Here is a 142,043-nt window from a genome sequence, read left to right as displayed (position 1 = left end):
TATTTCTAAATTATAATGATTGACCTCTGTGTATGGCTGTAGCTGGAGCTTTCTGTAAGGAATGGTGTCCCTCTTCCATAGACTTATGAGATAAAGATGACATTCCATGGCTGGTACACTGTGCCAAACAGCAATTGTTGTGGTTAGCGCCAAGGCGGCGTAGGTTAACTTGACAAAACAAGGCCACAGAAGAGACCAGAAAGACAGTCTTATCGGAGAAGAGACGAGGGGGGGGGACACTCAAACCACATAAGAACATTGCAACGAGACCAATGCTTTAAATTTGAGTCCAGACAGCATACAGAGAGGTCAACTGTACATTAGACTATATGCCATCGTCTTTTTTTTAAGTAAAAGCTTCTGGAATAAACCGCTTTTGCTTGAGGCTCAAATCCCGTGTTGGAGAGATTTATTTGGGATACATCAGAACAAGGAGACACTGGACTGTGGTATTTTGTGAGATTGGGGAGCCGTCTTTTATTGTCATCAAAACACAACGCAGAGCTTAATAAGGACAATAATAAAAGACAACGAAAGTCAACACTATGTAAGACGTTTGACTCACCGAGATAATTAAGTAGTTTTGTGCCGTTTTAGACAGAATTTACCCTTGCTAAGGTAAACTTCAACTTGCACTTAGCTGACCTGCTTAGGCCGCAATGAGTAGACTACTGAAAATAGCAGTGAGCAGTTTTGAGTCCTTATAGGGAACTTTCCTGGTAGCATTTATACCGACCAGTCATTTCACTAAGTTGTAAACAGCAGGTGCAATTGCACAACCAGACACTGGACACTCCATAGCCTAGAATGTTCCGGTCGTCTAGGCAACAGAGTTTAATTCCATAACCTAACACCCACACATGTTTTCTGTTTTATGACTTAGTCAAGACCTACTTAAGGGAAAACTCTCAATGGGAGCTTAGCTTAGCTGATGCTGCATCTTCCGGACTGCGCTTCGTCTGGACTGCTTCCGCCTTCCACTCTGTGCTACGACAACAACAATGTAATGTATTGTACTCTGTCTTAGAGTCTAAAGCTCAAGGCTGTATTGTAACCTAAGAATGCTTATTGTTTAAATAAACACCAGCATCTTTGACGGATTCTGGAAAACATCTGTCTGGAACTGAATCGATTTACATCGATAACTTTGGTGTAATTTGGAGGCCTAGAAGAAAACTCGCGGCTCACATTCTCTACGCTACGATCAGCTTCCATCATATTCTAAGTCATTTTCTATATCCTCAAAATCTGATAAATATATTGCACACAATATTCCAGACACCAACAAGCCGACCGTAGTGTAGAGAATGTGAGCCGCGAGTGTAGCCTACAGACGGAGAATAGCCAGTCTGCGCGCTGTGTGCATGCGTGCTGGAGCAAGTGGGGAAGCTTTATTTAGTTTCTAAAGACATTTCTAAAGATCATATTACAGAGGCATGTGAAAATCACAACAAGCCCTCGCTCTATCGAAGCACAACTAGCGATTCATAAAAATAGATTGATGAAAACAACCGTTTCGCGGCAGAAAATACATTTTTTAGAAGCTGCATTCTCGGTGCCCCGTCCGCCGCCATTACATGGATATACTTGGCTCGCGCTGGATTTTACATTTCTTCTACAGGCCTCCGAATTACACCAAAGTTATCTCGGTGAGTCAAACGTCTTATAATATGCCGTAAATAAGGTACAGGTTGTCGAAAAAGAGCATTCTCCTTTAAGCCTAGACTAACATGCCTATTTGAGCTGTCTTAATTCAGAGAGTCTTTTAATAGATTTGTAAGTCATGTATGTAGGACGTGAATTGTGCTCAGCCTTCTTGGCCAGATCACCCTTGAAAAAGAGACCTCAGTCTCAATGGGTTATTACATTTTCTGGTTAAATAAAGGTTGTATTGATTTAGTCTGCTCTGGATTAAACAACGACAATTGCAAGAGGGAGGATTAGAGCTGCTCTAGGACTAAATTGAATCTTGTACCCAGAACACCTTCGAACTGTTATTTTCAGTTTTAAAACCTTTTTAATTTTCATTCGGTAACAGTTTTGAACAAAATCTCATCACTATTCTAATTATTTAGACCATCTGCTCCTTTTTCCAACACAGCAGGGTCCTTTCCATTTTCCTTAGATTCAGATTTTAAACCAAACACCTGGCTACCTGTCCTAACTCTAAGTTAAAGGATATCTTCCTACCCGGGATGGTCAACTTTCCATAGCTCTGTTCCCCTGGGGAAACCACCTGGACTTTATTGAAAGCTCTGAATGGCTGGATTCAGACCAGGCAGCCTATTCTTCTCCTGGACAGGAAACCACCCGGTCAAATTAAACACAAATTGATATCAGAAGATCCAGAAGAGAACGTCATGAAGATTGTAACTGAATTGGAGTGTTTTGGTTGAGCGGTTCTCGTAATAATTGCAAATCAAAATCCCCCTGGACAACTTGCAAAGCATGCTGGGAGGCCTTTCTGGTTTTCCCTCCCCCAAAAAACTTTTTTCAAAACTTCCCCTTTTTTTCCCCACCAAAAATAACCTCTTGTACCCAGAGAACCTTGGAACTGCTATTTTCAGTTTTAAAACCATTTTAAACATTTTGTCTTCATATCCATTTTGTGTCATGTTGGGAGATTTCCTGCGTGAGCTCAGTCAGAACAACAGCAAAGAATATAGGTCTTTACATGCTGTTAGGTTACTCGGCATAAAATGGAGGTTTCCCCCCAAATTGTGTGCGCATCACCCCCCAAAGACCCATTCTGAGCCAGGAAAAACCCTGGGTGGCATGGTGCTGTCAAATAATAGGCCAGAAACATCAGAGGCCTTTGTGTGATGATAGCTGAACAGAGTTAACACTGCACACACTGAAAGTACACATGCAGTCACATAAACATGTACAACATTGTCTTCACAGAAAAGTGACACCGAAGACATCAAAAGTGTTGAGTGACGGTTTCAAAAGTGGCGGTTTTCAGAAAAGTGCTTGGGCTTTAACCTAGACTGTTAACCCTAGAAACAATTTTATTTTCTTAGGCCTATATCTCTTTTGATAATGGTCTGGACTATCACTCCTTCAGTTCATCTGATAACTTCAGCTCCTCACTCCTTCAGTTAATCTGACTCCTTCAGTTCATCACTCCTTCAGTTCATCACTACTTCAGTTCATTTGACTCCTTGAGTTCATCTGAGTCCTTCAGTTCATCACTCCTTCAGTTCATTTGACTCCTTCAGTTCATTTGACTCCTTCAGTTCATTTGACTCGTTTCGGGCATCGATCGCTCCTTCAGTATGGGTCCTACTCTTTCATGATGATTAATGCACTTATAGGCCTAGCAGTAATTGTTACATTACATTACAGTCATTTAGCAGACTCTTTTATCCAAAGCGACTAACAATAATTGCATTTAACGTAGGAAAAGCCAATGTACTACTACTTGCCAGAACTCACAAGTGCATCTTCTTTTTAAAACAAGTGACTAAGAGCATAATCTAGTGCTGAAGGCAAAGTGCAAGAATAGCAATCTAAAATACAGTGCAATACAATACAATAAAATACAATAAATGCTTAGGAGGGAGGATTGTTGTAGTACTTCTTGAAGAGATGAGTTTTGATGAAAGATGGAAAGATGGGCAGCGCCTCTGCTGTCCTGACATCAGTGGGCAGTCCATTCCACCACTGCGGGGCCAGGACAGAGAAGAGCCATGACCATGTCGATCGACTGCAGGGGCCTCGGAGTGATGGGGCAACCAGTCGCCACGAGGTAGCAGAGCGTAATGTTCGGGAGGGGGTGTAGGGTTTGGCCATGGCCTGGAGGTAGGAGGGGGCTGTTCCTTTCATTGCCCTGTAGGCTGGCGCCAGATTTTTAAACTGGATGCGAGCCGTTACAAGGAGCCAGTGTAGGGAACGGAGAAGGGAAGTTGTGTGGAAGAACTTGGGGTGGTTGAACTCCAGGCTCCCAGCAGTTTTCTGGACAAGTTCCAGTGGTTTAATGGCTGACACCGGGGCCCCAGCGAGGAGGGAGTTGCAGTAGTCCAGGCGGGAGATGACCAGGGCCTGGATGAGTACCTGCGCCGTTTCATCAGTGAGGAAAGGGCGAATCCTCCTGATGTTATAGAGCATGAATCTGCAGGAGCGTGTGACGGATGTGACATGTGCCGAAAACGACAGTTGGTCATCCAGGGTCACACCCAGATTCCTCGCAGTCCGAGTCAGGGTCACCACTGTGTCTTCAATGGTGATGGCCAGGTCCCAGTGCGGAAAGCCCTTCCCCGGGAGGAACAGCACCTCAGTCTTGTCCAGATTGATCTTGAGGTGATGTGTCGTCATACGCTCCGAGATGTCAGCCAAGCACCCAGCTATGCGTGTCTCCACTTGTGTATCAGAAGGGGGAAATGACAGGACCAGTTGGGTGTCATCGGCATAACAGTGATAGGAGAAGACATGCGAGCGAATGACAGAGCCCAGAGATGTAGTGTAGAGGGAAAACAGGAGAGGACCCAGGACAGACCCTTGTGGAACCCCTGTAGTCAGACTACGCCGTTCCGACATCGACCCTCTCCATGTCACCTGGTAGGAGCGGCCCGTCAGGTAGGATGCAAACAGGGAGTGTGCAAAGCCAGCGACGCCTTTCTCCTCGAGGGTGGAGAGGAGGATCTGGTGGTCTACTGTATCAAATGCTGCTGACAGGTCTAGGAGTATCAGGACAAAGGAGAGAGAGTTCTCTCTCGCGGCATGGAGTGACTCCGTCACTGCAAGGAGGGCGGTCTCTGTCGAGTGGCCAGCCTTGAACCCGGACTGGTGGGGGTCTAGGAGGTTGTTCTGGTGGAGGTACGAAGACAGTTGGTTAAAGATGGCACATTCAAGTGTTTTGATAGAAAGGATAGAAGGGAAACCAGTCTGTAGTTTTTGACATCAGAGGGGTCGAGAGATGGTTTCTTTAGGAGGGGGGTGACTCTGGCAATCTTGAAAGCGGAGGGAAAGTATCCTGACACAAGAGATGCGTTGATGAGGTGGGTTAGGAAGGGAGGGAGTTCAGGTGCAACAGACTGAAGGAGAGTGGAGGGAACAGGGTCTAGGGAGCACGTGGTGGGGCGGTTAGATGTGACAAGATTGAGGGCCTCGTTGGGGGTGAGGGGAGAAAAGTGGGATAAGGTGGGGTGTGGAGAGGAGGGGGGAGTTGGGAGGGGAGAGAGAGTGGGGGGGTGAGGTTGGTGCACGGAGCGTTGACCGGGGGAGGGGGGTAAGAGGATCTGATATCGTTAACTTTCTTGTCAAAGAAGTTGGCGAAATCATCAGGGAGAAGGGAGGAGCTGGGAGTAGGAGGTGGGGGCTGGAGTAGTGAAGAGAAGGTTTCAAAGAGTTTTTTAGGATTGGAAGCAGAGGTTATGATTTTAGAGCAGAAGAAAGCAGCTTAAGCAGCAGACAGGGAGGAGGAGAATGTGGAAAGAAGAGCTTGGAAATTAAGAAGGTCCTCAGGGAGCTTGCCTTTCCTCTATTTACGCTCAGCTATTCTCAGACTCCGTCTATCAGTACGCACAACAGCCATGGGGCAGGTGGAGTTGGGCGTGCTGGCCTGGAGGTGAGGGGACAGAGATTGTCCAGAGAAGAGGAAAGAGTAGAGAAGAGAAGATCAGTGGCAGTATCAGAGGGTAGGAGAGAGAAGGATTCACGGCAGGGAGGACAGAAGTAACGGCAGAGGAAAGGTCAGTAGGGGAGAGCGAGCGGAGATGGCTACGAGTGGTAACCATGTGGGTAGGAGGAGGAGTTACAGGGGAAGAGGGGATGGAGAGGGAGTAGGACATGAAATAGTGGTCAGAGAGATGGAGGGGAGTGACAGACAGGTTAGGGGTGGAAGAGTGTCTAGTGAAGATCAGATCCAGCTGGTTGCCAGCTTTGTGAGTAGGAGGAGAAGAAGAAAGGTGAAGATCAAAGGAGAGGAAAGAGAGAAGAGGTCCTAATTTCTCACTCTGTATGTTGAAATCGCAGAGAAGGCGACTTGTTTTAGAAGTTAGGGTAATAATGTTTTTTGTGCTTTGGGGAGAGACTCTCGAAACACCTCCAACACCAATGTGGATGATATGCACCAATATTGTCACTTGTTTGTATTCCTCTCACCCTCCTGAATCCATTTCACCCATAGACCTATCCTATTTAGGATGCATAATCTGTAGTCTCGCATTGAAAAGTGAGGAAAGCCTCATTTGGGTCTTGCATGGTGTGTTGTAGTGTACTGGCCACCACACCTATGCGGCCGATAAACCTACCAATATGAATAACATTCGGATTCCTTTGGGATAGCCTGAGCCTACATGTTTTCGCATTCAACACGTTTTGCGGGACCTTTATTTTGAAATTCCTTGAAACAAAGCCGGACGTGAGTTTCGTAAGACTAGCTAGGTTCTGCTGTAGAGCAACTATACTATACTATACTATCGTCTCCTAATTCTATACCGTAAAATGTCCAAATTACAGCTATTCAGAGATTTTGTCAACGAGCGATTGGCAGCAGCAGCTTCGGAGATATTTGGTCAGTATGAAAAAACGCTCGCAGAGTGCCAAGAAGAAATCTGTCGATCCAGGGAGAACAGCACACCACTACAAAGGATGTTGGACATGGACGTTGCTATTAAGCCCGAGATCAAGCTACACCGAATAGGTATATTTATACCCTCATCTGCTGTGGTTATAGTCACTATTTCATGTTCTGGATTGAAATGACCCATTGTTCTAAACATTTAGCTTGTAACGTTAGCAAGCATGTCAGGCGAGCTAACATTAGCTAGGCTAGCATTCCCAGACCCTTCCAGAATTTTATGTCGCTGTTCTATTGTTCACTGCTTAGTTCACGTTTATGTAAAAATGATGTTAACCTTTTCACGAAACTGTGTAGGTTACACTTGTACAGTTTGGGGCCCTGGACATTTTTAGAAATGCAGCTTTCGCAAAAATGCCTATGGCGGCCATTTTACTTTCTGCTATGTGTCTTCTCCTTCTTCCTTGGGTTTATGGCGGATCGCAAACAGCTTAAAGGTGCATACCGCCACCTACTGTACAAGAGTGTGCATCATGATGTCATCATCCTAGTGCTTACAGACTACAGTCTGCCCCACAACCTTGTGTCACCCAAGAAAGTAAATAGAGCCTTCCTGCAGATTCCTACCCCCTCCCCCTCCGTGCCCAATAAACCCCTCAAATTCCATTCTCTGACCTTATTCTGCTATGTGTCGCCCTGTGTCTTCCTCCTCCTCCTTTTTCTTCTTTAAATTAATGGCGGGTCGCTCACCAATCAAAGGTGCATACCGCCACCTACCTTACCGGAGTGTACTACCTCAGGCGACGCACACTTCAGGATACTGAAAAAGTAAAGACAAAGGAGGAAGAAGGATCAAATCCTAGGACCCAGCCCCGTATCCCTAAGAAAGTCAAAGAGCGCCCTACTACAGTCCCTCATACCCTCTCCTGAACCCAACAACCCCAGCAAACACCAACCTCGCCCAAGCTCACACAGCCTACTGCGCAGAACAGATCTTTCAGAGTCATAGTTACCACAGAACAGCAGGACATGCTCAACAGTCTCAGGAACCGCACAGGCCTCACACAACCCTGAATCACACTTCGCCATCAAATAAAGAGTGGACCTCAGCCCAGTATGGCCAAACCTCAACCTAGCCCTAACCACATCCTCCCTCCTGCACCTCCCCCTGAACTCCTTCGCCAAAATAGAAGGTTGAATGCCATAATAATGCCTCCCCGTAGACCCCGCATCCCACTCCCCCTGCCACGACCCCCTAACCGCCGAACTAATCAGAGACTTAACCTCACCCCTCCCAAATGAAACCCCTAGGATAGTTTCACCGCCCAGGCGCAGCCCAGCCATCGCCAGTACATCAGCTCTCTCGTTGCCCCCAACACCAACATGAGCAGGGACCCAGCATAACCTCACATCCACACCAGCCCTCTGCAACCGCAGCAGCATCACCCCAAGCTCAACCAGCAGGTTAGGGCGAAGCGCACCTCCTGACGACAAACTGAAGAGCGCGGCAGCTGAGTCCGAGCAGACCACCACTCTATCCGGCCTCACATCCTCAACCCACTGCAGCCCAAGAATGATGGCCACCAACTCGGCCGTGAACACGGACAAATGATCGGGAAGCCGCTTACTAACACACACATCAAACTCGGGTATGAACACTTCTGCCCCCACTCGACCACACCCCGGGTCCTTAGAACCATCCGTGAAGACCATCATATAAGAGTCAAATGTCCGCCGCACATAGTCGAGCACCAGGGGGCCAATGCCAGCTCCATGCTGCTCCATCCACACGTCCTTCAACTCCAAAAGGCTCAAGTCCACTGCAGGAACTGGGAGAAGCCAAGGCGGGACAGCCCCCCATACAACCGGAGGCCCAGCCTCCAGATTGCCCAAACCATACTCTTCCGCCAGACCAGGAACAGTCCACCCAAACCCAGTGCCACGCCGCAGGCGTGCATACTCCCAGCAGTCACGCAACACCAACGCCGCAGGCTGCTCCCCCCGAGAGCCCCGCAGCTTAACCCAGTACGCCAGGGCCAGCTTCTTACGGCGCAGAGCCAGAGGAAGCTCACCAGACTCAACCAGGAGCGCAGTGGTGGGCGGCGACCTAAACGCACCCAGACAAAGCCTCAGGGCCCTGAACTGAATGCGATCCAGTCGCTCCAGCACGCAACACGCAGCAGCCCCATAGACCACACAACCATAGTCAAGTGAAGAACGGAGCAAAGCCCTATACAGATCCAGCAGAGAACGGCCATCAGCACCCCAATCATACCCAGAAACAGACCATAAGATTCAGACCTCATAAGATTCAGGACCTTCTGACACTTGGACTCAACCTGAGAGACATGCACCCGCCACAGACACTTCTCATCAAACCACAGGCCCAAGTACTTGAACTGTGACACCCGTTCCATAGGCTGCCCATACAACGTGAGCTGCACATGTTCCAGTCGCCTCCTCCTAGTGAAAAACATGTAACAGTACTTAGCCACAGACAACTCAAAGCCCCAGTCATAAGACCAGCTCTCCACCCGGCCAACAGCCGCCTGGAGACAGGACACCACATGTCACATTCCCCCCCCTCTTCCAAATAGCCCCATCATCCGCATAGAGCGACGCCCCTATACCATCGCCAACCGAGGAGAACACATCATTAATCATTACATTGAACAAGACCGGGCTAATGGCGCTGCCCTGAGGGATGCCGTTGGCAATCTCAAAGACGTCCGACGGAGCGCTGCCGACCCGGAAAGTCCGGCCAGAAAGAAAGTCCGACACCCAGTTAAAAAGTCGACCACCGACACCAAGTTGGCGCAACTTAATCAGGAGCCCCTCCCTCCACATGGAGTCATAGGCCTTCTCCACATCAAAAAAGACCGCAGCCATGACTTCCTTATTACACACAGCCTTCTCCGCTTCGTTGCTGACCCGTTCAAGAGCATCCATCGTAGACCTGCCTGCCCGAAAACCATTCTGACACATGCTCAGCAACCCCCCACGCTCCAGGTAATAGTGCAGTCGACGCACGATCACCCTCTCCATCCACTTACAGAGGTGGGACGTCTGCGCAATCGGCCTGTAGTTGCCCGCACCAGCTGCATCCTTACCCGGCTTCACAAACAGCAGGATCACTGCACTCTTCCAGACGGCGGGTAAAACGCTGTCCCGCCAAACCCTATTAAACAGGTCTAAGACAAGCCCCAAACCCGCAGCAGGCAAGTGCTTAAACATAACATAGCACAGGCGATCCTGGCCCGGAGTCGTATAGCCACACCCATCCAAGGCCAACTGCAGCTCGTGCACTGTGAAGTCCGCATCCATGGCAGAGCCATCATCCCCCAGCCGTCCTGAAACATCCACACTCGCCCTCAGGACCTCCACCCGCCGCTGCGCATGCATAACATCCAGGTGACGCCCACTGTGCACATTGGCAAATGCACGACCCAGAAGATCCGCCTTGGCCTTGTCCGTGACCGCCAAACACTCCCCATCCACCAACACCGGAACACCAACATATCTCCTCTGCCCACTCATCTTCTTAATAAGAAGAAGACTACCTCAGAAAAATAAATTCACTCGGACAGAACGCGTCTAAATAAGTTATTTAATGGTAGCGCCGAGGCTTTACAACCCAGCATTTGTTTAAATAGACCCTTTTGCTTAGGTAAGTGAAGTTTCATGTTTATCTGACACTTGTAAATATGAGCGCCTCTCCTAAATAGGCCGACACCGATTTATTTTGACGGCGAAGTGAATGGAGCGGCAAAGGACAGTTGTCTGGCATGAGCGAGCATGCGACAACAGGACTGTAAACGGCTAGTATAGGCCCTACTGTAGCTACATTCAATTTTTCATTAATTCGAAGTTGGATAGCCTACTACTGTATTACAAGCTTCTGCCTGCCTCGGCTTCTAGCTCATGGATGTATTAGACTCATGCCGCTATAGTAGCTGGGCTAGTAGCATATATGGTTAGTTATCTCAGACCTCGCCAACATTTTTTCATGAATAACAACTAGACAGCTCGCAAGATAGACTGACAGCCTATATAGGTGAAGTGGATTAAGATATTAAGCGAGTTGAGTGATTTATGCCAAACGGTTTTTGACTTAAACTTTTAACTAACTAACTGACAACTTTAAACTAAACTGATGCTAAACTAACTCTGCTTGCCGTTGGCTCAGCTGGCTAACGTTTACACTCACAGTCAGCCTCTAAATGCTTCGCTCAACTGAGGAGACTAAGGATTTCATTCAGATTTCATCGCTTAAAGTGGGTGGAAACAATTTCAGAGTAAAAAAAAAAAAAAAGTTGCCGAACCAATGTTAAATGGGGTATGTTTGTTCAGGTTTGAACCAATCCAAAGCAGTAATTTAATTTAATTTGATTCAGTTGATTCAAATGTGGGAATAGCCTATTGAATGGAGTTGGGAGAAGAACGATAGATGGATGCAGTAGTGTTTAGAATACTCTTATCTATCTATCTATCTATCTATCTGTCTATCTGTCTATCTACTCTATCTATCTTCTATCTGTCTCTATCTATCTATCTATCTATCTTCTGTCTGACTAGCTGTCTGTCAGTCCATCTCTTATCTATCTTCCTCCACACCAGAGGAGTTCTGTAGGAGAAAGCTCTGCCCCCGGATGTCCTTCTATTAATCTGCTGAACGGGCCAAAAGAAGAGCAATAGGGGATCAGAAGATCATGAAAGTAGGGCGGTGCCAGGCCAAAGCTGGGAACAGAATCTTAAAATCAACTCTAAATGCTCAACCAGCAAATTCTGATATTGCTGTGGTTAGCTGTTTTAAAAAATGAACCCTTCTCTGAATTAGATTTCAATGATTTTCATTCTCAGACATGTTAGATTGTAGAATAATGAAGCAGGCTTTATCCTAATATGTATCTTCCCTTTTCCCTCAGATGTCCAGCAGCTCTCTCTCCCAGAAAATCCACAGATTAAAGAGGAACAGGAGCTGTGGACCAGTCAGGGGGGAGAGCAGCTTCAAGAGCTGCAGTCTGATACTGCTGACTCCATATTCACTTCTCCCACAGTGAAAATCCACTATGATCCAGAGGACTTGTATCAACTCCCGCCTCTTGACCAAACTCCAACTGTGGAGAACAGATCCACCAACACAACTGAGGAACAAATCAAAGCAGAGTCCGATGAAGAGGACTATGGAGCACCCGAACCAGCCAGTGACTCTCAGCCCCCTTCTGTAATTCTAAACTGGGGACATACAGCTCAGAGTTTAGAAGAGGAGGAGGAGAAAGAAGGACTGCTGCCTGAACTGACGGACTGCTGCCTCAGGCTTCTGCCCACCAGAGTGCTGAAATCGCCTGTCAAATCAAGGAGAACAGAGGCTGAGTGTTCTAAACCTATTCCCAGCCCTAGCCCCAGCCCTGTCACCCGTCTCAGGACCAAGACCAGCCCCTGGGTCAGGCCTATTTCTAGCCCCTGCTCTGGCACAGAGAGTGAAGATGTTTCTTCTGGGGAGGTTGAAAGTAAAACAGCAGAGAAACTATATCAGTGTGAGGAATGTGACAAAGCTTTTAGTTGGAAGAGTCGTTTAGTTGTCCATAGTAGAATCCACACCGGAGAGAAACCATATCAGTGTGAGGAATGTGACAAAACCTTTTGTGAAAAGGGTAGTTTAAATAATCATAGAAGAATCCACACAGGAGGGAAACCATATCAGTGTGATGATTGTGACAAAGCTTTTAGTTGGAAGAGTCGTTTACTTGTACATAGAAGAATTCACACAGGAGATAAACCATTTCAGTGTGAGGAATGTGACAAAGCTTTTAGTTGGAATAGTCATTTGGTTGCCCATAGAAGAATCCACTCAGGAGAGAAACCATACCAGTGCCAGGAATGTCACAATGTTTATAGTCGAAAGAGTGATTTAGTTGTCCATAGAAGAATCCACACAGGAGAGAAACCATATCAGTGTGAGGAATGTGATAATGTTTTTGGTGTTAAACATTTATTAGATAGGCATAGAAGAATCCACACAGGAGAGAGACCATATCAGTGTGAGGAATGTGAAAAAGCTTTTTGTAGTAAGAGTAATTTAATTGTACATAGAAGAGTCCACACAGGAGAGAAACCATATCAGTGTGAGGAATGTGACAAATCTTTCAGTACTAAGGGTAATTTAGTTAGCCATAGAAGATTCCACACAGGAGAGAAACCATTTCAGTGCCAGGAATGTGACAAAGCTTTTCGTCGAAAGATTTCTTTAATGAATCATCAAAGAATCCACAAATGAGAGAAATTATATTAGTACCAGAAATGTCACCATTTTTTGTCAACAAGACAATTTTACAGACAGGGCCTAGATTGACCAGGAGTAGGCCTGCTTCACAGATGAGGCTTAAAGGAGAATACTCTTTTTCGAAAACTTGGACCTTATTTACGGTCCAGGTTATTATTTACGGTATTTTAAATTCTATTTTTAATTCTGTCTAAAACGGCACAAAACTACTTCATTATCTATTGTTGAATATTGGTTGATTTTCAAAGAAATGCCTTTTAATCTGATCCTGTTAGCTATTTCTAAATTATAATGATTGACCTCTGTGTATGGCTGTAGCTGGAGCTTTCTGTAAGGAATGGTGTCCCTCTTCCATAGACTTATGAGATAAAGATGACATTCCATGGCTGGTACACTGTGCCAAACAGCAATTGTTGTGGTTAGCGCCAAGGCGGCGTAGGTTAACTTGACAAAACAAGGCCACAGAAGAGACCAGAAAGACAGTCTTATCGTAGAAGAGACGAGGGGGGGACACTCAAATCACATAAGAACATTGCAACGAGACCAATGCTTTAAATTTGAGTCCAGACAGCATACAGAGAGGTCAACAGTACATTAGACTATATGCCATCGTCTTTTGTATGTCAAAGCTTCTGGAATAAACCGCTTTTGCTTGAGGCTCAAATCCCGTGTTGGAGAGATTTATTTGGGATACATCAGAACAAGGAGACACCGGACTGTGTGGTATTTTGTATTTCTACTGTATCAAATGCTGCTGACAGGTCTAGGAGTATCAGGACAGAGGAGAGAGAGTTCGCTCTCGTTGCATGGAGTGACTCTGTCACTGCAAGGAGGGTGGTCTCTGTCGAGTGGCCAGCCTTGAACCCGGACTGGTGGGGGTCTAGGAGGTTGTTCTGGTGGAGGTACGAAGACAGTTGTTTAAAGGTGGCACGTTCAAGTGTTTTGGATAGAAAGGATAGAAGGGAAACCGGTCTGTAGTTTTTGACATCAGACGGTTCGAGAGATGGTTTCTTTAGGAGGGGGGTGACTGGCAATCTTGAAAGCGGAGGGAAAGCATCCTGATACAAGAGATGCGTTGATGAGGTGGGTTAGGAAGGGAAGGAGTTCAGGTGTAACAGACTGAAGGAGAGTGGAGGGAACAGGGTCTAGGGAGCATGTGGTGGGCGGTTAGATGTTACAAGGTTGAGGGCCTCATTGGGGGAGAGGGGAGAAGTGGGATAAGGTGGGGCGTGGAGAGGAGGGGGGGAGCAGGGAGGGGAGAGAGGGTGGGGGGGTGAGGTTGGTGCACGGAGCGTTGACCGGGGGAGGGGGGAAAGAGGATCTGATATTGTTAACTTTCTTGTCAAAGAAGTTGGCGAAATCATCAGGGAGAAGGGAGGAGCTGGGAGTAGGAGGTGGGGGCTGGAGTAGTGAAGGTTTCAAAGAGTTTTTTAGGATTGGAAGCAGAGGTTAGGATTTTAGAGCAGAAGAAAGCAGCTTTAGCAGCAGACAGGGAGGAGGAGAATGTGGAAAGAAGAGATTGGAAATTAAGAAGGTCCTCAGGGAGCTTGCCTTTCCTCCATTTACGCTCAGCTATTCTCAGGCTCCGTCTATCAGTACGCACTGAGTCCGACAGCCATGGGGCAGGTGGAGTTGGGCGTGCAGGCCTGGAGGTGAGGGGACAGAGATTGTCCAGAGAAGAGGAAAGAGTAGAGAAGAGAAGATCAGTGGCAGTATCAGAGGGTAGGAGAGAGAAGGATTCAGGGGTGGGGAGGGCAGAGGTAACGGCAGAGGAAAGGTCAGTAGGGGAGAGCAAGCGGAGATGGCTACGGGTTGTAACCATGTGGGTAGGAGGAGGAGTTACAGGGGAAGAGAGGATGGAGAGGGAGTAGGACATGTAATAGTGGTCAGAGAGATGGAGGGGAGTGACAGACAGGTTAGGGGTGGAAGAGTGTCTAGTGAAGATCAGATCCAGCTGGTTGCTGGCTTTGTGAGTAGGAGGAGAAGAAGAGAGGTGAAGATCGAAGAAGGAGAGGAAAGAGAGAAGAGGTTCCAATTTCTCACTCTGTATGTTGATGTCGCCGAGAAGGCGACTTGTTTTAGAAGTTAGGGTAATAATGTTTTTTGTGCTTTGGGGAGAGACTCCACCTGGGTAGCCGAAACACCTCCAACACCAATGTGGATGATGTGCACCAATATTATCACTTCTTTGTATTACTCTCACCCTCCTGAATCCATTTCACCCATAGGCCTATTTAGGATGCATGATCTGTAGTCTCACATTGAAAAGTGAGGAAAGCCTCATTTGGGTCTTGCATGGTGTGTTGTAGTGTAGCCTACTGGCCACCACACCTATGCGGCCGATAAACCTACCAATATGAATAACATTCGGATTCCTTTGGGATAGCCTGAGCCTACATGTTTTCGCAGTCAACACGTTTTGCGGGACCTTTATTTTGAAATTCCTTGAAACAAAACTACCGGCGACGGATGTGAGTTTCGTAGGAAGGAGGAGGGAGGGGATTGGTCACCTGTCAGAGCGGCTAGTCGAGCTGCGTTGTGCGGGTTGTTTGAACAGCTTGGAACTGCTTGCCTGTTTCGCGATTGTTGGTGGGGAGGGTTTGTAGGGTTGGGTGTCCTTGAGGCATGTCCTCTCGGGGTGGCGGGGGGGTAGTTCGGGGAAGAGGGGTCGATCGTCGGAGGGTAGGGGACCGGGGAGTGGAGGTCCGCCCGAGGTGAAACTGCTTAGACGAGAGTCGGTGGATGGGGACGGGTGGCGGCTGATTTATCAGGTTCAAGGATGGATCGGGTGGGTCCGTGAACCTGTTGAAAGTGTCCAAGGATCTCACCCAGAAAATCGGTTCGATCCTGCACGCCAGATCTTTGTCCGATGGCAATCTGTTGGTTTTCTGTAAAACGGAGGACCAGAGGAAGAAAGGATTGGCGATGTCAACTCTGCTCGGGAGACAGGTGGAGTGCGTGGTTCCGGGTAATGTATCTGACCATGGGTTGCAGGGGGTGATATATGGGGTGGATGTGGAGGTATCTGACGACGAGATCATGCAGTATCTCAAGGGGGCGGAGATTGTAGGGGTTCGGAGGTTTGGGACGGTGCGTGGGGGGGTGAGGCAGGCTAGCACGGCCGTGTTGGTCTCCTTTGCGGAGGAGGCTTTACCGGAGCGGGTTAGCCTGGGATTTGTGTCCTATTTGGTCAAGCCCTACCAGCGCCCTCCCTTGCGATGTTATAAGTATCAGAGGTATGGTCATGTTGCTGCGGTCTGTAGGCCTAGGGATGGTCATGTTGCTGCGGTCTGTAGGCCTAGGGGGGTGAGGAGGTGCGGCCGGTGTGGATGGGAGCATGAGCTGGGGGAGTGTGTGAGGGAGGTGGTTAAGTGTTGTAAATGTGATGGGCTCATGTGACGGCTTTCCGTGGGTGTGGGCATCATGTGAGGGCTCAGAAGGTGGAACGGGTGAGGAATGAGGGGAAGGTGTCGTATGCTGAGGCGGTCAGGAAGGTGGCTGCGGCGGAGGTAGGGGGGGAGGTAGCGGCGGAGGGGGCGGGTAGGCCAGTCCCAGGTGGTGTGGCGGACCCAGCAGGCTCATTGGTAGTGGACCGGAATGCTTTTCTGGCATTTTTGGTGGAGGTGTTGTGGGCTGCTAAGCAGGTGTCGAGGTCGGCGGATATTAGGGGGGCGGTGGCGAAGGAGGCGGAGCGGTTTCTGGGCATCGTGGTGCCCCCGGAGCGGCTGCAGATAGGTGTTCGCGGTGGGATGCCCTCGGGTGGGGGGAGTGCGGAGGTAGGGGCGGGTCTGTCTTGGAGTCAGCAGAGTGTGGGTGATGAGGGGGTGGGGGTAGGTTGATGGATAGGTTCCAAGTTCTCCAGTGGAACGCCCGGAGTCTGATCGCTAATGGCCAGGAGTTTAAGAAATTTGTAAGTTATTTTAAGGAGAAGCCTGAGCTGGTGTGTGATCAGGAGACGTGGCTGAAGCCTTGTCTTGATTTTGTTCTTCCTGGGTATGAGTGTGAGTGGCTGGATCGGGTGGATAGGTCGGGTGGTGGGTGTGCAATATTTGTTAGGACTGGGGTGCAGTATCAGAGGGTGGTCCTTAGCACGGATTTGGAGTGTGTGGCGGTGCGTGTGTGGGGGAAGCAGGGGCCGTTGTCGGTGGTAAATTTGTACAACCCTCATCTGCAGCTGGAGGTTGGGGAGTTGGTGGGGGTGATGCAGGTGGTGGGGTCCCCTGTGTTGTGGGTGGGGGACTTCAATGCACATAACCCGTTGTGGGGTAGCAGGGGTATGGACCATAATGGGGTGGTTGTAGAGGAGTTCATGGAGGAATGTGGGCTGGTATGCCTGAATGATGGTAGGCCTACGCGGTTTCAGGTTGGGTCGGAGGGGGGGGTGTCTTGTCTTGACCTGGCTCTGGCGACGGCGGTCCTGGCAGGGAAGGGGAGTGGGATGTTATGGACAGGTATACGGTAGGAAGCGACCACTTCCTGATTTATATGCGGTTTGGGCAGTCCCTGTTGGTGCAGGCGGATGGGAGGCCGAGGCAGAGGGATTATAGTAGGGCGAGGTGGGAGGAGTTTGATGAGGGGTGTGCTGGTGAGCTGGGCAGTGTGGATGGGGATGGTACGATGGATGAGTGGAATGAGAGCCTGTGTGCTATGTTGTCCCGCAATGTGAACCGGTTTATTCCCCGGAGGGTGGCCCCTAGGGAGCGCAGGAGTGTGCCGTGGTGGAACTCAGCATGTAGTGTGGCAGTGAGTGATCGGAATCGGACCTACAGGGTGCTCAGGCGGCCCCTGGGAGTGTGGGAAGTGGTGGAGTATAAGAGGCTGCAGGCGGTGGCCCGGAGGGTGATCAAGGGGGCTAAGCAGGATTGTTGGAGGAGGTATTGTGAGACGCTGGGAGCGGAAACCTCGGTGGGGGAGGTGTGGGCTGCGGTCCGGCGCATGTCGGGGGTTGGTAGGCGTAGGGCTATGCCAGTATTGGAGGAGGGGGGTGTGGTGGCTGTGTGTGATGCTCAGAAGGCCAGCATGTGTGTCCGGACGTTTCAGAGAGAATGTGGGGGTAGATGGAGTTAGGAGGAGGTGTTGAGTGGGCAGCGGGTTAAGTTGGAGAGGGTGGGGTGTAGGGTGGGGTTTATGTGGGTCCCAGCTCATGTGGTGGTGGAGGGGAATGAGGCTGTGGATGCAGCTGCTAAGGGGACTTTAGGGCAGGAGGTGGTAGGGGTGTGGGTGGATCTGGGGGTAGCTGAGTGGAGAGGTAGGATACGGGGGGTGCTGATGGAGAGGTGGCAGGCTGAGTGGGAGGTGGACGCGAGAGGGTGGCATTTCCATGGGATCCAGGGGAGTGTTAGGGGGGAGAGGGGAGCCCTTGGAAGGGGTAGGAGGGAACAGGTCATGATGATAAGGCTTTGGCTTGGTCATTGTGGCCTGGCCTGGGGCCTGGCCCGGATGGCGAAACATGTGGATGGTCTGTGTAGCTGTGGGGGGAGGGAGACGGTGAGGCATGTCATGTTAGAGTGCGGGAGGTACAGGAAGTAGAGGGCTGATATGTATGCTCATGTAGTGAGGGTGGGGGAGAAAGTTGTGTCTCTGAGGGTCCTTTTGGGCCATGGGAGTCACCAGTATGAGGTGGGGCGTGGCAAGCTTTATGTTCGCTACTGGCCTACATCTTAGGGTGTGAGGGTCTGGGAGGGGTGTAGTACCGTGTCTGGCCAGGGAAAGGCAGCAATACGCCACGTCGGCGTCTAGCCTGCCAGAAACCAAAAGAAGAAGTGAGTTTCGTAAGGCTAGCTAGGTTCTGCTGTAGAGCAACTATACTATAGTAGCGTCACCTAATTCTATACCGTAAAATGTCCAAATTACAGCAATTCAGAGATTTTGTCAACGAGCGATTGGCAGCGGCAGCTTCGGAGATATTTGGTCAGTATGAAAAAACGCTCGCAGAGTGCCAAGAAGAAATCTGTCGATCCAGGGAGAACAGCACACCACTACAAAGGATGTTGGACATGGACGTTGTTATTAAGCCCGAGATCAAGCTACACCGAATAGGTATATTTAGACCCTCATCTGCTGTGGTTATAGTCACTATTTCATATTCTGAATTGAAATGATCCATTGTTCTAAAAATGTAGCTTGTAGCGTTAGCAAGCATGTCAGGCGAGCTAACATTAGCTAGGCTAGCATTCCCAGACCCTTACTGAATTTTATGTCGCTGTTCTATTGTTCACTCCTTAGTTCACGTTTATGTAAAAATGATGTTCACCTTCCCACGAAACCACGAAACTGTGTACGTTACACTTGTACAGTTTGTGGCCCTGGACATTTTTAGAAATGCAGTTTTCGCAAAAATGCCTATGGCGGCCATTTTACTTTCTGCTATGTGTCGCCCTGTGTTTTCCTGTATAGGGCCTACTGTAGCTACGTACAATGTTTCATTCATTCGACGTTGGATAGCCTACTACTCTATTACAAGCTTCTGCCTGCCTCGTCTTCTAGCTCATGGATGTATTAGACTCATGCCGCTATAGTAGCTGGGCTAGTAGCATATATGATTAGTTATCTCAGACCTCGCCAACATTTTTTTCATGAATAACAACTAGACAGCTCGCAAGATAGATTGACAGCATATATAGGTGAAGTGGATTAAGATATTAAGCGAGTTGAGTGATTTATGCCAAACAGTTTTTGACTTAAACTTTAAACTACATCATCAATGCTGTCCATCGTGTCCGATGATGACGCTTGCTTCAGGGTGGGGGTGGGAGGTGGGGTCAACGTGGGGGGGTGCCACTTCTCGTGGGCGTTGAGGCCGATCCTTGAGCCGCACACTCGTCCGCAGGTGGAACAGGGGAACCCGGATGCCAAAGGAATACCGGCCGCCCGCTGGTGTCTTTGTGTGCGCTTCTCAGCTCTCAACTGAGGAGACTGAGGATTTCATTCAGATTTCATCGCTTAAAGTGGGTGAAAACAATTTCAGAGTAAATAAATAAAAGCATCGCCGAACCAATGTTAAATGGGGTATGTTTGTTCAGGTTTGAACCAATCCAAAGCAGTAGGCGTAGTATTTTTAATTCAGTTGATTCAAATGTGGGAATAGTTTATTGAATGGAGTTGGGAGAAGTACGATAGATGGATGCAGTAGTGTTCTGTAGGAGAAAGCTCTGCCCCCGGATGTCCTTCTATTAATCTGCTCAACGGGCCAAAGGAAGAGCAATAGTGGATCAGAAGATCATGAAAGTAGGGCGGTGCCAGGCCAAAGCTGGGAACAGAATCTTAAAATCAACTCTATGGTCAACTAGAGAATAGAGCAAATTCGAATATGGCTGTGGTTAGCTGTTTTAAAAAATGAACCCTTCTCTGAATTAGATTTCAATGATTTTCATTCTCAGACATGTTAGGTTGTAGAATAATGAAGCAGGCTTTATCCTAATATGTATCTTCCCTTTTCCCTCAGATGCCCAGCAGCACTCTCTCCCAGAAAATCCACAGATTAAAGAGGAACAGGAGCTGTGGACCAGTCAGGGGGGAGAGCAGCTTCAAGAGCTGCAGTCTGATACTGCTGACTCCATATTCACTTCTCCAACAGTGAAAATCCACTATGATCCAGAGGACTTGTATCAACTCCCACCTCTTGACCAAACTCTAACTGTGGAGAACAGATCCACAACACACAACACAACTGAGGAACAAATAAAAGCAGAGTCCGATGAAGAGGACCATGGAGCACCAGAACCAGCCAGTGACTCTCAGCCCCCTTCTGTAATTCTAAACTGGGGACATACAGCTCAGAGTTTAGAAGAGGAGGAGGAGAAAGAAGGACTGCTGCCTGAACTGACGGACTACAGCCTCAGGCTTCTGCCCACCAGAGTGCTGAAATCGCCTGTCAAATCAAGGAGAACAGAGGCTGAGTGTTCTAAACCTATTCCCAGCCCTAGCCCCAGCCCTGTCACCCGTCTCAGGACCAAGACCACCCCCAGCCCCTGGGTCAGGCCTATTTCTAGCCCCCGCTCTGGCACAGAGAGTGAAGATGCTTCTTCTGGGGAGGTTGAAAGCAAGACAGCAGAGAAACTATATCAGTGTGAGGAATGTGACAAAGTGTTTCCTTGGAAGAGTCGTTTAGTTGTCCATAGAAGAATCCACACCGGAGAGAAACCATATCATTGTGAGGAATGTGACAACGTTTTCGGTCGAAAACATTTATTAGATAGGCATAGAAGAATCCACACAGGAGAGAAACCATATCGGTGTGAGGAATGTGACAAAGCCTTCAGTAATACGAGTAATTTAATTAGCCATAGGAGATCCCACACAGGAGAGAAACCATATCAGTGTGAAGAATGTGACCGTGTTTTTAGTCAAAAACAGTTATTAGTTAGGCATAGAACTATCCACACCGGAGAGAAACCATATCAGTGTGAGGAATGTGAAAAAGCTTTTCGTAGTAAGAGTAATTTAATTGTACATAGAAGAGTCCACACAGGAGAGAAACCATATCAGTGTGAGGAATGTGACAAATCTTTTAGTATTAAGGGTAATTTAGTTAAACATAGAAGATTCCACACAGGAGAGAAACCATTTCAGTGCCAGGAATGTGACCAAGCTTTTCGTCGAAAGCCTTCTTTGATGAAACATCAAAGAATCCACAAATGAGAGAAATTATATTAGTACCAGAAATGGCACCATTTTTTTCGTCAACAAGACAGTTTTACCGACGGCCTAGATTACATCAGGAGTAGACCTTGAAGTGGACAATTTAAACTACTTTAAGGGCCAGTTTCACAGATAAGGCTTAAAGGAGAATGCTCTTTTTCGACAACCTGGACCTTACTTTCCGCATATTGTAAGACGTTTGACTCACCAAGATAACTTTGGTGTAGTTCGGAAGCCTGTAGATGAAATCTAAAATCCAGCGCAAGCCAAGTATATCCATGTAATGGCTGCGGACAGGGCACAGAGAATGCAGCTTCTAAAAAATGTATTTTCTGCCGCGAAATAGTTGTTTTCATCAATCTATTGTTATGAATCGCTAGTTGTGCTTCCATAGAGCGAGGGCTTGTTGTGCTTTTCACATGCCTCTGTAATATGATCTTTTGAAACGTCTTTAGAAACTAAATAAAGCTTCCCCATTTGCTCCAGCACGCATGCGCACAGCGCGTAGACTGGCTATTCTCTGTCTGTAGGCTACACTCGCGGCTCACATTCTCTACGCTAAGTCATCTTCTTTATCCTCAAAATCTGATAAATATTCAGCCATATTGCACACAATATTCCAGGCACCAACAAGCCTACCGTAGCGTAGAGGTATTGGGCCCATAGTTAGCCAGTTAACTCCTCAGTTAGCCTACCCTGTGTTAGTCCTGTCTGTTGTTTTGTCTGATTTGTCTTCTCTGTTCTTGTAAAGCGTCCTTGGGTGTCTAGAAAGGCGCTATATAAATCTCATTTATTATTATTATTATTATTAAAGGTGTAATATGTAATATGTGGATTAAAATAAACATTTTTTTTTCAAAAATAATACATCCATAGGGCTTTGCGAAGGCTGCAGAGTAAAATGATTGCTTTTCCATAAAAAAAAGTATTTTTTGTCTGAAATTATTACATTATGAAATTTTGACGGCCCGACAATGACACTGTTGATATCATACCAGCCAATAGTATTACAGCGTTGGTACTGCGCACTGGGTTGCCAGGTACTATTCTAGCTTCACCACTGTGAGATTAGCAGTAGCCAGCTAACGTTATACTTCCATGAATTAGCAGCATTATAGATGTTGGTTAGTGAAGCAATAACTCATGAGAGGGTGTGGTATATGGCCTATATAGGTTATATAGGCCATATACAACAACCCTCGAGTGAGTTATTGCTTTTATACAACGGGTTACACGGTCGGGAAATATTTATAGAATCAAAACCTACTATTTCCGTGTCTTAATACCGATTTTAGTGAACTGCGCCCAGAAAAATAGTCCGAAAACTATCATGTTGCTATGGAGTTTCAAATGCGGATCAACCTTCCTGGAGGAACAGTGATGACATCCCATAGTTAACATGGGTTTGGAACTGTAACTGAAATGGAAATCATCCGTCACCCTTCCTTTCAGCAATGTGTAATTAGACTAATGACGTAGCTACAGTAGCCTACTGTTAATCACCCCTGATCTTGCTAGCTTGCCACGATCTGTGATCCATGCATATTTGCCGTGCAACATATCAATTGCCCAGTTGTCAAAACTAATTGGCAACAAACTGTTTATGATTGCCAGCCTCATTATCCTCAAACAAGTTGATTTTTCCACCACGTCTGATATGTCACGGTAGTCTCAGTTTAGGTTAGACCAGGCTAGCCAGCCAAATACATTGTGAGTTGAGATGCGCCGTGATTAGCTAATGGAAGGATAAATGATTTAAATCCTGGAGTTGCCTCTTCACATTGGTCTATCTTGAAAATCGCCTGCGTGCGTTGTTTGATGCAAATGCACAGATTACTGCACAGGAGATGTACGCATTCGGCTGTAACGTTAGTGAATGACACAGGCTACACTGCAGCCAACAGACCCTACCGGGGAAGTCCGACAAAGTGTCGACACATTTTCAAACGGGCTGTAGGCTATTTTGGTAAACAGACCACATATTGGGAGTCTTTGTGGTTACTTTATCCGGTAAGGGGAAAAATTCAGGACGTGATAAACTGACTGTCAGTGCAAAAATTTACATTAAAAAGCTGTTACATTGGAATGTTGAAACAGTGAAACAAGACGGCTCCAAGCTTGATGGTTCTTGACACGAGTATTTAGGCTAGTGTAATGATAGGCGCAGTAATATTTCAAATAGAATTGTAAAGAGGCTTTGCCGTGTTATATCGTGTCACATACAACGGCGTTTAACCAATCAGATTGCGAGGTTGGAACGACCCGTTGTATAATGTGTTTGCGACTATAAATCGATGGTTACGTATTGTAAACCTAGTTCTATGAGTGGAGCGGAGTCCCACAGAGCTAGCTCCTATTGGCTAGCGAAACCCAGCTAGCCACATTGACTGAAGAAAAAAACATATACGCACCTGTGTCCAACCAAGTCCGGTGCACCACTGTATAAGTGGGCTTAATTTGCCCGCACATCTGCTCCTAACCAAAATTTTCAGTGAGCAGACTGCGGGGTCAGCAAGTCTGTTCCCTGTGGGGCTGCGCTCCACTCATATAACTAGAACCATCGTTCTATTTCGTGGAGCTCTGCCCCACAGGGCTAGCTCCTATTTGGCATAAGTGGAGCTACACGACCGCACCAGACACTCTTGCTGGCCCCAGTAAAGGAAAGGCCAGTCAGGACACGAGCCAGGGCTTCAAGGAGAGACCATACTAACAGTTGATCCAACCCAAGCACTGGCCTCACCCTGCCACACTCGGTCTATCACAGCCGAGGGCAAGGAGAGGTACGTGAGGCGAGAGCTGGACCAAAGCGGTTACTCCGTAACAAGCCCATCCCAGCCTCACTCATTAACAGGAGTGTAACGTCACTAGACGGGCCTGCTCCTACCTTAGCTGAACCGGTTGAGACCTGCGTGAGTCACGTCTGCTTTCCTAGCAGGAAAAGACCCCACGGCTCGAACCGGTTCTCTAGCAGCGGCGAGACCTGCCGTGGTCCATTCTGACTCTTTCACAGAAGACCAGGCGGCTCAAGCGGAACACCTACATGAAGCATCCTGTCTAACGCTGGCTCACTGGTGGCCGTGTTAAGCACAGATGACGCCACAGAGACAGAGGACATGGATAAAAGGTAATAACGGAAATAAAGTAGACGGGGACGACCAAGTCGCCGCTAAACAGATGTCCTCCACCGACACACCATTGAACAGGTCAACTGACGTGGCCACACCCCTTGTGGAGTGTGCCCGAACAGTCCCAGGCAGAGGGCGACCCGCAGTCACGTAAGACTGGCCGATGCCCTCACAGATCCAATGGGAGAGACGCTGTTTCAACAATGGAGAACCCACCTTCCCCGGGCCGTGGCAAACCAACAACTGGGGGGTAGTGCGGACCGCAGCCGTGCACTGGACGTAACACGTCAACGCACGCACAGGACACAATAAATGTAGGCGGGCCTCTTCCTCGCTCGCATGAGGCGGAGGATAGAAGGCTCCCAGCTCCAAATCCTGTGCTCTATACGCGCCCCGGACCACTTTCGGAACGAAAGATGGATCCGTGCGCAACACAGCTTTGCTCCCATCACCCGTGATGAGAAAAACTGTCAAAGCCCTCAGATCACTGACCCGCTTGCCCGACGTCAGAGCAAGGAGCAGCGCGGTCTTAATCGAAAGCCACTTGAGAGATATCTCCATTGGTTCGAACGGCGCTTTACATAGCGCATTCAGAAACCAAGAGCAAATCCCAAGGCGGCGCCACAGCCTTATGCACAGGGCGAAGACGGCGTGCGCGGGCCAGGAAACGTTTAACCAGGGGATGCCCAAAAACCGTAGCAAAACCCCTCATGGCATGCGGAAATAGCACATGGTAGGTAGCCTACTAGCCGATTATTTCTGTCAGGGGGACTGCCAATGTAAACTAGCCTTTTGGCTACAATTGGGTACATTTACATTCTATTTTATAAAATGTTTATTAATGTACATTGTCCCTCTCTAACAAATAAATAAACTGAAACTGAAACTGAATACACTTTGATAGTGGATGCTGCCAAACCGCCACCATGATCCATCAGGTGCTGAAGGAATTCCAAAATCGCCTTGACTGAGCCTGACTCGGGAGCGAAGTCCCTTTCTTCACACCAACATGCAAAAGCAGCCCATTTGCCAGAGTAAACCGAGGCAGTTGAAGCCGATGCCCCCCTCTAAAACGTACAGATCACGGCCGGAGAGAGTCCCCTATCAGACAATCTCTGCCGTTCAAGAGCCAGGCCACCAGCGGCCGTCCCAAGACCGGAGGTGCGCAAATCGAGCCCTCCGCCTGGGACAGCGCGTTCGGCCAATGAGGGATGTGCCACAGTTCTACAGTAGTCATGGCCATCACTTCTGCATACCATCTCGCCCAGTGGATGTCCGGCGCTATCAGTATTACTGATGCACCCTCTGACCGCACCCTGGACAACAATGGTAAAATCAGCCCCATCGGCGGGAAAGCATACAGCAGCGCCCCCGGCCAGGGGGCATGCGCGAATGCATCCACGCCTAGCGGAGGCTGGTCCTGCTGTTTCAGAGAGAACCAGAGGGGACACTTTGCGTTCTGTCTCGAAGCAAAGAGATCCACCCCTGCTCTGCCGAACCGGGTCCAGAGCTGAGCCACTATCTGAGGATGTAGGCTCCACTCGTCCGGGTGAGGCCCGCCCCGAGACATCAGGTCCGCCCCGACGTTCAGATGGCTGGCAATGTGCCACGCTGTCAGTGACCGGAGATTGACATGAGCCCAGCGCCACAGCGTCACCGCCAGACGGGCTCTGCCGAAGCAGAAAAACGTGCAAGTCGCCCCGAGGTAGCAGAGCGTAGCGGTCGGGAGGGGGTGTAGGGTTTGACCATGGCCTGGAGGTAGGAGGGGGCTGTTCCTTTCATTGCCCTGTAGGCTAGCGCCAGATAGACTGGATGTGAGCTGCTACAAGGAGCCAGTGTAGGGAACGGAGAAGGGAAGTTGTGTGGAAGAACTTGGGGTGGTTGAACACCTGGCGAGCAGCAGCTTTCTGGACAAGTTCCAGTGGTTTAATGGCTGACACTGGGGCCCCAGCGAGGAGGGAGTTGCAGTAGTCCAGGCGGGAGATGACCAGGGCCTGGATGAGTACCTGCGCCGTTTCATCAGTGAGGAAAGGGCGAATCCTGACACCAGTTGGGTGTCATCGGCATAACAGTGATGGGAGAAGACATGCAAGCGAATTACAGAGCCCAGAGATGTAGTGTAGAGGGAAAACAGGAGAGGACCCAGGACAGACCCTTGTGGAACCCCTGTAGTCAGACTACGCGGTTCCGACATCGACCCTCTCCATGTCACCTGGTAGGAGCGGCCCGTCAGGTAGGATGCAAACAGGGAGCGTGCAAAGCCAGCGACGCCTTTCTCCTTGAGGGTGGAGAGGAGGATCTGGTGGTCTATTGTATGAAATGCTGCTGACAAGTCTAGGAGTATCAGGACAGAGGAGAGAGAGTTCGCTCTCGCGGCATGGAGTGACTCCGTCACTGCAAGGAGGGCGGTCTCTGTCGAGTGGCCAGCCTTGAACCCGGACTGGTGGGGGTCTAGGAGGTTGTTCTGGTGGAGGTACGAAGACAGTTGGTTAAAGATTCTATCCAAAACACACAAGTGTTTTGGATAGAAAGGATAGAAGGGAAACCGGACTGTAGTTTTTGACATCAGAGGGGTCGAGAGATGGTTTCTTTAGGAGGGGGGTGACTCTGGCAGTCTTGAAAGTGGAGGGAAAGTATCCTGATACAAGAGATGCGTTGATGAGGTGGGTTAGGAAGGGAAGGAGTTCAGGTGCAACAGACTGAAGGAGAGTGGAGGGAACAGGGTCTAGGGAGCACGTGGTGGGGCAGTTAGATGTTACAAGATTGAGGGCCTCGTTGGGGGAGAGGGGAGAAAAGTGGGATAAGGTGGGGCATGGAGAGGAGGGGGGGAGTGGAGCAGGGAGAGAGGGTGGGGGGGTGAGGTTGGTGCACGGAGCGTTGACCGGGGGAGGGGGGAAAGAGGATCTGATATCGTTAACTTTCTTGTCAAAGAAGTTGGCGAAATCATCAGGGAGGAGCTGGGAGTAGGAGGTGGGGGCTGGAGTAGTGAAGAGAAGGTTTCAAAGAGTTTTTTAGGATTGGAAGCAGAGGTTAGGATTTTAGAGCGGAAGAAAGCAGCTTTAGCAGCAGACAGGGAGGAGGAGAATGTGGAAAGAAGAGATTGGAAATTAAGAAGGTCCTCAGGGAGCTTGCCTTTCCTCCATTTACGCTCAGCTATTCTCAGGCTCCGTCTATCAGTACGCACTGAGTCCGACAGCCATGGGGCAGGTGGAGTTGGGCGTGCAGGCCTGGAGGTGAGGGGACAGAGATTGTCCAGAGAAGAGAAGAGGAAAGAGTAGAGAAGAGAAGATCAGTGGCAGTATCAGAGGGTAGGAGAGAGAAGGATTCAGGGGCGGGGAGGGCAGAGGTAACGGCAGAGGAAAGGTCAGTAGGAGAGAGCGAGTGGAGATGGCTACGGGTGGTAACCATGTGGGTAGGAGGAGGAGTTACAGGGAAAGAGGGGATGGAGAGGGAGTAGGACATGAAATAGTGGTCAGAGAGATGGAAGGGAGCAACAGACAGGTTAGGGGTGGAACAGTGTCTAGTGAAGATCAGATCCAGCTGGTTGCCGGCTTTGTGAGTAGGAGGAGAAGAAGAGAGGTGAAGATCAAAGGAGAGGAAAGAGAGAATTTCTCACTCTGGATGTTGAAGGCGCCGAGAAGGTGACTTGTTTTAGAAGTTAGGGTAATAATGTTTTTTGTGCTTTGGGGAGTGACTCTCCACCTGGGTAGCCGAAACACCTTCAACACCAATGTGGATGATGTGCACCAATATTGTCACTTGTTTGTATTCCTCTCACCCTCCTGAATCCATTTCACCCATATACCTATTTAGGATGCATAATCTGTAGCCTCACATTGAAAAGTGAGCAAAGCCTCATTTGGGTCTTGCATGGTGTGTTGTAGTGTACTGGCCACCACACCTATGCGGCCGATAAACCTACCAATATGAATAACATTCGGATTCCTTTGGGATAGCCTGAGCCTACATGTTTTCGCAGTCAACACGTTTTGCGGGACCTTTATTTTGAAATTCCTTGAAACAAAGTCGGACGCGAGTTTCGTAAGGCTAGTTGGGTTCTGCTGTAGAGCAACTATATTATACTAGCGTCTCCTAATTCTATGTAGACTAAAATGTCTAAATTACAGCTATTCAGAGATTTTGTCAACGAGCGATTGGCAGCGGCAGCTTCGGAGATATTTGGTCAGTATGAAAAGACGCTCTGTCGTTCCAGTGAGAACAGCACACCACTACAAAGGATGTTGGACATGGACGTTGCTATTAAGCCCGAGATCAAGCTACACCGAATAGGTATATTTATACCCTCATCTGCTGTGGTTATAGTCACTATTTCATGTTCTGGATTGAAATGACCCATTGTTCTAAACATTTAGCTTGTAACGTTAGCAAGCATGTCAGGCGAGCTAACATTAGCTAGGCTAGCATTCCCAGACCCTTCCAGAATTTTATGTCGCTGTTCTATTGTTCACTCCTTAGTTCACGTTTATGTAAAAATGATGTTAACCTTTTCACGAAACTGTGTACGTTACACTTGTACAGTTTGGGGCCCTGGACATTTTTAGAAATGCAGCTTTCGCAAAAATGCCTATGGCGGCCATTTCACTTTCTGCTATGTGTCGCCCTGTGTCTTCCTGTATAGGCCTAGCCCTTTTCAGTCCTGTTGTCGCATGCCTCTCTTTGCGGTCTCTTTGAAGCCGCCACCACCACAGAAGAAGACTACCTCGGAAAAATAAATTCACTCGGACAGAACGCGTCTAAATAGGTTATTTAATGGTAGCGCCGAGGCTTCAAACCCCACCATTTGTTTAAATAGACCATTTTGCTTAGGTAAGTGAAGTTTCACGTTCATCTGACACTTGTAAATGTGAGCGCCTCTCCTAAATAGGCCGACACCGATTTATTTTGACGGCGAAGTGAATGGAGCGGCAAAGGTAATACTACTGTATTACAAGCTTCTGCCTACCTCGGCTTCTAGCTCACGGATGTATTAATCTCATGCCGCTATAGCTAGGCTAGTAAGCATGGTTAGTTATCTCAGACCTTGCCAACATTTTTTTCATGAATAACAACTAGACGGCTCGCAAGATAGACTGGCAGCATATAGGTGAAGTGGATTAAGATATTAAGCGAGTTGTGATTTATGCCAAACAGTTTTTGACTTAAACTTTAAACTAACTAACTAACTGACAACTTTAAACTAAACTGATGCTGAACTAACTCTGCTTGCCGTTGGCTCAGCTGGCTAACGTTTACACTCACAGTCAGCCTCTAAATGCTTCGCTCAACTGAGGAGACTGAGGATTTCATTCAGATTTCATCGCTTAAAGTGGGTGGAAACAATTTCAGAGTAAAAAAAAAAACGAACTAATGTTAAATGGGGTATGTTTGTTCAGGTTTGAACCAATCCAAAGCAGTAGGCGTAGTCTTTTTAATTCAGTTGATTCAAATGTGGGAATAGCCTATTGAATGGAGTTGGGAGAAGAACGATAGATGGATGCAGTAGTGTTTAGAATAATCTTATCTCTATCTATCTATCTGTCTATCTATCTTCTATTTGTCTGTCTATCTACTCTATCTATCTTCTATCTGTCTCTATCTATCTATATCTATCTTCTGTCTGACTATCTGTCTGTCAGTCCATCTCTTATCTATCTCCCTCCCTCCCTCCACAGCAGAGGGGTTCTGTAGGAGAAAGCTCTGCCCCCGGATGTCCTTCTATTAATCTGCTGAACGGGGCAAAGGAAGAGCAATAGGGGATCAGAAGATCATGAATGTAGGGCGGTGCCAGGCCAAAACTGGGAACAGAATCTTAAAATCAACTCTAAATGCTCAACTAGAGAACAGGGCAAATTCGAATATGGCTGTGGTTAGCTGTTTTAAAAAATGAACCCTTCTCTGAATTAGATTTCAATAATTTTCATTCTCAGACATGTTAGATTGTAGAATAATGAAGCAGGCTTTATCCTAATATGTATCTTCCCTTTTCTCTCAGATGTCCAGCAGCTCTCTCTCCCAGAAAATCCACAGATTAAAGAGGAACAGGAGCTGTGGACCAGTCAGGGGGGAGAGCAGCTTCAAGAGCTGCAGTCTGATACTGCTGACTCCATATTCACTTCTCCAACAGTGAAAATCCACTATGATCCAGAGGACTTGTATCAACTCCCGCCTCTTGACCAAACTCCAACTGTGGAGAACAGATCCACAACACACAACACAACTGAGGAACAAATCAAAGCAGAGTCCGATGAAGAGGACTATGGAGCACCAGAACCAGCCAGTGACTCTCAGCCCCCTTCTGTAATTCTAAACTGGGGACATACAGCTCAGAGTTTAGAAGAGGAGGAGAAGAAAGAAGGACTGCTGCCTGAACTGACGGACTGCTGCCTCAGGCTTCTGCCCACCAGAGTGCTGAAATCGCCTGTCAAATCAAGGAGAACAGAGGCTGAGTGTTCTAAACCTATTCCCAGCCCTAGCCCCAGCCCTGTCACCCGTCTCAGGACCAAGACCAGCCCCAGCCCCTGGGTCAGGCCTATTCCTAGCCCCCGCTCTGGCACAGAGAGTAAAGATGTTTCTTCTGGGGAGGTTGAAAGCAAGACAGCAGAGAAACTATATCAGTGTGAGGAATGTGACAAAGCTTTTAGTTGGAAGAGTCGTTTAGTTGTCCATAGTAGAATCCACACTGGAGAGAAACCATATCAATCTGAGGAATGTGACAAAACCTTTTGTGAAAAGCGTAGTTTAAATAATCATAGAAGAATCCACACAGGAGAGAAACCGTATCAGTGTGAGGAATGTGAAAAAGCTTTTCGCCGTAAGAGTAATTTAATTGTACATAGAAGAGTCCACACAGGAGAGAAACCATATCAGTGTGAAGAATGTGACAGTGTTTTTAGTCGAAAACAGTTATTAGTTAGTCATAGAACTATCCATACAGGAGAGAAACCATATCAGTGTGAGGAATGTGAAAAAGCTTTTCGTAATAAGAGTAATTTAATTGTACATAGAAGAGTACACACAGGAGAGAAACCATATCAGTGTGAGGAATGTGACAAATCATTTACTATTAAGTGTAATTTAGTTCGCCATAGAAGATTCCACACAGGAGAGAAACCATTTCAGAGCCAGGAATGTGACATTTTTCTTTTCAAGACTTCTTTAATGAAACATCAAAGAATCCACAAATGAGAGAAATGATATTAGTACCAGAAATGTCATTTTTTTTGTTAACAAGACAGTTTCTACAGACAGGGCCTAGATTACACCAGGAGTAGGCCTTAAAGTGGACTATTTAAACTACTTTAAGGGCCAGTTTCACAGATATAAGCCTAGACAAAAATGCTATGCCTATTTGAGCTGTCTTAACTCAAAGCGACTTGCACAGTCTTTTAATAGTCATATTCAGTCTGCTCTGGATTAAACAAGGACAATTGTAAGAGGGAGGATTAGAGCTACTCTAGGACTAAATTAAATCTTAAATGAATCCTTCAAAGAGGCAGGTTTAACTTCTGCTTCGTGCTGTTTGTGAGGGAGCATGGACTTTTTGGAATATCTAAATGAAGACCGACGTGCACTAAGTACTTGCGGATAGGAGTAATCTTGGATTAAATAACTTTTCAAGACTGTATATATTTGTTATGTACAGAATTACAATAGTGTGCAGCAAAATTAAATGAGTAACTAAACTAAGGCTGGTTCAAAATGTAGTTTGTGCTGATTAAAATATGCACACACATGCCAAATGACAAAACACATTGTTCACCGTGACTGGTACAGTAAGTACAATTGTCTCATTACTGTATCTTCTTTTGGATCATAGCTCTCTCCTCCAACTCAAAATAAAAGCTTTAAAATTTGCCTTCAAGATAAAGCTCTGTCATGGTTTTGTTTAAAGATTCACACCAGTAATGGTGGGTTTCTATTCCATTCTTACTTGCCTTACTCCAGGACTCCATATTCTCCAACTAGGCCAAATTTAAGCCATGTTCATGCAAGCTACTGAAATTTCCTATTTTAACTAGTCAAAGACAAGAAACTCTCCGAGGTGTTAGTTGGCGATCTGACATAGAATTCGCCATAAAGTAAGATTCTAGTTGATCTGGAAAGGCTTTTTAAAATACATGTATTTAGCATAGAACTATTTAGTCGCAGCACATACGGGTGTAAACTTCCGCAAACTAGGTAGCCTAGCAACATAAACAATAACAATAGCTACCGTAAGTAGTTCCGCTTCCTGAATCCCCTCTGCGGATTGATCTACACATCTACAACGGTCGCTTCAATACAAGTCAATGGATTTCATAAAATGATCAATAAAACCTTACAGGATTCATACTTTGAGGCGAATTTGATGTCAGAACACCAACGGACACCAATTACCCCCTCGGTGAGGTTCTTGTCTTTGAAATCAAGAGTTTAACATGTTTTTGAATGATTTTTCAAGATGCCCACCAACCTCCATTGTATAAACTGTGGTAGAGCAATTATCAAACTTTCTAAAAAAAAAAGTGCTAGTTTTGTCAACGTTTTGATCTGATCCATTGTGTTTGATCATAAGTAACCTTAAAACAGGGCTAAACATGCATTTTCCCTTAACTACTCCTTTAAAAGAGCCGGCACATAGAGCCGTATCGTTCGCGACCAACCCATCACTAGTTCACTTGTGGAGCTCCGTACCGGACCAAGATGGCGGCCGCGTTATTCGTCCGGCAGCAATCAAATCAACATCAATGCGGTGTCTAGTGTATATGTCTATGGTGTGGACTGCTAACCCATGATAGATGATGATAGACAGATGGTTCATCCAATCACCTACCTGTATGTAGGCTGTAAGCCAGCGCACCTAGCATAGCGTTTGTCCGGTTATCACTCCCTCCGTCACTCCGGACAATGTTGGCCTGCATCTCTCTGTTGGCACCACAAGAGGCAGTACTCCCAGCACACCAAAATAAAGAAGGACACCAAAATCAATCCACCGATCTCCACTGCACAAGTAGAGTAGTGATGAAAGCATTGGACTCCCACCCGGGACATCAGACCTGATGGGAATGATTTTATGGGAGTATACCCCAAACCTCCACATGTTCATCCTTTCACTCCGACCTTTACCCCTTGCCTTATAGGTCAGATCCTATCCCAACCCTTATTCTAACTCCAACCCACACTCCTTCCCTTATAGGTCAGATCCTCTCTCAACCCAAACCCTTATTATTCTAACCCAAACCCACACTAGGGACTGGAAGAAGGACACCAAAACCAACCTGTCGATATCCACTGCACAAGTAGAGTAGTGGTGAGAGCATTGGACTGATCTCCACTGCACAAGTAGAGTAGTGGTGAGAGCATTGGACTCCCACCTGGGAGACTGGGGTGTTCAAGACCCGGTGTTGATAACTTTATGTTATCATCAGTGCAACTTTAGCCACTGACCGCTACCATCAATGTTATGGAAGCTGCTGCTAGTTGTTGTGAGCTCGTGAGCTAACTGGCTATCCCGCTCTTATTGTGCTGGATTAGCATTGGAAGCATTGGAACTGATGTGTCCAGGCGACAAGACCTATCTTAATTTATCAGACATTATTCATGTAATTTCAATTCACAGCTATTTCAGTGGCATGACTAGCTTCCGTCCTACCAGTCCTGAATAGAAACAAGCCAGCCACACACATAAGCCAGGCTGGACCTGGTTTCATTAGGTGCTATGAGACAGGCTTTTTGCCCTCAATGCTTGCAATACCGAGCCTGGCCACTACACCCATGTAGGTTCACAACACCGAGACATTCCTGGGGGCTTGGTGAGAACCAGCTACAAACCTTGGCTGGTCATTAGCTGGTGTTGCTGGATTTACCGGGTGGGCCAGCCCACCTGTCTTGTCAGTCTCCCCCTGACTGTCAGTCTTCGGGGGCGTAACTGTAGGACCTTGTCTCATTGCTGCTTGTGGCTTTAATTTGATTTTATTACACATTTTATTGTACTTAGTTCACACAGCTGATCACCTATCTACCTACCCACCTAACTATCCAGTCTACCTACCCAACCTACCTACCTACCTATCTACCTACTCGCCTACCTACCTAGGACAGGCTTTAGACAGGATCTGAATCTGATAGTGAAATTGAAACCAGGCTGTATTCCCCCAAGGAGAGCCTGGTGATGTGAGGCTAGCCCTTTTCCAAACAGTTTCTAACGGAGCCTTCCTAGATGGTTGTGTGACACAAAGGGTTACGAAACAAGGTTATTACCAGACTGATCTGTGGAGAGAAACAGAATGTGAACTAATGTGATCAGGATGGCGATGCCAGGCTAATCCTACCTCTTCCAATCGGCTTTGTTAAATCCAAAACAGGCTAAATCTATGACTAATTTAGGATAAATCTGTGCAAGTCGCTTTGAGTTAAGACAGGAATTTTAGTCTGGGACTAGGCTAAGCCTTGTCTGTGAAACTGGCCCAGATTGATCAGCCATTTTTTATTGATTGATTGATTGATTATACTTTATTGTCCCCGTAGGGAAACTTGTCTTGTCACAGTACCGCATTGCTTTATAAGCATTAGACAAACAACACGTTACACAGGACACAACAGAACAACAAAAACAGGAACAGACCATCTAGAATACCAATCGTCATTGACAGCAGCATCATCTACCCCTGACCCCTGCCTCTATCTGGGCCCAGGCACGCACACACACACAGACACACATCAGGGTTTGCCACACCTCTCCCATGATGCTCTTATCCTTTCTTGCTCTAAAAATGTAGTTTGATGTAATGTACTGCTCTATATATGGCTCTGTGTGCTACTAACCCTGCTCTGCCTCCCCTCTCCCTAGTGCCTCTCTCTCTCCCTCCTATCTTCTAACCAGGTCCAGTGGATGCCCCACTGTCACCAGCAGACCACACTGAGACCGATAGATACCCCTGTGTCTGCTGCAGATGTCGTAACAAATTAGTTAACACACACACACGTACACACAGACATACAACAGTCCACTTCCGGCTTTAGGCCTGGGCCCAGTACCCCTACCCCTCACCCTAACCCGGGTCCGTATCCTCTTCCTACCCCAACCCTAACCCAGACCCCTGCCTCTACCTGGACCCAGGCACACTCACACACACACTGACATACACCAGTCCTGGGCTCAGATCCCCTTCCCCTCACCCTAACCCGGGTCCGTATCCTTTTCCTACCCCCACCCTACCCCAACCCCTGCCTCTATCGGGGCCCAGGCACGCACACACACACACACACACATTAGTGTTTGCCACACCTCTCCCATGATGCTCTTAGCCTTTCTTGCTCTGAAAATGTAGTTTGACGTAATGTATTGCTCTATATATGGCTCCGTGTGCTACTAACCCTGTTCTGCCTCCCCTCTCCCTAGTGCCTCTCTCTCTCCCTCCTATCTTCTAACCAGGTCCAGTGGATGCCCCGCTGTCGCCAATGGACCACCCTGAGTCCGATGGATGCCCCTGTATCTGCTGCAGATGTCGTAGCAAATTAGTTAACACACACACACACACAGACATACAACAGTCCACTTCCGGCCTTAGGCCTGGGTCCAGTACCCCCTTCCCCTCACCCTACCCCGGGTCCGTATCCTCTTCCTACCCCAACCCTACCCCTGACCCCTGCCTCTACCTGGACCCAGGCACACTCACACACACACTGACATACACCAGTCCTGGGCTCAGATCCCCTTCCCCTCACCCTAACCCGGGTCCGTATCCTTTTCCTACTCCCCACCCTACCCAAACCCCTGCCTCTATCTGGGCCCAGGCACATTTATGCACACACAGACATACACCAATGTTTGCCATATCTCTCCTATGATGTTATTAGCCTCTCTTACTCTGAAAATGTAATTTAATGTTATTTATTGCTCTATAAATGTTCTTAGCCGGTAGACAAACATACTCCAGGAGCTTGCTCGATCGCCTCGTTGAGAGGGGTCAGGGAAGAATTTTTACAGCTCACTTATCTGGCCCTCGGGTGATTACTGTTTTTTTGCTTCCCTCTGGAATATGTAGGGGTGGGATGTCTGCCCACCTCCCTTGTTCTCTGTAAAGCGCATTGTGTTGCCTCTGGGTATGAAATGCGCTATATAAATAAAGCTTTGATTGATTGATTGATTGATCTAAAAACAACAGTCAATGCTTAGATTGCACATTGCCCTGTTGCACATTGCCCAGTTGCACTAGAGTTAAACAGTAAAGTGCAAGTGCTAAGGTGTTGATGTGTCCACTCATACTCTATTTACTCGAGTTTATCAGTTTAATAGAGGCTGGGACAAATGACAGCTTCAGGCGATTATATTTACATTCTGTCATGCGCAGCCTTCTTCCCGAGGGAAGGGTATCGTATTCAGAAGAGAGGGGATGTTGAGGGTCCGCTCTGATCTTATTGGCCTTATCTATGACAGCTTTGTCATATAGACTGTATTTGCTAATAGTCTCTTCTGCCTACAATTTTCATGGCCGTTTTGTGCATGCTAACTAGTCTGCCTTTTAATTGCACTGTTAAATTTCCAAACCACACGTTTGGTGAGCCATAATGCAATTTTTCCTAGACAGAACAAGAACAAACATGGCTCTGTTGTACGTCACTGTGGGTTTAATGTGTCAGTCGATGCCCACGGTGTACTGCAGGTTCATGAGTGTGCATGTGAAATGAGTAATGGCCTCATTGACTTCCTTGATTGTTTCCATGTCTATAACTGATCAGGATGGATTCCTGACTCTGATATCTCAAGCTGATAATGACGAAGCTTTGTTGACTGTTCTATTTATTTTTACTAACATATTCTGAGATGTGACAGACAGAATGTCCTGTGGCCTAGAAAACGTGTGTTAGGAATGTAACGATAACCAGTATAATGATAACATTTGATTACATTTATCATGATAAAACTATCATTAAAACCGTGTTTGATTTCTGTTCTTTGACAAACTCACTGTATTTTTTTTATTGTATTTTTTTATTTGAACAATTATGAATATACAAGTCAGACAAAAAAAATAAAAATTAAACTCACTGTAAATACTGTCCAGCATCAACCAAAGTTAGCAACAGTCACCAAGACGCATTATTTTAATGTTTAAATGCAAACAAAGGTATAGTGCTGCTAATTTTATCTGTGATTTTCAATATAAAACTTGGTGAAATGATTTGTGTGTGTATTAGTAGTTTTTGAAAATGTTCAGCATATTTGAATAATAGTTTGATAATACTGATAATCCAGATAATTTTGGTCACTATAATCTTGATATGAAATTTTCGTACCGTTACACATCTTGTGTGTGTGTGTTGTAACAGTTAACAATTGTGGAATGTACCCTTAAGATGTTCGCATATGTACGTTGGAAGGTCGATGTGGTAGTTAATAAATCAGCACTCACCCAAGTGTTGGCTCTGGTCCTGCTTTCTGCATCACCATTATGGTAACGTTACCACACCCCCTATAGAGTGCCTAAACGGAAGCAGGAAGCGCAAACCCCCATGACGGTAGTCAATGGCGACAGACAAATAATTTCTTGATCCCATTTGAATTGTGCCAACATCCAAGATCATACATGTGATGTTTGTCAATTCAAAACATTTTTTTTTTATTAATCTCTGTTAACTTGCAAGTTAGCTAATATTAGATAGCTGACATTACACTTGTTTAACACTCACCAAAACCTTGTAGAGCAGGTGTAGCAGGCCAGATTAACCCCCCACCAAACTATACCCGGGTATATTGTAGTATGGCCTAGCCTGAAGTATATTTTGGGCTAGGCCAGACTATACCCAATTAGTCCAGCCCCCCCTCCCGGGGTATATTTTGGGCTATAGGCCAGTCTATACCCCTTTCATTTTAACTTTAAATGGCACTATTTATGTAATACAACTTTGAGAAGAAAGTAGGCCCTATGTTCAATTATATTATTTTGCACAGAATAGAGATGTGTATTTTGAAAGTCCTGTACTAAAGCTTGAGGTATAGCTACCATGGATGTGCATGACATGGTGAAGATAAATACTGACTAGGCATGGTTGGGGTGTTTTGCATGTGCTTTTAAAAAAAAAAAAAAAAAACTGATGTAGAATGGCGTACACACTAGTAGGCCTATGTATGAAAGGTAGGAAAGCTACTAACTTCTATTGTGACAGGTATGACAGCCACTAACTTCTATTGTGACAGGTAGGACAGCCACTAACTTCTATTATGACAGGTAGGACAGCCACTAACGTATATTGTGACAGGTAGGGCAGCCACTAACTTCTATTCTGACAGGTAGGACAGCCACTAACGTCTATTGTGACCGGTAGGACAACCATTGACTTCTATTGTGACAGGTAGGACAGCCACTATTACGTCTATTGTGACAGGAAGGACAGCCATTAACTTCTATTGTGACAGGTAGGACAGCCACTAATGTCTATTGTGACAGGTAGGACAGCCACGAATGTCTATTGTGACAGGTAGGACAGCCACTAACGTCTATTGTGACGGGTTTGACAGCCATTTAATGTACTTCTATTGTGACAGGTAGGATAGCCACAGACTTCTATTGTGACAGGTTCAGTAGGATAAGCCCTGACTTCTAGGTAGGACAGCCACTGACTGACTAATGTTAAGCAATAACACACTTGTGTTTTGTTGTGCTTGTGTTTGGTTGTGCTTTATCGTGGTTATTGGCATGGCTCTGAATACCTCTTGGAGTGTAAAATAAAATAATCCTGTATACTTGATTATTTTGTGTGTGGGGGGCTTTAACCTAGCGCTAGGCGGGGTTGATTGTATTTGATTTATTTGTCAAGAAGTGCAGAATACATTGAAAACATATGTATTTGTCTTTGACAGGATTATATATTTGTCCTTGACAGGGATGGACACGATAAGTCGCAGGACTTATTTCAAGATTCAAGATTTCTTTATTTGTCACATGTAATGTATGTGTACAGTTACAGTGAAATGTTGCTGTCGGCTCCAAGATTATGCTCAATACAGATAACTTCCAATACTCAATTTACAAATTACAAATGTACAAGTTACAAATGTATAGCATACAAGCACAATTTCTATACAGTATTGTTGAATCTCGTTGTCTTTTATTATTGTCCTTGATTAGCTCTGCGTTGTGTTTTTTGTTTCCAACAAAAGACAGACCCCCAATCTTTAAATATACCACACAGTCCAGTGTCTCCTTTCTCAGGTGTATTCCAAATGAATCTCTCAACACGGGATTTGAGTCTCAAGCAAAAGCGTTTTTTTCCAGAAGGTATGACATACAAAAGAACATTGCAATGCACAGATGACCTGTCTGGATGCTGGCTGAACTCAAATCAAATAACATACAGCAGAACAGTGGTTTTAACCTCCTGACGAGAGGGAGGGGTGGGTGCCCCACACCCCCCTACGTCCTTCGAGACAAAGCTGTCTCTCTCTCTTCTCAATCATGCGGCCTTGCAACTAAGATAGGATGAGGCGTCTGACGCCTTCGTATCTAAAGAGTCGGTGTTTGTGCACCACATGAGAGACTGTCACCCTTACCCTAGGGACATATACAGCTATACGGTGGGGACCTTTCCCTATGCCTAGACCCCCCTTGGGTAGCAGCATGACTCCCCCTGTCGTAACCTCCGTCTCCAGGAACCCTCGGGCAGTCACACAGGAGTCATACACCCAAGAATCCTTCTCTCTCCTACCCTCTGATACTGCCACTGATCTTCTCCTCTCTACTCTTTCCTCTTCTCTGGACAATCTCTGTCCCCTCACCTCCAGGCCTGAACGCCCAACTCCACCTGCCCCATGGCTGTCGGACTCAGTGCGTACTGATAGACGGAGCCTGAGAATAGCTGAGCGCAAATGGAGGAAAGGCAAGCTCCCAGAGGACCTTCTTAATTTCCAATCTCTTCTTTCCACATTCTCCTCCTCTCTGTCTGCTGCTAAAGCTGCTTTCTTCCGCTCTAAAATCCTAACCTCTGCTTCCAATCCTAAAAAACTCTTTGAAACCTTCTCTTCACTACTCCAGCCCCCACCTCCTACTCCCAACTCCTCCCTTCTCCCTGATGATTTCGCCAACTTCTTTGACAAGAAAGTTAACGATATCAGATCCTCTTTCCCCCCTCCCCCGGTCAACGCTCCATGCACGAAACTCACCCCCCCATCCCCACCCTCTCTCCACTCCCTGCTCCCCCCCTCCTCTCCACGCCCCACCTTCTCCCACTTTTCTCCCCTCTCCCCCAACGAGGCCCTCAACCTTGTAACATCTAACCGCCCCACCACATGCTCCCTAGACCCTGTTCCCTCGACTCTCCTTCAGTCTGTTGCACCCGAACTCCTTCCCTTCCTAACCCACCTCATCAATGCATCTCTTGTATCAGGATGTTTTCCCTCTGCTTTCAAGACTGCCAGAGTCACCCCCCTCCTAAAGAAACCATCTCTCGACCCCTCTGATGTCAAAAACTACAGACCGGTTTCCCTTCTATCCTTTCTATCAAAAACACTTGAACGTGCTATCTTTAACCAACTGTCTTCGTACCTCCACCAGAACGACCTCCTAGATCCCCACCAATCCGGGTTCAAGGCTGGCCACTCGACAGAGACCGCCCTCCTTGCAGTAACAGAGTCACTCCATGCCGCTAGAGCGAACTCTCTCTCCTCTGTCCTGATACTCCTAGACCTGTCAGCAGCATTTGATACGGTAGACCACCAGATCCTCCTCTCCACCCTCGAGGAGAAAGGCATCGATGGCTCTGCACACTCCCTGTTTGCATCCTACCTGACGGGCCGCTCCTACCAGGTGACATGGAGAGGGTCGACGTCGGAACCGCGTAGTCTGACTACGGGGGTTCCACAAGGGTCTGTCCTGGGTCCTCTCCTGTTTTCCCTCTACACTACATCTCTGGGCTCTGTCATTCGCTCGCATGGCTTCTCCTATCACTGCTATGCCGATGACACCCAACTGGTTCTGTCATTTCCCCCTTCTGATACACAAGTGGAGACACGCATAGCTGGGTGCTTGGCTGACATTTCGGAGTGGATGACGACACATCACCTCAAGCTCAATCTGGACAAGACTGAGCTGCTGTTCCTCCCGGGGAAGGGCTGTCCGCACCGGGACCTGGCCATCACCATTGAAGACACAGTGGTGACCCCGACTCGGACTGCGAGGAATCTGGGTGTGACCCTGGATGACCAACTGTCACCAAATGTCCTCACATGTCACATCTGTCACAAGTTCCTGCAGATTCATGCTCTACAACATCAGGAGGATTCGCCCTTTCCTCACTAATGAAACGGCGCAGGTACTCATCCAGGCCCTGGTCATCTCCCGCCTGGACTACTGCAACTCCCTCCTCGCGGGGGCACCGGCGTCAGCCATTAAACCTCTGGAACTTGTCCAGAAAGCTGCTGCTCGCCTGGTGTTCAACCACCCCAAATTCTCCCACACAACTTCCCTCCTCCGTTCCCTACACTGGCTCCCTGTAGCGGCTCGCATCCAGTTTAAAACTCTGGCGCTAACCTACAGGGCAATGAAAGGAACAGCCCCTCCTACCTCCAGGCCATGGTCAAACCCTACATCCCCTCCCGACCACTACGCTCTGCTACCTCAGGGCGACTGGTTGCCCCGTCACTCCGAGGCTCCTGCGGTCGATCGACACGGTCACGGCTCTTCTCTGTCCTGGCCCTGCAGTGGTGGAATGAGCTGCCCACTGATGTCAGGACAGCAGAGTCGCTGCCCATCTTTCGTCGCAGGCTCAAAACTCATCTCTTCAAGAAGTACTACAACAATCCTCCCACCTAAGCACTTATTATATTATATTGCACTGTACTTTAGATTGTGATTCTTGCACTTTGCCTTCAGCACTAGATTATGCTCTTAGTCACTTGTTTTAGAAAGAAGATGCACTTGTGAGTTCTGGCAAGTAGTAGTACATTGGCTCTTCCTACATTAAATGCAATTATTGTTAGTCGCTTTGGATAAAAGCGTCTGCTAAATGACTGTAATGTAATGTAATATGTTCAGGGTGATATTCCCAGTCAGGATGCTCTGGATCGTGCATGTGTAGAAGCTCCATAGAATCTGGTGGGACGCTCTGAATTTCATGTTGTTATCTCCATCGTGGTACCTGGTGGCCATCAAACAACACATGTTACATATTCAATTAACAGTGACAGATACCGTACTAACATTTGCACTAAACCCCAACCCTGCAGTTCGAATTTATAAAAGCAATTTATAAATACAGTTCAAATTTATACATAAGTAGTGAAAAGGTTATTCTTATTTTGAGGTATTATCTAGCAGCCTCTGTTTGACCTTTTCCTTCAAAACCTGCACTCTGGGTATGAAATAGCCTAGCCTAAATAATACCCCAGGGTATAAACTGGACTAGCCCAGAATATATCCGGGGTTTAAAACAGTTAGCCCTTTAACCCCAGATACAGTTTGGGCAGGGGGTATATCTCGGGCTATTACACCCGCATTCCAGCTCTTACAGAACTGACTAACTCTCCTTTTGCATAGCTGCAGCTCTCAACTTGGCCAAACTTATAATGATTGTCACTTCTTTTAATACATTTTCCCTAGTTCTGGAATAATTGCTTTACAGTTTTACGACAAACTGCAACTTTCTTGACTTGCAAAAATAAAGTTTTAAATTGACAAACATCATATGTGTATGGTATGGCAAACAGTTTCCAACAGAGAGTTCCCAGATGGTTATGCGAAGCAAACCATCTGGTGCGTCAGGTTAGTTAAAGTTGCAGTGTGTGATCTTCCAGTGGTGAGGTTGCAGATTGCAACCAACTGAATACAATACATGGTGCAACATGGCGGCCTCCTTGGAAGGACCCGCTCCCTATGTAGATACAAAGGGCTCATTCTAAGGTAAAGAGCAAATAATGTTTCTTATTTTCATGGGATTGTACATGAATTAAAACATACTTATGGATATTATATCCCATTTCTGCCAAGTCGACACAAAATTCTGCCACATTGCACCTTTAAGGAACCAGTTTATTTAGGCCGATTGCTACAGGGTTTGGTTGTTTTTCTCCATGGGTTATGCTTTAGGGTGTAATATTGAAAATGGCCAATAGGTGTCTCCATCTCACCATGGGTTGTCCGCCCAGTTTATTGATTCTTCCACGTAGAATTTCTCAGAAAAAGAGAAGTAGCACTAAGGTAAACAGTAGCCAGGCATCGCATTCAAATATTTGTTGTAGCCTAAACTTTATTTCAGGTGAGATTGGTATGCGAACTAAGGTACACGTGCAATGAGGTTGTTAGGGGTATAGTTAGTTTGAGCCATTTGTAGAAAACCCGTCGAATGTGAGGCTATTAACGCATCAGCCTAGAAAGCTAACCTGTTGACGGTGAAGTGTGAGTTACTATGAAGGGTAGGCTACACGCGTTTATTTCAGTAAATTCAATATTGTTTAGTTTGTTAATATTGTTTTAGAATATGTTTAGTTGATTGGGAGGAGGATTATATTTAGTTGATTGGGAAGAGCATATGTGGAAGAAACCGTTTGCTCAGAAGCGGTCTGCTTTTGTGCTTTATAATGTGTTAATAAACCCACTTTAAACACCAAATCATGGTGTATTATGTTGATGAATGAATCAAAATATATTTTGCGTCAGTGTGTAATGTAGGAAATTTGAATGACCCACCCACTGTTTAGCCCATGTTAAAAGGGGCCACTAGGTGGCATGGTACTGTCAAACAATAGAAGCCTTTGCGTGATAGAATTAATATGATGAACCGTGTTACATCTGGCTGATAGCTGAACAGTGCACACACTAAACGTAGGCTACAAATGCTATAACATAGACAAAAAATACAACATATAATAACATTGTTTGCACACGTGAATGTGCTGCCCCTACAGCGTGAATGCGAATGGAATTTTATAATTATGGCATATTAAAATGTATTTTGGTTCTGGCGTGGTTATGCTGTCTGACAAGTTGTCCACAAAAAAACGAAACAGTACTAAAGAAGCTTGGGAGTAAGTAGTATTATTTTATTTTTAATTTTTTTTCATAGGTTTAGTCCATGAATGGCCTACCACTCACCACAAAACATATTTGTACACGTAATGTAGACACTCAACCAACCAGCAACATTTCAGTGAGATATAGGCCAAGTGATTTGTTTTTAGATAAATGCATCTTCTTTCAAACATTAAGCAAAGATTCACTGATTAGGCCTACAACCAAAAACACCTTAATGTTTAAGATTCCTTGAAAGAAGATTAGTTGGGTGATTGTATCCCATTACTAGGACTTGACAAATGATGTGTAGGCCTACTTGGTAAGATGTGGAGTGATTGGAGGGGCCACACAGCACTCATTCTGACCAAAACATTTTAACCATCTTACCGAACATATTTCTTAACAGCTTCATCATAAAATAAATGAACCTGGAGGGTCAGGCAAGTCCAAAACAGGCCTCAAAGAAATGGGAGAATTTAAAGAAGTACACAGTAAATGTGTTTCACATAACATGAATATAGCCTTCTAGATGCTGCAGAGATCTCATGCTATTGTTTGTTTTAGGAGCTGAGAGCTCCACCAACTGGCTCTGGGACTGAGCAGGGAGAGGAAACCCCTGCTACTTGGAGCTTCTATGGCATGCATGAGGCAGTGGGGTCAAAACCATCTTTGACTCCACCTGTCCTCATTGCCTCATGCATGTCGAACCCTGCCATCAAGGCCAGTCCAGATCCATCTTCCCTCCCGGGCACATCCAGGTCCAATCCACTGTCCCTCCCAGGCACATCCACGTCTGATCAACCATCCCTCCCAGACACATCCACGTCTGATCAACCATCCCTCCCAGGCACATCCACGTCTGATCAACCATCTCTCCCAGGCAAGGCAAGGCAAGGCAAGGCAAGGCAAGGCAAGGCAAGGCAAGGCAAGGCAAGGCAAGGCAAGGCAAGGCAAGGCAAGGCAAGTTTATTTATATAGCACATTTCAGCCACAGGGCAATTCAAGGTGCTTTACATGAGACATTAAAAGCATTAAAACAAAAAGCAAGACATTATAGACACATCCACATCTGATCAACCATCCCTCCCAGACACATCCACGTCTGATCAACCATCCCTCACAGGCACATCCACGTCCGATACACCATCCCTCCCAGACACATCCAGGGCATCCTCACTTGAACCCCCCCTCCCCTGCCAAAAAAGACGGGGGTCCATTGATAGGGGTTAATAATTTTCAGTTGTGATCGGTGATGCCCAATTTTCAGTTTTCAATATTATTTTATTTTCAATAAATAAGAATTGTGGCAATCAATCCCTGTGTATCCTTTATACAGAATCTGGAGACAAATATGTGCAATCTCTGGTTGTCATATTAGTGGTATGGTCTGCAATCTAAACTAGCCTATACTTCAGACCACAGGTGAACACAGCTCTGGAAAGGATGAGATCACAGCAACATCCTGATTTACTGTGTATGGTTTACTATTTATAGATGTTTTTGAGTAAGTGCACTTTCTATATACTACTTTTCCCCAAAATTTAGAATGTCAGACATTATTTGCAGAAAATTACAAGATGACAAACACAGGTTCATACGGCCAGCTTGTGCAGTTTTTATGGGCTTGTTTTAATAAACTGTATAGCAACTTTCAACACAAGAATTGCAGCCCAAAGTGTTACATAACAGTGAAGATGAAATGAGCATAAAATCAGGACAAACAAAATCAGGCCTGCTTTGTTTTGATGCAAATAAAAACAAAAATACAAACAAAGAATACACTATTAGCCTACAAATAATCATGCTGAAGCAGCTGCGGTGGAAAAATGACAATTATTTTATTGACAATAGTCCTAATAATAATAATAATAATAATAATAATAATAATAATGAATTAGGGTAATGGTGAAATGAATAGGTAAGAGTTCTTAAAATGATGTAGAAATATAATTGAATGCCTTGACCATATTGTCATTTGGATATTTCCACTTAGGACCTAGGTAGGCTATCTGATATAGGCATCCTCATAAACTGTAACAAGGAAGATACAAACGCCTCTACCACTGCAAAGTGCTGTTGACGCGAAACCATGGTAACCGTTGTGGTTTGTGTTTCCTGTTTCCGCTGGAGTGAGGGGAGTGCGTCCCTAAGGGTTTTAGACCCTACACCCTAATCAAGGGAACTAAAACGGAGTGCACTCGGTGACTGAGTACGAGTGGGGAGGGACTGGTTTTGAAAAGGGCCCTAGTCTATTTGACCAAGTCCGGAACAGGGGGTGGAGTGGTGCTTAGCAAATTAGCAAAGGCTCTCTTTTGCAACCTGAGCCGAGTTGTGAGAGGGAGGAGACGGCGGAAAGACTATCAGCCTGCAGGACGAGGATTAAGACACACGGGAGGCCAACCGGATTATCCTAGAGAGCTAGAGCATTTACGAGATCGGTAAGTGGGAGATCGTCGATTACAAACCCCTAACCCCAACCAATCTACTGATCACAGAATGCAGTCAATACAGTTGTTTTTGTAGACTACACGTTAGGTGATTGACTTCGCTTGACCACATGCATAAAGACGACCTGTAATGTGGGATACGATCAGTGCATTTTAAACGCATCGCAGATTAATTCATCTGCATGCATTTTAAGATTTAATGTCTGCTCTGTCCTCGCCTTTCCCAATGACAAAGTAGCCTAGGCTACCTTTTCAAACACTCTTTGCTGCTGTTTCTCTTCACGTCTGCCTTCTAAGACCATTGCCTAAGGAATTTAGATTTGGATATGTAACACACTATTTCCCTAGTCCAACAGTGTTTCTCTTCACTTCCTCTCTTAGCCTCGTCTCTTCGTGATGTCTGAGACCAAAGGGAAATTCGACTTTGCTATCGACCGTGGCGGCACTTTCACCGACGTCTTCGCGAGACTGCCGGACGGTCGGGAGAGGGTCCTCAAACTGCTGTCCCACGACCCCCAGAACTATAAGGACGCTCCTACCGAGGGGATCCGCAGAGTCTTAGAGGAGGTGAGATGGTGGTACTTTATTTCTGATGGGTGTACAGGGTGGGAGCAGCAGAGAAAAATAAGACATTAGAAGTTTGAGGACATGTGAGCGGGTTAGAGCAATGGTTGGTTGGGAGGTTAAGGTGGTAAGATGCAGGGAGAAGGAGATGGCTGTCTGAAAGTAAAGGTGGTGATAAGCCTGAGATCAGACATCAGAGTAACAGAGTGTGTCAGAGTGCGTGTGTATGTGCGTGTGCATCACCCTCTATAAACCTCCTGACCCTACCGTCTTCTCTCCCCGTCTTACAGGAAACTGGCCTGGCCTTCCCCCGGGAGCAGCCCGTGGACACCTCCCTGATTGGCTGGATCCGGATGGGCACCACAGTGGCGACCAATGCGCTGCTGGAGAGGCAAGGCGAGAGGACCGCCCTCCTTGTCACAAAGGGCTTTCGGGACCTGCTGCACATTGGCACCCAGGCTCGGCCAAAACTCTTTGATTTGGTCAGTGCTGCGACTGTGAACGACTTTGGCAGGGGGATCAGGTTTGAGGGGGGGCGGGGTGCCGAAGCACAATAGCGGCCACTTACTTTGAGGGTCTTTTGTTTGGGCTAGCCGAGACGGGATCTCCTCCCTGACCCTGATGCTGAATACTCGCTTATAACTAATAAATACTTAGCTATAACTGAGGGCTGACAGCAGGCCTGATCTCTCACAGCGCACAAGGGTGGACAGGACGCTTGTCTGATGTGATGTAACAGGTTAATTTAGCTACCCTCAGATCACTGGCATTGGCTCAGGGCCTTCTGCAGTGTGTGGATTGACTTGTTCAATGTTCACAGAGCAGCGATAGATATGGTTTTCAAGTTATTATAAACGTTGTTCCCAAAGCCCCTGCGCCCCCCCCCCCCCCCACCAGGAGATAGTTTGTCTTATCTTAACAAAAGATGGCCACTAACATATTGTATGCTTCGGACAATGTAGCTCAGCTGCATTGTCCAAAGCAAATTGAGTTGCGTACAGAGCTTACATTTGTCCATATATTAACGGCCTAGTTTATGTTCATTGTTCAGTATGTTTTGGGAGTGGGGTACACATCTGGACTATATTCCGGCCCAGCGGTAGGTCTGAGAGTCTTGTGAGCAACAGTTGCTCTTCCCATAACATGCACACGCACACACACACAGTTTCACATTCTTCAATTGGGGACTGGTGTGCCTGTTTGGGATATACAGGATGTAACAAGCACTGGATTCATGCAGTATGACTTAACAGTAACATGTCAGTTATAACACAGGACACACACATCCAGTAGGCGCGCGCACGCGCGCGCACACACACACACACACACACACACACACACTCTGTCTCTCTGTGTGTGTTTGTGTGTGTGTGTGTGTCTTTCTCTCTCTCTCTCTCTCTCTCTCTCTCTCACACTCACTCACACACACTGACACATGTTTGCATGCATTAGTGTTTTAACGATGGCCAATAATCTAATCTGTTTTGGATTGGACAAATGTACTGGCACCTTTGGGTCCCACCTCTGATAAACATACTAGTATTGTTACCCTAGGTCTGATAAGCTAATATTGTTTCACTGGGTCCTTGGGTAAATTATTGATTTGGGGGCCCTGTGGTTAGATACTGTGTGTGGTAACCGCTATCTCTTACCCCTGTCCCCATCACTGCTCTTGTTATAGATAATTGCACAACAATGGTTTACTGTTGCAGTTAAGATGCTGTGCCCTTTATTTTAAAACACATATTTTAATAGATAAAAGAGAATGAGACATGTTTTTATTAATACTAGTAAAAACATGTCTCATTGTCTTTGCGGCGGCTGTAGCTCAGTTGGTAGAGCGGGTCGTTCAATGATCGAAGTTTCAGTGGTGCGAATCCCAGCTCTGACTGTCCACATGTCGAAGTGTCCTTGAGCAAGACGCCTAACCCCAAATTGCTCCCAATGAGCAGGTTGGCACCTTGCATGGCAGCTACCGCCATTGGTGTATGGGTGAATGAGAGGCCATTGTAAAGCGCTTTTCAATGTGAGACCATTTAAAGTGCTGAAACAATCACAAAGTCATTACGAAAACAAACAAGCAGAATAATAACAAGCAGAATAATAACAGAGACACTAATTAATAAAATACATACACATTACATACAAATTTACTACAGTAAATAATTAGGTCATTAGAGGATCACTAACTGTGTACTGGTGATTTCCAAAAGGACACATTTTGAGCTGTAAATAATTAGGTCATTAGAGGATCACTAACTGTTTACTGGTGATTTCCAAAAGGACACATTTTGAGCTTCAGAGAGACTAACTTTAAGTGGATTTTTTTTCAGGCCTATGAGTGATTTTCACTGTATTTGGATTGGTGCCACTGCTGGAAACTCAGAGTTTAGGCCTTTGTCAAGTCATTGTGTAATCTAATCTGGTGTGTGTGTCTGTGTGCACACGCCCGTTGTAACTGGCAACATTAATGTAGATGATGTGAGAAATGCTTGGAAAACTTGCACTGACTGTGTGTGTGTGAACAGGAGGTCTCTGTGCCTGAGGTGCTGTATGAGGAGGTGATCGAGGTGGATGAGAGAGTTGTCCTCAAGCTAGATGGCTGCCAGCTACCCAGGAAAGAACACACGCGCATTGTCACAGGTAGATGAATAACAACTGAGATGACTACAAAGGATCTGTTCAACAACATGTGAAACAGAAAAACAATGAATACATTTAAGTTACGCAATGACCTCAAGACTTCATTACCTCCGCCCCAGTGACATTGCAGGGCGAGAGGTAATGTTTTCTGTGGCGTGTGCCTGCGTTTGTGCGTGCGTTTGTCTGTTAGCAGGATTACACGAAAACTACCTGACAGATTTTCACTAAACTTGGTGGAAGGGTGAAGCATGGTCCAAATTAGAACCCATTACATTTTGGAGCAGATCCGAATCACGGGTCAGGTCCAAGGGCCACCCAAACACAGCCGGACTGTCCATTCACCTCCATTCATTTTTTGGACCAGGATTAGGCAAAAACTACCAAACTGATTTTTATGAAACTCGGTGGAGGGGTGTATCATGGACCACCTAAGAACCACATTTTGGCACGGATCCGAATCATGTGCCGGATCCACAAATAAAAACAAAACTTAGAACGAAGCCAGCTCCCTGTGTGGGGGTGCTAGATACACAAGAGTTTGGACTCGGGTGTGAGGGGGGAGAGCCGGGAGTGCTCCATTGCCCCCCGCTGGCTGTGACCCAAGGGGGGCGCCACAGAGCCGGCCAAATACAGCCACCCATTCACCGCCAGTTCATTCTTCATCTTTTGGACTAGGATTACACAAAAACTAGCATATTGCTTTTTATAAAACTCATGGAGAAACATGAATGTGTTACTCTACTTGCATAAAGGTCATGTTTACATGCCTGAAAAATAGAAATAAACCAGTTTCTCAGGTTTGAGGAGTAACAGCTCAGGTTACTCATTTGCATCCATTCTCACCTTTGCACACCCGTGTGTGTGTGTGTGTGTGCTTCCGTTTCCTTCAGGCAGTACAGGGGACACCCTGGAGGTGTTGCGGGAGCTGGACCTGGAGCATGTAGAGCGAGACCTGAGAGGCGTCCTGTCTCGGGGGATCACGAGTCTCGCTGTGCTGCTGCTGCACTCCTACACGTCAGTACGACACAGTAAACAGGCACCATTCAGGGCTCTCTGGCATGTCGCCGTGTCTGACAACCAGAACACACGGCAGGGAATGCATAGACATGCTCTCTAAGACGACCCAGACACAATACAATCCCAGTTCACCAGTATGGCTCACTTAACAGTTTGTTATATGCGGAAACGAGGGGCCTATTCCAGGGATACATTAGTCATCGCACAGGACTGGAATGCATCCCCGATCAAGTCGTGCTAGATCAGAGATTGTTTCAAGGAGGGGGTGGTAAGAAAGGGTCATTTTTAGCACATTTGAAAAGGCTAAGGTGTGCGAGTGTAGCCGAGTGAAACTGGGTTCTCGTGAGTCCGTGAGTAGGTAGTGAGTTGTGCCAATAAAGAGCTAGCTTTTTCATTGGCGCAGCTGGTTAAAACGGCGTCTGTCACGTGGGAGACCCCAGTTCAATTCCCACCCAGGGCATGCTGAAACGCATGGGTGATGTGGGTTGGTAAGCTCTCTCTTCCCCATCCAGGTGGTCTGTCCATGAGAAGGCGGTGGGCTCGCTGGCTCACAGGCTGGGCTTCTCCCAGGTGTCCCTGTCCAGCGAGGTCATGCCCATGGTGAGGGCGGTGCCGCGCGGGTACACCGTCTGCGCCGACGCCTACCTCACGCCCAAAATCAGACAGTACCTGAAGGGTTTCACCTCCGGCTTCAGGGGCGCCTTGAAGGTCAGTTTCTCTCTCTCTCACTCTCCCTCAATTTTTTAAATTCAATTCAATAAGCTTTATTGGCAGGAAATACTCAATATTTAAATATTGCCAAAGCATAGTACTAATTAAAAAACAAACAAAAAGAGATGATAATAACATGTATGAAAAAGAAATGCTGTAATAATAATAATAATCACAATGTGTATATGTATGTTTGTGTGCGCACGAGCGTGTGTGTGTGTGTGTGAATATGCGTGTGCTGTCTCTCTCTCTCTCTCTCTCTCTTTGTAGCTCTTTCTCTTGTGTTAATGGGCGAGTGCACTCCCGAATACTAAACTCATAATACATATACATATAACATTCAGAGTACCCGCGTGGAGCAGACATCATCGACCAGCTTCTCTCTCTCCAACCCCCCCCCCCCCCCCTCCCTCCAGGACGTGAGCGTGCTGTTCATGCAGTCGGACGGCGGCCTCACTCCCATGGGGAAGTTCTGCGGCTCGCGGGCGGTGCTGTCAGGGCCGGCGGGGGGCGTGGTGGGCTACGCCGTCACCTCCTACAACCAGACGGAGAAGAAGCCCGTCATCGGCTTCGACATGGGGGGTGAGGAGGAGGAGGAGGAGGAGGATGGGCGACAGGAAGGAGCTGGGGGGATTAGAGTGGGGGTCACAATAGAAGGGGAAGGAAGAGAGAGACAATTAGACCCAAAGACGTGGAGAGGGGGGGTTATTCTGTATGTGGACTGTATTGCTATGAGGTCAGAGGGAGGTGTGACGTTGAAGTTGAGAAAGAGGTGTGAAATGAGCAGAAGGAGGTGGATGGAGTGATACCAAACCAGTGTTGGAATGAAGGGAGAGAGAAATCACTATATGAAAGACTGCTACATGTTGGCTTTTTTAAATCTACATATATAGCGCATCCAAAGTGAACTGAAATGCATTATGCATTATGCTATCTCGTCACCTGGATCTTGGACCCTATGGCCTCCGTAGCCCCTCACTGGAAAATAATCACTAAATTTCTCAAACTAAAAACTTTTTCGACGCTCATCACTTTTGTCGTTGTCCCCTGACGCTCTGCGCCGTAGGTACGTCCACGGACGTGAGTCGCTACGCTGGTCAGTACGAGCATGTGTTCGAGGCCACCACTGCTGGCGTCACCCTGCAGGCCCCTCAGCTGGACATCAACACTGTGGCGGCGGGCGGCGGATCCCGCCTCTTCTTCAGGTCCGGCCGCGTGGGGGCGGGAGCGGGGGGGGCGCTTGGGGACGATGGGATGCTACTTTGGACATTTAGGATGTCCCCATGCCTTATTGGAAAAACTATGATAAAGTGGTATTCCGAGACAGGAAGCACAGGTTGTAATCTTACCAGTGCCAGTATGCTCTTCTGTGAAATGTATCGCAATCCGAATGTTTTTACATGTTTGGCATGGCTTGGCACTTGTTTTCACTGCTACCATGGAGGATTATGTGCAAGTCATGCCAAACACCTAAAAATATTCAGATTGTGATACATTTCACAGGAGAACATACTGAGACTGGTAAGATTACACCCTGTGCTTCCCTTCTCAAAAAAGCACATTCATCATAGTTTTTCAACGCATTATAATTTACGTATGCCCCATTGATTTCCACTGTAGCCCAGTGAGAGCCTGCATAAAAACTGCAGCTGGCCCAATACCGGGATGATCAGTGAAATTATGGTCTCTGTTTCAGGTTCATGGTAGACGGACCACAAATAGGGCTAAATGACCAAAATAGCACACCACCCCTTTAACCATTAACCCACAGCACTGAGTTACCGATGACACTTGGAGACAAACAGAAGATGGTTAACAGCTTACACACGGAGTGACCCAAACTCCAGAAACAACTTTGAACTGCAATGCATCTAAACATTTTTTAGAATAAAACAATGTGTGAGATGTAATGTTCCAATGTGCATGAATATAGGTTTGACATTTACAGTCCTCCTCCTAACGCCCCCCTCCTCCTCCTCCTCCCCTCTCTCTCTGTCTAGGTCAGGCATGTTTGTGGTGGGGCCAGAGTCTGCTGGTGCCCATCCAGGCCCAGCCTGCTACAGGAAGGGTAAGGCCACGTGCCGAGTGCTCCTCTCTCTCACACCTTCGTCCTACCCTGATCCTCACCACCCCTCCCCCGCTCTCTGCTGATGCAGAAGCCCCTCCCCCTTCACTCCCCCCTCCCTCCTCCCGCCTCTCCCTCCCTCAGTAGAGTTCACACTAGTCTCACGATGCCGACATATCCACTTGCGTGATTTAGATTTAGATTGCTATTCTTGCACTTTGCCTTCAGCACTAGATTATGCTCTTAGTCACTTGTTTTAGAAAGGAGATGCACTTGTGAGTTCTGGCAAGTAGTAGTACATTGGCTTTTCCTACGTTAAATGCAATTATTGTTAGTCGCTTTGGAAAAAAGCATCTGCTAAATGACTGTAATGTAATGCGTGGCGTTAAGAGACTGACTTGTGTCTACGTTCGTACAGACCTGTTAAGAGAAGTCTCTTTCCCCCCCCATGAAACTATCCCGTTGCACTCTCGTTGTTTGTTGTTGTCATCAATCATCATCTCTACCCTTTTCCTCGGGATATTCTACCCTGCGTTTAATCCTCACCATTCGTTGACACGCAGCATCTCTTCGTCCCCAAGCCTTTTATTCATCTTTCCTCGTCTTCCAGATTGATCGTCTGTCTGAGGTGGGGAAGGGCAAAAAAAATTGCCATTACTCCAAGTTTTAGCCCAAGTCATACGTGACATATCTCTGCTCTAGACCTAGCACAGCTACTCGAACAAACTGTCCCGCTTGACTGAGGGGTTCTGCAGTTTCCAGGACAGATGGAACCACTTAGGTCTATCTAGAAATCAACGGGGTTCTAACCAAGGAGTTTATATATTGACTCACGCTGACCTGTAAACGGTTCTATCTAGAATATCTTTCCAGAGGGTTCTCTGCAGTGTGCACAAAGAACATAGACATGAAGGTAGGGACTTTGTGGTCCTGTTTGCTGAATGAAGAATGAAGAAGAACCCATTGCAGTTTAGTGAAGTTTAGTCCCTACTTACATGTTTTTTAGTCTGAGAAATCGACCAATAATGTAAGGTCAAGGACCTCAGCCTAATAGACAGTGGCTGTGTCCGAATGTCCATACTATATGTACTACTAATATGTAGTACGTACTAAATAGTATGTAGTATGGACATTCGGACACAGCCAGTATTTTCTATCTGATGTCCCCAGGTGGGCCCCTGACGGTCACGGACGCTAACTTGGCTCTCGGTCGCCTGCTCCCCTCGTTCTTCCCCCGGATCTTCGGCCCTGGCGAGAACGAGCCTCTGTCCGCCGAGGAGACCGCGAGGCACTTCCTCCATCTCACCCGTGAGATTAACGACTTCCTGTCCACCAGCCAGTCCCAGGGCAGCGCCAACGGGGCCCTCGCCTCTTCCAGCAACGGCAAAGCCCAGGGCGGTAATTCGGAGATGAGCATGGAGGAGGTGGCGATGGGTTTCATCCGAGTGGCCAACGAGGCCATGTGTCGTCCAATCAGGGCGCTTACACAGGTACTGAGACTGAGATGCGGGTTTGAATATCCCCCATTTTCACTGAAAATTGACTAGTTGCATAGAATCTATTATTCCATCCAACACAATTCTAGTCGTAGTTTAAACAGCATTTTCCCTTTTCCTTCTTGTTCTCTCTCTCTCGCTCTCTCTCTCTCTCCCTCTCTGTCTGCAGGCCAAGGGGCACGACACGTCCCAACATGTGTTGGCATGTTTCGGCGGGGCAGGTGGGCAACACGCGTGTGCCATCGCACGGGCCTTGGGAATGAAGAGCGTCTTCATACATAAGTAAGCCCTTGTACATGTGTGTTACATGAGATTCTGTGTGAGAGTGCGTGTGTGAGTGCGCGTGTGTGTTTGGTGTGTGTAGGGACAAACGGAACCAGCAGGGCTGCAGGGGTGGTGTGAGTCAGAAAGTTTGCGTGAGGTTGTGTGTTGGGCGCAGTTGGTCCCATTAGGGCTGTCATGTTTGAGCACTGGTGACATGTGATTCTACCAACTGTCATAATGGCGATGTTTCGCCGTCAGTGGTGAAGGAGAGCAGCTGTCCAGGATGTCCTGTTGCCTTCGGGGCCTCATCATTTATTTTTGTCCTTTCTTTGTGGAGCTACTGTGTAGTCTTCATTTCCTGCGTCCTTAGAGTACATGTCTGTGAGGAAGCAGGTGAAAGAGGATTGTGAGAGTTGACTTGGAATGATCAGCTATTCGTTCAGTAGAGTTTACAAAAGCCCTTATGTAACGGTTGTGCTGTACTCTGCGTTGTGTTCTTTCAGTTTGACCCGTGTTAAGAGCTTGCCCGGGGAGGGATTCGAACCCACGCTCTTACACCATGTCCTAACTACACGCGACGCGAGCGAGCATCAGCGACAAAATGCGTTCCATTGCTTTGTTTTCTGTCGTTATGTCCTAACTGGACGCGAGTGACGCAGCGCGAAGCGGCGCAACGTTTTAACTGCCCTTTTGACGCTCGCCCTGTTCCTATTGTCCTCCTGTCGCTCGCGTTGAAAGGCGTTCTTTCTTTAACTGTCTTCAGTTGGGAATATAGACAAATGACGTAACAGAACAGGACATTTAAAGGTTTCAGTTAGGACAGCAAGCGTTCGATGTCGCGTTCTGTTGCTCACGTCGCGAGCAGTTAGGACCCGGTGTTACGAGCTCTTCCGCTTGGGATGCGGACGCGCTGACAGTTGCGCCAGTAGGGACGTCCCTCTTGGAGGGACTATCAGCACTCCTTTGAGGAGTGAGTTTACCAGCTACTCGCTACCACTACCTCTGACTCATTTTACGAGGGTTTATAAGGACTCACTTTCACTCGGTTACACATGCTCAGATGTCACTATGTTACAGTCGACATTCAACGGGATCTTGCCTCTTACAAGCTTTTCTGGTGTGCTGATTCTGCATTCAACAGTTTTACAGGGTTAACTTGCACTGTTTGGAGTGTGTGTTGCTTTGGATGAAAACAAATACAGTAGGACCCCACTCATCCGAACTTCAGAGATCCGAACCTCCCGGTCTACCGGACGGGCTTAATTTTTTTTTTTTTTTTTTTTTTTTTAGCCTACTATCTGGTACTGGTGGGATTTTCATTACAGTACTGTATCCTACTGTGAATAAAAACAGAACTATATGTAGACCTACATGTTGCATGTAGGCTGTAGCCTAATGTCACGTTTAATTTCTTTGTTACTCTAATGTCGAGCGCAAAATGCAAAGGAGTCTGCTGCGCGAGAGCTGCATTCCTTGGTAGCCAGAAAGCGCGTCAGCATTGAGTCATTTTTCGTTCCCAGTTAATGGACTTCAGGAACACAGACGTGTTGTGACTCGTGAGCATGTAGATTAGCCTACTAAACCTACTGTATTTGTTAAATAATAGCCTACAGTCGAGGCCACGTTAGCCTACATCGGTTGTTTTAGATACTCTTTTAGGCTACAATAGCCTAAGACACGACAACTTGTCTGTCATTTCATTTATTTATTTATTGATTATAATTTGCTCTAATTGTTCTAATGTTGGGTTGTTTTTAGGCTATACCATTTTGTTCTACGAATACAGTAGCCTGTCGATGCAGCGTACGCCTCATTTGAGAATAAAGTAGCCTACTGTATTTGATCAAAGCACGCACTCAAGTGGAAATTCGGTTATTTTATTATAGGCTACTGTAGGTCTATTATAGGCTAGGCTATATGAGTTTAGTTGGCTGATTGCAATTTTGATGCATTTTCACAAGTAATTAAGATTATTTATCGGTCTATTATGAGTCTATATGGAAAAAGTATACCACTTATTGAATTTGGTGCATTTTAACATAAGTTTCAGTCATCCGGACATTTCAGAGATACGAACGACCTTCGGTCCCGTTGGGTTCGGATAAGGAGTCCTACTGTATGTCTCATTTGCCTCCATATAACCCCCTGTCTGTGTGTGTGTGTGTGTATGTGTGTCTGTTTATATGCATGTCTATGCGTGTGTATGTGTGTCCTTGTGCATGTGTGGGTGTGTGCGTGTTGGTCGTAATGCGTGTGTGTGCGTGCGTGTGTGCGCGCGTGCAGGTACAGCGGTGTGTTGTCGGCCTACGGCCTGGCGCTAGCCGACGTGGTGGAGGAGGTCCAGGAGCCGTGCTCCCTGCAGTACGAGCCGGGCTCCTTCTCCGAGCTGGACCGCCGGGTGGACCAGCTGTCCCAGCGCTGCCTACAGGCCCTGCAGGGGCGCGGCTTCACCTGGTCAGCACCGGCCAGCACACACTCACATCCAAACACACACACACACACACTCCCAGACACACACACACACACATTCTGTTTATAGTACAGCTTCAAGTTCAAACATGTATACAGTATGAACGTATGTTCACCTCAACTCATACACACTCTTTCTCGTTATCACACACACACACACACACACACACACACACACACACACTCATTTGTGTCCCTCTCCCAGCGCTCAGGTCAACACCGAGGTCTTCCTTCACCTGCGCTACAAAGGAACCGACTGCGCTCTCATGGTGACGGCCACTGGTTACCCCAGCAACCCTCAGTCCTGTCTCTGCGGCGACTTCCGCAGCGCTTTCACCGAACGGTGAGTGCAGTAACCATAGTAACCATCGGTGCGCCTGAACGCTCCAGAAGGACTGCAACCATAGGAACGGTTTTCAGAATCAGAATGCTGCCGATCAGTAACACAGTGTAACTAACATAAGACCATTATTCCCTTCCCCATCTCTCTCTCTCTCTCTCTCTCTCTCCCCCCCTCTCTCTCTCTCCCTCTCGCTCTCTCCCATCTCAGATACCTGAAGGAGTTTGGCTTCACCATCCCAGAGCGGCCCATCATGGTGGATGACATCAGAGTGAGGGGTTCTGGGAAGTCGGGCATCAGATCAGTGACCAAGGGCAAGGCCGCACCCGGCCAGGCCAAACCCATCACGGTACAGGCCTCAGGGCTCAGATAGTCGCAGGTCAAGAGTACCTTGTAGAGATCGTACATTTTGATGTCGCCAATGTTAGTTTTCTCACTTGTAATATCACTATTCCAAAGGCTGGGAAAATATCAATAGCAGAATAAGTTAAATCCATTGTGGATAGCTGATCTTCACACAGATGGCGTGTTGTCATGCTAACGAAATAGACGTATAGATGCACATAAACTTGATTTATATTGTGCATTTCACACAAAAAACACAACACATATACACAGTCTGCACTTGGTGTAGCAAGATTTTGATAGATTTTAAAAATAGATTTAGATTTTTTAAATAGATAGAATAGATTTTCTTTTGAAACACTGATGTATTTAATGGCAAGACAAGGCAAGTTTATTTGTATAGCACATTTCAGCAACAAGGCAATTCAAAGTGCTTTACATGAGACATTAAAAGCATCAAGACAAAGTGCAAGAAACGCATAAAAGGTCATAAAATGAAATGCAAAAAATAACAAAACACAATGCAGGAAAAGTAAAATACAGAAATAAAAGTTAGTGCAGTGTATGAATTAATAATTTGATATTTGATTTGATAAATAGCAGCGGCAAAAAGAAAAGTCTTCAGTCTTGATTTAAAAGAACTGAGAGTTGCAGCAGACCTGCAGTTTTCTGGTAGTTTGTTCCAGATATGTGGAACATAACTGAATGCTGTTTCTCCATGGCATGGCAACAATAAATGTAGTATTTCATGCGGAAACTATCACTCAAGTGTGTCCTCATTTTTTCCCCCATCGCTAAGACGACCAAGTGTTACTTTGAGGACGGTTACCTGGATACCAGTGTTTACCTGTGGGAGGAGTTGCCATGTGACCACAGCATCCACGGTCCAGCCATCATCATCGACAAGAACAGGTGGGCGTCTCCCAAGCCATATGCCAAGGCATGACTGCTTATCCTCTATAGAAGGCTAAGTTAGTCAACAAATAATTAGATAATCATTTGTAAATATTTACCACTGGCTGTGCATTTACCTAGTTGATTTGAAAAACGTGATAAATTGTTCACTAATCCATTTGGCTAATAGGCATTTTGGATGTTATCAAGCTGTAGAATAACAATACATTTTGTAGCTATCACTGCTATTATTTGATGCTGTTGTAAGCAAGACAAGGTGGTACACTAGGTAAACTCACTCATATTAGCTAAAAGAAATTGCAGGAATACTACTACTATTGTTTTTTTTTTCCTTTCAAATGGGCCAGTATGTTAACGTGGTATTAACGTTGTGTGTGTGTCCTGTGAGCCAGCACCATCCTGGTAGAGCCCGGCTGTGTGGCCCGGCTGAACGCGGAGGGGGACGTGTGCATCGCTGTGGGCTCCGACCCGCACTGCATGCTGGGAACGGAGCTCAACACCGTCCAGCTGTCCATCTTCTCGCATCGCTTCATGAGCATCGCAGGTCAGGAGGCCGGGACAGAGAGAGAGGGAGGAGGGATGGGAGCTTCTATTTGTGATATTTACATTTTTTTTAAATTACATTTACAAAAATTTCTAAAAACCTGTTCACTTTGTCAAAATGGGGTATTGTGTGTAGATTGACGAAAAAATAAGAATATACGCAATTTTAGAATAAGGCTCAACTCAAATTTAATTTACAAAGCACATTTAAAACAACCGAGGTTGACCAAAGTGCTGTACAGGTCCAGAGCAACAAACACAGCACAGCACACAACAGAACACTAGAATAATACACCATACAAAGGCTGTAACATGTAAGAAAATGTGAGAAGTGAAGAGGTCTGAATACTTTGTGAATGATGGAGGGGGAGCAGGAAGGAAAGGCGGCGAGATAGAGAGCGCAAGGAGGACGAGAGGTGGGGATGGGAAAGAGAGACAGGTGTTGGGGTAGAACAGCACCTGTGACAGTGACTTATTAGCCTGGAAACAAAGCTGTGTCATGTCCCAGTTGCGGTGTGAGTAGAGGCCTCTGCTACTCAATCTATCTGAACATTATAGTTACTTGGTTTGACTAGCTTAGACATTACCTTATTTAATTAATACTAAAATTATAAATTTGAGTCGTGTCAACCTGCCTAAAGCTACTGTCTGGTTGAAATGATCCTGTTGCTGTCTTTAACTTGACTAAAATCCATCGTTTTTGTCAAGTAACATGAAACTTTCAGCGCTGGCCAGCCGATACATGCCGTGCATCGAGTGGGCCGGTCTGTCAGTGACCCCCTCCCGGTCCGCCCCTGCCTCTGCCCCTGCTGAGATGTTTGGTGCCTGTCCCCCCCCCCCCACAGAACAGATGGGCCGTGTTCTCCAGCGCACCTCCATCTCCACCAACATCAAGGAGCGCCTCGACTTCTCCTGCGCCGTCTTCGGCCCCGACGGTGGGCTGGTGTCGAACGCGCCCCACATCCCCGTCCACCTGGGGGCCATGCAGGAGACCGTGCAGTACCAGGTCCGCGCCGGATTCATTTTGAACTTCATTGTATATTACAGAACTATATTCCCCCGCTGTGTCGCTCTTTTTAAAATATACATTGTTCTCCTTTGAAGGAGGAGTCACTGGAACACACAGGCATTTAACGACGCGTATTAGGTGCAGGTAAAAAAGACTAACGTTTCGAAATTACATCAGAGTCATGATGAATCTGATGAAGATGTAATTTCGAAACGTTAGTCCATTTTTACCTGCACCTAATGATTGTCTTTAAATGCCTCGTGTGCTCCAGTGACTCCTCCTTCATACTCTACAGTCCTATCCTGAGAAGCACCGGGCATGACGAGGACACCATTTTGTTTCACATGTGTTGTTCTCCGTCCGCAGATGAGAGCTCTGGGCAGCAGCCTGCGTGAGGGGGACGTGATTCTCAGCAACCACCCCAGTGCTGGGGGCAGCCACCTCCCGGACCTCACGGTCATCACCCCGGTCAGCCTCTCTCCTGACCCCGTCCCCGTCCCCTGACGGACACTGTGTGTGCTCGCGCTGTGACAGAATTGATTTTCTCACCTTCTTCATGATATTCACAAACTTCCCCAAATTCCCAATGAGAATTCCCAACGGAAATTTATGGGAATTAACGGAAATAAATTGGAAATTTATGGGAATTAATGTGAATAAACTGGAAATTTAAGGGAATTAACAATTCTGATTTCCAGTTTATTCCTGTTAATTCCCATAAATCCCTGTTAACTCCCATGATAAGTTTGTGAATATTCCTGGAATCTCACTCCTTTTTTTTTTTTTTTAACTCCTTCCCCCCTCCTCTTTCCCCCCTACTCATTCTCTATCTGTGTTCTCCTGTATGCTCTCTCTCTACTCGTCTCTGTCTTTATTTTGCCTCTTTTCTCTCTCTCTCTCTCTCTCTCTCTCTCTCTCTCTCTCTCACACACTCTCCCTCTCTCTCTCACACACTCTCTAGGTGTTCAGGAGGGGCGTGAGCGGGCCGGTGTTCTTCGTGGCCAGCAGGGGGCACCACGCCGACATCGGGGGCATCACCCCGGGCTCCATGCCCCCCCACTCCACCTCTCTGCAGCAGGAGGGGGCGGTCTTCACCTCCTTCAAACTTGTCACCGGGGGAGTCTTCCAGGAAGAGGGTGAGGGGAAAAGCCATATAAGGAGAGGAAGCAAGGGACGGAGAGAATGAGAAAGTTAGAGGTAGACGATGCATTTGGCCGAATGCCAGCGCGTTTTAGATTATTTTATTTTTTTAAAATTTTTGGTTTATTTCTCAGGGACACTGCATATAAATACATTACAGTAAATACCAGAATTAGCCAGGTGAAGTTGGCAACCTAAAATCAACTTAACATCAAAGTCAATGTAAAAATCGACATGATGTCATATCTGTTTGGCGGTCATTGGGATTCTTGTTATTGTTTGGTTGAGAGGTGCTGCGGTTGGAAGGAGTAGAATGACTCTCACTGTCAAGATATGATTGGGCGTGAAGGGATGTCGTTACACACCCGATTGGTTGAAATCCCCAGGAACCCACAGCAATCCAGGAACCATTTTGCAGTATCAATGTCATGGTAGACACAAGCTTATGGCATGGCGTCTAATAACCTAATCTTCTATCACTCTCTTTCTATCACTCTCTCTCTCTCTCGCTCCCTCTCTCTCTCTCTCTCTCTCTCTCTCCCTCCCCGTCGCTCCATCCTTCCTCCATCAGCCGTAACCGAAGCCCTCATGGCTCCGGCCCAATATCCAGACTGCTCTGGCACTCGCAATCTCCATGACAACCTGTCCGACCTGCGGGCCCAGGTGGCGGCCAATCAGAGGGGCAGTCAGCTGGTGGGGGAGCTGATTGACAGCTACGGGCTGGCCGTGGTGCAGGCCTACATGGGCTACATCCAGGTAGGTAGCGTGTGTTTTTTCACTTGCATACTTTACAGAGGGTGCTACGATGGCAGGCGCCATTAGATTCAAACGCTTTGGTCAGCTGACCAGCATCTGAGTTTTGGCGTGTATTCTCAGAGCCGATCACATTTCAGACAGATTTGGACTTGTGTCGAGAGGTGTTTATGTGTTGGGGGCTTTGTGTAGTCTGACCTTTGACCTTCGAGCGCACACGGTTCTCAGAGTAATGCAGAACTGGCCGTGAGGGACATGCTGAAAGATTTCGCCCGGCGACGCCAGCAGCGGACCGGCGCCCTGGACGTGGAGGCGGAGGACCTCATGGATGACGGGACGCCAATCAGACTGCGGGTCCAAATCAACGAGGAGGAGGTGGGCGGAGTCTGTGCAGCCGAAAAATGAAGGCAGTCGTCTTCTTGGCTACAGTAGCTTTATTGAACTAGCATCTTTCCTACAGATATTTACAAGTCAATATTCACATCAGCATTTTTTACAGGCATGTAAAAAAAATACTTTTTTACATTAATAGCAAAATGAAAGAGTTTACGGTGGTTTCAATACTGATAGAATGCAAAACGAATGAAGCAACATATATGAAATTACAGCCCAGTTACACATGCAGTACAGCGCAGTATGAATCCACAAACGAAATGGTTTTACCTCCATTTTCTCTCTCTCTCTCTCTACCTCCGTGTCTCCGCCCCTGGCTCTAGGGCAGCGCGGTGTTTGACTTCTCTGGGACGGGGACGGAAGTGTGGGGGAACTGCAACGCCCCAAGGGCCATCACATTCTCAGCCCTCATCTACTGCCTGCGCTGCATGGTGGGCCAGGACATCCCACTCAACCAGGTCAGAGGTCACTGAAGTGGGAGACGCACAGTGTGCACGGAGGGAAGAGCAGTATGGGACGACTGTGGTCGCTGTTAAATACTACAGTGTTTACATTTGGACCCTGGCGATGTATTTATGACAAGCATGGCTACACAGCAATAGGATATTTACAGCGTTATGTACCGTGATGTGATGTAATATTCTATTTGGTACAGTTGTGCTCAGTGCTCACCCATTTTTGTCCGTCTTTCAGGGATGTCTCGCTCCTATCAAGGTCATCATTCCTACCGGCTCCATCCTGCAGCCTTCCCAGAATGCCGCAGTGGTGGGCGGCAACGTGCTGACGTCACAGAGGGTGGTGGACGTCATCTTCCGCGCGTTCGAGGTCTGCGCGGCCTCACAGGTGAGCGAGAGAGAGAAAGGAAAAAGATAAAATACTTTTATTTTTTTATACAACGGTTAGTTCCGACCTCGCTGATTGGTTAAGAGCCGTTGTATATTCACGATATACCACGGGCAAAGCCTCTTTACCGTTTTACGTGAAATATTACTGCGCCAATTATTGCTGCCTATGAAAACGTTAGTTCCATTGCGTAACCATCTGTTGGTTACACTACGGTTTCTCAAGAAAAATGGAAACATTTAATGTCAATTTTGAGTTGTTCCTTCTGTCCTGTAGCCTACCACTCTGGTTTATCATCACCACTTTTGCACAGCAAAGGCGGGCTACACCCATCCTTCGTTCTTCACTATTCTCAATTCAATAGGCTTAATTGGCATGAACGTCAGGTGAACCGTATTGCCAGTGTCAAGAATACAATTCAATAATTTAATGAGAAAACAAACTAGTTATACAATTAAGTAAACTAACAGATAGATAGAAGAATATGCCATAAAATATATATTAATTCAAAATCAAATGTATCAAATGTCACATGTAAAATAAATAAATACATGAATGAATGAATGAATGAATGAATGACCTCTCTCTGTCCCTCGGTCTGTCAGGGCTGCATGAACAACGTGTCGTTCGGCAGCGAGGACAGCGGCTACTACGAGACGGTGGCCGGCGGAGCGGGGGCGGGGCCAGGCTGGAGTGGGCGGAGCGGTGTGCACAGTCACATGACCAACACGCGCATCACCGACCCGGAGATTCTGGAGAAGAGGTGGGCAAAGGATGCTCGGCGTGTTTCAGCTAGGGTCTATTTAGTCGAGCTATCCTATTAAGATGTCTTGCCATTTTAGTTTATTTTATTTTAGAAACGTATATATCCTACCGTGTTGTTCTGACTGCGGGCCGTCTCTGGGTCAGGTACCCTGTGATTCTGGAGGAGTTCTCCCTGAGGCCCGGCTCGGGGGGAGGCGGGCAGTACCGCGGGGGAGACGGGGTGGTCCGCAAACTCCGCTTCAGAAACAAGGTGGTCCTGTCTGTGCTGACCGAGAGACGCTCCACCCGACCCTACGGCCTGAAAGGTAAACCTCTCCCATCATTAGTCTCCGTCCGCGCCGCCTGGACTATTGAGCCGCTGGTCCTTCACTCTGTTGCCTGTTGAGATGTGCAAGAGAGACCGTTCAATACCTATCTCTCCCGCTCTCTCTCTTCCTCGCGGTCGGTCTCCCTCAGGGGGGGAGTGTGGGGCGCCAGGGCTGAACCAGCTCCACAGAGCGGATGGGAGGGTTCTGAACTTGGGGGCCAAGACCACTGTCAGCCTGGAACCAGGGGTAAGACTGTCTGGGAGGCCTACTGTACTTTATTATAAGCACTGTTGTGGCACAGCTTGTGTGTGCGTGCGCATGCATATGTGGGTTTACTATGTGTCTTTTGGAATATAGGCTGTATGTATGTTGTTTGTGTACTGTATACAGAAGGTAGACCTTTTCGGTATTGTTACCTCAGGTCAATTATAATGCGGTGATAGATAGTATTCATTGAAGTGGATGATAAACCACCTCTCTCTCTGTCTGTTGACAGGACATGTTCTGCCTGTACACGCCAGGCGGTGGAGGATATGGGTCTGAGGAGGCGGGGGAGGAGGCGGGGGAGGAGGTCAGCCACGGAAGAGCCCACACCAAGCGCCCACGCCTCAGCCAGCGCTTCCCAGAGAGGGGCAGCGTCTTTGAGTACCGCAGAGCACAGGAGAGCGTGTGAGAGAGGGATGGAGAGAGAGAGAGAGGAATGGAGAGAGGGAGAGGGATGGAGAGAGAAGGATAGAGAGAGAGAGGGATGGAGAGAGAGAGAGGGAAAGAGAGAGAGAGGGAGGGAAAGAGAGAGGGAGGGAAAGGGAGCCATTGAGTTAAGAACGCAGAGGCCAAAAACGGACGGAGAAGATGGAGACCGACGAAGAGCAAGTTGTTTTGAACCCCAGCTCAGTAAACACAGTTCATCAAGAATACAAACAAGTTTGGTGAAAAGAGAAAAATTGTAGACATTGACTGAAATGTAACATCTCTGCTTGTCATTTGGTCTTTTTTTTTTTTTTTTTTACTGAAAGGTGCCTTGAGTATACTCTTGAGTGAGTTTGTGCTTTTTGAACGAGACAAACTGTGCAATCCTGTTTGCAGAGTCCAGAGGAATTGTGACCAGTAGTATATAGAATAATAATGGTGCCACAAGGCAGATTCATCAGGGGGGAGAGACCTTCTAACAGACCGGCATCCCAACTACAACCTCAAGATGCTAGTCTGCTCCTCCTTGTGACTTCCAAACCGATTTGGTGAAAGTGAAGTAGTGATATACTATTTTTATTGTAATAAGTATATTTTAGACAGAAGATTTTGGAATGTGTTCCTCACGATGGTGCTAACTCTGAAGATGTCTCGTTTTAAGTTGTCATTGCAATTACAATTTGAGGTATGACAGACTGGCTTAACAGTTAATGTTTTTGGTGACCTTCCATTCAACAACTCCGTTCTACCACTAAGCCATTGCCATGCCAATTGAATACATTTGTAAAAACCAATTGCAGTTTCTTTGTTTTCATTTATCAATAATAAGGATCTTTATTGTGAAGGGTCATGTTCAATGAACAGCAGGTTTCAGATAAAGTAGGCTTATGCACCAGTGTTGCATATGCAACAATGCACAAGAACAAGGACCCTTTAAGCATTCAAAAAAGTATGAAAAATGTACATTGGAATGAAAAATTGTTTTACCGATATTGCACTGCCACCTTCTGTTCAAATCACCACACATCCAAACGCTAACCAAACAGTCAAGTCAAGAAGTCATTGAAACTCTCTTGACAAGAGAACATACTCACACCGTTTATCTACAACACGACTATTCCACACAACACCAAACCTGCACAGCCCTGACATTTACACTCATTCATACTGAATTACATTGATGTAGACCTGTAGTTTTATTTACTAAATAACCAAACCAGACCCCCCCAATATGAATTCCTGGAAGGTACCGGGTCATCCCGGGAGAGATAAGAAGCAGCAGGGGGGCTTCAGATGGGGGGAGGCCAGCGAGGAGGGGAAGGAGGACACGCAGGCCTGCGTGGGCCGCTGATGGAGAGATAGGGGGCCGTGCCGGTAGGGGGTTGACGGGTGCTGTATTTACGGATGTAAATCAGATGGGCGGGGGTCCGTACAGGAGGTCTGCATCAGGGATCAAAGATAGAATATCTACAGTTAGTACAGGGTCACAATTCCAATCCTATGGTTAGGATAACGTCTTGGATTCAGGCCCTCCCCCTTTGTCACCTCTTGAGCTCATCCCCCCTCCGTTGGCAGACGTAGTGGGGTTGGTTTATACCACTGAGATGGGGGAGGACAGCATAGGCCTGACGGACCTGTCCTGAATTAGGCCTACGATGGAAGAACAAGAAGAATTGTAATTGTTCTATAATAATTTGGTGAAATTTATCAACATTTAAGGTGATATAAGCATCGAGACTGAAGAAGCATTCAGACTGGAGGATCTCTATATAATATGTTAATGATCCCTCAGAGCAAAAAGGCATTCTAGTCCATCTATTGGTGAACAGCAGACGGGCTTAACAGTCAGAGCAATCACAGTCTTCCATTGTAATGCTGGGAGAGAACTCCCATTAGGACAATGCAGCAGGTCATTGACTCTGAACTTAAACTGTGAAGCATTCTAGCAGCCTTTAAAAATGACAACACAAATCGACAGTTTCAATGTGGTTGTACCATCTGATCAAACGCTGCCCCAGAGTAAAACAGATATATAGGACTTAGTAGGAAGAATTCCGACACTGGGCGGGCACACGCACATACACATCTTTAAAAGCAAATAAACATGTCGTTCTTTCTCCCAGAAGCTGTGCTCTCTAGGTTCCCTGCATTGTCGGCACATACAAATTAGAACAGTGCCAATGGGGAAAAAAACATTTATTTCATACCCTGTAAGGAATGACAATCTCTGCAACCTCAATTCATGTGCAGTTTTACAATCACTTCCAAAAATACTTTACAAGCTTTTCAAGACATCAATAAAAACAAGACAAAAAAAACTTCTAAAAAATCCAACAAATACATATCAAACATTCAATGGTCAGCAACATTTAAAATGCATTTCTCTGAAAAAAATAATCATATTTGACATTAAAATAGTGCAAACACCAGCAGTGCAAAAGTTCATGTAAAAATACACATTCTACTATGATAGACTGAGGTAGATTTAGTAGTGTTTGTATATTTGGTTGAAGTAGATTTAGTATTATAGTTGTATAGTTTGATCTGAGGTATTTTGTTCACAATTTCTTTTAAAACACAACAGTTAAAAACCAACAGAAACATGTAGTGTCTTTTTTAGATATTTCTGTGACAAAAATGTGTTGAAGACCCATTCTGTGATGTTTGGATAGAAGGTTCAACTGATCTCCTCCTTGCATTAGATGTTCAAGATGTCTGCTAGCTTAGCTTGAGGAAGTGATTCCCAGTCAGTACTGGGGGTACCGGCTGAGCGCTGCTCCACTCTGCAGGGTGTACTGACTGGGGTGGTGATGCGAGCCCTGATTGGCTGGACCCAGCACGTCAAACACACTTTTATTGGGTGGCACAGATTGCAGCATACTGTCCAGGTCCATGATGAGGGGCGGGGCTTGGAGCGAAACACGCCTGCTGGGAAGAATGGGCCAGTAGGCGTGGCTTATGAAGTGGCCGGGTGCGACCGGGGACCCTCCGTAGCCATAGAGCGGCACCCCCAGCGGCATCAGCGCCCCCCCGTTGAAGCGCATGCTGGGCGGGGCCACGGCGTTGGGCGGGGTGTACTTGGCGTACGAGGTGGGGAGCTCCCAGGGGGCAGTGGAGCCCCTCCGCGCGGCCTTGTGCGCGGGGGGGCGGCAGTCCTCGTAGCCGTCCGACTCCGCCTCTCCCTCTGGGATGCGTTTCCCGCCCTGCGGCGCCCCTCGCCAGTCCTCATCGGAGGAGGAGGAGGCGGGGCTGGCGGAGCTGGCGGACGCGCTGCGGGCGGAGGAGGAGTAGCGTGGGTGTGGTGGTGGAGGGGAGGGGCCTGGGTGCTCCACCCCCCAGAGGTCCCTGGACCTATCGGGTTCCCCGGGGACGCTGGCGGGCCTCAGGCTGTGAAGCAGCGAGTCAATGGCGAAGGACGAGTCCAGCCTGGGCCGGTAAGGGTCGTCCTGGGGCGGGGAGGGGTGCCTGTCGGGGAGCGGGGGCAGGGCGTTGGCGGGGGGCTCCGCGTTGGGCTTGTGGGGCTGGCCATGCAGGATGTAGGGCCCCAGGTCCTGGGCGAAGACGGTCTCGTCCTGGCGTGACACGGCCGTGTTCTGCCTCTTGAGCAGCTCCAGGGGCACGCGGCCCACCTCCACAGCCCAGAAGTTGCCCTTGCCTTGGGGCTTGCCGGGGTCCTTCAGCACCTGGCGACATGGAGAAGGGACAGCAATCAATTTGTCTCCACAGTCCAGTCAAACAGGATTTACCCCGTTTCACACAAATCACACTTGAAACACAGCATCTCCCCTAAATGTGCCACGTCAGTTCATTAATGGATTGTACCTTATGTTTACTGGTCAGTTTGACTTTAGGTGTGTGTGTTTAGAGCTGTCTAATTTGACAGTATGAAGATTCCTAATGGAACACACACACATACCTTCACAAAGCAGTCGTAGGAAGAGAGGTTGTGTCGTACTGAGTCTCTCCAGCCTTTGTAATTGCCTTTGAAAAAAGGGAAAAGGGTGCTGATTTCCTTCAGGATCTGAGAGAGAGAGAGAGAGAGAGAGAGAGAGAGAGTAGAGGACAGGTTTGTCATTACAGAGTGAGATCTAAAATAAAAAAAACTATACTTTGACATGTTTCCGACTACACAAACAGAACCACATGATAGCGGCCATCATATTTTGATTAACTTTGAACTGGGCAAGTATTTCTTAAATACAACTCAAATTAAATTAATTTCTATCAACATGCATCAAAATTGGGTATCAACATTTCAATTGTGTGTGTGGGACACGCTATCCTCGAGGAAAGCGTGATCATTTCAATGATAATTTCATATAATTCACATTGAGTAGTTCCTAAACCTACATGTCACGGCCCATTTTCACAATGAAACAAAAACAATTGAATAGCCTACTTTTAAATTAGTTAAATATGCTGGAAATACTCTCAGGTTGACGACTGGCAGTGCACCTCTGCGGCTGTCTTTAAGCTAGCCATCTTATCAAGCCAACCCTCTCCAGCTGATATATCAGTGTCTGGTTTCACTGTATGCTATTCTTATCACAACAAACCAAGAAAGCACGGTTGTCACAAGTGTCCTAAAGAGGAGGCTGTTTAGCGTCAAATTATCTGTAATCCACCATATAATGACAACTGTAAGAGGCATAGAAGGAGGAACTCGTTTTTACATTCCCTGACAAAATATGTTGGTCTCAATTTCAAAATAAACAATTTTCATTTAATTTCTGTTATTTTGTTTCCGAATATGCTAACGTAGGCACTAGCCTACATCTCTTATTGTATGCACTTTGACACACAGACCCAAATAAATCCAATTTAGCCTACCTCAGATAACGTCAACTTCTTTTGTGGTGAATTTTGGATGACCATGGCAATCATTGCGAGGTACGAGTACGGTGGTTTAGGGTAGCGTTGATAGCTCTTTTTTCTGCCGCCGGTTGCCTTCTTCTCCCGGTCCCAAGACTCTCTAGCAGTAGAATCCAGCTCGTTAGACGGCGCATCTTTGTATGGCTCAGGCGGTGCGTACGGCCCTGGTGGTCCGCGGTGATCAGGCGGCATTACTTTATCCATAGGCGCCGTGACCCTTGTGAACTGGACTGGGGCAGGTTTCTCCAACCGGGAATGCTGTTGTTGGACTGGCACCTGGGCTGGATAGCGAGGCCGGTGCTGGGCAGGAGATCTCCGCGCTATGTGGCTCTGGTACACATTGCCCGCGGTGTCAAGTTGATGGTCGTGGTGGTCTCTCAGACTTGAGCGCAGGTAGGAGAGAGAGGTTGGTGCCAACAGGCTCTGTCCGCCCCAGTGTTTTGTCATGTTGATCAGCCAGGGGGGATATCAGCAGCACGGTCGGGCAGGGGGACGGAGAGGGGGAGGGACGGACCCGGTCCTTAACTTCTGGCAGACTGCTGGCTCCAGGCTGACTCTATTTGAAGAGCAAACAATTAACAGTTTCATGTAAATCCCGCTGCGTAATCGAGGTGAGAATGGAGCGCTATCTGCGGGCAGGATGACTGATCACCATGGGGGTTGGGGTGGAACTATGTGTGTGTGAGAGAACCAGTAAACCTGGCAATATCAACAGACAACTTGGAACGCACGGCACTGGATATAGAAATAGAATAATCTCTCCAAAACCTTTACGCACCGTTTACGCATAGGATGCATTTTAAATATTAGGGTAGACATGCCCAATGTGAGTTAGGCTAATCATTAGAACAGGCCCTGGAAGACACACTTCTATTTTTCGTTCAAGAAAATATTTTTTTCCTGAGAAATGTGCTGTATACGAGTCCCCATTGTCTGCATTGTTCAAACTTGCTTACAGTAAGCACGGCTTTTGTTGTGATTTTCTGAAATCGTCATAATCATGCCCCAAAGTCGCAAAGTCGCTCGGGGAGTGAGACCATCCCCTGATAATCTGAGAGGAAAGTTAAAATTGCGAAGTGGGGGAGGGGAGATGCAAAAGAGAAATAGAACGAGAGGTAGGCCTATTGGGGCGAGGCTCATTCAATAAACAACTTATGGTTAGCAGTATACATTGGACTGCTAATAAACAAATCAAAAGATTAACAACGGCTGAAATAAATTAGGCTATTACATTCAGATGATACTGAGATAAAAATAGTATTGTTTGGGTTAGGGTTACTTTGTATGCAACTTTGTATTGTTGATGAAGGACAATTTGGGCACAGATTTTTGTTGTGGGTCAAGGTAGGCCTATTTGGAGGGGGTGGCTGATTTTATTTTTGGTCAGTAAAATTAGGCTGTAGGCTGAGAGAATGGCCTGAAATAAAAATGCCAAAACGAGCTAAAGCAAGGACATCCAGTTATTGGCGATTTGCTCTCTTGGATTGGTCATTATGGGCAATAGGCAGTAGCCTATATGGTGCCACTATAATTAGGCAAGACATTCGTATTTAAAACGAGTAACTGGGAAGCTAAACTGTAGTGCTCCAAATATGCCAATCTGGCCGCGCAGCAGCAGTTGGGGGTGTAATGCGCACAGTGGGGTGTCCCCGATAGTGAATAGCGTTTCATTCAACGGGGGAGAATAAGTTTCGAGAGTGCATGTTGCTTTTGTTCGAGTTAATGTAGTGCTAATGTCCAACCCCTTGTTGCTCAGCAAGATAGTGAAAACAAGTTGGATTAGATGGATTTTCTTTGGCAAACTGAAGACGTCTCGTCCCGGTGTAGCGGGCAGCTGTTTAGCATGTGAGGAACTGTTCAACATTTTTCCCCAGACGTTATTGGCTACTAAATGGTGGGGCCATTCACACCTTGAGAAAATCTCGCCTCGACATGTCCAACGTTTAAAAGTGGCACTTTTTGAGAGGCTATCATGTTGTAAATTAGAAGAATATTTTGCTTTCTTTTTCATATTTCATTTCATAGTATGAGCTAAATCAGTCTAATGTCAGTAGCCTATATGAGCCAAAATGCCTCTCACCACAACCCACATATCCCTATATCCCACAACACAACAAATAGCCTACACATTCATTTCGGTTTTGCGTGGGATGGACTCACCCTGACTTGAATAACCGGGAAGATGATTTGACTTTTTGTTAACGAACGCATTTTTCCCCCTTACCCAGTAAATTGTTGTCGTCAGTCAGATTCTTTCATAGATGATTGAAATGAATACAAAGAGAGGAAACGAAAATGTTATCATCAGCCCACACCTGTGCGTAATTGGAGAAATATTCTCATCATTGATTGGCTGAAACGAGACACGCTCCCAATGAGTAGGCGCCTAGGCTTACAGGTTTTTGTGTATTTCTTTTGTGAAGAAAAAACGAATTTAAACACATTTGGGAAAAAAGCACTGTAGATGGAGCATTATAGATAATAAATATTCCTGAACTGTAATCGAGAAACAGTGGGATCCGTTTGGGACATGTACAATGGAGTATACGACTGAATGGATGGTGAAGCACAGATGGATACTCCTAATAGACACTCATTAACATAGACATAAAAAGTGTTCTGACGCTCTACAAAGGAAGTGATACTTAGTCGATTTAAATACATGCTGCATTCAAATCCAGATTGTAGAAGAGGTATTGGTTTTGGTGGGATAAGGTGCCATATTTCAGATAGCTGTATCGAATTGGTCTGTCTTAAATCTGTCTAATTAGAGCTTCCCTGAGCTGCTCCCCGATACGGAGTTCGACTGAAGAGAGGGAGTTTAGTCCTGTTGAGAGAGAGAGGGATCTTTGTTCTTCACGAAGGAGGAACAGATTCCATGTCTGAATCATCAAAGACATTCTCAACCAGCACAATGCTCCGCTTGAGTCCAAACAAAGACATAATAGGACACTGAAATAAAGGGGACAACACAGCATGGCTTATCGCTATGGGGACAACACAAGTGTGTTTTCGCAATAATTGCATGTTGAATATGGGTCTCATATGACTGGCTTTATCATCCACTGGATGATAAAGCCAATAATATATGGATATTTGACAGACAGCCTGTCTAGTTTCCCTGAACTCTGCATATTTAGGTAAGTCTCTAATCTACAAGATGAGTTAATTGCATAGCCTAATTCAGGACACATCCAAACAGGGTGTGCACAGTGAAAAGTACAGCATAGAGACCATCCAATTTCCTGTGTCCTGTTCTCTGCAGTGTGTCACTCTGGCGTTGACTGCTGAGGTCACCAGAGAGGTCACCAGAGAGGTCAACAGATTACAGTCATCCCTGTTTCTGGGTATTAGTGACTGATTGTCCTGGAAGTTTTCCCAGGATTATCAACCTGTCCCTTTCCCATTACATCTTCCTCTCTCAGTTCAATGGTTTGATGAGCTTTGCCCTTTCAAGAAAAAACCCGCAGGACTCTTGCAGGACGTCCTTTTTTCGTAAGGATTCTCTCGGGCTCAGTGTGGTAAAGTTATTATGCTGAGTTGAAAAAAGCATGCTGTTTCAATTCAGATGTGTAAGACACAAATATATTGCACTATATAGGCCTATTGTGCCCCCCAAGGAACAGTCCTGTCTCCTTTCCTGTTCACCCTCTACACCTCCGACTTCAGCCACAACTCTGGACCTCCACCATCTCCAGCATCACCTCCACCACCATCTCCACCATCTCCACCACCGCCTCCACCATCTCCACCACAGCCTCCACCACCACCTCCACCACCTCCACCACCACCTCCACTATCTCCACCACCACCTCCACCACCACCTCCACCACCACCTCCACCATCTCCACCACCACCTCCACCACCGCCTCCACCATCTCCACCACAGCCTCCACCACCACCTCCACCACCTCCACCACCACCTCCACTATCTCCACCACCACCTCCACCATCTCCACCACCGCCTCCACCATCTCCACCTCCTCCACCACCACCTCCACCATCTCCATCACCACCTCCACCACCGCCTCCACCATCTCCACCACCACCTCCAAAAGTTCTCGGACGACTCCTCTGTTGTGGGCTGCATCAGGGCAGACGAGGAGGAGGAGTACAGGGACGTGGTCAGGAGATTTATTGAAAGGTCTGAGTAGAACCAACTCTAACTCAATCAGCCAGACCAAGGAGCTGGTGGTGGACTTCAGAAGGAACAAGAGACCCCCAACCCCTGTTATCATCAAGGGGGAGGAAGTTGAGATGGTGGACTCATACAAGTTCCTGGGTGTGCACCTGAACAACAAACTGGACTGGACTGGCAACACTGAGGCCCTCTACAGGAAAGGACAGAGCAGACTGTTCTTCCTCAGGAGGCTCAGGTCCTTTGATGTGTGTAGCAGGCTGCTGTGGATGTTCTACCAGTCTGTGGTAGCCAACAACACGCTGTTCTTTGCCGTTGCCTGCTGGGGAGGCGAAACAAACTGAACAAGCTGGCGAGGAAGGCCGGCTCTGTCGTGGGGCAACAACTGAACAGCCTGGAGGCCGTGGTGGAGAGGAGGATGAGGGACAAATTGAAGTCAACCCTGGACAACCCCTCTCATCTCCTCCATGATGAGCTGTGGCAGATGGGGAGCACCTTCAGTGACAGGCTCGTCTCACCCAGGTGCAAAACAGAGCAGTTCAGGTGCTCCTTTGTGCCAGTGGCGATCAGACTCTATAACAGTACTGTTATAGAGTCTGCTATTGTGCTATTGCTCTGTGTGTTCCTGGGTGTTGTGTATGTATGTATGTATGTATGTATGTATGTATGTATGTATGTATGTATGTATGTATGTATGTATGTATGTATGTATGTATGTATGTATGTATGTATGTATGTATGTATGTGCATCTATCTATCTATCTATCTATCTATCTATCTATCTATCTATCTATCTATCTATCTATCTATCTATCTATCTATCTATCATGTATGTATGTATGTATGTATGTATGTATGTATGTATGTATGTATGTATGTATGTATGTATGTATGTTGTACCAGATGATAATGCCTGTGCAGTGCTCATGCAATTGCCTCCTGTGACAATCACATACGACAGGCATATATGTAAATATCTTATCCATCTTTTGCCTTCCAAGTAATTGTGCGCACAATGTCGCCCTCTAGCGGCCCATCCTTCGGTGTTCATGTGCAGTGCCCGCGGTTGTTATGGTGAAGCATTTCCCTCGAGGGCTGGCTTTGGTGACGGTGACAGCGAACAGCTCAGCTGATTAGTTTCAGAGAGAGAGCAACGCGTATAGAGAGCTCAAACGAACTCTACAGGTGAGAGGAACACTTAACTGTCGTATTATACCTTTCTTATATTGCACAGTTAATTTGAAAGTCGACATATTAGCCACCCAAAGCATAACTTTTTTTTTACCAGGCTGACTAGCTACGCGCAACAGGTGAACGGAGCTGCCTGGCTACCTAGTTAGCTTAGCTAACATGCTAGCTCATTAATTGGCATGGCACGCGTTTCAACGTAGGTTGCTCGCGGGCATGTTGGATATTTTACGATATTGGATATTTATGTTTTAAGGCAGTCAAGTATATGTAAATTATACACCACAGGCAGTGCGATATTCGATGTTGGTAAATTAATTTACATTTCACATCTGGTGATGAACATGGAAGTTATCTAAACATGCAGCAGGTATCCTGTAGGCCGTTCTATAGACTGCTACTTAAACGAGCACTCTTATGAATTCTTTCATGAGGTACCAAGAAGAAAGCAAAACGTGATGTGACCAGAGTAATATCCTTTTAAATAGATTTTAACCATGCATGGTTCGTAACATGTTATTTGCATCGGGGTCTTGTCAATTCAGTGCTATAGGCAGCAGGCTTCTGTGAATGGAAGACCTGCTTTGTACCCTTATGGCTGTACCGTAGTGTTTATTTTTATTTTTAAGTTACTGTTGATAGTATAAACAGTGATGAATGTTAGTGTATTCAAACAAAGAATGGCAGCTTAGGTATTTTGGGTGTACACTCTTTTCAAATAGCTCAAACAACACATGTTGCGTAGGCATACACGTGTGTGTATCTAGACCAGGTCTACATTGCGACATGGCACACACTTCACTCCACCTCCTGATTCTGCTGAGTACCTGTGTTAACAAACTCCAATCTCAATGACTCCTTCTCAAAGGACGTATGCTTTATTCCTTACACAAGCAGCATTGATAGAAAGTTCAGCAAGGACATGCTAAGTCCAACCATGGGATTGATGTGCTGCTACTCGATTCTAGGCCTACCATGTAGGTCAGTCTACATTAATTGCCTGAACCCGTGGCTGAATGAACATTGTGTTTAGTTTGACCAGTTGGGTAGGAACGTGTGTACTCAAACAGCATTGAGCGGAAACGTGCAGTCTCACTGAACACGTTTTTTTTGGATTTCCTTCTCCAGTTCCTTCTGGGAGTGCGCCTTCTGAGACAAGAATTGTCTTCCTGAGTAGAAACACTTGGTTTGACACAGTCTGTCTCCTCCCCGTCCTTCCTCCCGTCCTCCCCCCCCCCCCCGCACGTCCTCCCACCCCCCCCCCCCCCCCCCGTCCTCCCATTCCCCCCCCCCCCGTCCTCCCATCCCCCCCCCCACGTCCTCCTGCCATCTCACTTCCTCTCCTCCGTCTCCCTCTCTTTTCTCCTCCTCTCTCTCGTTCTCTCTGCTGCCACGGCAATTGCTCAGTGTGGGTTCAAGGCCACAGCTCAACCCACACATGACCGGACTTAAGGCAGCCACCTCTCCTTCACCTCGTCTCTCTCTATCTCTCTCTCTCCCTCTCTCTCCCTCCCTCCCTCCCTCTCTCTCTTTTTACAGCTTTGTGTCTTAATTGCCGCTAAACCGTACTTAAAGCTGTGGAAGACAAAGGGGCACTATAATAGGCCGCTGGTCGACTCGGTTCAAAGCTGGACCGGCCGCAGAACGCCGTGACTCAGTGTTCGTGGTCGACTTCAGCGTTCTCAGCTCTGAGAAAAGCCCGGGTTGGAATCACCCTCTTTTGTCAGGGGACAGGAATGCCCAAGTAGGCTAAAGAGGATGCTAGAGGCTTTTACTGTCAACAGCTACGGACGAAAAAATGCCAGCCTATTACAGCCATCGGGCCCACCCTCACAACAGCATTTTCTGTTTGTAAACCTTTAGACTTGCATCTTATTTTAAATTTCGATTTAACGCAACAACATCCACGTTTCCCGCATCACGCCACTTTTCACATCAGGACTGAACCAGACCAAACAGTTGCTGAATGTTTGAGTGCTGCTGTTGAGTATTCATAAATGGGGAGAGAGAGAGCAGTGGAGTGATATGTTCCACAGCAGGGGCAGCCGTTTCGTGCGTAGTCATAACTCAATGAGTCATTGACACAGGTCAGCTGTTAACAGCACCAATCATTCTAAACCCAGTATCAAAGTACGCCGACCAGGTGGGAAGAGTGTTGACTGAGGGCCTCACGCACATGATACACACTTGTTGGTTGGAGTCCCAGTGTTCCTGAACCAGCGTATCAATCAATCAATCAAAGCTTTATTTGTATAGCGCATTTCATACCCAGAGGCAACACAATGCGCTTTACAGAGAACAAGGGAGGTGGGCATACGACAGTGTACTAACCCTTGTTGCTGCGAGCGGTGCTTTTATTAAGGTGATTAACCTGGTACAACATTCTTATCAAGCTTTTTGGTGGTAGTGGTGGTGGTGGTGTGATGGGGGAGGGGGGGGGGGTAGGGCTAGGGGGAATAGGTGTGAAAACAGTACCCAGGTTCAAACATTCTGAAGGTGAAATTGATGACAGTGTAGCCTCTAGTGTGTGTGTGTGTTTGTTTGTTGGTTGGTTGGTTTGTTTGTGTGTGTGTGAGTGGGTAGGTGGTCTGCTAGCTAGGCCTGAATAATATGTATTTTCTCAGCCTCCTCCCTGCCACACTCTTGAATCTATTTATAGCTAGGAAAGAGCCAGCCCGTCACTCCTCACTCAAACAGAGTCTTGTGTAAGACTCAACTCAAGTGTCAGTTTAACGGGCGGGGGGGCTCAGGTGCTGCTGGGTGGAGTATGGTATTGCAGAGAGAGAGAGTGTGTGTATGTGTTTGTGTGTGGGTGCATGCATATGCGTGCATGTGTGCACTTTGCGTTGGGGCACAGTGCTTGTTCTTGTTCCCTAGCACACGGGCAACGGAAAGTCCACCCTCCAAGAATAGAAGCTTGTTACAAGCCCTTGCAAGTCAAGTCGAGTCAGTCTCTCTCCCCCTCTCTCCTCTTTATCCTCTCTCTCTCTCTCTCTCTCTCTCTCTCTCTCTCTCTCTCTCTCTCTCTCTCGTGTTTACAGATGGTCAAAGTTCAGCCGTAGGTGCCTCTTAGTTTCCTGTCTCTAGAGCAGAAACCTATGATTTTATCGTGCGTTGTGTAACGGAGCCTAGCTTATAGGACTATCAGCATGCAGATGGCTTATGAAGAGACTGCCAAGAAGGGGTTAGATGTGTACTATAGGCAGATCTAGATAGTACCCATCATAAAGTAAGGCTAACATCATCTCAAGACCTGATGAGAGTCTGTTGGCTTGGACACCCGCTCATCAAGAGGAGCCATTTTATGAAATCCATAGTCATTTAGCCTCAACAGTTATGATCATGTGGATTCATAGTCTCCGTACAACCACGTGTAGGCGTGGTGATGGGTTCTTCCTGGTGATGACGTTCGTCTCCATAGTGACTCCGGTTCCGCTCCTGAGAGCTTTAGGCTACTGCGTGAAACGGATGGATGAATGGAGGGAGGGAGGGAGGGAGGGAGGGAGGGGATGGGATGGGATGTGCAGTGTAGGTCGTCATTTAAAATGAGCTAATGCTTCCACAATTGCAGTTGTGCCTCCTTCACACACACATGGACACCTTGATCTTCCGAGAGGATGATGGTAGCTGGTGATGGTTATAATGCAGGTAATTAAGCCCGACACACCGAAGCCACGCCTGGCAGAAAAAGGCCCGAGGCATAGCCTGAGAGAGGCCTGACTGAGCCATTATCCTGTCTGTCAACGCTGTTCAGAAAGAGGGAGCGCAAACCCAGTAAACCGGTTTTCATGACCACTGACCTGCGATTCAGCACGCACACACACACACACACACACACACACTCCCACTCCCCCTGCACCCACGCGTCTGCACTGGGCTTCAGCCACCTGCCAACGCGGAAAGGAGAACAGTATTTAGGCCTAGCGTTGCACTGGTTTTGAGGTAGGCTCAGCCGACCCGACATTAACAGGTGTTTGTAGCCACCGCAGGTTCCCTCCTCCCCTTTGATCCGACCGGGAAGTTCCTAGATGCATTGTGGGTGAAAGCCCCCCCCCCCTTCTTCTCTCCCTCTAAATCTCCTTAACTGTCTAAACCTCGTTCGCCTCTTTTTCTGGTTCACCGTGGTGGAACATGAGGCCTTGGAGAATGAAAGCTACCCAGTTCTGCACATGGAATTTGGGCGTCTTGCTCGCTGATTATAGCCTATTCTTTGGAACAGTGAGATTAGTTTTTTTTTCGAATAGCATTAGCCTGTATCGGCTGTGTCTCTGTGAGCGTGTTGTTGGCTGGTCTATGGGGAATTTGTAGTGGGAAGCCAGAGTGGCGTCTCTGTGAATGTCTGGTTTCCAGAAAGGTAACTAGGTTGAGGACAGTCCAGCTATGATCAAGGCGTGGCTGGCTCACACAGTTATTTGTCTAGCCGGTCACTGGCCACATAATCATTCATTTCTCTAGGAGGCTATGCCTGCGTATCTGGCTTTTCCATGTGAGTCCCACTTTAGGAGCCTCTGAGCTAGTTAATTACCAAGGCCAAACTAAGTCTGAATCTGAGGAAAACCTTACATTGTGGGTACAGACGAAGGAAAGGTTGTCCTAAATATAGTCTTCTGAAGCCATAGTTGTGACAGGAGTCTGAAACGGGCCCATTGAAACCAAGGGAACCCTAGCTCTCGGCATAGGCGAGGTAGGCCTAATTCAGTCACAACGTGCTTTTAGCATCCATATTGTCCAGATTGATGTAACTCAAAGGTTTACCATCGTATCTTCATCCAGGCCCAGCCTCCTCTCTAGTCAGGCTACATCTCATCATGGGGGTCGTCTCTCTTCTGCTCTGCTCTAGTCCTGGGCCTCCCCGTGCCGCGCTGCTCTCTCCCCCTCTGCTATCTCTCTGAGTGCTGCCGCGTCTCACTGACCTTCCTCTCAGCGCTCACAGGGCCTGGCCCTAAATAATGGATGAGGGGCCTGGAAAGAGCTGAGCGTGCGAGGTGTAGTCTGGCTGGCTGAACCTAGGGGTGAGAGGGGGTGTGGGGGGGGGGGGGCTTGGTGACAGAGGAGGGTGCTGCGGCTAGCGCTTAGCTTAGCGCACAAACGCCGCGCCACGATCGTGACCGGCGGCTTCCCGTGCACGCACGCTATCCCCTCCCTCGCCTAGCGCTGCCGCCCGGATATCTGCTCCGTGTGCCGCGCTGCCGGCTGGGTGGGTGTGTCAATCATTCATGAAAGGCGTCCTGGTCTCCAGTTTCCCCCGGGAGGGGGAGTGGGAGAAGGAGCTCAAGGGGTTAAAGATAACAGGATTAGGAGAGCAGGCTGTGCACATTACTGTAACACTGCACTCCGCCTCTCTCCGCCGCTAAATAGTCTACTCTCTCCTGCTCTCTTTCTCTGCTCCTCCCTCTCTCTGTCTCTCTCCCTCTCCCTCTCTCTCTCTCTGTCTCCCTCTCTCCCTCTGTCTCTCTCCCTCTCTCTGTCTCTCTCCCTCTCTCTGTCTCTCTCCCTCTCTGTCTTCCTCTCTCTGTCTCCCTCTCTCTCTCTTTCTCTCTCTCTGTCTCTCCCTTTCTCTCTCTCCCTCTCTCTCTCTCCCCTCTCTCTCTCCCTCTCTCCCTCACTCTCTCTCCCTCTCTCTCTCTCTCTCTCTCTCTCTCTCTCCCTCCCTCTCTCTCTCTCTCTCTCTCTCTCCCTCCCTCTATCTCTCTGTCTCTCTCTTACCACAGGTGTCTGAGGTGGAGAATGTTGTGTGTACTCAGCGCCTGGCTCCTCCCATCTTGGTTTCCCGAAGCCCAATAAGATGTGACGCCCTCATACCAGAGAGCAATGAGAAACTGCCTGAAAATATCCCTGCCCCAAGACTGGTCCTGCCACTATACCGTCCCAACTTGGCTCTTTGCAATAACGTCTCTATTGAATGCTTTTTAAACCTGATATCTTAAAACGTATTTCTTTCCTCTCACCTCCAGTCTGACAATCCAATCTAACTTTCCACTGACCTGCTTCCTCTTATCACCTGAGTTCTAACTCTCCAGACAAACCTCCTAACATGGATTGCCATCCAAGGATTCCTTTGAAGGATACATCTCCAGGGGAGAGAGACCAACAGGGTCCGGAAGACGAGCCGGCGACGACCCAGAGAGAGGAGAACTAGTGTCTCTCTGTGGGGGGATAGGCTCAGCCCACACAGCGCTGCCATGGATGGAAGAACCGAGATGGTACACAAGTCACGGCTCTGTTTTGGACATGTTTCCCGGGTGATTATCTTTCCGTGATAAAGCTGTAGATTAATCAGCGGTAGGCGTGTAATCCCCATTGCCGTTCTTCACTGGCGGAAGCTACAAAAGCACCAACCCCATTAAGGATGGGAAACAGACATTGACTCATCATGGAAACACCAGCTGCGCGGACTTAATAACCATGGAGATATCTGCCACCTGACCCTCCACTGATAGAGCTCACCTGCGTGTTATTTTTTTTTTGGATGTCAGACGTTTTAATCGGCTTGAATAGTCCGGCGGGGAAGAAAAACCAGGAAGTGACTCGGGGCTGAAACGAGGGCGCGGGCGGGTCGGGAGGGTCCGCGTGGGGGCGGCGGCGGCGGCGGCAGAGGGGGAGAGGAATGGCGGAACACGGCGAGCTGCTGGCAGAGATGGCCACTGTGGGGCGCCTGAGCGCGGCGGAGCGCGTCAAGCACGCCCAGAAGCGGCGCACGCAGCAGCTGAAGGGCTGGGCGCAGATGGAGAAGGAGGCGGCGCGGGCGCCGGCCAGGGGGGCCGGGAGGAAGGGGCACACGCGCCGGGTCGTCTTCCCCAACAACGTCACCCTGCTGGAGGCCGCGGCCCGCAACGACCTGGAGGAGGGTGAGAGGACGCACACACATATATACACACACACACGCGCGCACACACACACATACATACACATACAGTATACATGCACGCACACACACACGTATACACACATACACACACACACACATATACACACACACACACACATATACACACACATACACATACAGTATACATGCACACACACACACACACACACACATACATACACATTCAGTACACATGCATGCACACACATACACATATACACACATACGCACGCACACACATATATACACACACATACCCATACACACATTCACACAATGACTTAACAGACATTATACACAGTAAACACACACACACACACACACACAAACACCTGTGGGTTATGAAAGCCCACTTGAGACGACATGGGAGAAAACGTCTGCCTAGATTTGCTCATCATTATACTGTAAGCAGTCATTTTCACTGTGTATTCACATTGGTATAATATCCTCTAACAGGAACCAGAACACAGTACAACTCTGGATCCTTTTTTTAGCCAGACTCCCTCGAGCCTGGGCAGTTTCACAGCAGCGCAGCAGAGGACCAGTGCTTTATTTATAAACCCAAGTTACAGAGGAAGTGATTCATGCATATTTGATGCAGAACAGCCCACGTCATACTTTCAAGCTGATCAGATAAAGCATTTATTTTCAATGGTGTTAATGTTGGCCGAGGATTATGGCTAATTATAGCCGTAACTGATGGGGATGCTGTAAAATGGTAAGCGTTGAATGTTAACATGATAAACTGTTGATAACTTGGCTCATCGCCCGTCACTAATGGCTGCCATGTGCCGAATGGATGTCTTTGCAGTGAGGGTGATACTGAACAATGGGGTCAGTCCAGATCTGTACAACGAGGATGGACTCACTGCCCTACACCAGGTACACACACACACACACACACACTGTTACATCTTACAGCCGCGAGCTGCAACACATCCCCAGAAATCACTGTGGGTGTTTGTTTTGTGTGGCGGCGGCTCTGGGCACTCTTCAGCTCTGTTTGTCTGTGTTGTGTCTGACTCCAGCCTAAACACTGTGGCGGGCTCTCACATGGTCTGGTGGGGAGCCTGAGTGTAGATTTCGGACCATGGCGCACGCTTTGGTTCCTAGACAGTTGAGGAGGGAATATTAAGCAGGCCCCCCTGTTCACAGCACTGACTGCTGCTGTGTTGTGTTAAGGAGGGCCTTCGAACACCACGCCACCACGTTGAGACACTGCTCTCTTTAATAAGCCAGCAAGACGTAGCTCCTGACTACACACACACACGCACAAACAAACAAACTGCACTAGAGCACAGTGCTTTCTTTATAAGCATGTTATTCTTCCCCCTTGAAAAAGTAATATGCAAAGGGCTGGGACATGTAGGCAAATTCAATGAGCATTCAAACTTGAGGTAGTGATGTGTAAGTTTTAATCTTGTGTGTGTGTGTGTGTGTGTTTTATATATATATGTGTGTGTGTGTGTTTATGTTTGCAACCTCTCTACAGTGTTGCATCGACGACTTTGTAGATATGGCCCAGTGCCTGCTGGACGCGGGAGCCAGCGTAAACGCCTGCGACAGCGAACTGTGGACGCCGCTGCACGCTGCTGCCACCTGTGGACACACGGGGCTGGTGCAGCTGCTGGTGCAGTTGTGAGTTTCCACTTCCTACCGCCTACTCATTATATATTCTACACATTATATATTCACAGGAATGAAGGAGAATATCAATACATATCAAGCAAGTGCCAGCATATGACTGGTGATGATAATGATGCAGAGAGGGGATGTCTTACATCAGTCTCTCGACCAGGGGTCCGCCCCCCCCTGTGGTCTCTGGCATAATTACAGGGAGTCCTTGGGGAAAGTGTTGAAAATATTTTTTTATGGTATTTTTGTTAAATGTATCAAAATATGTTTAAACAATATTGTATAAGCCCATCGTATTTAACAAAAAATAATACTGTTTTAAAATGAACTAATAGGCTATGTTTATTTCGCACACATTCACTCATTCTTGAAACATAACGGTCCACAAAAGATTCAAACAGATAGCAAAGGAAGTGTCATAGAAGCCAGCCATGTGTACAATTTCTACTTTTTGTGGTGCAAAAAATTGTGTGGGAAAAAAAGCTTGAAACTGGCCTATGTTAAGATCATTAATATTAAATATGAATACAATAGAAATGACTTATCCCTAGGGTCCGTCTTAAGGGGGGGGGGCATATGAACTGCATGAGGGGGCACAATTATTATTAACTATTTTTTATAATAAAATATGCTATTGTATTTGTGTTTTTACTAATTATACTGAGCTGTCTCCTTCCCCCTTTGACTGATAGCACTGTAGGCTATGTTAAACTTATGTTTGTTCAACATATTATGCTGATGCCCGGAGAAAACGTTTCTAAGTGTTGAAAAGGAGTTTTCACGTTGTCGTAGATGTCCTCACAGTTAGGGCAAGAGTAGAGCCTATAAGCTGTGATGACAGTCAGCATGGCCTGGAGTGCACAGCTCAGCTTGATTCCCATCTGAATTCACACTTACGGTAACCGCTACATTGGCGTAACTTCCTCCGTAACTCCTTTCAGTACGGCGGCCGTCAAACAAAAAACACACCATTGTTTCTTAATGTCTTCATTTATAAGGAATCTAATGTTAGTATTTTTAATTTAACAGAAAAAGACTATGATTAATAACAAAAATAATTAATGTTAATTAATTAATGAAACTATGGGCGCCAGTGGAGGGGCACTAGAACTTTTGTGGTTGACCAGGCCCCCGAAGGCTCGTCCATAGCGGCAGTCATGCTACTAAATAATATATATTGTTGTGGGGAGGTGGTGTGGGGTAGCCTGATATCAGTAATAATATATATTGTTGTGGGGAGGTGGTGTGGGGTAGCCTGATATCAGTAATAATATATATTGTTGTGGGGAGGTGGTGTGGGGTAGCCTGATATCAGTAATAATATATATTGTTGTGGGGAGGTGGTGTGGGGTAGCCTGATATCAGTAATAATATATATTGTTGTGGGGAGGTGGTGTGGGGTAGCCTGATATCAGTAATAATATATATTGTTGTGGGGAGGTGGTGTGGGGTAGCCTGATATCAGTAATAATATATATTGTTGTGGGGAGGTGGTGTGGGGTAGCCTGATATCAGTAATAATATATATTGTTGTGGGGAGGTGATGTGGAAGAATGTCAGCTTGTTACACTCTGTTGAAATCTTCAAGAATCAGTCAACTTTGGTGGAGTGGGTGTATTTGAAAGTCTGGACCCTGGCTAGGGGTTGGGGGTTCTTCGGGATTTTTAAAAATATTCCAGGGGTCCAGAGCTCAAAAAAGGTTGAGAACCATTGTCTTACGTAGCCTCCTTGTGTGTGTATGTTTCTGTGTCCGTCCGTGTGTGTGTGTGTGTGTGTCCAGTGGAGCTGACCTCCTGGTAGTCAACGCGGACGGGAACATGCCCTATGACATCTGTGAGGACGAGGCCACGCTGGAGCTTCTAGAGATGGTCATGGCAGAGCAGGGTCAGTACACACCTCTCTTCACCGTGTTATTACTCTGAATATACTTCACCACTAAATACTCTGAACATACATTATCACTCACATACTCTGAACATGCTTTACTTCTCAATACTCTGAACATACTTCACCACTCACATACTCTGAACATGCTTTACTTCTCAATACTCTGAACATACTTCACCACTCACATACTCTGAACATACTTCACCACTAAATACTCTGAACATGCATTATCACTCACATACTCTGAACATACTTCACCACTACATACTAATAACCAATCTCCACATCGACCCAGTTGCAGTGCTGAGCGTGAGGTGTCATATCTAATTGGCCTGTCATGACTGAAACTTTGAAAACTATTATAATAGTCATTGTGAAGGTATAGGCATAGCTATCCAGCCTGTTTGCTCAATTAAGGCGTCTGTGTGTGTGCGTGTGTGTGTGTGTGTGTGTGTGTGTGTTTGTCTGTGTGTGCATGCGTGTGTGTGTGTGTGTGTGCGAGAGCAGGTATAACTCAGGAGCGTATCTACGAGGTCCGGGGGGCTAAAGAGCTGGAGATGCTGACGGCCGTGCGATCGCTGGTGGAGAGCGGGGCGGACGCCAACGCCCCCGACGACCACGGAGCCACGCTGGTGAGACTCTGAACACCCCGGGGTCCGGCTGGCGGTCAAACACTTCCCTGACCTGGAACTGAACCGACCTCCCGCATGCTCACCATACACCTGAAACACATTTGCTGCCTGGTATTTGTAGATCTCGCTTCACAATGGAACTTTCATACATTTGGACACAGCCTCCTCTGTTATCTGAAGTTATGCAGAGCAAGTCAAGGATTAAAACCCTTAAGCTGGTGGATGTTTTAATTAGTCCCTGGCGTTCCAGAAAATGCAGGCTAACCATATAACCTCCTGTGTGTGTGTGTGTGGGTGTGTGTTTCCAGCTCCACATTGCGGCGGCCAACGGCTACGTGTCTGTGGGGGAGCTGTTGCTGGAGCATAGGGCGGAGGTGGAGCTGAAGGACGCTGATGGCTGGACGCCGCTGCACGCCGCCACCTACTGGGGACAGGTCGGTACTGCGCCGTTTCCTCGGCCCATTTGGCTGTTTACACCACTCAGCGTACATGCACAGTAGCCGCAGTGAAGCACCAACCACTGCGAAGGGCATACCATCAATATATGATGCAACTTCTATTGTTATATCCTTTGTTTCAAAATTGAAAGAGTGACAGGTCATAGCAGCAAATGAGAGATGCTAGCCCAGGTTAGATGGGCGGGGCAAATATATGGGTGGGAACACCTGATCGCGAAGGTCGTTACTGATTGGTGTCGCAGGCATTCCTGCGAAACCCATGAATTGCCAGGATTTGGGCACCAGATTTTTGCATGAAGTGTCCCAGACCCATAGAGATCTGCAGCATGCAGTAACGTTTTAGCGTAGCTTACATAGTGTATCAGCGAAAGAACTCTCATGGATCTGGTGTTGAGAGAATGAACTCTCACAACACCCTAGGTCGTTCTTATTTAAATGGTAACTAGATTGCACTTTTATATAGCGCTTTTATCCAAAGTGCTTTACAATGGCCTCCTTCACCCATACACGTACACACCAATGGCGGCAGCTGCCTTGCAAAGTGCTAGCCTGCTCATTGGGAGCAATTTGGGGTTCGACATGTGGACAGGAGGAGGCAGGATTTGAACCGCCGACCCTACGATCATTGGACGACCTGCTCTACCAATGAACCACAGCTGCCCCCGACTTGTTTACTGGTTTCAGGGAGTGCAAGAGTTATGCGTGACTGACCGTCAGCCTAGCCATCATGCTAAGTTTGAGATACAGTTTACCATGGTGAGATACAGCCTATCTGACCGGTGTGTTGTGTCCATCGTTTTCACCAGATTCAGATGGTGGAGCTCCTGGTGGCCCACGGGGCCAGCCTCGACACCAAGACGGCGCTGGACGAGACGCCACTGGGTGCGTCTGGGTAACCTAACCCTCCCTCGGTCACAGAGACCGGAGATTACAGACTGAGACAGTACATGTCAATGTATTCCAACCTTTATAAACTGTCTGAAAAAATTTGTGTGTGTGTATGTTGTGCCAGATGTGTGTGTGGATGAGGACGTGAGAGCCAAGCTGATGGAGTTGAAACACAAGCACGACGCCATCATGAAGAGCCGGGACCGACACAAGGGCACCCTGCAGAGACGAGCTTCCAGCACCAGCAGCCGAGGGTGAGGGGGGGGAGTAGGAGGGTGGGAGAAGGAGGGAGGGAGGGAGGGGAGAAGGAGTGAGGGAAGGGAGAAGGAGGGAGGGAGGGAGAAGGAGGGAGAGAGGGGAGAAGGAGGGAGGGAGGGAGGGAGGGGAGAAGGAGGGAGGGAGGGGAGAAGGAGGGAGAGGGGAGGAAGGGAGAAGGAGGCCAGTAGCTGCATCTGAATTGATCAAAGCACCACAGGTAGAGCCGGTGAGGGTATAGGAAGCTTTAGGCTTGTCATGGTTGTGGGTGTTACCGGTGTTACTCGGTATTCAGGCATTCACCGTCTATTCACCGAGGCATTACTTTAACACTGCCTCACCGTGACCTCCCTGCATCACATTACATTACACTACAGTCATTTAGCAGACACTTTTATCCAAAGCGACTAACAATAATTGCATTTAACGTAGGAAAAGCCAATGTACTACTACTTGCCAGAACTCACAAGTGCATCTTCTTTCTAAAACAAGTGACTAAGAGCATAATCTAGTGCTGAAGGCAAAGTGCAATAATAGCAATCTAAAATACAGTGCAATATAATACAATAAAATACAATAAGTGACCTCCCTGCAGAGCGTTATAGGGTGACTGGAAGGCTAAGCTAGGTGGAGCGTTCACCATTTTGCACACACCTAGTCAATGAACTTAGATCCGCAAACACAAAAGGATTTCGGCTTGGATGCAGGCACAGGGGCTTTCTGTACTGGCCTAAAGATAAAGGCATTAAAAGTATCAAGAGAAGTCGCCGAGCTTCCTTCCGGAATGGATAGGGCTCTCTTTCCGCTCCGTATACCCTCTCCATCTCTCTGTCTGTCCGTCTGTGGCGCAGGAAGGTGGTGCGCCGCGTGAGCGTCAACGAGCGCTCCAGCCTCTACCGGAGGGAGCACCACAAGGAGGCCATGGTGTGGCAGGAGAGAGGCCGTCAGCCAGAGCCCCAGGACGAGGACGAGGACAGGCAGACGGACAACGAGCTCCACCAGCACGCCGTCATGGTGAGGGGCTAACGCGGGGTGTGACGACCTAACATAACATAACACAACACAAGCCCCCTGCAAAAAACCCAGGGCGGATGCCAGTTTCCGGATCTAGTAGTGTGCTTACTACTTTACTGTCACAGCAGCCATAAGGCAGACAGACAGAGAGACAGACAGAGAGACAGACAGAAGCTGAATCCCAATCTGAGTGCGCAAACCACCCTTGCGGCCCCTCGCACTTGCGGCCTGAGGCCTGAGCACTTAAATGACGTCAGCTGGAAGGGCTAGAGGGTGCAGGGCCGTGAATTAAATGGGACAGCACTTCCAGCTGCGCGCCAACGATTCCCAAACCAGTTTAGCTCAATGCCCCTCCCACTTTGTTTTCATTGGCTGCTGCGTCCCTCCGAGGCAGAGGCTGCTCTGACACGCTCCTCAGCTCTCTGCTCGGCTCTGCAAATTGACCGACTGACGTCTGTTTTAAAATTATGTTGGGTGGGATATGTTTGCAGCATGTGGATTTCAAGATCAATGTTGTGTTATCGGCAAATGTCATTATTTATGTGTGATGCACTCGGATCATGACTCGGATGCACTGTGTCACATGAGACACGGTGGACTGGGTATTTTCTGCTCCTAAGTCCGCGAAATTGCGGACTTTTGGTAAGTCAATCAATCAATCAATCAATCAAAGCTTTAAGGTAAGGTAAGTGCGGTTAAAGTGCGCAAAATGGCGGCAGTGGTGCACTTGTGGACTTAGCAATTCCGTTTTGGGACTACCCTGAGCCCTTGTGGACTTAGCGGGAACGCGCATGTAAGGCCACAAGGCCGCGAGTGCTCTGCACTTTCGCCTAAGTGCGCGATTTGGGATTCAGCTAGAGAGACAGACAGACAGAGGATAAATGATAGCTGTTGCGCAGCACTGGGTCGGGGCCGGGCATTTTGCAGTGAGAGAAATTCCACACTGCATCTACCATGTCATTTTCTTTCATGAACATCAGAGATTTATTGAGTGAGAATTTGCAGTAGCTGCATACAGTACTGTTTACAGTCAAACATTTTCATGCGCTGTGGGCTCTGTTTTTGATATTTCATAAAGTTAATTTGTGGAGGACAGTGGGGATGTAGTGTAGCAATTGGGGTCAATTGACCAAAACGTGTGAGGAAAAGGGTTTGATAGGTTTTACAGTTTTTGAGAAAAACAGAGTGATGGACTTCATAATTCCTGCCAGCTCAAAGCATATGGACATTTCTACTGACATTGGCATACGTTTTGGTGGTGGTTGCAAAGTGTACACGTACGGCTGATTTGTTATGATTTTTAAAGTTTTAAACTTTAGACGGTTGGTGTAGCACCACCATCAGGACTATTGGCCCACAATGCCAGTTGAGGTTTTTGGCATAGGGATGGACCTATGTGCAAGTTTGGTGATTTTTCATGCATGGGAAGTCAGACTTCCTTGGAAGAAGAAGATTCAGAATAGTGATGAATAAAAGAGGGGACTGTCTGCTGAGCTTCCCAGCTCCTAATAAAACACACAACATAAAGTCAAAATAGGCACCGAAATGTACAAAAAAAAGAGGTAGTTCAATAAGGCACAAAAGAGGCAAGGCAAGTTTATTAGGCAAGAGACATTAAAGCATCAAGACAAAGTGCAAGAAACATAAAAGGTCATATAAAACGAAATGTAAGATTTTATTTAAAACAAAATGCAGAAAAAATAAAAGTCAATTGAAGCTGCTACGCAGCGATTAGCCGGGGCCAGGCAATTTCAGACATGTTTAGGAGCAAAAAACCATGAGAATAGCAAGACAACAAGAAAGTTGACATTTCAATGTTAATTTTGCATCAGTTGAGGATTGAACTTGTAACCTCTGACACCAACATCCTCTGACACCAACATCCTCTATCTCACTGAGCTAATTAGCAACAGCTTATGTTTGGCTTCACAAATTGACCAAGCCAGTCACCAGGGTGCATGATAAGAGGTGTGGTATATGTAAAAGCCCACGTGAAAAGATGTTTGTTGATTAAAGTATACACACTGAAACAAAGGATATAACAATAGAAGTTGCATCATATATTGATGGATGGAGAACAGAATTAAACATATTTTTTTTTTAAATCATTTTTTGAGATAAAATTCTGAAAAAATCACACTACATCTACCATGTCATGACAATTTTGCCCTGATTTTTCATGAACATTGAACATTTATTGAGCAAGAATTTGTAGTAAATGTACAGTATTGCTAATAGTAAAACATTTTGATGCATCATGCACTCAGTTTTTGATATTTCAAAAATCTGTCTCGATCGTTTGGTGTGGGCTGTCTGATGATGCAGTGTGTGCATTTTGGTTGCAATTGGGGAAAAAAAATGTGGGAGGAGTTAGGTTTAGATATGTTATTTTCCATTGACCGTTTGAGGGTATAATTCAGAATACTGTACAAATTTTCTTTCATTTTTTGACATAAAATTCTGAAAAGAAAATCACACTACATCTTGGATATGTTGCCAATGTTGTCACTTTTTATGAGGATGATCCGACATTGATTTGGCGAGAATTCATAGGAACTGTATACAGAACTTAACAGAAACTTTTTGATGCGCTGTGGGCTCAGTTTTTCATATTTCAAAAATCTGTGAGGATCGTTTGGTAAGGACAGTCTGAAGATACAGTATATCAATTTTGGTGTCAATTGAACAAAAAATGTGGGAGGATATAAGTTTGATAGGTTTTACAGTTTATGAAAAAATCAGAGTGATGGACTTCAAAATTCCTGCAAGGTCAGAGCGTATGAAAGTTTTGACTCAGTTGGGACTACGTTCACGTGGTGGTTTTACAGTGATAGCACCTATGGCGGATTTGTTATGATTTTTTTTTACTTTTAAACTTTAGACTGTTGCTGTAGCGCCACCTTCAAGTTTATTGACCTACAATGCAGGTTGAGGACTTTGGGTATAGGACTGGAGCTACAGTATGTGCAAAGTTTTTTTGTCCACGGGAAGTCAGACTTCAGTGGGAGATGGAGAATAATAATATTGACAAATACTATAGGGTTCTGGCAGCTATGCTGCCTGGCCCCTAATGAACAGTATATAGTATGCCAAATGTACAAAGGTTGTTTTTTGGCAAAAGAAATATACAAAGATATACAGTGCAAAGAAATATACAAAGATTCTAAAATCCAGTATATTACAATACAGTACATTACTGAAACTAAGGCACGAGTTGAGTTTAGATGAGAGTATTCTCGTGTTGAGTTTCTTTCTTCCTCATAGGCTGCGGGTGCCGGAGGCTTGGCGGCGCTGGAAGTCACGGATAGGAAGTCGAGCCTGGGGAACGGCGGCACCCCCCTGGCTCTGTCCGCCTCTGTCCCCGGGGAGCTGTGGGTCGGCGGGGGCTGCATGGACCGCAGCGCCTCCTACCAGCTCAGCCCCGCCTCCGGGGAGGGGGAGGGCGCAGACAGCATGACCAGGGAGAAGTCCCACCACACTCTAGCGGAACTGAAACGCCAGCGGGCGGCGGCCAAGCTTCACAAGCACCCGGCTCCCCCTCCACCACTACCCCCTCCCTCGGAGGACAAGCCCCCTGTTCCGCCTCTGCCAGAAGTGACCCCCCCAGCCCCCCAGGAGCCACCCAGCACCGAGGAGGTGTCGAGCCCCAGCGCGATATACTTCACCCCAGCTAGTGGAGAACCTCCCCTGCTCAAACTCAGAGCCCCAGAGGAGGAGGACACCAACACCACCAAGGAACCCTGCTGTGGACTCATGTAGACACGTACACACACACACACACACACACATACACACACACACACTCCTGCTGCCTTTCTGAAAAGTAAAGTGTGTGTGGAGGGGAGTGTGACACTCCAAAGTGGCAAAACGTCTTTGAATCAAAACGATTCAGTTTACCAAACATACTTTTGAAGGTTTCCTTGCAGTTCAATTAATTTGGTTAATAATCGTTTTTGGCGGTTATCTCATTCTTCCATTCATTATTTGCCATTGAATGTTCAGTCTCAGCTCCATTTCTGCAAATGTATAGACACACACACCAACTGCGAAGTTTAGACCTCTTAAAGTGAGTGTTGATTGGATTGAGAGAATCTCTTGTATTTGTGCACTCTTCTCTTTAGGCGGCCTCTAGTGGCTAGAAAGAGTCCTGCAGATTCCAGTATTATTCAATACTCCCACAACACTCCATTACTGTAGCCTGCGCTGTTTTAATTCTGCGTTTCAGGCGAATGTGGTCACGTTTCTCTCACAAGTGTGTTGACTGAAAAAAGCGTTCTTTATAAGGTTGCCTTTCAAATCAGAGGATCAAAACCATACTGGGTGTGAATGGACTGAAGCTGATTATTAGGCCTTTGGGTATTATAGTCAGACCAACTGAATGATCTGTTCTAATTCATGATTGACTGATTGATCAGAAATGTGCACTGTGACAGATATTCAAGGGAATGTTGGGGGTTTAATCAACAGTAGGACATTTTTCTCTCTAAATTATTTATGTTAAGGGTAGATAAATTAAATCCAAATGTATTTATCTTATTTATTGTGTTCCAGACTTGCCAGTCTGTGTGTAAGGGTACAGTTGGTGGGAGTGTTCGCAGAGGACGTGAATGGTTCTTTTTCTTGTTGGTTGGTATGAATTTGCACCTAATTTGCACAGATAAGTGTAAACAAATGTGCTTCCATCCAGCCTTTTCTTCCTGACAATACTGTTTCTAGAATGAATCATAATTTGTTCATAATCTAAACTACTGTCCTAGTGCACTATAATAAGCCTTCATTTTGATACTTCAACATATTTGTAAATTAGGATTTTTTCTAAATGATTGTGAGAGATTATATTAAAATGTATGTAAATATAATTTGCCCTTCAGGATAAATGGATCCCTATCTGCATTTCTATTGGAAGCTTTCCAGTGCTCTGAATAGGGCTTTCTCTGTTTTGTTTTCTACAGTCTTATGAAATTCCTGCACCGTCTTAATGATATGAAGGAGGAAAGATACCTTGTAATTTATTCTTATCCAACAAAGCTATTTGATGTAATGGTTTGTCATCAAGTGCCTGCTACAGGGTTAGTAGATTTTATATGGTTCGCAATGCTTGCACAAAGTTTCACTTATGCTGGTGTAAAGAAGGACAAATGCAGTATGTTTCTCCCTCCTAAGTTATTTCTCTCTCCCACAAATGGATCTCAATCCATTACACATTTCAATTTTTGTTCGTTGTAGTTCATGATTTCAAGTTGTCTTGTTTAAAAGGTTTGTCATGTTTGCACATGTGATTTTTGTATTGATTTTTTGTACATGAGCTAAGAGTACTTGTGTGGACATTGTCATTTAAGTGTGTGTTCTACATTGAGTATTTTTAGGGGGTGGGGTTCAGGTTAACAAATGACCAAATCCTAACTTGAGATCCATACACACACACACACATACAAACACACAAGACATTCACGCACAGTGAGCTCTCAGGTCAGGATTTGGCCATTAGTTTGAAGATGGCCCACTGACTCATTTTGGAGTGAAAACCTGGTGCTAAACAGTTCCCTATAATTTGCTTTCCATAGAACATGAAACCTAGCACCTAGCAGTCAGCCCACAGTACAGTCTGGTGAATGGAGGACCTGGTCTGGTGAATGGAGGTGCTGGTCTGGTGATGTGCTGGTCTGGTGAATGGAGGTGCTGGTCTGGTGATAAGCTGGTCTTCCAGTGCAGAAGAGAGAGTGGTACAGTAGCACTGCAAACTATAAGCTCTGACAGGCCGTCCCTTCACGATTGTCCACTCTCCAGTCCCAAGTGTACACTTATTCATCGTCCTGGTTTCCAAAAGAAAATGTCTAGAATATAAAACCATGCAAACTCCCCTGTATTTAAAAGCATTGGGTTGGAGTGTACATTTGATTGGAACTGATCAAGAACCTACAGGATCGGTTTCTTTCACGTTATTTGTCTTGTGTCGTTGATCACCTTGAAACAAATCTAGAGCCTATGTACATATTTTAGAACAAATATATTCTATTCTGTCAAACTGGGGTCTGTTTTTGCATTGACTTCTATTATTTTGTTTGTGTCCGTGGTTTGAGATGACATTCAAACAACTGTTCATTCAAATGAAAATGCCATCACCTAGTGGCACAACAGAGCGTGGCAGCGATTTTACACACACACACACACAAAACATCCCCTCTCATGCTTTCACTCTCGCATACCAATGCACATACATGTACTGCTGCCTGTTATGAAGGTCTCCTGATGCCCAACCATATGCCCCACAACCCCCCAGTCTTTTCCATTTGGCACTCGGTCATGCCACCACCTCTCCTGACACATCAGTATGAGAAATTATTTTGCCAGGTAAGTTTTTACACATAGGATCATCTGTCTTTTCCCATGCTGGAGGTAGGAGTGACATGCCGGGAGGGGGGGGGGGAGGGGGAGTTGGCCACAGATAAAACTGCCCTGTGGCACTTAACCCTTTTTAATTTCCTCTATTTTGGCAACATTAGGCAGAGCTGAATGTGTTTATATTTGAGAGTTGTGCTATGTTGGCACTCGGAGAGGCTCGCATTGTCCACTAGAACCCTAACCCTGACTGCAATGTATGTGACTATGGCCTGGACAACACTTGTCCTGTCAGGTGTGCGTGTGAGAGACGGTACCACGGGGACGTCAAAGTTCAGCCATGTTGATTGACTGACAACCGAGGCCATTGAGCCATTGAGCTTGATATTATAAATCAGGCTATATTAGAGTTGCGGCTGCACTGTTTGGGTGACATTCTGAAGTGATTACGCAGACAGTCTTGAGAGGTGCCATCTGTACATCGTGTGACACATGACCCTACTGCACCCTTCTGGGGGCATCACATGATCTTGTGACCCCCCCCCCCCATCTGATGTATATATATATATATATATATATATATATTTCTCACTCCTTTGATCTTCACGGGAGAGAGCTGGGTGTGACATCATCAGTGACTAACACGGACCCACGCTGTGTACTGGCTGACAGGCTGAAGCAGAAACAGAATCAGTTTGAGAAATACAGATAAGACTGGCATTCTGCAGACCGCTGACTGCATCCACACACAGCACAGATCTTCGTTCTTAGGTGAGTACTGAGTTGGTTCCTAGTGGTTTTGTTACAGTGATAGTCTCATAGGAAAGCATTGAGAGCCCCACTGGCACTGAGTGGAGTGGATGACCCTTCTCTCCTAAGGTGACTCCCAGTACCAGTTTTATTCTTATTTTAGTCTTATTCCTTCACTTCCTTGGAAGGCCCAGGGCACTTTGTGGTATGTTGAAAATGTTGCCTGTTGTCCACTTGCGGCTTACCATGGGTCTCCAGAGACCTGGACCTGTAGTAACCTTCCATGATGATACAGTTGTTATGCGATTCCATGTGGTAAAAACTCTGTTCTTTTGTTTATCACAAACATCCTTGAACTCACATTTTGGAGAAAGGTAATCCTGACACTTTTTTTTTTTTTCAGACCTCAAAGGTAGACAAATGAGGCCATCTCCAAAACAGTCTATTTTCTGCTGTAGTAATAGCAGCTATTTCATATAATTTGAGAGGGGATTTGGTACAGTAAGTACAGGAGTGCTCATTCATGTGCCCTTTTTATACAGCGTGTGTGTGTCCATGTGTTTTGGTGGTGGGGTAGTATTTGTGATGGCACTGAGCCATGACCCCCTGTGTAAATTTGGCCGGGGGTAACGTTACACCCCTGGTGGCAGGGGCATGTCATATGTTTACGGCACACCCTGTGCTGCTGTGGCCTACCATGGAGGAACTCAGTGAGTCTGATTCTTAAGACATTCCAGTGAGCCACAAATGAGTGGATAAAAAATACTTTCTAGCTAGTCTCCATGACAAATGTAATTCTTTGATGTAACTGCCCACCTTTCTATGACAATTTACACAGAAACGTCAAGTGCACTTTGCTTTGCTCACCATAAAAAGCAAGTATTCAAACTGAGCAGTCAGGTGGCTATTTGTGGCTCCCATCCACAGTTTGTGTGGTAGTCTGTTTGGTTAATGGTCACGATACTGTGGTGCATAACCAAAGGGATCATATTCTAATTCTACTTAAGTACATTGTTTAATAAGAACCAAAGCTGATTCACGCCATACGGGTCACAGTGCTGCTGCTGTGACTAGCAGGTAGGCTACTGTTGAATCTACTGTAGCTAACGAGCATGCTGTAAATCTGTCTTTGGCATCTGCGCATTTAAAGATACTAGTGAAGTAGCCGTCAGGGCCTGTGCCCATTCTGCATGTGCCCAGAGCTCAGTTACCGGAGGTTTTACTGGACCGACCAGCTGGGCGCGCTGGCCTCAACCCTTAAGCCTCTGAGCCAACACGTGGACTCGGGGTCTGACGACACCCTTCCCAATCCCATCCACAAGCTGCGTCAGACACCCAGACCCCCCTGCTAAGGTTCCCATGTCAGGCCTTCAATGTGGCGTGGCGGGGCTCCACCCCCCTTCCAGGGGCACCAGGAGAAGGAGCAGCTGGCTCAATGTTACACAAGCGAAAGTGACGCGTAGCTCACTCCGGTGCAACAATTTTCAGGGTTTTGCTGGGAATAGGAAAATACAATTTATGTCATAAGCATGCCAGCTGCCACCATTGGTGTGTGAATGTGTGTGAATGACAGGCCATTGTAAAGGACTTTGGATAAAAGTGCCATATAAGCGCAGCCCATTCACCATTAATTAGCAAGTCAGTAATAGGTAAGTATTTAACAGAGCAAAAGCATCAGTCACTGTCATTCTCTTTCCTGGTGTACTCACAGAAATTACAATAAAAGCATCAACAATGAGTATTATGTGAACTCTTATTCTGAAACTTGAACTCTTATTTTGAGACCAGGGATAACATTAGCATGCCAACAACGATTAGCATGAGCCTAGATGTGACATTAGTTCTCCAGCCAGCTTGACACTGACACACAACTAAGCTATTTTGCTATAACCATTCCCTAAATTCAGCCATACTTTACACAGTTTATTACCAAACTCTAAAACATATGTCATTCGACCGACTTCAGCTAGCTCCATGGATGTATTGCTAGCTCACACAGAAAAGTCAGATCAGCGCTCGACTTCGACGTGAGATCAGGTCACGTGATCTCTCTCGCAATAAAGTACGATCACGTGATCAGGATCGCGAAGCCAGGCTAGTGGATATTATTAATACATCCATGATATGTGCAAAAAGTGATTTTTATATCAAAGGTGGGGGGCTGTAAATGAAGCCACCTCGGAAAAATTGGTGAGTAACCAAATAATATTATCTGTAGAATATAATAACTGATGGTAACCCAATGACAATGGCGCAGTCAATGAATGGTTCCTGACAGGTCGGCAGGCCGATGGGTTTTGTTTAATGCCAACTTTAATTTTGTTTGGTAGATAACATTTTTTCTTGCTGCATACTAGTAGCCTACACCGACCGTTTTGATCAGGATGCCTGCAGGTTGGGAGGAGGCGTGACAACCCCGTGTGGTTTTGTGTGGTTGGTGTATGTGGGGGGAGTTTGAAAGTTGGGTAACTGTTTGGCAGGCACCACAGGCTGTATGGGGGAGAGGGAAGGGGAGAACGACAGAGGTACCGTTTTAACTGAAATAGCAACGCTATCTTGCCGACTGGAAAGACGTGATAAACAGAGCAGTAGTTTAGTTTTGCTTTAGGCTACTAGGTTGGATAATTTAGCTCTTTGTTTGCACGTGGGAGGCGGTCGGTCGTTTGGAGCCCATCAGCTGTAGGCGGCTGATAAACAATTTTGTTTGCTTTCATCGCCAGCCACTGTCCATTCTTTGTTTCCCTTGCCGCGCAGATTTCACACTCACAGCACACTTTGTGGGATAACAGCTGCCCTACGCTGCGAACTGCAGATACTGAAAATGACTGAGAACGGAGTCAACGGAGTCCTACACCAGGAGAAGGTGCTCACCGTGGGCAACATGAATCCGAACGTGAAGAGGGTCGAGTACGCGGTCCGAGGTCCGATTGTGCAGCGCGCCGTGCAGATTGAAAAGGAGCTCAGAGAAGTAAGTCCAGACTACTATCCCGTAGTAGCTTTGACTTAATTGCACATGCCTGGGATGCAGACAGAGCAGTATGCTACAAAAGTACATAATATTTTCACAGTTCTGTTACATTTTCCTATAGTCATAGTAGCTTTGACTTAATTGCACATGCCTGGGATGCAGACAGAGCAGTATGCTACAAAAGTACATAATATTTTCACAGTTCTGTTACATTTTCCTATAGGGAGAATAGGAAGGTAGGCTAGCCTATAACATGCGGAGTACCCTGTTGTAATTGTCCCATAAGCCACCGTATGGGTGGCAGCAGGTTTGGAGTGCAGTGTGGAAACATGGCTTGAAATTGAGCATTTTACATTACATTACATTAGTAATTTGCATTCACTGTATATTACCCACTTCACCACGGGTGTTCAAGGACAGCGGGTTAATCAAGGTCACTCAAACTTAAGATCCTAACTTAACGTTACTCTTGTTATTGCATCAGCTTAGCTTGCTCTCTTCTCTGTGGCTGCCCTGCCCCGCAGAGTTCCTCGGTACCACACCTGTTCACTCCCCCTTAATAAACCATTTAAGTCAGTCAATGTTTGAGTTTTCAGAGTTCAAAGAGCGCACAATGAAGGCTACATTGAGGAATGATATTGAACGACATTGGATCTGCTTATGCAACAGCAGTCTAGAAGTCAATGTTGTGGAAGGATGGAGTCTCGTGGCAGTGCTGGTCGCTCAATCAGCCATGTCAAGTCAGCTGAGAAACTTCCTGCCAATTGTGCTGACTCCCATAGCTTTACTGGAAACTCGGCAGACAAAAGTTTAAAAAAAAAGAAGAAGAAAAAGTCCGACAAAAGTAAAAAACCTGGCTTTTATTTGCCTCAAATACACTGGTCAGCTGGACCCTCCAGCTCTTGAGCAATGAACAAACAGTAGGTGATTGAGCAATGGAAGTTCAAACAGTTATTAGTATGCTAATAAACAAACAGTATGCTAACATTCTTTCCGCAAGTCATCCGGCTCCTGAATGACTTATCTAATGTATATACCAGAGGATCAGGATATCTAGTGTATGTAACATAACCACTTACATTGCAAATGTCCAATCCATACTAACCTAATCTTAATCTTATACTGTATAGGAATTGTACGTCTTGTGTAATTTGCAAATGTCTAACTTGTACATTTGTAATTAAGAAATTGAGTATTGGAGTTTGTTTGTATCGAGCATAATCTTGTCTGTGGCTGTGCACCGTACATTACATGTGACAAATAAAAGGAATCTTGAATCTTGGATTAAGTGTGGTAGACTCTAAAGATTGTTTCATACACCCTTGCCTGGACTCGACAGAAGATCCTTCTTCTCCTTGGCTTCTGGGAAATGGGTTGGTTGTGACTTGTGACATTAGATGGATATGTCATCGTCACTTCAGAGTAGTTTAGACTTGGTGTGAAGATTTTACAGGAACTGGGTGTTTGATCTCTAGCGACAGAAGTTTCTAAATGATGGTAGGTTGCCTAATTTTTTAGACATGCTGAACTTGCTTAATGTAGCCAACATTTCCAGCCAGCCTAACTGTGTTTTTCACTTTTGTTTAGTCATCGTTCTGTGCTTTATCAAAATTACATGACACATTGGCTGGTCACAAGTTGTGGGAATAATACATAGAATGTCAGTGATCTGTAGTACTTATTGTATTTTATTGTATTGTATTGCACTGTATTTTAGATTGCTATTCTTGCACTTTGCCTTCAGCACTAGATTATGCTCGTTTTAGAAACAAGATGCACTTGTGAGTTCTGGCAAGTAGTAGTACATTGGCTTTTCCTACGTTAAATGCAATTATTGTTAGTCGCTTTGGATAAAAGCGTCTGCTAAATGACTGTAATGTAATGTAGTGGGCTATGCCGTGATTCAACTCGAAGCTGCTGACATGGGCCTGGTGGTTCCGGTCCAGTTGGCAGGACTAGATCGGCATTCTCGGTGCCTGGTGCAGATCAGCAGGACACCCAACAGGACGGACCAGAGAATAGCAAGCTCTTTGTTGGACACAAATGAAGGATGAGATTAGAACAAGAGAGGGGGAACCATATGTGCCCCTTTTTGAACTTCACAAATCAAGTGTTGTGCGGGCCAGGACCACGTGTAGATTAACATCCCCACAATGTAAATATTGACCACTGTCAAAGACGACCTAGTTATTTTGTTTGGGGAACATACGGAAACTAAGAGGAGAGCTTTGTGAACATGATATATAATATTAGATTTAGTCTTATCATCCTATCAAAGCAACTTCAAAAGGCTTTTTGTCAAGCTTGGTTAGATTACTTGGAAAACATCTAAATTAATTTTTACGTCATAGCAGATGGACTGAGCTTGAAGTTGAAATTTAACTTGAGCTCCAAGTCAAAATGAAATGAAATGAATGAATGAATGAAATGAATCAGTCTAATGAAATGAGTTGGATCGGCCCATGTTTCTAAACCAATAGATGCACTCCCGAGCTGATCAAGTGACATTTGATAGCGCCCATCGTGTACATTCTCAAAGGTGTCCCAGTCTGACCTTGATCTGAAAATCAGATTGGCTGACTCGGGTCACATTTGATACAGAGGAGCTATGTCCTATGAAATGAAATCACTTGGGCTGACTGGCTGAAGTAGACGTCACACACTCTGATCTAGTGTAATTCTGTGGGTAGGAGAGGCCCCGAACCAGCCACCTAAAATGCTGAATCAGAGGATGCTGAGATGAAGAGAAGATGACTATCAGAAAAAGATTATCCTGCTAAAAGAAAGACCACAAAGCACACACTGTAAGCAAAAGAAATAGAGAAACTCAAACCTGTGCCACGATAAGCATGATGAATGAATCTGAGTACAACCAAGAACAGTGATGTCTTTGTCCTTTTCTATGTCCTCTAACCCCCCCCTTACTGCCACCCCGCGTCCCTCGGTGTCCCCTTGCCTCCATTTCATAACCCTTGTTGTGCCGGTCGGAGGCTGTGCCAGACCTGGTCTTAACAGGCCCTTTGGGCCGCCAGGGCACCAGGCTGCTGATGAGAAGGGAGGACTGGGAGAGGAGTGGGTGTGTGTGGTGAATAAACACTCTTCATTTGATTAACATGCAGCCGACGCTGTCAGATCCCCACCAGATCTCTGGAGAGCAGAGACCTCTGTTTTTTCCAAGTCCAAAGTGTCTTGGGTTTGTGTGTGTTGCCGTGTTATTTCATGGATATCATATTGCCAGGATATCATATTGCAAAGAATGATTTATTTTTTTCTTGCTAGTAGATGGGTTTGAACTCTGGAGGTAGTGAGTTTGTTTTGTGAGACCAGTTTGTGATCTCACTTTTGTGTGTCTGTTGGTAGAGTGAAGTTGTTCCTCTTGCCTGAACACACTTCCCCTGTGCAAACACACTCACAAAGACACACACACACACACACACACACCAGCATGTGTCTGGTGCCCCCCCCTCCTTAGACCAACAGGAGCAAGGCATACGGTGTCCTGTGAGTGTCAGTTGCAGTCAGGGGAACCCACGTCTGTCTGAGCAATAATCATGAACCTCCGCCGTGTAGCTAGCCAAGGCCTGGTGGCGGTGGACATGACGACTTCTAGGCAATCCCCCTGCTTTGGAACATGGCACAGTGCAGCCAAATGAACCATTGGCAGAGGCCTGCTCGCTGAACCGTCATCACTGGGCTCATCTAGATGACGTGTGTTTGGATGGAATGGCTTTGGCGCGAGTCGTTTCATGCGTTGACCGGCACGTCGCCATTCCTCGAGTCCCCGACCTTTGACCCTTCTTTTGACACGTGCGAGACGGAGTTCAGCACGCAGCTGCTGCAAGTTACGTGCGCGCCCTTTTCCCAGCTGTGTTCTGCGACCTCCCTGCCGTCACGGGTTGGGAGTTGAATGGTGGTCTGGCTGGAGAAAAGCAGAAGGAAAATTTAAGAATGTGTTTGAAGGAGAGAGAAGGAAAAAAGCCAGGTAGAAATAACGCTCAGCCTACATAGTGGGGGAGACGAACAGCTGTGGCCTGGATTCTCTCTCTCTCTCTCTCTCTCTCTCTCTCTCTCTCTCTCTCTCTCTCTCTCTCTCTCTCTCTCAGTCCAATGAGTTTGACTGGGCAAAGTTTCTCAACCAATAGACATTGTCCAGATGTGGTAAGTGTTTTCACTCCTGTTGAACTGTGCAGAATTGAAGGTGAGTCAAGTTAAGGTAAAGACTTAGTTTTATGTCTAACAATCATGCGATTGAGTGTTAAGTTCAGTGCCCCTTTATAAGATTAAGAAAAGGTAACAGCAGCTTTGTTTTGGTGTCGTTACAGGGAGTGAAAAAGCCCTTCACAGAGGTGATCAAGGCCAACATCGGCGACGCCCATGCCATGGGCCAGCGCCCAATCACATTTCTCAGACAGGTGTGGTTGATAAGACACAAAGCCATTTTGCTTTGTTCAAGTAGCCAAAGACATATTATACAATCTCTCTCTCTCTCTCTCTCTCTCTCTCTCTCTCTCTCTCTCTCTCTCTCTCTCTCTCTCTCTCTCTCTCAGGTTATAGCTCTGTGCTCCTACCCTGACCTCTTAGATGACGACAAGTTTCCAGAGGACGCCAAAAACCGAGCACGGCGCATCCTCCGCGCCTGCGGAGGCGGAAGTCTGGGTGAGACGGCCGTCTTTATCTCCCAGCCCAACGCTGACCCCTCATGTCAAAGGTCAGCCGTCGTCATTCAGCTGCTTCGCTGACCGGCGTGTCTGCTTCCCAGGGGCGTACAGTCCCAGCCAGGGCGTGGAGTGCGTGCGCCAGGACGTTGCTCGCTACATCGAGAGGCGCGACGGCGGCATCCCCTGTGACCCCGACAACATCTACCTGTCCACCGGGGCCAGCGACGCCATCGTTGTGAGAGACATAGAGATAAAGCTGAATTGATGATTCGATGATCATTTACCTAAAGCTAATTTTATTATTTTTGCATACTGAGGGCCAGAATTTTCTTGGGCAGAGCAATGATCAAATTGAGCACTAAAACCCCCATAATCCCCAGAACCGAAGGGAAAGAGCTTCAGAAATATGCTTATAGCGTTTTCTTTTTAACATTTTTGCATTGTTTACATAAACTGATTCGGTCCTCTTTAGGGTTCTGGGGGTTACTAGGAGTTTGCTCCTCGCTCAACAGAACAGAACCGGGCCCGTAGACCCACAGAACCGGGCCCGTAGAACGCTGGACTGGCATTGCTACTGCAGCACCATACTCTCCCATACCCTCATGTCCTCCTCCTCCTTCCCCTCTCTCTCTCCGGCAGACCATGCTGAAGCTGCTGGTCTCGGGCGAGGGGCTCACCCGGACGGGGGTGATGATCTCCATCCCCCAGTACCCGCTGTACTCCGCGACGCTGGCCGAGCTGGGCGCCGTGCAGGTCAACTACTTCCTGGACGAGGACCGCTGCTGGGGCCTGGACGCCGGCGAGCTGCGCAGGGCCATCGGCGCCGCGCGGCAGCACTGCAACCCGCGCGCCCTCTGCATCATCAACCCTGGCAACCCCACTGGTACGCAGGCACGCAGGGCGACCCCGGCAGGGTGACGGCGGTCGGGGTGTGACGTCGTGTCAGTGCCACGCGGTCGTTCGAATAAGTCTCGGGTTAGAGCCCATGATGGTTTCACAATGTCAGACATTAGAGAAGGGGAAAAAAAATTATTTATTTTTTTGGTATGACTCTTTTTTTTTTTACGGCAATATCATTTTCTTGTTTTCTTTATTTTATCTGTCTTTTGATAGGTCAGGTCCAGAGCAGGCAGTGCATCGAGGACGTGATCCGATTCGCCGCGGAAGAGCACCTGTTCCTCATGGCTGACGAGGTAACTCAAACGCACACGCTCGCTCCTCACAGGTTCTAGCCCCGGCCTCTCCTCATTGGTTGCCGGACGCGTGTACAGTACCCTATTTTGGCCCCTGGTCTTGGAACGACCTGCAGACCCATCTTAAACTGGCCCCACTCATATCCTTGTACAGTTTTAAACAAAAAATATCATAAATCCAGCCACCTGCTGCTCCTGCTCTGATGTGTAGGACTTTTTCTTTCTGACCCCTGGGCTTCTCTAAATATACATTTTGTTATGGTTTTATTATGTCTGCATTTTATATAGTTGTACTGGTGGTTGGTAGCCTACTGACAGTTTGTAATTTTCTACTGTGTTCTGTCTATTTGTATTGTACTATGTTTGTAAGTCATGTATGTAGGTTTGTGAATTGTGCTCAGCCTTCTTAGCCAGATCACCCTTGACAAAGAGACCTCGGTCTCAATGGGTTTTTAAATTTCTGGTTAAATAAATAAAGGTTTGATTGATGATTGACCTCCCGTCCCTGTGCGTCTGTCCAGGTGTACCAGGACAACGTGTACGCGGAGGGCTGCGCGTTCCACTCCTTTAAGAAGGTGCTGTTTGAGATGGGACCAGAGTACTCAAACAAAGTGGAGCTGGCCTCCTTCCACTCCACCTCCAAATGCTACATGGGAGAGTAAGTCCATGGGGCGCGCGGACACACACATACACACACACACACACACACACACATAAATACACACAAATGCAAACACAGTGTACCGTTTGTACAGTGTTACATTCTGTACGCTGCCTGTCGATAACTGTGTGCGCATGTGTGCGTGTGGTGTGTGTGTGCATGTGTTTGTGTGTGTGTCCAGAAGCGTCATGCCTATAGAACTTGAGGGGGCACGTGCCCCCTCAGATTTGGGGGTGTTTTTTTGTTATTTTACAATGCGGAGCTATGATTATTTTCTATACTGAGCTGAATGTATTATTTTAATTATGTCATAGACCACCTCGAAAAGCCACCATAACCTCTTTCAAAAAGCCAAACACCCTCTTTCCCGGTGGATTTGGTTTCTTCATACTTCAGTATACAGTATATCATTCGGACCAATGCCAAGTGAGAAAAAAGTAGATTTGTTTTCCCTTACTTTTATTTTGAAAGTCCTTGAAAGAACGCTACCGGTAAGTTTAATTTCACACCGCATGAGTGGCAACTGGAAGTGTGATGTGTCCTGATTTTAAACTGCAAAAATGCACAAAAAAACACTAAAATTTCACGTGTTGCACACGCTACTAACGCTTTGCACGCAAGCCTGTGCTTCGCCATCTTGTGCCCCCCCAGTTTTTTGGGTTCCATGACCCCTGTGTGTCCCTGTCTGGCAGGTGTGGTTTCAGAGGAGGCTACATGGAGGTGGTGAACCTTGACCCGGAGGTGAAGGTCCAGCTGACCAAGCTGGTGTCCGTGCGCCTGTGCCCCCCCGTCCCTGGCCAGGCTCTGCTGGACCTGGTGGTCAACCCCCCTCAGCCCGACGAGCCCTCCTACACCACCTTCATCAAGGTCTGACGCACACACACACATGCGCGCGCACACACACAAACACACACAAATACGAACACAACCACACATACTCTTGTCACTCGCACATGCAGACACACTCATTCACCTATTCACTTGCTTACACACACGCGCACACACACATGCACACGCGCGCACACACACACACACACACAACCACACATACTCTTGTCACTCGCACATTCACACTCATTCACCTATTCACATACTTACACACACAGAGAACCACACACTCACCCTTCTCTCCCCCCCAGGAGAGGACAGCCGTGCTGGCGGAGCTGGCAGAGAAGGCCAAACTGACGGAGCAGGTCCTGAACACAGTCCCCGGGATCAGCTGCAACCCGGTCCAGGGGGCCATGTACACCTTCCCCCGCATTACCCTGCCTGAGCGCGCCATCGCCCAGGCCAAGGTCTCCACCCCACCATCTGACTCTGTCTCGCTCTCTCCATCTCTCTCCTTCTCTCTCCATCTCTCTCTCCATCTCTTTCCATCTCTCTCTCTGTCTCTCTCTCTCTCCATCTCTCTCTCTCGCTCCATCTCTTTCCATATCTCTCTCTCTCCATCTCTCTCCTTCTCTCTCCATCTCTCTCTCTGTCTCTCTCTCTCTCCATCTCTCTCTCTCCATCTCTGTCTCTCTCTCCATCTCTCTCTTTCTCTCTCCATCTCTCTCTCTCGCTCCATCTCTTTCCATATCTCTCTCTCTCCATCTCTCTCCTTCTCTCTCCATCTCTCTCTCTATCTCTGTCTCTCTCCATCTCTCTCCATCTCTCTCCATCTCTCTCTTTCTCTCTCTCTCCATCTCTCTCCATCTCTCTCTCCATCTCTCTCCATCTCTCTCTTTCTCTCTCTCCATCTCTCTGTACTTATTCCAATCTGAAATTGAAGATGCATGTGATGTGACTATTTCTGTCAGACCACCATGTTGTGTCCAAGTCCAGTATAGTCAATACATATTAATCAAATCACTCCAGAAGGCATTTTCCAACGCTATACTATCTTTGCCTCTCTCTGCTCTCTCTCTCTCTCCCCCCCTCTCTCTCTCTCTCTCTCTCTCTCTCTCTCTGTCTCTCTCTCTCTCTCTCTCTCTGTCTCTCTCTCTCTCTCTCCATCTCTCTCCTTCTCTCTCCATCTCTCTCTCCATCTCTTTCCATCTCTCTCTCTGTCTCTCTCTCTCCATCTCTCTCTCCATCTCTGTCTCTCTCTCTCCATCTCTCTCTTTCTCTCTCCATCTCTCTCTCTCGCTCCATCTCTTTCCATATCTCTCTCTCCATCTCTCTCCTTCTCTCTCCATCTCTCTCTTTCTCTCTCCATCTCTCTCTCTCGTTCCATCTCTTTCCATATCTCTCTCTCTCCATCTCTCTCCTTCTCTCTCCATCTCTCTCTCTCTGTCTCTCTCTCTCCATCTCTCTCCATCTCTCTCCCTCTCTCTCCATCTCTCTCTTTCTCTCTCTCTCTCTCCATCTCTCTCTTTCTCTCTCTCCATCTCTCTGTACTTATTCCAATCTGAAATTGAAGATGCATGTGATGTGACTATTTCTGTCAGACCACCATGTTGTGTCCAAGTCCAATATAGTCAATACATGTTAATCAAATCACTCCAGAAGGCATTCTCCAGCGCTATACTATCTTTGCCTCTCACTCCCCCCCCCCCCCCTCTCTCTCTCTCTGTCTCTGTCTCTGCAGGAGAAGGGCCAGGCTCCAGACATGTTCTACTGTATGAGTCTGCTGGAGGAGACAGGGATCTGCTTGGTCCCAGGGAGCGGCTTCGGACAAAGGGATGGAACCTACCACTTCAGGTAAGCCACACACACACACACTGTAGAAGTTTCCAGGTTGGAAATGTATATGCTCACTGAAATCCAGTTAATAAGTCATATTTTATTATTTTAATTAGTTATTTTATGTCTGTGACTCAATGCACCATTCACAGCAAGAAATGTGTGTCCTTGAACTGTACCCACCATTATCTGGCTTTTGATAACCATTGCAGCTGCGATGACGTTTTTTGTGCTGCTGTATAAACATAATCTGGAAGGGAGTGATTTGGCTACAACACTCGCACACTCACACACACACACACACACACACACACACACACACACACACACACACACACACACACACACACACACACACACACACACAAGGCAAGTTTTTTTATATAGCACATTTCAGCCACAGGGCAATTCAAGGTGCTTTACATGAGACATTAAAAGCATTAAAACAAAAAGGAAGACATTATAGACATTTAAAACAAAAAGCAAGACAAATAGAATACAGGAATACAAGTTACAGTGCAGTATACAGATAAACATAACTCCTCTTAGAAAGCAGTGGCAAAAAGAAAAGTCTTCAGGCTTGTTTTACACACCAGGGTGCCGGTCCATGTGTCCAGAAACATTTCAATGTCCCGGAGAAATTCCAGTCTTTATATTGTTAAATACTTAATAATATAAAGTACAAATATACAATACTTAATATAATAGGTGTTTGTCATGGTGATTAGCTGTTATGTAGCCTGTATACACCATTTAATGTCCATTTTTCATCCGATACGATTAGATGTGTGCTATATGTTAGACTGCCATGATTTGTTATAGCGCTATAGATGTCCTGTAGGCTACTTTAAAATGTTTATAGCATGAATCGTATTTGAGGATGTAATTGTTCATTTTAAGTAGGCCTACTTTATCTTTTGATGCCTATTTGAACAGACTGCATCGAACAATGCACGGACCCTTGTCATCAATAAAACAACATTTTTATAACCACCTGCCTGTCAAATAATAGGCTACTTATTCGGACTTGGAGGATGAGGAGTTCATAACTGTTCATTGAGACACAGTTGATATGCAGGCTGGGCTATATAAAGAAATACCACAATGTATGTAGCCTATCATGGGGTCGTCCACAGACGGGCCTCCCATCTTCGTCTCCAGTTATCCCGGTCTTCCATACACCTGGCGATCTCATCGGTGGTCTCCTCTCCCGCATCCATCTTAATTAGGTCCACGAATGTTTTGGTAGGACGTCCTCGCGACTTGCGTCATGCGCCATGGAGACAGCTCCCATAACCCCAGCTTGCTGGCCGGAAGCTCACGGTGTCTGTAGCAGTGCCCAGCCAGCCTCATTCTCCTTGCTGCTATCTTCACACTCACCCTTGACCTCTCTCTGTACAGATCCTCAATACTGACGTGCGCGTTATGACTTTATGTCCAGTGCCTCATGTAGATGGTGTTGCATCTGTCCAGCAACCTCTGCAGGGAGTGTCTCAAGGTCCAGCACTCAGTCATACAAGAGAACGGCGTCCACGGTGGCGTCGAAGAAGTGGAGCTTAGTTTCACAGGGGAGGTTGGATTCCACATGTTGCTCATGCTGTTTAGAGCTCTCCATGTGAGCGCCTTCCTCACTTTGAGGTCCTGCTCCGTTGAGTTGACCCAAGAGCCCAGGTATTTGAAGTCCTCAACCTCCTTCAGAGCAGTTCCTTCAGCTGTCATCAGGGGCAGATGGTCCGGGACGTTATAGGTAATGGACTTCAGTTTTCTTGGTGTTCAGTCCAAGACCCACCTTGGCACCTTCCTTTTCCACTCTAGATTCATTGAATGAATATATTATATAATATAGATTTTTTTATATAGAGGAAATTGGAAATTTAATTTGAGCCTATTTTAATACAATTGTGCTTAGAGGGAATTATTTTCACCGGACATTATGACTGGAGAGATTGAAATGTCAGACTTTTCTGGACAAAAAATAGTAATTACCGGTTAACAGAAACCATGCTACACACACACACACACACCCCTACACACACACTCGTACTGCACCTCCTGTAAAAGCAGTCTCATGGCTACAGAGGATGCTGAGAGAACATTAAACTCATTCTCTATCTTTCTCTCCTCCTCTCTCTCCCTCCATCTCAATCTCTCCCTCAATCTCTGTCCCTCTTCCCCAGGATGACCATCCTACCCCCTACTGAAAAGCTGAAGGTGGTGTTGGAGAAGATCTGTGAGTTTCACCAGAAGTTTACAGAGCAGTATTCCTAACCTCCTGCCGTCCCCCCACTATCCCCGTACCCTGGTCCTACTACCCCTGTGGACTGGACAGGCGAGATGACCAGCCCTCTCCACGATCCACTGCAGCTGCTTGAGTGCCAGTTATCATATCAAGTGCCTTTGTGTTACTGGAAGAAACTGTATGTAAGATAAACCGTGACGACACACCTCCCTCTCAGCCATCTCTCCGTCTCTCCTCAAGTGTCCGAGAGTTCACAATTCAAAGCGGGCACTTGACCTTCCCTGCTGTAATGTTTAGAGACGGTTGTTTTAATTGGCAGTCGTCTTTTAGATAGCATCTTCTGATGATATCTGTTTGGGAATGTTGTTAGACAGTGACGATCTTGCTAGTTCATGGTCCTAGTTTTATAGATCATACTTAATCCTGTGGTCTGAATTTAGGAATATACATAGGCGTGCTTCTGTTCTCCAGCAGGGGGAGCTGATCTTACTGCGACATTGAGAAAGGCTATTTGGAGGGAGTCGTGTATTGTATACCATGAGACAGATAAGATTGTAGTTATTTTTAATAACACTAATGGTGATTGTATTGATATATATATATATATAAATATGAAAAGTAAAAGTTTAATTTCTATAATACATCTCGATATCCCCATGTCTCATCAAATCTGTATTCCTTTGTTCTATTTCCCTAAAAGCATTTCATTACACAATCTTTGCTTATAGAGCAATTATCTGCCAAACATAACACAGCTGTTGGTGAGCCTGCATACCAGAGAACAGTACAGAAGGTTCAAGTTGCCAAAGCAGCAAAGATTAAAAGAAAAATTAAAAGAAAATTAAATGGGTATGATGAAATTGGCACTATTACAACATTATTACTATTACGAATCTCTATTGGAAAGCGTACTTTACATTTGTTTGTAAGTAAGTAAGTAAAACTTTATTTGTATAGCGCTCTTCACCGCACGGATGCACAGAGTGCTGCACAGGGATTAAAAAGGCAGATTAAAAACAATAAGCAAAGTACAAGTGCAATGACATACAAAGCGCGGTGCAATACAAAGTGCAGTGCAGTAAGAGATTAATACACAGGTAAGCATGTGAGGCCTACAACTAGCAGTCCAACATAAAAAAAAAGTAATTCAGCATCAAATCCCAGCCTTACTGTGGTTCAATGATTTCAGTATACTGTTAAATGACCACTTTTCCATCTCACAAATGAGGGAAAAAAATTCATTTTACACATTAGTATTTGTGTATATGCTATCGTTATTGTAAATGCATGGGCGATTTTATAGGGGGGCAGGGGGGGCAAGCGCCCCCCTGATTGGCCAGCCCAACTCTGCTCAAATTCTTTAATATATATATATATATGTGTATATATATATATATATATAGTATATATATAAGTTTTGCATCTTAAATCATAATAGAAACAAGAAAATCTAATCCTATACATTGAGAAAGAGAAAGGGGTCTGCACAACAGTTGCTCCTTAAGTGTTTACTGAGTAGGCAAAAAAAGTATGTTTCGCCCTGTGGTAGGTCTTTGTCAGGTGATTAAATTACTGGAAAAAGTAATCTGATTACAGTAATCTGTTACTTTGTGATCAGTTACTCCCAGAGCTGATAAAGAAAGAAAAAAATGGGTCACTATACTTTAAAAAAAATAAATATAAGATGGATTTGATTTACACATACTGAACACAAACTTCTGCTTTTGTACATTATCTGACTAAAGCTCAATTACCCACCACATCTAAATAAAAACCAAATGACATTTCTCACATAGAATCGACAGTGGGTCTGCAGTTGTGGTTGTCTTGGCAACACTTCCACCCAGATGGTGTGAAGCAGTACAGGAAACGCGTAGGCTTCGGTGGTGGTGAGAAGCCACAAAGCTCAAGATGGAGGAGGCGGTGAGGGTCCCGTCCACGCTCCTTCGTAGCTCCACTCCACTGCCTTCCAGGGGGCTCCATGTCAGGGTTGGAGGGTGCTGTGGACAGGGGACCTCAACCAAGCAGGTCACATTAACCCAAGCTCTCTCCACCACCTCCGGCACAAGGCTCAGTTGAGGTTTGGGGGGAGAAGCTAGACATGGGGGGAAATAAAGGAACGACAGACAAAACTAAAATTTCTTCTACAGGCCTCCGAATTACACCAAAGTTATCTCGGTGAGTCAAACGTCTTATAATATGCCGTAAATAAGGTCCAGGTTGTCGAAAAAGAGCCTTCTCCTTTAACCACTAGGCCACCAGAGCTCTTGAAAATCAATGGTGTCATAAGCTGAATCCCAATCTGAGTGCGCAAACCGCACTTGTGGCCCCTCGCACTTGTGGCCTGAGGCCTGAGCACTTAATTGACGTTAGCTGGAAGGGCCAGAGGGTGCAGGGCCGTGAATTAAATGGGACAGCACTTCCAGTGGCGTGCCAAGCTAGTTTCGCTCAATGCCCCTCCCACTTCGTTTTCATTGGCTGCCGCGTCCCTCCAACGCAGAGGCTGCTCTGACGCTCCCCTCAGCTCTCCGCTCGGCTCTGCAAATTGACCGATTGACGTCTGTTTTAATTTAATAATAGGGTTAGAAAATAAAATTAAAAAATGATGTTGGGTGGGATATGTTTGCAGCATGTGGATTTCAAGATAAATGTTGTGTTATCTGCAAATGTCATTTATGTGTGATGCACTTGGATCATGACTCGGATGCACTCAAGCACCGTGTCACATGAGACGCGGTGGGCTGTGGTTATTTTCTGCTCCTAAGTCCGCGAAATTGCGGACTTTCGGTAAGTGCGGTTAAAGTGCGCAAAATGGCGGCAGTGGCGCACTTGTGGACCTAGCAATTCCGTTTTGGGACTACCCTGAGACCTTGTGGACTTAGCGGGAACGCGCATGTAAGGCCACAAGGCCGCGAGTGCTCTGCCCTTCCCCTAAGTGCGCGATTTGGGATTCAGCTAATGTCTTTTGTTTTGATGTTCTGGGACCACTGCCTCTTGTGGTAGCAACATATTACTGCAGGTCAACAAGGAAGAGGGGGACAACCCGACATTCGCTCTTCTTGGTGCGACGGCTTACGCCTCGCACAAAAATGCTACCGTAGCGCGAATCGATGGCAAAAAGCATTATTTGATAGAGGATTTTGATGTACTGAAATACACCCCTGAAATCTTGCATAAAGATGTTATTAAAGAGTATTAAACGATGCTCCTCATATTCTTAGGCTACAGCATACATGGAGTGAGTAGTGGTGAAATATACAATTATTTTGTAGTGGGAGCATTATTTGATGAGGATATTGGTCAATTGAAAGAAGGTCCCTGAAATCTTTCATAAAGATGTTATCAAAATATGCTCCCTACATTCTTACCTACACACATGTGCATAACCGCTAGGTAGCACTGCTTGATAGGTAGCATAAATCGGCAGAACACCGGCAGCAACATTTCACTGTGATTTCACTGTGATTACACACTGTACGTGTATAATCACAGTACATGTTTACATGACTAAATAATAATCTGAATAATCTGAATCTGTGTCATGAACACTCCGTACACAAGGGGCACATCATCACCACCCCAGAGTTACACAACTGCATGGTTCCGCCCAAATAAATGATTGACAGGATGGATATCCAATCGACCTTTATAGAGCTGGAGTTTTAACCAATCCAACTACAGGTTTACCATGGAAAGGCTAGAACAGTCGCTTGGGGCCTATCTGCTTTGCAGGTGTGGTTTCCGGTCTAAGCGGATAGTGATTCCTCTGTCCAAAAACAGGTCTACTCATAAACCTACGATGCGATGGGGCAAGAATTTCTTCTGCAATATGCTACTTAATTTGGTATGTGTATATTTTATTTTAATTCGTAGCGACTGGCCAGACTAACCTGCTTGTTTCGTCATTTGTGTGACCGGATACCAGCGGGCTCTAGACCGGAAACCATGCAAATAGAAACCAGGCTTCTCCCCCGAGGAGACGCGAGGCTACAAGAACAGGGAAGTGCAAACAATTGATTATTCTGTGTTAGTGGGTGTACTAGATTCCTCATTTGTCTGACTGTCTGGACTTGCATTTGTAGTCTTACACTTCAATCAAGCTAATCGTCTTTTTACGGTAAGAATAGCTACGAGCGTCGACAGGAACTGATAAACGTTAGCATCAGCCGGCTAGCATACCCACCCCCCCGCTTAGCCGAGCTCGCTTGCTGTTAGCTGTAAGCTAACTTAGCTAGGCTAGCTAGTCATCAGTTGTCATCAACGTAGCTTAGTAAATTAGTGGCCGATAATGCTTAGTAAATAGCCACCCTGCTTGATGCTGAGAGTCACAGCAATACATAGCAAGTTAGCTGTATCGAGCTATTAACTGTTCCATAGAATCGTTCATCTATCACACCACACTGCACTCACACTATACATTCACCACACTCTATTGAGTAATTTGCATTGTGCCTTTCTTTTTCTTTGTTATATATTGTATTTTGGATTTGCACTGTATTTTGGATTGCATTTGCAGTGCACTGTCATGTCTTTGCACTGTCCTCTCCTGTCCTTGCTGCACCCTGTCTGTGTCGTCTTCATCAGCGCATACCATTACCTTAGTCGAATTCTTAGTATGTGTAAACCTTGTACATGGCGAAATAAATTGATCTTGAATGTGCTACTTAGCAAGTCGGTTAGCTACGTTAGATAGCTGTAAGCTAATTTATATGTGTTATTATTATTTTAATCTGCTGTAGAGTACTGGACTCGAGCAGGCCTATAAGGGCAAGGACGCTGCCTGAAACCTCTCGTGTTTCTCTTCTCAGCAATGGGGGAGGTTGAGCTATCCTGTCGCGCTTATGTGAAGATGTACCTGCACGCCTGTCTGTTTCCACGGTGCAGTGTCAATGGGCTGCTGTTGTCGTCGAGCCCAGCAGGTGGCGCTGTGTGTGTGACGGACTGCGTGCCACTGCTCCATTCACACTTGCCTCTAGCTCCAATCACTCAACTGGCACTCACACAGGTACAGACAGGGGTGTAGTGGTGGTAAATAAAGAAGTGGGCATACTGTAACAGAAATGCAAATGTTTCACATTAGTGTTGTTTAAAGAAGTGGGTATACTAGTGGGTCCATGGATAAAGAAATGGGTATACTCCATATACCTCTGTATACCCTCCACTACACCACTGGGTACAGACATTATTTAAACCGAGAAGTTGTTCCTGTTGTCTTTATTTTAGTGTCATGTGCTACAATACCATCCTTTCTGCAGGTTGATGTGTGGTGTTCGCAAACCCAGCAAAGGATTGTGGGGTACTACCAAGCCAATGCCTGTGTATCAGACAGCAGGTAGGTTGTCAGCTGATGTCAATACTCTCTGTCAATACTCTCTATAAAAATTTAAAAATGTTCTGTTGTTCATTTGTTTGCCTCTGTGCTGTTTTTCTTGTCAGTCACAGTACGCACAGCACTGCTCTGGAGAGTTTACATGAATATGAAAGAAATTCAAGTGGTTTTAAAAAATGTCTCTCTCTGTGTGTGTGTGAATAGCCCCACGCCATGTGCATTGAAGATTGCTGACAAGATTGCAGAGCAGTGCAACAATGCGGTCTTGTTAATGGTAGGCACACAGCAGGGTTTCATCACTTGTCACATCCTTCCTGTGTGAATGTGTGTCTAAGTGCATGGCTGCGTGCCAGAGGCTTTATTGGTACATTTTACTCAGGGTTGCTCTACAGCCTAACTGCAGTGAGGGGTGGTGGGTGATGTCATGTAGAAATTGCATTTGACAGACAGTATTAATCTCCCTCAAACAACAGTTCATACACAACGTGATTGAGTCTATAATGTATCACTGCCCCTTGCAACATGAGATTCTTGAGTGTAAATCCTCTCCTCATTTGCATAAAGTCAAATAATTCTCAAGTAGGAGAGTAGACACTGACTAGCGATGAGGTAAAATAAAAATGGCTGGGGACTGTGTGTTTCATCTGACAATTGTTCGCCAAGTATCCAATTTTTCTGTGTGAAATGTCATCACTTTTTGTCCCTCGTGTGTTCGCGTCCCTGTAACGATCATCCTCTGATTGACTTTGTTGCTGTTTTTGTCAGATTGACGGGGCGAAGATGACCCCGGACTACAGGGTACCACCAATAGTGATGTATGAGCGGAAAGACACCCGCTGGACCCTGAAAGACAAACACACGTAAGGACTGGCCTGAGAGGTCCTGTCATTGTGGTATCATCATAATAAATGTATTTATATAGCACATTTCAAACAATGTAAAAGACAACTAAACAAGATTATACAATTTAGACAATAACAACTGTAGGTTAATTAAGACAAATAAAAGTGCAAATGCACAAGTACAATTCCCCGTGATGACAAAGTGAAAAAAAGTTTTTAGAAACAACTGAAATATCACATGTATGTAAATATTCAGATCCTTTACTACTTTGTTGAGGCACCTTTGTGCAGTGATTAGATTAGTGATTAGTTGATTAGAGTCCACCTGTGGTAAATGCGATTGATTGGACATGATTTGGAAAGGCAAACACCGGTCTACTGTACTGTATGTAAAGTAGTAATAACCCACAGTTGACAGTGCATGTGAGAGCCAAAACCAAGCCATGAAGTCGAGGAAATTGTCCATAGACCTCTGAGACATCTGGGAAAGGGTACAAAAAAACTGCAGCATGGATGGTTCTGAAGAAGTATTAAGGATAGTATCTTTCTCTAGTAATTTACCTGACCTCCATCTTAAAATATATCACAGAGGAATCTCTGTTCCTCTCCTGCAGTCGGTGTTCAGAGGGCAGACAGAGGAGGAGGGGGGGGGGGGGGGGGTGTGGTGAATACTAACTTGTGATATTTAGCTTTAGTCTCGATATCAGAGAAGATCAATTCTGGACTTCTAGGTTTGTGTCTAGTTTGTGACAAAAACTTCCCGGAGACCAAAGCATTTGCACTTCATTTTTAATGCAGTTTTAATGCAATTTTTAACGCTCGCAGGTAGTCTAATCCCCAGAGAACTGCAGGATCCAAATACAAAGATACATTCAGAGACAGTTTCATTTATACTAGCAGAAAACACGGTGTGAGCTCCCACCTTACCTTATCTTGGTGAATAAAGCGTCCCATTCACATATTTCTGGGCGCTCTGGTGACTTTGCCTCCCTGCTCATTAAACTTATCTGCAGTACTCTGCTCCCACCTTCCTGTCCGCTACAACCTCCCTAACCCCATCATTCTTGGTCCTGTCTGTTTGTCACTTTCTGTGACCTTTCGGTGACTGCTTGCACCTGCACACACATATACACACACACACACACACACACACACACTACTCATGTGAACACACGAGTTGTGCACACAGCCCTCTATCAATTCTATGCAGCAAAAAACAATGTTACATGCATTTGTAGCCCCATTCGTCTACAATATACAACTTTTCAGCACACCCGCACTTTTCAACCATAGGGTGCGTTCGTAAAGGTGCTCGGAGCGCACCCGGAGTGTTCTCTGGTTGTTCGGAAATCCAGAGCGCTCCGAGCGTCCCCGTTTGAAAGTTCAGAGCACTGCGCTCTGCAAGCACTCAGTGCGCACTGGTTGCTCTGGCTGAAAAGTCTGTCCGAGCGAACTGACCATTGGTAAATTAACTGATTTCAGAGCTCTGACGTTGAAACCTGAGCGTTCTGAAATCAGAGCAGATTCCCAGAGCGCGTTTACGAACGCACCCATGGTTCGTTTGTACCTGAAGAGGAACAAGGAATGACTCCCATAAACGCCTGTGTCTGTTTACCCCACCAGGATTATGCTGAGGCAATGGGAAGAGACTCGGTCAATAGCCAGTCAGCTGATGGACTCTGGAGACCACTCGTTACTGGTTGACTTTGACAGCCATTTGGATGACATCACAAAGGACTGGACGAATCAGAAACTCAACGCCAAGATAGCGGAGCTTGCCTCGCCAGCCAATGGCAATGTGTAAAATGGCATCTTCCTCGACATCACATTGTTACTTGGAAATAAAATTTGGAATATTTATGTCTAACCCCATTCAGTTCATGTACAGATGTTGCATTCTGTGGTGTCACTTGCAACCGACAGCTACAAATCACACAAACAGAATTTATAAATGTGAAATTTATTTTTTAATGCAACTGCTAAGACAGGACCATGATGTCTAATACAAAGAGCATAAATAACACTAATATTTACAAATATCTGTGCAGTCTTCCACCTTCCCTCCAGCGGACTCAGAGTCCAGAGCTGTGCCTTGTGTTGTGACCCAGCTGCCATGTCAGCCTGCAAACAACAGCAATGACCAGTCTGAACAGTGATCATAGTGTGCCAATGACATTAAACGGAGGTGTACTAATTTCTATCGCATTGCTCACAAGACTTAACTTTTTAACTAATAAAATCGATGAACCTTGTATGTGGAATAATGCCTTTTTTGTATGGTGTTACATGATAATGTGGAATAATGCCTTTTTTGTATGGTGTTTACATGACAATGATATTGTTTTATATACACATACAAATTCTAAAACGTCCATAATTCAAACTTTTAAGGAAGACGCGCATGTTCTTATGCAGTACATAGTTTGAAAGATTAAGTTGAGTCTAGTTATGGAATTCGGTTATGATGAAATATGTAAAGTAGGTAATGAGAAAGTCTCCTAATCACAATGAACATGAAGAAAGACATGAACACATCCCAGGATGGGATTCATAAACAAACTGCGGAAGACAACGTGATGGCTCCAGCGTAGTGGTACTCAGTCGAGTGTACTAATGTCTGCTGACGCCACAGATAGTGTTTTGTTTAAGATTCCTGTGGTCATTACAGGACGGTACTCCTCCCACAGGCTTGTGATTGGTCGTTCAGGGGCACATTCACCAGGTTGAGGGTGACTTCTCCGTTTGGCGATTGGGTGGCCAGGTTGTGGAAGAAGGCCATGGGGTCCTTGAAGGCACATGCGTCTTGGACCACATCCTGGACTTGCTGTTCCGCCCAGGGAAAAGTGATCTAGAGAGAGGGATGTGTGGATCAATCGCTGGCTCTTTAACAGTGAGAAAGGATCATTATCGTCCTGTAAATGGCTGTTAAAGAGCTATCGGACACAAATTAAGCCCGAACTAAATAACATACAGTGCATATGGAGAATCGCTGTTAAAATAATCACTTAGTTCTAGACTAGACTGAATCGGTCCTTGGTAAACCAGGCTAGTTACTAGTACTTAACATACATTAGACAGGGTTCATATAGCTTTTCAAAAGCCAAATTCAAGCACTTTCAACTGGTGCATTGTCAAGGCTGTTTGAGCACCTAGCAGCTTTTGGTAATCTAAACCATCTAATTTAAGTGGCCTTTCTGCACTGAACAAAACATCCAAAATGATAATTTAACTTGCTCAACATGCCTTAACCCACTCCCCTCTGGCAGGAGACAGTGGTCCATCAGGACCGGGTCCACGCCACAAAAACAGCTTCTTTCCCACGGCCATCAGACTCATTAACAAGGCTCGTGTCCGCCTCGATGCCCCTCCCCCACTGACTCTATACCCCTGCACCACTAGCACATGACCTCTGATTGGTCCACATACCTCAACAACACCCACATTGCACACACTGTACACATAAAACATGGCTTATCCATCACACTACACTACACACACTGTACATACTGTACACTCACCACACTCCATTCTGTATACAGTACGTATATTTCATTTGTGCCTCCTCTTTCTTTTTTAACAGTATATCGTCATTTGTACATTGTATTTTGTTGTACTTTTTTTGTATTTTGTATTCAATTTTTGGTCCTGTTTTGCACTGCCATGTCCTGTCCTGTACCCTGCCCTATGTCGTCTGCACAGCGTATACCATTACCCTAGTCAAATTCCTAGTATGTGTGTGTACCATATACATGGCAAATAGCCGAATCTTGAATGCTCAATTTGATGTTAAAGTGCTAAAACACCCAAAATTATGTTTTGTGAGAGCAAGTTATGTAGACTTGGTATAGAGTTATGTTAACCTGGTTTAGGCCGATATGAAACAATCACACAATTAGTCAAACCTTCAGAAACAATGGAATTAGTCAAGGATGCCTGCAGTGTCTCTGTGTGCAGCTCAGACTGACAGATCAGAGAGGAGCCGTTTCTATTGGCTTCATCAGGCAAAAGTAATCAACTGGCTCTACGACTAGTTTATTTCCTTATCCTCAATGTATTCAATTAACCAAATTATTCTCGTCTTTTTTTAACCATTTAAGCAGATTGCTGATTAACAACAACAGTACTTAGGCTGACTAAAAAATTCCAAGTACTCGATTCAAAAGTCTCCTCTGCTCTGCTGATCTGTACCGTTGTGGCCGCCGCACTTAGAAACAGCACAGGTTTCACTGACTAATAATAACATTGCTGTATTTCTGGAGGTCGCCATTTCAATAAAAACTGGCTCGAAAACGACAGTCCCTAAACCACGGACTTTCCCGCCACGTTCAAAGTCAAGCATTTTGCGAGCGCCTGCGTACATTAACCCTGATAAGAGCAAGAAAGGCCTGAGCCAGCTGTACCTGAGAGATGATGAGTTTGCTTGATGGGTCTTCTCCCTTCAAGAACTCCTCTCCAAAACACAGGGTGATTCCGCACTGTGGGCACGGGCCTCCTACGCGGAATTTGTCCAGCTCTGAGAACGGTGAGGAGAAAGGTTATAGGTCAGGGTCAAGGCCAGGGAAACGTGAACTCAGGGACAACAACACACACATTGAAGATGGGTAGTCCAGTTCTGATCCCTGTGGACTCACCAAAAGCCCTGAACTAACCAAAACAGTCAGCCCTGAGTCGCCACGAAGACTCACCCTGCCTGAAGACGTCTTTGCTGAAGAGCAGTACCGGCTCCGTGACTCGCTCCATCTTGAGGGGGCCCGGCGCTGAGGTGTGCGGCCCGGTCCAGAACACCCGTCCCTGGCAGTAGCGCCGGGCGTAGATCCCCGACCCCGTGGAGGTCAGCATCACGCCCTTCTCCATGTAGGGCAACAGGGTGGACAGGGCCTGGAGCTGCTCCCCTGCCTCCGGGCTGTTGGCCAGGAGGGGGGAGGGCTCTGGGAGGAGGATGCGAGGGAACCCCCCCAGCATCAGCGCAGGGGGGGTGGGCGGGGTCGGCGAGGACGACAGGTAGGCAATGCGGACGTCGTTTCCCATGATGCTTCGCTGGAGCACCTCCCTCCCCAGGTACCTCACTGAGACCTGGAACAAGGGCTCGACTGAGGAGAGGAGAGGAGACAGAGAGGAGGAGACAGATGAGGGAGTTAGAGGAGGAGGGAGAGAGACAGGAGGGAGTTAGAGGGGGAGACAGAGAGGAGGAGACAGAGAGGAGGGAGTTAGAGGAGGAGGGAGACAGGAGGGAGTTAGATGGGGAGGGAGACACAGACAGAGAGGAGGGAGTTAGAGGAGGAGGGAGAGAGACAGTGGAGGGAGTTAGAGGAGCAGACAGAGAGGAGGGAGTTAGAGGAGGAGGGAGACAGGAGGGAGTTAGAGGGGGAGGGAGACACAGACAGAGGAGGGAGTTAGAGGAGGAGACAGAGAGGGGGGAGTTAGAGGAGGAGGGAGACAGACAGAGAGGAGGGAGTTAGAGGAGGAGACAGAGAGGAGGGAGTTAGAGGAGGAGGGAGAGAGACAGAGGAGGGAGTCAGAGGAGGAGACAGAGAGGAGGAGACAGAGAGGAGGGAGTTAGAGGGGGAAACAGAGAGGAGGGAGTTAGAGGAGGAGGGAGACACAGACAGAGAAGAGGGAGTGACAGGGGGAGGGAGAGAGACAGGAGGAAGTTAGAGGGGGAGGGAGAGAGACAGACACCGACAGAGAGGAGGGAGTTAGAGGAGGAGACAGAGAGATAGAGAGCAGGGAGTTAGAGGGGGAGGGAGAGAGACAGAGACACAGACAGAGAGGAGGGAGTTAGATGAGGAGACAGAGAGATAGAGAGGAGGGAGTTAGAGGAGGAGACAGAGAGATAGAGAGGAGGGAGTTAGAGGGGGAGGGAGAGAGGAAGGAGTTAGAGGAGGTGGGAGAGAGGGTGTCAAAGATAAAGCAAGGAAGGCCGAGAGAGGGAAAGAGATACAGTGAGGCGAGTGTCAAGACTGTCACTCAGTCTGTGACCATTAGCATGCAACATACAGTATTTGCATATGTGTGCTCATATATCTGTTATTACCTCCACAGAGAGGGGCGGTCTCAATCTTGAAGTTCAACTGAATCTCGTCAACCGCTAAACAGAGAGACAACAGTATGTCAATCAACTACATGCCATAGCAACTCTACATATCAGATAAACCATACGGTACATTGAGTACAGGGAGATAGTGACAGAATCATCTTGAGTTAGCTATGGGTGTAAGACTTACTACCTTCTTTCTTCATGGTGACCACAGACGGGACAAGCTCCTCTGATTGGACAGTAACTGCAGCCACAGCCTCAATGTCTTCTGCAAACTGACAAACACACACACACACAGGTATGCACGGACACACACAAACACACACGTTAGATACAGACTGAGATAACACCTTTGCACTCCTCTATGTGCACTGGGTGTATTTTCTCTGGAGGTCACCTGACCTACCATAGTCATGGCGACGGGAGTAATCACTTCTTTCATATGTTTTGCTTCTGGTTTGTCCTCCTCACTGTCTGATTCGCTGCTCTTCCTTTTCCTCCTCGCTGGTCTCGCTCTGCTCTTGATGTTATCGGTCAGCCCTGCAGAGAGAACCAGGAGAGGATTTAGATTTTGAAAGTTTATTTCGAACAGTTAAAAGACAAAACAATATTAAAACGATATAATAATAAAAAACAAGAGTTTAAGTATCTCAGTAAAACAAAAAATACACAAACTCTGTCAATAGCACAGAGTGGAAGAGAATATATACTTGAACTAAAGAGGGTGCTCAGAGAGCACAGGCCTCCGTGCATTAATACATTTTGTTGGTGTAACTGAGTTGAAATGGTTGAAGTCGCGCCTCAGTTTATATGTAATAGTCTACCACAGTATCCAGGCTAAGAAAATGTAATTTTTCCTAATACCGTGTATACAGTATCTGATTTGTTTCTAATGAATCAGATATTATTTTGTTTTACATGCATAGAAAGATAAGATAATATTGTTTGCGAAAACAGCCAAAAATTAAGTTGATATCTATCTAACATTCTAACAAAGAGCCAACCTTAAAAAAAACATTTGAAAAAAACATGTTAATCCCGGACTCCTGATTATAAGAGAGGTGTCTTAGTCACTGGGCCACCAGGCAGTATGGTAAACCTGGCAGGAGACGTAAAGATGAAGTGAAAGAAATGGTTCAAGTATGGACAAGTTTTGCTCATTTTCATTTGTGTATCCGCCCAGTGATATAGATCCGATTCCGAAGTTTGTGAAAATCGCTCTGGTAGTTCTTTTGTGTGTAATCCTGCTAAAGAATGAATAAACGAATGAACAAACGAATGAAATATCAAACACACGAGACTAAACTTATATCCCCCGCCCTGGCGAATGATCGTACACTTTATTTTCCCAAGGGCTGTGGAATCTGGATGTGGCAACAGAAATAAATTCTCGCAGTACAAGTCACGTGGTACAGATTACAGAGTCAACGTGTCAGAGATTCAGAACTTCTCAGGTGTGCACTTTGGCCTGTTAGTCATGGTGACAGAGGCCCCATATACTGTACTGCTCATTGCACAAATGAAATAAGGGTCACATACAGTACACTCCAGGTGTGGTCTTTGTCTCATTGAACTTGTGTGTATTCAGTGTTTAATCAGTGTTTACATTTTGTCGTTAACCACTCATGAGGGCATGTGAATGTGTACTACCAGGTCAAATGAATTTCAGCAATTTAAAAGAAAACACCCTGCAACAGGCCACTAACACAGTCATAGTTTTGGATAATTTAACTCAATCAATACTGGAACTTTAAGTGAGGGAGTACTGGTGTGTGTACTGGTGTGTGTGTGTGTGTGTGTGTGTGTGTGTGTGTACATAACTCACCCTGTTCGTTCATAGGTACCAGTCGGTACACCTTGTAGGGTTCGGAGATGTCCAGCTGGGAGCGGTCTGTGACCTCCTCGAACTCTGGACTTTTGTTGAGGGCGCAGCGCATCCGCGTCTTCCAGGAGGCGGGGTCGGCGCGACCCCCATCCGACAGCTTCCCTTTGAACTCCGCCCATGCCTGTGGAGAACGCAGGATCACAGCTTGGATGAAATCGTTGAACCTCCTCTATACGGATATAATTATTGAACATGAACATATCTTAGCCCTTTTGAGGGTTAAGCTCTTTGGAGGGCTTCACTTTTACTGTTCGTGTGCACATCGTGCATTTCATGTCTGACCTTGAAGATGGCGGCGTCCTCGTTGCTGCGGAAGTCCTGTTTACCGGCGTGCTTCCAGGGGATCCGGAACATGGTCTTGGCTTCGTCATCCCAGACCAGACCAGGGTACTTTTCACTGCTCACCTGCACCCAGACAGTCAATCAATCAATCAATCAAAGCTTTATTTGTATAGCGCATTTCATACCCAGAGGCAACACAATGCGCTTTACAGAGAACAAGGGAGGTGGGTATACGGCCCACCCCTACATATTCCAGAGGGAAGCAAAAAAACAGTAATCACCCGGGGGCCAGATAAGTGAACTGTAAAAATTCTTCCCACAGTGAGTCAACAGACCACAGTGGGAAGAGAGGTTTCTCCCCATGTACCGTCACTGTATCATATAGGACTATGCCTACTGTAGGTCCTACATATAAACAATGGAAGCAACATCTATGGTGGCCTATTATATCAACTTCTATGGACTCCTGGCTCACAGTAGTTCCGGGCGTCATATTTATGATGCATCTGAACCCTTTCCTTCCTTCTTTTCACAGGTACAACTTAGATATATACTTTATTGATGCCCCCCAGGGAGAAATGTGGCGTTTCAGCAGTTGAAAATTACAGATAGGTTAAAAAGAAAATAAACGCTAGATACAGATTAACAAAAAAAATACACTAGATAAGGGGAGGGGAGCAGCATAAAAAGAGGGATATGAGGGACTATATACAATACATCCATATGTACTGTAACTGTAGGATAAGATATGTATGCACCTACATACATTCAGTCAGTATAAATATAGCTATACAGTAGGATAGGATATGTACCTACATACATTCACAACTTCAAGCTTCACTTGAGACATAACATACTGTAGATAACTTCAAGATGCCCATAATGCTTCATTTCATAACAGTAAGTGAATATAGACCCTAATCCAACCGGCATGGTGATGTCTTATTTACCTTTGTCTCTCTAGTTCCCCCGCCAATACACCTGTTCTACATCCAATACAGCACTCACCTGTTCTATCATCCAATTGCGGAGTCTGCGGGTCGAGCGAATTCTCCCCGGCATGCCTGTGGAGACGTCACTTTTTAATATAAAGTTTCAAAAGCCTAGATTATTGTATCAACATAATTTATGTTCTACTACAATGCGTGTGTAAATTCCCCTAAGTATAGATGAGTGAGCTTGCTTTGTAATGGAAATACTCCTGGAGAGCGTCGCCTTGATCTAAACCGAGTTTGTGTGTGCTGGTGTTTTCAGCCATGTCACATGTTCGATATCGCACAGCAGTCATAGCTGGCTAACGTTATCTATTTGCATGCAAGCAAATGTACATACATTTTTATGAAATAGTGAATGTGCTAAACTAAACTATAATAGCTGCCTATAGCCTAGTCTTGGTTTTATTTGATATCGAAAATAAAACATTGTAATTTGATAAAATTAGTTGTAAATGTAAACGTTATGACGTTATACTGTAGCCAACATAGATGACTATGCTACACTAACTATTGTAATAGGGTAACTGCCATTAGGCTACATTCAGCCAAGTTATTTTACCTTAAGTTTCGATTCTTCCCTGCAGATCAAGCAAAGCCGAGGACAGGACTGGCTAGACTGGGAAATCCCTACAGCTCTGCTCGAGCTCAGGAAAGACGCTCCTATTCTCCGAAATCACGTGACAAAAAGGAAAACGTTTGGGCTGACAATTTGATAGCAGGGGGCGACATTTCACAAGTTGAATCATTGGATTATCATGAAAACAACAAGCTCAAGTTTAATTGGGTTTATAGAACGATAATGTAACCATCAAAACAATGGGTAACAACTTTGCAAAGTGGACCACACACAATTTAACAACAAAATCGACCACACACAAATTAAAATCGTTATAACATTTAATTGTAAAACATACTTGTGACAATCCATTTGTAGAGAAAGTGACCATCCACAATTATGTATTCAAATGCTAATACAAGTCATGTACATCAGGACCTTACATGTGTATCTTTAATCACACTGTTGATTGGGGTAATGTTTCAGGAAGCTTCATGTGAGCAGCAAACTGATCAAATGAAAATTAAAGTAACATTGTTTAGTGCAGTATTCAAAAATCTTGACACAAAAATTGACAATATCAAGAGAATTAATATGACAAAAACAACTGATTTCTTGATTCTTATTCTTATAAAAGATTCAATTTGAAGTGGGGATTTTTTTAAAACGTTCACCAGAAAGTGTACATAATAATCTAGAATTTAAACTTGACTGAAGTGCAAATAGGCAACCTTCGATATTAAAACTGATTCCAAAGCAATATTCATTTCTTCCGAGGGACATTTTCTCCTAGAGGAATCTCCATCAGTTTCTGAGAGAGAGAGAGAGAGAGAGAGAGAGAGAAAGATGCGAGTTTGAAACCATTACAGGTTGCAGAACAACGACAAACATTTAAACAACGTTAAAGGGGAACGCCGCTGTCATAGCAAGTTTAGCTCAAATGTCGCTTTGTCCACAATGAAAACAGATCAGTACACACCAACATTTAACCGATCCGTGCAGTAGTAAGCTAGCTCCTTTTTCCTCTGTGCGCGCACCCCCTTTATAATGGAGGTCTATGGGCCTCTGCTAAAAACTATGATAAACATGCATTTTCAAGGCAGGAAGCGCAGGGTGTGATCTTACCGGTGTCATTATGCCGTCATGTGAAATATATTGCATTCTCAAACCGAATATTGAAACAAAAGCTCCATTTGAGCCAGAACTATTTGAAATATAATATAAAATATTGTTGAGACGGGTCAGGGAAGAATTTTTACAGCTCACTTATCTGGCCCCTGAGTGATTACTGTTTTTTTGCTTCCCTCTGGAATATGTAGAGGTGGGTCGTATGCCCAACTCCCTTGTTCTCTGTAAAGCGCATTGTGTTGCCTCTGTAAAGTGCATTGTGTTGCCTCTGGGTATGAAATGCGCTATACAAATAAAGCTTTGATTGATTGATAAACTTCCGGTTAAATGTTGGTGTGTACCGATCGGTTTCATTGAGGACAAAGCGACATTTGAGCTAAACTTCCTATGACAGCGGCGTTCCCCTTTAAAGAAGCCTGATATGCCCAAGTATGACGGCTCCAAGGATAACCTACCTTCAGCAGCCGAGCATGGTACGCCTGGTCATCCTCCGCCTCCCCCCGCTGGCGGTCCACCTGGTATCTCTTGCACGCCGCGTCCAGGTCAGCCGGGGAGTAGAGCACGGCGGGGTCCAGCGTGTGTCCGTTGATGAGACTGACCAGATATTCCTTGTAGTGTTTCCTACAGAGGACAGAGCGAGTGCAACCGAAGCGGCTTGCGAGTTAAACTCCTCACCTCCTCACTCCTACCACAAAGACCCCATTTACACCTGGCATTAAAATGTGTCTCGCATCTAGAGTGTATCTAGATATGATTTAACCTGATTACATTCACACCTGGCATTAATGTGTGTCTCCAGTGAGATCCGATTGAGATCAGATTGCTCTAACCAGCTGTATGTGGATGGAAAATGCATTTGCATTTACACTTGTGTTCAATGTTGTCGCAATGCGTCCCTGACCACCTCTGGAGATCGCAATCTGTCTTCAAAACGTTTTGGGTGCATTTACACCTGTACTTTTATGTGGTTTATCACTATCAGATTGCAATCTGATCACCCAGGTGTAAATGGGGTCAAACATCTTTCACATTTCCAGTGAATTTGAAGTACATTATTTCATCATAAGAATACCCCCCCCCCCCCCCAAAAAAAAGAGGAAGAGGATGAATGAATATTGAAATCAATTTGTTAATGTCCGCCGCGATCACAGTCTCATTCACCACTCACTCGCACAGCCCAGCTTGGCCCTTCTGCGTCTGGAGGCCGCAGGGTGAGTCGATCTGTTGACCGCCTTCGTCCTTCTGCACCATCACCCCACACCTGTCTGAGACGCAGGCAGGCAGACGGATGAAAGGACACACCGTCAAGAGGTGGAATTGTGGGTAAAGTAAGCAACCAGACCCCCCTCCCACCCCACCCAGGCTTTCTCAGGTGTTTGAGAGAGAGGGGGACAGACTTGAGGAGAAAAGATGAACGGTAGAACAAGATTAACAGATCTTGAAGTTTGCTGCATTTTTCCTACCAGCTTGTGTCCCGTTTGGTGGCTCGATGTTGAACTCGACAGCATTCCTCTGTAGGGAAAAAAAGAACCAATGTAAAAAAAAAAAGATCCCCTCAAAAAATCCCTTGTGAACAAATGCTACGAGCAACGCCTGTCCCAAAGAGCCACAAATAACCAAACAAACAAATGAAGATCAGTTTAAAGGGAGCAGGGACACCCTGTACTGCCTGATGCCAGAGATAGTACCTCACCTGTAGCAAGGCCTGTAGTTTGGCGGGCTCCCAGTCCCTGAGATAGGACAGGCAGTCCCGAGGGTGGTGAGCATGCAGGCCTGTGATCTTACACTGCGCTGTCTTACACGCCGTCTGGGAGAGATTGGTGGGGGGGGGGGGCGGAGTCAGAGACATGTATACAGTTAGATAAAACAGAAATGCTGATTCGTGATACTAAAAGGATCAACAAGTCAGGAGACAAGCTTGGCTTGTTTGGGTTCCTTCAGAACACAAAACCAAAACACAGAGTCCTTCATACGGGCAGGCAAGGGCAGGATAGAGAGTAGCTTCGGCACTGTGATAACTCATCCCTGACTGTTATACAACCACAGACAAAATCTGTATACTTTATTTAAAAGCAAGCAAGAGCATGTCATCTTTAATTAAGCGAGAACAAACACCAACTTTTCTTGAACTTTCACAGCGGTCTCAACATTCCGGAAAATCTCTTCAGCTATAGCATGTGACACAACAAGAAAGGTCTTTTACGAGCTCTCAGGAAACCCCGTTTCAAGGGTCAGGTCAGCATGCTCTGCTCCAAGGCACATGTAGGCACACAGGATGTTTTGACATTTTAATGAAACTTTGATGGGACCATGTAGGAATCTCACTCCCACAAGCAGATGGTGCGTCTGAAACACAGCTACTGACCCCAGATGTGACCTTGAGCAGTAGCTCTTGTCTGGGTTGAGGCCCTGAGGCCCTCGATCGTAGCCTGGCGTCGGCATCCCCATCACACAAGCTCACATTGTCTCTCTTCACATATTAATCTAGTAACGCTCCCATTCAGACTGATGTCCATTCAGCAGATATTTGCCGGGGCCAATCACAATCGTTTATCTAATATGGGGCGGATTTGATACAATCTCTGTACCCACTTGATACGATTACTAGGCCACGTTTCGTTGCTCTGATTGGTTGTAGGTCTGTCCAGTGAAGATATCTCCATGGTCAAGCTCAAAGGCTTTCAAGATAATATATAGTAACACATGCTTTTCTACTTCATTAGCTAAGCGAGAGGTTACATACCAAACGGGTCACTTAATGGTTAGCCCGCAGGCAAGGGTGATAGTCCATGTGTGAGATATGATTTATATTGTGGGATCTGAGTGTTTATAGTCAGAGGCCTCCTGATTGATTGTAGTAAGGGGGTTATAGTCAGAAGCCTCAGTTTACATATTGCAGTATGTAGACAGTCCTATCTGTTCAAGGGAGGATGGCAGACAGGAAGGTTGGCTCAGATGGAGATCTTATCTGTGAACAGAGAGCCTCAAGGCCAGTGGTCCTTGGCAGAACCAATTTATTTGTGGCAACGGATGGAGTGTGGGTGAGTTACGATCACCCGACTCAGGGCTAGGAAGGTACCAAAGGGGCAGATAGGAATGTAACAGCTTTTGTGCGGGTGTCTCCTTGTTAGAACATCAGTCGGTGAAACCCTTGTGTGAGCAGGTCGCATGCGTCTGGAACTGGGCTGTAACTTCACTTTTTTTGCTTGAATGCAATAAACGCTGATTCTATAAAGGAACGCGATAGGTTCATGCAGTCGTTTTATTGTTGGTACAAACAAATCGCAAAATCAACAAACAGTTCTCATCAAACCAAAAGCCAACAGGGAGGCTGTTTACAGGTGAAGTGAGAATTACATTACAACAGTGAGGGAGAAAGAGTGTTTACAGTATACGCGCGCGTGTGTGTGTATGTGTATGAGAGAGAGAGAGAGAAAGTGTGTGTTTGTGTGTGTGTGTGTGTGTGTGTGTCTGCGGCTCTACTCACAGTGTGGAAGGGGTTGTTGCAGCCGCTGCAGAACTGGTATCGGCACTGGGAGCAGATGAAGTGCATGCAGCCTCCTTTGGCCAGGGCGTACTCGAAACCGCAGTGAGGGCAGGCTGCAACACAGAGGCACAGTCACATACGGGCTACCCACCTGCCTACGGGCTACCCACCAAGGCTCATCAGGCCTCAGCACCAGGTATACAGTCAAGGCTTATCAGGCCTCAACACCAGGTATACAGTCAAGGCTTATCAGGCCTCAACACCAGGTATACAGTCAAGGCTTATCAGGCCTCAACACCAGGTATGTAGACACACTTGTTCGCAGCAGTAACACATAGGATGAGACGGAAACACAAAGGATAAGACTGTGAATGAAAAGAATGAAAGAAAGATAGATAGAGATAGAGTCCTTGAGTGAGTGTACTGGGAAGCCAGGGACGATCAGACGTCTGTCCGTCCCACGGTGTTTTCAGACGGCTGACCCGACTGGGCGTTTCACGACGGCAGAGTAGCGCCGAGGTGAAGGGCGATGGCGGAGCAGGGGCGGTGAAGGGCGATGGCGGAGCAGGGGCGGTGAAGGGCTATGGCGGAGCAGGGGAGGTGAAGGGCGATGGCGGAGCAGGGGAGGTGAAGGGCGATGGCGGAGCAGGGGCGGTACTCACTGATGCCGTTGTCTCTCAGGTAGCCGGCCAGACCCTGCTTCTGATACTCCGGGTCGTTCTCCCGCTTCCACAGCTGGAACTGCTCACAGGACAGGTCCTGGTGCTGGACCTCCCACTGGGGGGGGGGGGGGGAGAAAGACAAGGAGATGAAGAGGGGGGAGACGATGTGGCCTTTGATACATTTGATTTTGGCATTTGAATATATTTTTTGTTACTGATCTATTTTATGGCCTATTTTTCTATATATCTGTTAGGTTACATAATTGTATACTTAATTTGCTTTCTCATGTTATCATTGAATTGTATTCTTGACGCTTTGGCAATATTGTTCACCTGACATTCATGCCAATAAAGCATATTGAATTGGGAATTGGAGTGGGTTAGAGTGTGAGAGAAATACAAGGAAAGAAAGAAAGAAAGAAAGAAAGAAAGACAGACAGACACAGAAAGAAAGAAAGAAAGACAGACAGACAGACAGACAGACAGACAGACAGACACAGAAAGAAAGAAAGAAAGAAAGAAAGAAAGAAAGAAAGAAAGAAAGAAAGAAAGAAAGAAAGAAAGAAAGAAAGAAAGAAAGAAAGAAAGAAAGAAAATTCAGGTCTCAGGTCATTTGGTAATATCTCCATGCACACTCACGGGTTTCTTGCACTGGGCGCAGAAGCTCTTGCGGCAGGTGGGACAGGTGACTTTGAGCTCTCCCTCAAAGAGGAACCCAAAGGTGCACTGGGGGAGGAGACACAAGATGCTGAGGTGAGAGCGGCACTACGAGATGAAAAATTAATGACAGGCAGAACGAAACATCTCCTCCCCCCTCAACCTCCTCTCATACAGTATCATATACACTGTATTTTTAACTCCCAATTCTATGGACTGAATGTGAAGGTGCAGCTTCACTTGGCACTTGGACAACGTAGATTTAATCTTTATTTAACTATTATCTCTATCCATGTTTGATACAGGCCATTACAAGCCCCTTGGTCAGACAGCAACACACAAGCACGCACGCACGCACACATTTACATGAAAGCACCATGGGAACATGGCATCCTTCATCAGACAGCACCCAAACACACACACGCAAACACGCACGCACGCACGCACTCACGCACTCTTACATGGCAGCACCAGAGGAACATGGGGTCCTTCATCAGAGCATGTTCCATCAGCTTCTTGTGGAAGAGCTCGTACACATCGCGCTCCAGACAGTCTCGCAGCTACACAAACAAGATAAAACAACATTACACACAGACACACAGAACACACACACACATATATATTGATGCAATAACTCAGGGTGTGGTATACTGTGAATATACCACAGGTTGTGCTGTGGTCATCGACCTGCACAACCCATGATACAGTATTTTGGTGATATTCCACAACCCTTGAGTGAGTTATTGCTTAATGTTTTTATTAAGGTATTGCTTTTATATAACGGTTACATCATTGGAAAACATACTAAAATAACGACTTATTTTAGTGCCTACTATAGCAATTTTAGTGAACTCTGCCAAGAAATGCAATTCCTAAAACTATCACGTTGCTACTGAGCTTCAAATGGTGTAAATGTTCCCTGGGGGAACAGCAATGACATTCAATAGTGAACATGAGGTCGGTCGGCTACTGCTTGTTTGCTGTGCACATATCAACTTTATCAGATGTCAAAATGAAAGGCCAACAAACTGGTAATGTGAGCCACGCAGGGTAGAGCGCTTCCACATTAACGTTAAGCTGGTTTGATTAATTCGTTATTTGAATGCCTGTCTCATATACAGTATGGTCAGCCACTCAGTCGTGAAGGACAGTCCCATGCAGCTGGTTACAGCTTTAGATCAAGTTTGGTTTTTGTGAACATGTTTTTTTCACCAACTAACAATATAGTAAGATAGAGGTGGTGAAAAAAAAAATGTTATTCATATAAGAATTGCAATTCTATTCTTTTACATTACATTACATTACAGCCATTTAACATAGGAAAAGCCAATGTACTACTGTACTACTTACAGTACCAGAACTCACAAGTGCATCTTCTTTCTAAAACAAGTGACTAAGAGCATAATCTAGTGCTGAAGGCAAAGTGCAAGAATAGCAATCTAAAATACAGTTCTTGACGATTAAAGATCGATTCAGAAATTCCGAAAAATCTAAACAAACAAAAAATCTATTTTTTTGTTGTTGCTAAAATGTATTTTCAGATTCACAATAATTTTGTGCTTGGGATGTATTTCAGTTTTTCCCCTACCATTAAGGGACCCCCTGTATTAAATGGGTTACTGTATTTAATGGGTTACTGCAGTCAAATGGTAAAAATGTCAATGAAAATTCTATCAGAATTAAATCGAAAATCAAATTGTTGATAAATCGAATCGTGACCCCAAGAATCAAAACCGAATCGAATTGTGAGATCACTACCGATTCCTGCCCCTTTAATACACAAGGATAGAAAGCTACTGTAGCCATTTAGTTAACATGTGGCGCAGTAATAATTCATATAGAACTGTAAAGACTAAAGGCGCTTCACCCGTGGTATATTAACCGCTCTTAACGGCTCTTAACCAATCAGATTGCCAGATTGCGAGGTTGGAACTAGCCGTTGTGTGTGTGTGTACAGTATATATATTATATATACATCCTCCGTCAGCGGGTGTGTGGCTCCACCTGTATGTCCAGGGTGGAGAAGTAGCTGTCCAGCTGTTCGGAGTCGTTGATGTCTGGCCCGGAGCAGACGGGGCACACCATGTCCCTGATGTGTTTGTCCCTGACAGCCACGGTGAAGTGCTGCTTGAAGCACTCGTGACACACCGAGCACTGGCAGGACGTCAGCGACTGCATCTGAGAACCGGGGGGAGAGAGGAGAGACTTTCAAGATCCTGAGGACTTTTTCATGACTATCTGAGTGGGAGGGCAAAACTCCAGGCGCATGGACACCTCCCCGGGCAGAGCTCGCTTTAAACGCAAGTGAGATCCTGTGCACTGTTACCAACAGCCCCTAGAGAATAACGTATACAGTAGTAATCTCAGTACCAGCTCAGTGGCCTTGCTGTTAGTGTCCACCCTGAGACTGGGAGGTTGTGAGTTCGATCCCCGGCCGAGTCATACCAAAGACTATAAAAAATGGTACTCAATGCCTCTCTGCTTGGCCCTCAGCATCACGGGTTAGATTGGGGGTAAGTCCCTGTGACATACTAGTGTCATGTCCAGGGGCTGTACTCGTACATCAAGCTGCCTCACGCTACAGAAACAGAAGATAGGCTCCTACCCTAATGGGCCACTAGGTCCGAGAAACATTGGTTCTCAAAAGGCTTACTTACTTAGTAACCTCAGTAGTACAGTAGTAACGTATACAATACAGGCACACAGTATACAGTAGAACCCCAGAGATCCGAACCCCAGAGATCCGAAAGGTCCGGTCAACCAAACAGGTGTCAAAACTGGAAAGAACCGTCAAATTGAACGTTTTACTTATTTGAAGACTTGTGTTGAATTATTTTTTTTAATTTCCACTTTTTTTACTGACCTTTTTACTGTTCTTTTTTTTGTACAGCGCTTTGGGTTCTACAAATGCGCTTAATAAATCTGATTATTATTATTATTATTTACTGTTACGTGACAAAATGGCCACCACAAAACAACACTATAGTTGTTGGTTGATTGTAATTTCTATGCTTTTCCTAATGTTCCTCTCGTTCCCGACAGGTTGGGGTCTCTGTGGTTCTACTGTAGGTTATTCTCTAGGGACTAATATATAAAAATAAGAAAGCGTACACTCAGCTCTAGATGCAAAAGAGTTTAGCCATAGTCTTTGTCACAGTCGTGACTCGGCAGTAGTCTTTGTCGGTCTTGACGGCCGAAACGTTGTCTACTAAACATTTTTGCATCTCGACCTGAGTCTGCGGTTTCTTCTTCTTATATATTAGTCTATTTCTCGCTGCTAGAACCTCTCTGAATATTCCCGGTGTGCGTGTTCTTCTCTTTGCTAAGTGTTCTCTGGGGGCTGTTGGTCCAGGCAGACGGCGTACAGTGCAGGAGAACCGGCAGACACACCTTGCTGTGGGGGAAGATGGAGAGGCAGCAAGGACACTCGTTGTTGAGGAGCCGGCGTATGAAGTCCCGGTCCTGCGACTCGCGCACGGCCTGCACCACGTCCTCCAGCGAGTACCGGGCCTCGGGCTCCTGCAGCAGCGACAGTGCCAGCTCACAGCGCCCCCAGCTGGGCAGGTCGTACAGCGCCAGCAGCCGCCTGCACAGCCTCTGGGGGGCGGAGACGAGGGGGTCAGCGTTAGCATGAGGCTAATGTCATCGGACTCTTCCATGTTTCATGGCACACGCACACACGCACGCACAAACACACACACAAACATACGCACGTTCTTGGTAGTCCATTCCTTTTACATCTAGCTAGCTCTGCTAACGTTGTCCAGAGCTGCATTCAACCATAGTCCCAAAAATTGTGCAGCTCTTACATTAAATTATGTGGATTTAAAGGACAATGCTCGTTTTTGACAACCTGGACCTTATTTACGACATATTATAAGACGTTTGACTCACCGTGATCACTTTGGTAATATGTAACTTTTATCACTTTTGTAATATGATCTTTAGAAATGTCTTTCGAAACGAAATAGCAAGTGAGGAAGCCATTTCGTGTCTTAAGATGTTTCTAAAGATCATATTTCAGAGGCATGTGAAAAACCACAACAGGCCTACGCTCTATGTAAGCACAACTAGCGATTCAAAAAGACAGATTGATGAAAACAACCGTTTAGCGGCAGAAAATAGATTTTTAGAAGCTGCATTCTCGGTGCCCCCACCACCGCCATTACATGCATATACTGGCTCGCGCTGGATTTTACATTTCTTCTACATGACTCCGAACTACACCAAAGTGATCTCGGTGAGTCAAACGTCTTATAATATGTCGTAAATAAGGTCCAGGTTGTCAAAAACGAGCATTGTCCTTTAAAGGACTATGCTCGTTTTTGACAACCTGGACCTTATTTACGACATATTATAAGAAGTTTGACTCACCCAGATCACTTTTGTGTTGTTCGGAGGCAGGTAGAAGAAATTTAAAATCCAGCGCGAGCCAGTATATCCATGTAATGGCGGCGCACGGGGCATAGGGAATGCAGTTTCTCAAAATCCATTTTCGGCCGCTAAACGGTTGTTTTCATCAATCACATTGCATGAATCGACAGTTGATATTCCTCTACGCGAGCCATTCTTTCGGTTGGTTTTCAAATGGTCTGTAGCCACTGTAATATGATCTTTAGAAGCCTCTCCCCCACTTGCTCCAGCACGCATGCGCACAGGCCAGCGCGCAGCCTGCTATTCTCCGGCTCACGTTCTCTGCGCTACGATCGTAGTTGGTGCCGAGAATATTGTCGTCGTCATTCGTCAGCAACAATCCGATCGTAGCGCAGATAATGTGAGGGAGCATAGCCAGTGTAAAGATCATATTACAGTGGCTACAGACCACGTATTTGAAAACCGAAAGAATGGCTCGCGTAGAGGAATATCAACTGTCGATTCATGCAATGTGATTGATGAAAACAACCGTTTAGCGGCCGAAAATGGATTTTTAGAAGCTGCATTCCCTTTGCCCCGTGCGCCGCCATTACATGGATATACTGGCTCGCGCTGGATTTTAAATTTCTTCTACCTGCCTCCGAACAACACAAAAGTGATCTGGGTGAGTCAAACTTCTTATAATATGTCGTAAATAAGGTCCAGGTTGTCAAAAACGAGCATAGTCCTTTAACGACACATTCCAAACTGTTAAGAAAGCCGTGGCCTGTGTAAACTAGTTTTCATTTTATAGCTACATTAAAGCTACAGTAGCTAGCAAGCTAACTCATATCAGGCAGCCAGATCAGCAGGGCTGTGTACGTTGTGTGGACTATTTTCACGTCGCATGCCAGTTCTAACACTGTGGAAGGAGAATCAGATCATCTAAAAGTGGTGCTTTTCACAACGTTAGAGCTTCGGTTTGGTTCTGATTATTATTATTTAATTTTTTAGATGAGTTTAGAATTATTGCAGTCGTTACTTAAAAGAGGAGGGACACAAATAAAACTTAAAATCAAGCTCACAGAAGCATGTTCAACGCCCACTACAGCCTTGACTGTACCTGTTTGTCAGGGTCCTTGGGGTCGAACTGGGGATCTGGCTGGTCATTCCAGATGCGTTGGTGGAAGGGTTCCAGTAGGGGGCGCTGGAGCACAGACAGAGCCCCGCGCAGCTCTCCTCCACTCTGCCTGAGGGCCTCCTCACACCGGGACACCTCCCGGAAACCCATGGAGCACAGCTCCCTGATCTACACACACACGCACACGCACGCACGCACACACACACACACACACACACACACACACACACACACACACACACACACACACACACACACACACACACACACACACACGCACACACATGCACGCACGCACACACAGTACACACACACGCACACACACAAACAGTACACACACACAGTACACACACACACACACACACACACAGTACACACACACACACACACGCACACACACACGCACACGCACACGCACACACACCAAGAACAGACTCTGATTTGTACGAATGTCCAAGATTTGTGAAAGTGTATCTCTGACACAGCATCCTCACCTTGGCCTGTCTGTCTCTCAGCAGCTGTCGCACTGCTCTCTCAGTGTCGCCCCCTGCTGCTAGCCATGCCTGCTTGGCCTCAGCCCGCGACAGCTTGATCTCCCCTCCCAGACCGCCGGAACTACGCTGCCCAGGCAGCCCACCGTCCATCTCAGTGCTATCCGGCATCCCAGAAATCCCGGCTTTGTAGTTCTGCTGGACCGAGGCGGCCATGGCGCAGATTTCATCGAGCAGATGGGGGAGCTCTGACGTCAGCCAATCGCAGGGGTTTACGCTGCTGCCCCCGGAGATGCAGAGTGCCGCGTACATTTCCTCGGGGCTGACGCCCCTTTTCTCCGCCTCCTAGGGATGGGGAGCAGTCGGGACAGTGGCAATAAGTCTGCGCAGCTGTAGTGGCCCAGCTCGCTAATTATAGCTGCATTCAAATAGTCTCCCCCTTCGTTTGAACTCATTTTAAAAAGACCCATTCAGCGGAAAACCAAAAGGCCGCCAAACAGAATCAGCTTTGAGTTCCATCAGCTCATTAGATATGAAAGACGGGAGACAACAAACAAGAGAGAACCGCTTCCGACCACAGAGATAGCTGTGACTTCACCCACTCGTATTTGACCAACAAGCTTCAGGCCCTCCTCCCTCATCCTCTCCTGCCTCTTCAGGTCGCTGCTGAAACTGGTCTTGGAGCGCGGCTTGGCAGTGGGCGGGGACAGGTCCTTGCTGGCGGACTGCTGGAGGGACCTGGGGCTGGTGACCGCAGAGTTTTTACTTGGCGAGGCGCACATCTCACATTCCACCGTGGGCTTGGGATTCACAAAGGTGCAGACCTGGCACATCCACTACAGAGGGAGAGAGACACCCACACAGAGCGGGAGAGAAGATAAACTAACCGCACCCGGACTGACTGGATGCCAGTCAGGGATACTTCCATTCACTTGTATTGAACAAGAGCATCGACACTTGTTTGAACCAAGGGGGGGGGGGGGGACAGACCTCTGTTTCCGCGTCTCCTGGGAGTCCCGAAGCCAGTGAGGGGAGCGACACTGGGGTGACGGAGGGCCGAGTGGCCAGGCGGGGGCGCTCACACACCTCACACAGCACACTGCTGCCTTGGTTCACCACTGTGCAGCTCCTACACTGCCACTCTGAAGAGTCATAAGGGGAAGAGATTTTTGCTGACGTTTTTGCTGACCCCTAGCGGCTCTTGACTGCCATGGCTCATTGTCCCCCACCAAGGAGGCATATTAGATTGACCCCTGTATGTTGGTTCGTCCAGCACACATGTACCAGAGCCCACCACCTGGGCCCACGACCAATTCATTTTTCCATTGCCAAGTACATTTTTCTTTGTACATAAAAAACTATGCTTGCTGTCTCAGTAAAAGTATAGTCTATTCAACAGCCCACCTACTTTCTAAATCCACAGGGTTCAGAGCTTTAAGTTTTTTTGGGGTGCTTATTCTAAATGTTAGGATTCTTATAGGTTAATATTAAGGTTAGGTGCATTGTGGGTACAATTTTCATTAGTAATAGTCATTATATTACAACATAGATCAGATGACTCTTATTTAGGTAGTTCGATCATGTTGGATAGATCAGAGATAGAGTATAGCTATTTGTTTTCCAACTGTGGCACCATGAAGTTAGTCATGTCGTTAGGTGGGGAGTCTGTGGGGTTTAGTCAAACGGTGCAGAGCAATGTTCTCTACTTCCACGACTGACACTGAGGCACGCGGGAAGAAGCTCGCGCTTGTGATGTCAGGAGACTCTCTCTAGGTGCTCTGGAGTTCTGCATCCATTGAGATTGCACTTTGAACTATAAACTCCAAACAGAACGAACGTCTCTCCCGGCGAGAAGCAGGGCGAATGTAACAAGATGGTCAGTAAGTTATGTATCATACTACACCAAATCCTTTCATTTAGCTGCAAACGGTCGGACATTTCACAAATCACCCAGTCATGGGTGGGGGACGACAGGTCCACTGTATTTTATATTTTCAGAAAAGAAAAAGAGAAATCCCCTCTAACTTGCTCTGGCTGTTATAGGTTATATACGTGTATGCTTGACTAATGTAGGTTTTCCACCGCAACCAGCAAAAGTAGCAAATCAACTCGACTGCTTTTTTTGGTTTTCCTCTGCGCAAAAGGCCAAGTTGAGTTGCTACTTTTTTTCTGATCAATTCCAGGTGAAGCGAGCTGAAGGTTGATGTGAAAACACTGCAGACTACAGATTTGTCAGGCAACGGGCAAAGCAAACTCCTCCAGACAGCCACATGTAGACGGGATCTCAAACAAGTGCAAATTCGCAATAGCTGCAACCACTGTATAAGCTATATAAGCTATAGGCTTCAAGCATTTTAAATCTGTCTGAATCTTGTCCTCTCTTGTCTAATTAGTGGATTAGTAAGAGCTGTGGTGCCACATTGCACTTTTGTGGACATTTTTATGGACCAATGGCAACCAATCGGGTGTGTGAACTAGAGCTGCTGGTTGCAGCTAAAAAACAAATATGGGATGAAATTCACACTAGTAAGTGAACCGTGTTTTATAAAAGTCTGACCTGTATTTGAAGGTGACTGCACTACGTCCTCCTGGACAACAGAGGCAGCGTTCGCCAG

At 46.4% G+C, this 142,043-nt stretch overlaps 10 protein-coding genes across 11 annotated transcripts in view; 7 read left to right on the top strand and 3 right to left on the bottom strand.

Annotated features, from left to right (window-relative positions):
* Positions 1-409, top strand: part of LOC311320574 (uncharacterized protein) — a 7,213-nt gene extending 6,804 nt beyond the window's left edge. The window contains exon 2 of the mRNA XM_084452356.1: positions 1-409. This exon is cut by the window's left edge and continues 1,762 nt beyond it. The gene's annotated coding sequence lies outside the window, so the exon portion shown is untranslated.
* A 6,060-nt stretch (positions 410-6,469) lies between these two features.
* Positions 6,470-17,542, top strand: LOC311322146 (uncharacterized protein; the record flags this gene model as incomplete). Its single annotated transcript, XM_084454184.1, has 5 exons — positions 6,470-6,646; positions 11,449-12,413; positions 15,801-16,042; positions 16,237-16,582; positions 17,504-17,542. The coding sequence occupies exons 1-5, from the start codon at positions 6,595-6,597 to the stop codon at positions 17,540-17,542; spliced, it is 1,644 nt and encodes a 547-aa protein (XP_084310310.1). The 5' UTR covers positions 6,470-6,594.
* An 11,196-nt stretch (positions 17,543-28,738) lies between these two features.
* LOC311326834 (uncharacterized protein) lies at positions 28,739-32,300 on the top strand. The gene is made up of 2 exons (XM_084459812.1): positions 28,739-28,861; positions 30,564-32,300. Exons 1-2 carry the CDS (start codon positions 28,810-28,812, stop codon positions 31,754-31,756), a joined length of 1,245 nt encoding a protein of 414 aa, XP_084315938.1. The 5' UTR covers positions 28,739-28,809; the 3' UTR covers positions 31,757-32,300.
* A 14,526-nt stretch (positions 32,301-46,826) lies between these two features.
* oplah (5-oxoprolinase, ATP-hydrolysing) lies at positions 46,827-67,038 on the top strand. The gene is made up of 27 exons (XM_084461301.1): positions 46,827-46,994; positions 47,385-47,570; positions 47,858-48,049; positions 50,096-50,210; positions 51,101-51,224; positions 51,740-51,935; positions 52,355-52,520; positions 53,005-53,143; positions 53,939-54,006; positions 55,174-55,493; positions 55,669-55,781; positions 58,047-58,217; positions 58,438-58,575; positions 58,783-58,921; positions 59,717-59,829; positions 60,225-60,376; positions 61,221-61,381; positions 61,751-61,852; positions 62,346-62,520; positions 63,096-63,280; positions 63,506-63,652; positions 63,994-64,128; positions 64,364-64,513; positions 65,119-65,276; positions 65,423-65,583; positions 65,735-65,832; positions 66,083-67,038. Exons 2-27 carry the CDS (start codon positions 47,400-47,402, stop codon positions 66,257-66,259), a joined length of 3,966 nt encoding a protein of 1,321 aa, XP_084317427.1. The 5' UTR covers positions 46,827-46,994; positions 47,385-47,399; the 3' UTR covers positions 66,260-67,038.
* A 1,985-nt stretch (positions 67,039-69,023) lies between these two features.
* foxh1 (forkhead box H1) lies at positions 69,024-71,624 on the bottom strand (the record flags this gene model as incomplete). Its single annotated transcript, XM_084454171.1, has 3 exons — positions 71,107-71,624; positions 70,193-70,297; positions 69,024-69,959 (listed from the first exon to the last, which is right to left on the bottom strand). The coding sequence occupies exons 1-3, from the start codon at positions 71,593-71,595 to the stop codon at positions 69,024-69,026; spliced, it is 1,530 nt and encodes a 509-aa protein (XP_084310297.1). The 5' UTR covers positions 71,596-71,624.
* Positions 71,625-83,066: 11,442 nt separating this feature from the next.
* ppp1r16a (protein phosphatase 1, regulatory subunit 16A) lies at positions 83,067-95,650 on the top strand. The gene is made up of 10 exons (XM_084460748.1): positions 83,067-83,322; positions 84,154-84,224; positions 84,835-84,980; positions 86,758-86,861; positions 87,372-87,496; positions 87,805-87,930; positions 88,761-88,836; positions 88,967-89,096; positions 89,949-90,111; positions 93,376-95,650. The coding sequence occupies exons 1-10, from the start codon at positions 83,082-83,084 to the stop codon at positions 93,868-93,870; spliced, it is 1,677 nt and encodes a 558-aa protein (XP_084316874.1). The 5' UTR covers positions 83,067-83,081; the 3' UTR covers positions 93,871-95,650.
* A 4,025-nt stretch (positions 95,651-99,675) lies between these two features.
* LOC311326715 (alanine aminotransferase 2-like) lies at positions 99,676-112,242 on the top strand. The gene is made up of 12 exons (XM_084459658.1): positions 99,676-99,725; positions 99,955-100,168; positions 104,491-104,580; positions 104,716-104,824; positions 104,928-105,061; positions 105,466-105,709; positions 105,940-106,019; positions 106,541-106,677; positions 107,373-107,547; positions 107,820-107,975; positions 109,250-109,362; positions 111,522-112,242. Exons 2-12 carry the CDS (start codon positions 100,022-100,024, stop codon positions 111,610-111,612), a joined length of 1,476 nt encoding a protein of 491 aa, XP_084315784.1. The 5' UTR covers positions 99,676-99,725; positions 99,955-100,021; the 3' UTR covers positions 111,613-112,242.
* Positions 112,243-115,549: 3,307 nt separating this feature from the next.
* On the top strand, positions 115,550-120,391 carry emc9 (ER membrane protein complex subunit 9). Its single transcript, XM_084449538.1, has 6 exons — positions 115,550-115,700; positions 116,392-116,588; positions 116,839-116,915; positions 117,117-117,186; positions 117,678-117,772; positions 119,378-120,391. Exons 2-6 carry the CDS (start codon positions 116,394-116,396, stop codon positions 119,556-119,558), a joined length of 618 nt encoding a protein of 205 aa, XP_084305664.1. The 5' UTR covers positions 115,550-115,700; positions 116,392-116,393; the 3' UTR covers positions 119,559-120,391.
* A 22-nt stretch (positions 120,392-120,413) lies between these two features.
* Positions 120,414-127,556, bottom strand: irf9 (interferon regulatory factor 9). The gene is made up of 10 exons (XM_084449527.1): positions 127,513-127,556; positions 126,967-127,022; positions 125,959-126,081; positions 125,617-125,797; positions 124,198-124,331; positions 123,982-124,066; positions 123,789-123,842; positions 122,440-122,844; positions 122,155-122,267; positions 120,414-120,602 (listed from the first exon to the last, which is right to left on the bottom strand). The coding sequence occupies exons 2-10, from the start codon at positions 127,018-127,020 to the stop codon at positions 120,417-120,419; spliced, it is 1,335 nt and encodes a 444-aa protein (XP_084305653.1). The 5' UTR covers positions 127,021-127,022; positions 127,513-127,556; the 3' UTR covers positions 120,414-120,416.
* Positions 127,557-127,948: 392 nt separating this feature from the next.
* The window catches only part of LOC311319319 (E3 ubiquitin-protein ligase RNF31-like), a 17,559-nt gene continuing 3,464 nt past the window's right edge, over positions 127,949-142,043 (bottom strand). For both annotated transcript variants that reach the window (XM_084450841.1, XM_084450840.1), the window contains exons 8-23: positions 141,986-142,043; positions 140,419-140,570; positions 140,031-140,264; positions 139,432-139,773; positions 138,920-139,105; positions 136,834-137,040; positions 135,448-135,621; positions 133,905-134,003; positions 133,426-133,512; positions 132,787-132,901; positions 132,125-132,237; positions 130,331-130,444; positions 130,101-130,149; positions 129,806-129,902; positions 129,093-129,258; positions 127,949-128,320 (exon numbers count right to left, since the gene is read on the bottom strand). The exon at positions 141,986-142,043 is cut by the window's right edge and continues 88 nt beyond it. In XM_084450841.1, the coding sequence (XP_084306967.1) occupies positions 128,273-128,320; positions 129,093-129,258; positions 129,806-129,902; positions 130,101-130,149; positions 130,331-130,444; positions 132,125-132,237; positions 132,787-132,901; positions 133,426-133,512; positions 133,905-134,003; positions 135,448-135,621; positions 136,834-137,040; positions 138,920-139,105; positions 139,432-139,773; positions 140,031-140,264; positions 140,419-140,570; positions 141,986-142,043 (2,241 nt within the window). In that variant the 3' untranslated portion in view covers positions 127,949-128,272. The remainder of the gene's footprint in view (positions 128,321-129,092; positions 129,259-129,805; positions 129,903-130,100; positions 130,150-130,330; positions 130,445-132,124; positions 132,238-132,786; positions 132,902-133,425; positions 133,513-133,904; positions 134,004-135,447; positions 135,622-136,833; positions 137,041-138,919; positions 139,106-139,431; positions 139,774-140,030; positions 140,265-140,418; positions 140,571-141,985) is intronic.

The sequence above is a fragment of the Borostomias antarcticus genome, assembly GCF_949987555.1.
Source record: "Borostomias antarcticus genome assembly, chromosome: 2".
NCBI classification, from domain to species: Eukaryota; Metazoa; Chordata; class Actinopteri; order Stomiiformes; family Stomiidae; genus Borostomias; species Borostomias antarcticus.
This window is presented reverse-complemented; position numbering and strand designations above follow the sequence as displayed.

Coding starts and splice junctions, on each gene's coding strand:
- irf9 (XM_084449527.1), bottom strand. CDS start 127,020: ATGCCGGGGAGAATTCGCTCGACCCGCAGACTCCGCAATTGGATGATA. Junction 125,798..125,958: donor AGGACGCCGCCATCTTCAAG/GTCAGACATGAA, acceptor CGTTCTCCACAG/GCATGGGCGGAGTTCAAAGG. Junction 124,067..124,197: donor CTCCCGTCGCCATGACTATG/GTAGGTCAGGTG, acceptor TGTGTTTGTCAG/TTTGCAGAAGACATTGAGGC.
- oplah (XM_084461301.1), top strand. CDS start 47,400: ATGTCTGAGACCAAAGGGAAATTCGACTTTGCTATCGACCGTGGCGGC. Junction 48,050..50,095: donor GGCCAAAACTCTTTGATTTG/GTCAGTGCTGCG, acceptor GTGTGTGAACAG/GAGGTCTCTGTGCCTGAGGT. Junction 53,144..53,938: donor GGATCCCGCCTCTTCTTCAG/GTCCGGCCGCGT, acceptor CTCTCTGTCTAG/GTCAGGCATGTTTGTGGTGG.
- LOC311326834 (XM_084459812.1), top strand. CDS start 28,810: ATGTTGGACATGGACGTTGCTATTAAGCCCGAGATCAAGCTACACCGA. Junction 28,862..30,563: donor GATCAAGCTACACCGAATAG/GTATATTTATAC, acceptor CTTTTCTCTCAG/ATGTCCAGCAGCTCTCTCTC.
- emc9 (XM_084449538.1), top strand. CDS start 116,394: ATGGGGGAGGTTGAGCTATCCTGTCGCGCTTATGTGAAGATGTACCTG. Junction 117,187..117,677: donor ACAATGCGGTCTTGTTAATG/GTAGGCACACAG, acceptor TGTTTTTGTCAG/ATTGACGGGGCGAAGATGAC. Junction 117,773..119,377: donor ACCCTGAAAGACAAACACAC/GTAAGGACTGGC, acceptor TTACCCCACCAG/GATTATGCTGAGGCAATGGG.
- ppp1r16a (XM_084460748.1), top strand. CDS start 83,082: ATGGCGGAACACGGCGAGCTGCTGGCAGAGATGGCCACTGTGGGGCGC. Junction 87,931..88,760: donor CCGCCACCTACTGGGGACAG/GTCGGTACTGCG, acceptor CGTTTTCACCAG/ATTCAGATGGTGGAGCTCCT. Junction 89,097..89,948: donor TCCAGCACCAGCAGCCGAGG/GTGAGGGGGGGG, acceptor TCTGTGGCGCAG/GAAGGTGGTGCGCCGCGTGA.
- LOC311326715 (XM_084459658.1), top strand. CDS start 100,022: ATGACTGAGAACGGAGTCAACGGAGTCCTACACCAGGAGAAGGTGCTC. Junction 104,825..104,927: donor CTGCGGAGGCGGAAGTCTGG/GTGAGACGGCCG, acceptor TCTGCTTCCCAG/GGGCGTACAGTCCCAGCCAG. Junction 107,976..109,249: donor GCGCCATCGCCCAGGCCAAG/GTCTCCACCCCA, acceptor CTGTCTCTGCAG/GAGAAGGGCCAGGCTCCAGA.